This window comes from Peromyscus eremicus, chromosome 8a (genome assembly GCF_949786415.1).
Source record: "Peromyscus eremicus chromosome 8a, PerEre_H2_v1, whole genome shotgun sequence".
In the NCBI taxonomy this organism is placed as follows: domain Eukaryota; kingdom Metazoa; phylum Chordata; class Mammalia; order Rodentia; family Cricetidae; genus Peromyscus; species Peromyscus eremicus.
The window spans coordinates 52200755-52336700 of NC_081423.1; the positions used below are offsets into that span (position 1 = coordinate 52200755).

The 135946-nt window shown below is 51.1% G+C and overlaps 8 protein-coding genes, 1 long non-coding RNA gene, 12 other non-coding genes and 1 pseudogene across 30 annotated transcripts in view; 12 read left to right on the forward strand and 10 right to left on the reverse strand.

Annotated features, from left to right (window-relative positions):
* The first annotated feature begins 792 nt into the window (after nt 1-792).
* Borcs6 (BLOC-1 related complex subunit 6) lies at nt 793-3058 on the forward strand. The gene has a single exon (XM_059269431.1). The coding sequence runs from the start codon at nt 1272-1274 to the stop codon at nt 2355-2357; it is 1086 nt and encodes a 361-aa protein (XP_059125414.1). The 5' UTR covers nt 793-1271; the 3' UTR covers nt 2358-3058.
* Nucleotides 3059-3731: 673 nt separating this feature from the next.
* On the reverse strand, nt 3732-3805 carry Trnai-aau (transfer RNA isoleucine (anticodon AAU)). Its single transcript has one exon. It is a non-coding gene; the product is annotated as a tRNA-Ile (tRNA).
* A 332-nt stretch (nt 3806-4137) lies between these two features.
* On the reverse strand, nt 4138-4211 carry Trnat-agu (transfer RNA threonine (anticodon AGU)). The gene has a single exon. It is a non-coding gene; the product is annotated as a tRNA-Thr (tRNA).
* A 213-nt stretch (nt 4212-4424) lies between these two features.
* On the reverse strand, nt 4425-4506 carry Trnas-gcu (transfer RNA serine (anticodon GCU)). The gene has a single exon. It is a non-coding gene; the product is annotated as a tRNA-Ser (tRNA).
* Nucleotides 4507-4861: 355 nt separating this feature from the next.
* Trnaw-cca (transfer RNA tryptophan (anticodon CCA)) lies at nt 4862-4933 on the reverse strand. Its single transcript has one exon. It is a non-coding gene; the product is annotated as a tRNA-Trp (tRNA).
* Nucleotides 4934-10352: 5419 nt separating this feature from the next.
* Nucleotides 10353-12555, forward strand: Tmem107 (transmembrane protein 107). 2 transcript variants are annotated; one of them, XM_059269432.1, is made up of 5 exons: nt 10353-10524; nt 10713-10780; nt 10870-10970; nt 11954-12050; nt 12267-12555. In XM_059269432.1, exons 1-5 carry the CDS (start codon nt 10438-10440, stop codon nt 12334-12336), a joined length of 423 nt encoding a protein of 140 aa, XP_059125415.1. In that variant the 5' UTR covers nt 10353-10437; the 3' UTR covers nt 12337-12555. The 2 variants fall into 2 exon arrangements, with proteins under 2 accessions (XP_059125415.1, XP_059125416.1); XM_059269433.1 differs by having other exon boundaries at nt 11954-12029.
* A 399-nt stretch (nt 12556-12954) lies between these two features.
* LOC131918113 (U8 small nucleolar RNA) lies at nt 12955-13089 on the forward strand. The gene has a single exon (XR_009380857.1). It is a non-coding gene; the product is annotated as a U8 small nucleolar RNA (small nucleolar RNA).
* Nucleotides 13090-14519: 1430 nt separating this feature from the next.
* Nucleotides 14520-14619, forward strand: LOC131918102 (U6 spliceosomal RNA; annotated as a pseudogene).
* A 15651-nt stretch (nt 14620-30270) lies between these two features.
* Vamp2 (vesicle associated membrane protein 2) lies at nt 30271-34062 on the forward strand. Its single transcript, XM_059270958.1, has 5 exons — nt 30271-30412; nt 30934-31054; nt 31460-31618; nt 31711-31762; nt 32352-34062. Coding segments are annotated over exons 1-5 (351 nt in total). The 5' UTR covers nt 30271-30410; the 3' UTR covers nt 32369-34062.
* A 371-nt stretch (nt 34063-34433) lies between these two features.
* Nucleotides 34434-44851, reverse strand: LOC131917250 (uncharacterized). Of its 3 annotated transcripts, XR_009380644.1 has the most exons (4): nt 39862-44851; nt 38668-38726; nt 37711-38162; nt 34434-34739 (listed from the first exon to the last, which is right to left on the reverse strand). It is a non-coding gene; the product is annotated as an uncharacterized LOC131917250 (long non-coding RNA). The 3 variants fall into 3 exon arrangements; XR_009380643.1 differs by lacking the exon at nt 37711-38162; XR_009380642.1 differs by lacking the exons at nt 37711-38162; nt 39862-44851 and adding an exon at nt 39079-39854.
* Nucleotides 35822-50569, forward strand: Per1 (period circadian regulator 1). 4 transcript variants are annotated; one of them, XM_059270957.1, is made up of 23 exons: nt 39118-39650; nt 41138-41542; nt 41665-41763; nt 41861-42015; nt 42112-42233; nt 42325-42526; nt 42642-42693; nt 42828-42970; nt 43348-43426; nt 43499-43605; nt 43764-43917; nt 44012-44120; nt 44205-44336; nt 44483-44588; nt 44670-44841; nt 44932-45062; nt 45291-45470; nt 46019-46261; nt 47097-47710; nt 48136-48322; nt 48511-48700; nt 48984-49134; nt 49711-50569. In XM_059270957.1, exons 2-23 carry the CDS (start codon nt 41268-41270, stop codon nt 50014-50016), a joined length of 3909 nt encoding a protein of 1302 aa, XP_059126940.1. In that variant the 5' UTR covers nt 39118-39650; nt 41138-41267; the 3' UTR covers nt 50017-50569. The 4 variants fall into 4 exon arrangements, with proteins under 4 accessions (XP_059126937.1, XP_059126938.1, XP_059126936.1 ...); XM_059270954.1 differs by lacking the exon at nt 39118-39650 and adding an exon at nt 35822-36122 and having other exon boundaries at nt 44012-44336; XM_059270955.1 differs by lacking the exon at nt 39118-39650 and adding an exon at nt 37954-38033 and having other exon boundaries at nt 44012-44336.
* A 572-nt stretch (nt 50570-51141) lies between these two features.
* Trnat-agu (transfer RNA threonine (anticodon AGU)) lies at nt 51142-51215 on the forward strand. The gene has a single exon. It is a non-coding gene; the product is annotated as a tRNA-Thr (tRNA).
* A 384-nt stretch (nt 51216-51599) lies between these two features.
* Nucleotides 51600-51681, forward strand: Trnas-cga (transfer RNA serine (anticodon CGA)). Its single transcript has one exon. It is a non-coding gene; the product is annotated as a tRNA-Ser (tRNA).
* Nucleotides 51682-60393: 8712 nt separating this feature from the next.
* Nucleotides 60394-60464, reverse strand: Trnag-gcc (transfer RNA glycine (anticodon GCC)). Its single transcript has one exon. It is a non-coding gene; the product is annotated as a tRNA-Gly (tRNA).
* A 1238-nt stretch (nt 60465-61702) lies between these two features.
* On the forward strand, nt 61703-64681 carry Hes7 (hes family bHLH transcription factor 7). Of its 2 annotated transcripts, none has more exons than XM_059269435.1 (4): nt 61703-62100; nt 63093-63188; nt 63807-63894; nt 64215-64681. In XM_059269435.1, the coding sequence occupies exons 1-4, from the start codon at nt 62059-62061 to the stop codon at nt 64679-64681; spliced, it is 693 nt and encodes a 230-aa protein (XP_059125418.1). In that variant the 5' UTR covers nt 61703-62058. The 2 variants fall into 2 exon arrangements, with proteins under 2 accessions (XP_059125418.1, XP_059125417.1); XM_059269434.1 differs by having other exon boundaries at nt 64230-64681.
* Nucleotides 64682-65177: 496 nt separating this feature from the next.
* On the reverse strand, nt 65178-65264 carry Trnar-ucu (transfer RNA arginine (anticodon UCU)). The gene is given in 2 exon segments: nt 65178-65213; nt 65228-65264. It is a non-coding gene; the product is annotated as a tRNA-Arg (tRNA).
* Nucleotides 65265-65762: 498 nt separating this feature from the next.
* On the forward strand, nt 65763-65844 carry Trnal-uag (transfer RNA leucine (anticodon UAG)). The gene has a single exon. It is a non-coding gene; the product is annotated as a tRNA-Leu (tRNA).
* A 413-nt stretch (nt 65845-66257) lies between these two features.
* Nucleotides 66258-66329, reverse strand: Trnaq-cug (transfer RNA glutamine (anticodon CUG)). The gene has a single exon. It is a non-coding gene; the product is annotated as a tRNA-Gln (tRNA).
* A 508-nt stretch (nt 66330-66837) lies between these two features.
* Trnak-uuu (transfer RNA lysine (anticodon UUU)) lies at nt 66838-66910 on the reverse strand. The gene has a single exon. It is a non-coding gene; the product is annotated as a tRNA-Lys (tRNA).
* A 1149-nt stretch (nt 66911-68059) lies between these two features.
* Nucleotides 68060-91893, forward strand: Aloxe3 (arachidonate lipoxygenase 3). The gene is made up of 15 exons (XM_059269436.1): nt 68060-68221; nt 69055-69259; nt 70664-70745; nt 71891-72010; nt 72333-72458; nt 75012-75115; nt 75619-75791; nt 76513-76656; nt 76739-76942; nt 77034-77120; nt 77626-77795; nt 78312-78433; nt 84803-84903; nt 85461-85631; nt 91504-91893. Exons 1-15 carry the CDS (start codon nt 68075-68077, stop codon nt 91681-91683), a joined length of 2136 nt encoding a protein of 711 aa, XP_059125419.1. The 5' UTR covers nt 68060-68074; the 3' UTR covers nt 91684-91893.
* Nucleotides 91894-100560: 8667 nt separating this feature from the next.
* Alox12b (arachidonate 12-lipoxygenase, 12R type) lies at nt 100561-112617 on the forward strand. Its single transcript, XM_059269437.1, has 15 exons — nt 100561-100707; nt 101666-101870; nt 105791-105872; nt 105988-106080; nt 106188-106310; nt 106582-106685; nt 106996-107168; nt 107399-107542; nt 108855-109058; nt 109287-109373; nt 109652-109821; nt 110227-110348; nt 111674-111774; nt 112088-112258; nt 112420-112617. Exons 1-15 carry the CDS (start codon nt 100561-100563, stop codon nt 112597-112599), a joined length of 2106 nt encoding a protein of 701 aa, XP_059125420.1. The 3' UTR covers nt 112600-112617.
* A 15338-nt stretch (nt 112618-127955) lies between these two features.
* Alox15b (arachidonate 15-lipoxygenase type B) overlaps nt 127956-135946 on the reverse strand; it is an 8871-nt gene continuing 880 nt past the window's right edge. Inside the window, exons 4-14 of one of the 3 annotated variants that reach the window (XM_059269438.1) lie at nt 132990-133112; nt 132681-132784; nt 131325-131497; nt 130978-131124; nt 130668-130871; nt 129737-129823; nt 129425-129594; nt 129123-129244; nt 128922-129022; nt 128674-128844; nt 127956-128241 (exon numbers count right to left, since the gene is read on the reverse strand). In XM_059269438.1, the coding sequence (XP_059125421.1) occupies nt 128062-128241; nt 128674-128844; nt 128922-129022; nt 129123-129244; nt 129425-129594; nt 129737-129823; nt 130668-130871; nt 130978-131124; nt 131325-131497; nt 132681-132784; nt 132990-133112 (1582 nt within the window). In that variant the 3' untranslated portion in view covers nt 127956-128061. The remainder of the gene's footprint in view (nt 128242-128673; nt 128845-128921; nt 129023-129122; nt 129245-129424; nt 129595-129736; nt 129824-130667; nt 130872-130977; nt 131125-131324; nt 131498-132680; nt 132785-132989; nt 133113-135946) is intronic. The other 2 variants (XM_059269439.1, XM_059269440.1) reach the window with 2 other exon arrangements.

The window sequence follows — 135946 nt, forward strand, 5'->3', positions numbered from 1 at the left end:
ATTCACCTGCCTCTGCCTTTGGAGTGCTGGGATTAAAGGTGTGTGCCACCACCACCCAGATTGCATTTGTTTTTATTTATTTATTTTAAAATATGGACCGCTTCATGAATTTGCGTGTCAATGTTGGTGCTGACAAGAAGGGAAAGGGAAGATTCTGCAATGGTTATCAGCAGTGATTGTACAAACTTTTCACATAGGATTCCGTTTCAAAAACAACAGCAATCACATCTATTATAAGTCAAGGAAAAATATATTAATAATTTGTTTTGTTAAACATAAGGGACCCAGAGCTTTGGTTGTGTTTTGCAGCTGACAACTTTTCTATCAACAATTTGCCTTTGGGGAAAATCTCCACCCTCTACAGAAACTACAATGCCCTGCCAGATGTGGCAGCTGCCTGAATCTTGGTCTCGATGTTGGAAATCTTCCTTCTCGTTTATTTTAGCCCAGTGTCTTCTCTCTGTCTCTTCCCCAACCCTGCGCCCTGACGCTTCTTGTTTGTATCAAACCTCTTTTCCTCTGAAGTTTAGGGTAGCCACTCTTCCCTCTGCCTGCAAGATGGCTCTGATGCTCTGGACGGTTCTTTGAGTCTTCCCATCAGAGAGGCCTTGCCCGACCGAGGCCTCATCCCACTAGTACTACTTACTCTCCATCACAGCCCTTTATTTCCCGCAGAGTGCTTATAAAAATGTCTCCTCTTTTCATCTGTTGAATATTTTCTTTTGTGACAAAATCACGTATTATCCTCTAATGAGGGAAGGCTCTACGCAGAGGGGACAGGGGGCCGGCGAGGGAGAAAAGGACATTTAAGTCCACAGGCCTTGCTGCAACTCTGTCCACAGTGGTCCAACGACCAGGCCTGTCCACGTCGCAAGGGTAGAACGTACTCCCATCCCAAGAACCCCCTGAAATCCCAAGAACGCTCCCCAGGCGGGTGCGATTCTGGACCACACCGCTGCGGACCTAGAGTCTGGCTCCGCCCCCGCGGGACTCGGGGGTTTCAGCTCTGCCCCTTCCACTTCCCGAAAGGGCGGGCCACAAGCGCAGCGGTCACCCAGCGGCTACCCGACTGGCTTTCACGTGCGCTCCGCGGCTCAAGAACACCTCTTCGTCCGGAACTTCCTGGGGCGGCGGCCAATCACAGAGTCCTTCCTGTCCGTCCCTGTCTCAGCCGGCTGCCAATCGGAGCTTCTCCGCCAACGCCCCTTAAAGGCGCCGCCGCTGCCGCGGAGCCCGGCGAGCCACTTGAGGTTCCGGCCCCCACCCGCAGTATGGAGGCCGGCCGGGGGCGGCCCGGGCCGGAACCGGAGCTGTCGGCGGCAGCCGACCCTCAGGCCGCGGTTTTCAGCGACAAGCCGGTCCGAACGCCCTCGAAGCCGCCGCCCTCCGTGGTGCGGGGGTCCGGGGAGGAAGAGGCTGAGAACGTTGGGGTCGCGAGCCGTCACCCGCGAGCGTCCCCGAAGACGTCGAGCGGCAGCATCGTCCACCGGCCGGAGCTGGACGCTCGCGAGGTCCAGCCGGGCCTCCGGGCGACGCCGTCACGGGCCGGGGGTCTCCGGGGGCCCGCGGGTTCCGAGCACGCCCCGCCCCCGTCCTCCTGCCACCGCGAGCCGGAGCCCAGCGAGAACCAGCCTTCCGCCCCGAGCGTCTGCCGTCGGGGGAGCCCGGGCGGCGTCGAGATGAACGTGGAGCCGCCGCTGCAGGAGAGTGAAGAGCCCGACGAAGAGGAGGAGGCGGCGGCGGCGGGTCGGGCTGGCCGCTCGTTCCCCAGCCGCCTCCAGGACAGCCGCAGCCTGGACGGGCTGAGTGGGGCGTGCGGCGGAGGGGGAGCCTCCGCCAGTGGCGAGGCCGGCGCGGGCGGAGGACGACGCGCCACCATCTCCAGCCCCTTAGAGCTCGAGGGCACGGTGAGCCGCCACGGCGACCTCACCCACTTTGTCGCCAACAACCTCCAACTCAAGATCCGATTGAGTGGCGCCCCACCGCCCCTTCCCCCGGCCTCTGTGCGGCCCTGCCTGACGCCCGCACCCACTCCCACTATCCCTCCCATCGACCCCGACGTGCTGCGGGATCTGGAGCGGCTGAGCCGCGACCTGGGCGGCCGGGTGGACCGTCTGCTTCGCGGGCTGGGGGGTGCGGTGCAGGAGCTGACAGCCTTGAGCGTGGGCTGTATCCAGACCTACCGCGACGCGGTGGATTCCTTAGGCGAAGCCGTGGACATGAGCATCAAGGGCATGTACACCTTGCTCGCGCGCTGCGAGGAGCTGGAACGGGCTCTGCAACCGGTCCAGGGGCTGGCACGCCAAGTCCGAGATATCCGACGCACTCTGGAGGTGTTGGAGGCCCTATGCAAGTGACCAGGAGCACAGAGGAGAGGCCATGCCTAACCTGGCCAGGCCAGGGTCCAGGAGGACCCTAAGGATTCTTCAAGGAGCCCTGGTGGAGACTGCCGGCTGTGGGGGAGGCCTGTGCGTTAGAGGTTCTTCCACAAGCATTTAGGTGGCCTGTGCCCATTCTGAGCATACGGAGTGTGAATGGGGAAGTTGTAACGATTTTCCTGGTGGGAAGGGATGTAGCTCTGCTTCTATTCTGTTGGCCATCTGTAGCTACCCTGTACCTCCTGACTCTTCTCCCTAGCTAGACCGCCATCCTTGGGAACACAGGCCCGTAGATCTCTGCTGGGGCGTGGGGCAGACCCCCACGTGTAATGAGAAGAGAGAGGAAGTGGCCACAGCCCGCTGTGGCTGTCCTGATTCCAGTGATCGGATGTCAAGTTCCAGGGGCTTTCGGGGCTCGAGTGGTCCTTGGCCACACACCATGCAGGCCCGGGCGCACATCTGCAGATGCATAACATCCTGCTGCTTCCCTCTGGTCCCTAGAATGCCACGGGGTGGAGCTGACAGGAGCACGTTCTTGGCGGAGGGGGTGAGGTGGGAGGTGTCTCACTGCCCTCGGTTCAGGTAGAATTGTTGCTGGGTTTGAAGCCCACCTGTTGGGGAGTATTCTAATCAGTTTTGGCTTTCTGAGTTTTGTGGAATTAAAGTGCCGCTGCTGCTAAGGCTGAGCCTGTTTTTGTGTGGGGGTCGAAGCGGTTGACAAGTCAAAGGAGTGGGGATGAAGGGCGGGGTGAGAACTGGGAGTGTGGGAGAGGAAGTCTCCGGCTAGAAGGAGAAGGATGTGGGTCCTGAGTCAGATCGGAAGGACATAATTACACAGAGGGCCCAAAGAGCCACTAAAGGCAGAACCTTGCAGAAGGGCTTTTCTGCTCCCGATGGACAGGCAGACGCTGAGCAGATTGGTTATCTTGGTTATGGAGGATAAACTCCTGACAGCTCTGCCCTGGCCATATCGGAGCCATGTCACTTGAGACAATTGTGCCCCAATCACAAAGGCTGTCGTCTCCTTACAGTTTACACAGCACATTCAGGACTACATGTTATAATCATAGAATCTCCAAGATCACGAAAGTGGTCTTCCCACAACACAAGACACTCCCACATTTTGGACATATTCCAGTACATTTGTTTAGTTCAAACTGTTTCGGGATTAGAAGTACTGCTTTATGTGTTCTTAGATGTCTCCTCAGAAAAATAATTAAAACTAGTGAGGCCACCTTGCTAAAAAGAATAAAACTATAATCAAGAATAAAAGTCAAACTGAGAATTTCATACCTTCGTCTAATAACGCAGAGAAAAAAAGTGCATGTGAAACCTTAAGAAAACGAACTATTCTGGCCCGTACGGGGATCGAACCCGCGACCTTGGCGTTATTAGCACCACGCTCTAACCAACTGAGCTAACCGGCCAGTTATGAGAACATTGCTATTTTGAAGTCATGTAAATAGATACACATTCCTACTCTCCAAAAGAGTCAGTTTAAAGTTATTTTGAAAGACGAAAAAACAGAATATCCAAACTAGCCAAGGGAGTACCACCTCGAGTTAGCAATTCTGACAAGCCCGAATGATGCGATTTGGGCACTTGTTTGCCGGTCAGGGAGTAAATATGAGGTTCTAGCACCCACTCCGAAATACAAAATCACCAGAACGCCAGACACTGGGCAGTGAGTGCATCGACGTGACGTTGAGGTCTCAAGATGTGTTGGAACTTTTCTTGTTTCCGTAAAAGTGAAGAACAGAGGCACCGCTGGGATTCGAACCCAGGATCTCCTGTTTACTAGACAGGCGCTTTAACCAACTAAGCCACGGCGCCCACACGATGGTACAACACCTTCACTACTTGGCCAGGTCAACTCCAGGGCAGATGAACAAACAGGAAATTAATCTTGGTCGTGCTGGAAAAGGTAGCAGAAAGGACTGAACACCAGGGTGGGTTGTGAAGACTCACTGATTGCGGAGTAATGACGGCGGTAGAAATCCTTGTCTCTAAATTACAAAACTGAATGTAGACCTCAGAAGCTACACACGACGAGGATGGGATTCGAACCCACGCGTGCAGAGCACAATGGATTAGCAGTCCATCGCCTTAACCACTCGGCCACCTCGTCCACGGGAGCAGCGTATGGGTTGGCTTCTCTGAGAACTGAACCCTTACGTCCGACAGGCGCCCTTTTTGCACTTCCGCGAACGTGTCCGTCGCTGCAGAGCGTACTCGCAGAGCGGTTCTATCTCTCGGCGGCCGGGGACACTGACTGTTCCAACTACGGCTGGCTGCCCTTGCGAGCCCTGCTCTTTGCCCAGAATTACCTGGATTATCCGTAAAAACACTCACGAGATCACTGAGCTATACTGACAGGGCGCCGTCAAGAGTGGGCTCCCGAGCTTCTCGTTCTTGTTCAAGAGATGTTTCGTCTTTGAGCATTGGGACAAATAAGGGAAACTAAAACAGGAAAAAGGGGAAGCTGACCCCGACGTGATTTGAACACGCAACCTTCTGATCTGGAGTCAGACGCGCTACCGTTGCGCCACGAGGCCGGCCGGCCACGGTCGTGTGCAGGTCACCTCATGGCTACTATAGGAAGGCTTCCCCCGCTCTGCAGTCACCCCCGACCCACGCTCACCTCCTTTTTTTTTTATGTTCCTGGAAACCCGAAGAATGGATGGACCTCTCCCCTGGGAGGAAGCCCCACAGTCTGAACTCAGATCAAGCGGCTTCACACCTCTGGCTCCATGGCCTCCCCGAGACTGTCCCTGGAGTCTGAGGAAGGTCACGTGGAAGGAGGTCAATGGTGCTTCTCTCACCCCAAAGGCGAGCGCTGGTCTGAGCCTCCGCTATCACACTGCTAAGGCCTGGTCTTCACGGGATCCAGACCCACAGCCGTTTGTTGGCCCTCCCCGCGCCCTCCCCGCATCTGTCTTCGCCTTCAGAATGTTTTCGTCAGCGGTCTGTCTTCTCTGGCTCCAGCAGCTCTCAGCTGTGCACAGCCGGGGCTCCTGCATCTTGCTCACAGGCGCTGGTGTGGGCGCCTGTGGACACCTCCCCTCGGCTAGTCTTTTCTTCCTGCCGGGTCTTCTGCACGTGCCATGACAGGCCTCGTGGAGATGGGAGGCTCTTGACCCTTCCCTCTCCCTCACATGCGGTTTCCAGCCCCCCATCCCATCGTTCCATTCCCTTAGGAGTTCTGCCAGTGCCCAGGCCCGTCCTCTCAGCCTCCCATGCTGGCTTGCTATATCAAGCTCCTCTCTGATCTCCCGGGCTCCAGAAGGTCCTCCATCACTCACTGCCTTAAAATCAAAGGCTCTTTGACGTCCGGATCAAGTCTTAGCTTCTTGGGTTTACAGAGTCAAGAAGTTGAGTTGTTAATGCTTGTGGGCTCTTCATATACAATCCATATATAGGCTGGCTACTTAGTACACTTACGTAATCCTTTTTTGGTGAGTTTTTTGTTTTTTGAGACAGGGTTTCTCTGTGTAGCCTTGCTGTCCTGGAGCTCTCTGCGTAGACCAGGCTGACCTCAAACTCACATAGATTAGCCTGCCTTGCTTCCGGAGGACTGGGACCTCCACCGCCGGCCGGGTTTTGTAATCTTATCGTTACTTTTTTTAGAGATTTATTTTTATTTTAATATGTGGGAAGGGTGTGTGCACATAAATGCAATTGTCCACAGAGGACAGAGGTGTGGGATCTCCCGGAGCTGGTGTTGCAAGCAGTTGTAAACCACCTGATATGGGTCTTGGGGATTGAACTCTCAGATCCTCAGAAAAAACGGTACGTGCTCTTAACCACTGAGCCATCTCATCAGCCTCTACTTTGTTTGTTTGTTTTAAAGACAGTGTCTCAGTTGCCTAAGCTGGCCTTGAACTTGGATTCCTTTGGCTTCAGCCTTCCTAGTGCTAGAATTACAGGAATACCGGACTAAAACTAGCTTTAAAGTTCTGGTCATTTAAAAAACAAAACAAAAAACCTTTAATCCCAGCACTCGGGAGACAGAGGTAGGCGGATCTCTGTGAATTCGAGGCCAACCTGGTCTAGAGCGTAAGATCCAGGACAGGCTCCAAAGCTACACGGAGAAACCCTGTCTCAAACCACCACCACCCAAAAAAAGAAAAGATGGTAGCCTGGGCACATGCACTCGACACAGACCACAGATCACATGCCAGTTTGCCAGTGGTTCCATGATGTGCCAGCAGGTCATGCCTGACCTCTGTTGGCACTCCCTCTTAAACTGCCAGCTCTGTCCCACCACGTGGGTGGTCCTCAGCACCTCGGGTTCATTAAGCCTGGAGGAAGCAGCTCCTACCTTTGGTCACTGGTATTGGAGCGGTAGTGGACAGGCTGGTCAAAGCATGAAGGCAGCCTAGCATTGTTCGAGAGGGTCTCGATCCTTGATTCAGGTAGTCTGGTCCTGAGAGATCTGGACATTCCCGGAAGACAGATTCTCACATCCAGGGGAAAGCATTCTTTTCTGATCATCAGCAGTGGTGCACCTCTCTGGAGATGTTAGCATAGGCCTCCACTGTGATGTCCACAGGCTGCCAAAGTGAGTCCATTCCTAGCAACCCATCTGGAGACCAACCCAGTAAGTCTAGGGTGACGCTGATGCCCAGCACATGTTGAATGGAATGCCTATGCCCAGACTCCAGAGCAGCTGCCTGAGAAGGAAGCATGTCTCCCAGACCCTGGCAGTGCCCAAGTTCAGAGATGTATACATACTCTTTTGTCCCTTCCCAACAAGGGTGAACTATCAGATAATGTTCTGGGTCACTTTTCCTGATTGTTGTCATTACCATCTCCCCGCCCCCCACCCCCCGTGTGTGTGTGTGTGTGTGTGTGTGTGTGTGTGTGTGTGTGTGTGTGTACCACAAACATTAGGAGAAATGAGTCACCCATAGTACTTCCTATGGCCACAGAGTGGCACTAAAACTCAGAAACAGCTTTTCTAGGGCAGGCTCCTGAGAACCAAGGTCGTGGAAAATGACAGGACAGACCTACAATGCTCAGTCTCGTTACCGTATAACACGAAGTGTGATTACCCTGGTTTCTACCATCTAGTGGCCCCCCGCAGGCTGGAACCACTATATGCAGAAAAAGCCCCAAACTGCCAGATGCTAGAACCCCAGATCCCATAGCCAGACCCAGATCTTTTTCTTCTACATATTTCTCATGGAGGCATCAAGGTTCATGCTGGTGATCCCAGAACTTGGGAGGCTGAGACAGGAAAACTGCTGTAAGTACAAGGCCAGTCTAGAGTACTCAGTGAACTTCAGGCTAGCCAGGACTACAAAGTGAGACCTGTCTTGAAAAAAATTAAAAATAAAAAATCAGTACCTCTTGATCCCCTCCAATCCACCTGCTTGATTCCCTCTGATCTGAGCCCCAAACTATCCCTTCTAGATGTCTTTTTATCTCCCCCATTCATCTTCTACTTAAAATCTGTTTTCCATGTTGCAGCCAGAGGCTAGAATACAAATCTGACTATGTCTCGCGCCATGGCTGCAGAAGCTGAGAGAACTCAGCTCTTGTTTACCGCTCCAACATCAGTCTGATCTTCTCTCCCTCTTCTGTCGGCCCCAGAATCCCTGGCTTCCTTTCTGTCTGGCAAACAAAGCCCTTGCTCCTCCCTCCGTCTGGAATGCTGTTTCCCCAGATCTCCACAGAGCTGGCTGACTCCTGCCCTCGGATCTTGGGAAATCTTCAAAAGCATGCCCTTAGCTTTTTCTCACTCTTCGTCCTATGATACAGTGTCTTCCGCCTGGGAATAGTCAAACTTGCTACACCATGACCAAGCAGGGGAGAGACACTAATCTTCCATTTTTTCATCTTCTCTATGCCCTAAGCATGCTTGCATGTTTTACTGCACCCTTAACTTCCGTGATGGAGAATACAAAAAACTCATCTCTTGTTATTAAAAATAATAAATAATAAATGTAGGTGGTGAACGAACACCTTTGACCCCAGCAGAGGGAGGGGCAGAGGCAGGATCATCTCTGAGTTTGAGGCTAGCCTAATCTACATAGTGAGTTCCAGGAAAATCAGAGCTACATAGTGAGACCTGTCTCGAACAAAACAAAACGTCTGTTGGCCCTGGCTGTCTTGGAACCCACACTGCTCTTGCCTCTACCTCCAAAATGCTGAGATTACAGGAGTGTATCACCACGTGGAGCTAAGAGGTGGTTTGATTAAATTAACTAGTTAATCTACTTTTTAATTATTTTATTTTATGTACATTGATATTTTGCCTGCACATATATGTTTGTGTAAGGATGTCAGATTCCTTGGAACTGGAATTATAGACAGTTGTGAGCAGCCATGTGGGTGCTGGAAATTCAACCTGGGTCCTCTGGAAGAGCAGCCAGTGCTCATAAACGCTGAGCCATCTCTCCAGCCCTAAACTTATTTTTAAAGACCACCACCACCTCCCCTACCTCTGGGATATGTTTTCTCTTTTTAAAGACTCCACACCCCTGCCCTGAGATAAGGTTTCTCTGCGTAGCTTTGGGTGTCCTGGAACTCAATCTGTAAACCAGGCTGGCCTCGAACTCATAGAGATCCACCTGGCTCTCTAAAGGCGTCCTCCACCGCAGCCCAGCTCTGGCAATTTATTTTGTGTGTGTGTATATTCTTTTACCTGGTTTGGGATCTCATGTGTGTGGGGGGGTCCTTTTATCTGGTTTGGGATGTCATGTGTGTGTGTGGGGGGGTCTTTTACCTGGTTTGCGATCTCATGTGTGTGTGTCCTTTTATCTGGTTTGGGATCTCATGTGTGTGTGTGTCCTTTTATCTGGTTTGGGATCTCATATGGGGGGGGGGGTCTTTTCCCTGGTTTGGGATCTCATGTCATGCCAGATTTGCCCCCTTCATTCAGAACTCCTCAGTCTGTCTTTCATGACCTTTAACTGAAATATTTTGACTCCGAGTTCTGAATTTTTTCACTACTTGGTTTAGGAAAAGGAAACCCATTTATTACTCTAGGAAGACAAACACATTTCTTCTCGGTTTTGGCCAGTTCCTTAAAACAAAAATTTAGGAATTATCTGTTTCCAAAGCTCTCCTTTGATGTTAGTTGTGTTATCCTTTTTATTTATAGTACCCATTACCTTGCAAGCCTTTTTTGTTTTTTCCTTCGTCTTCTTTTAAATGTTTGTTACCGATCTCCCTCCCTAGATTATGAAACTGGAGGGAGAGACTTTAGTTTATATATCAACGTACTCTCAGAGCAAGCACAGTGCCTGGCATTTGGGAGCCGTCAAGAAAGATTTGTTGAATGAATTAAATCAGAAATACCTCTAAGCCTTGTCGTTTAGACGGGCTGAAAGGTAAAGAAGAGGAACTGAGAGGAGTTCCGTCGACAGTGGACTCCACTGTGAACCGGGAAGGTGGTGAGAACTTTCCAATCAGCCCCACATCTGTCCGGTCGCCCTGGTAACAGGGTCTTGGTCTCTAACTGAACAATGTCCGGGGCCTGACATCTCACAGCGAGACTGAAACGGACGCTGGGTCAGCATCCCAGCCTGGGCTAAACCTCCCAGAGCTGTTGCCGTCCATCGCTCCACTCTTCCTGGTCCCCTCGGTTCCCGAGGCACTCGCCTCACCCACATCCTAGTCTAGCCCTCCCAAGGCTGCGCGTTTCTGCACCCGCCAAACCTCTCATTAAACTGAGACAAACCGGAGTCATTCTCGGGGAAAGTTTTGGTCGGGGGAAGGGAGGCCACCGACACCCAGGGGTTGGGCGACAGGACGCACGCCCTCCTCTCCGTTCGTGCCCTCGTCTCCGCGTGCCCAGGGAGTGGTTCCCGGGGCGCCCCCGGCGGGTCCACCCCACCGCACGCCGCCTCGCCGGGCCCAGGAGGTCGAGCATCGCTTTAGGATCCCCCCCGACCTCCCAGACCCCGGGGCGAGGGGCGCGGCGCTATCGCGAGACTTCCGGAAGAACGGCCGCGGTGGCGCCGGCGGACGCAGTTACCATGGCAACCCGGAGGCGCCGGGCCGGGCGCGCGGGAAGGAGGCTGGAGCAGCGACCCTCTGGGTCCCCGAGGCCATGGGCCGGATCACCGGGCTCGTGCCCTCTCGGTTCCTGACGCTCTTGGCTCATCTGGTGGTTGTCATGACGCTCTTCTGGTCCCGGGTAAGACGCGGGCGGGCGGGGCGGGCGGGCGGGCGGGGCGGGCGGGCGGGCGCCCTCCGCGTCTCCTCCTGGAGAGGACCCCGCTCAGCTCAGCCCCCTCCGCCCCGTTCCCGGGGCCCTCCCCGACCTGTCCCCGCAGCCCGGTCCCTCCTTTGACTTTTCTTTTCTTTTTCTGCCCGGCTCACCAGGAAAGCAACATCCAGGCTTGCCTGCCTCTCAAGTTCACCCCCGAGGAATACGAGAAGCAGGACGTCCAGTGAGCTCCCGGGGGCGGGGTGGGCGTGCAGGGGGTTCTTCAGAGTCGTTCGGGAGGCCTGATCCGACCTGACCCTGTCCTCTCCGCAGACTGGTGACCGCGCTCTGCCTCACCCTGGGCCTCTTTGCGGTGGAGCTGGCCGGCTTCCTCTCAGGAGTTTCCATGTTCAACAGCACCCAGAACCTCCTCTGTATCCTTTAGGCCTGCCGAGCGTCCCCACGTGCCTCATCTCCAAGTCACGGCTCTTTGCACCTCTTCAGACCTTTTGGGCACAAGTCTCTGCCCGGGTGGCAAAGCGAATCTCTCTAGGTGAGAGGTCTTAGACAGCACGGGGAATGAATAGTCTTCAGACAGTGGGTAAACCCTGTTATGAACCAGGTCCTGGCGACCCCCGGGTGGGAGTCAAGCCTTTTTCCCTGGTTTGAGGGGGCCGGAGACACACATCTGTAAATCGGTGTGATAAACACTATGCTGTTGAGTATGTAAAATACAGGGCAATACGAGAACGCAGAAGGAGCCGAGAAAATGAGGCCCGAAAGAAGGTTCTTGATGGCCGGATGTGGTGCCACAGGCCTTTAATCCTAACACTCCTAGGGAGGCAGGAGCAGGTGGATCTCTGAGTTCGAGGCCACCCTGGTCCACAGAGTGAGTTCCCGGGCAGCCAGGGCTGTTACACAGCTGTCTCCAAAAAAGAAAAAAGAACACAGAAGGAAGGCGACTCTGGACTCCTGATCTGTGGACAAGGAGGACCGGACGCTGGAGAGATGCCGGCAGTGTATCAGGCCTGTAGGTGTTCTTGTGTGGCTTAGGGTGTATGTGACATTAACCGCCCCAGAAGTGTGCGGGATTGCCCTAGTTATGTAGGAGGGGTTCCATCTTTTTGTTTTTGTTTTTTTGTCTTTTGAGACAGGGTTTCTTTACATAGCCTTGCTGTCCTAGAACTGTCTTGTAAGCCAGGCTGGCCTTGAACTCACAGAGATCCTCCTGCCTCGGCATCCCAAGTACTGGGGATTAAAGGTGTGCACCACCACCTCCCGGCTGAGCTCCGGCCTCTTCAGCATGGCTGCCAAGGCTGGCACTTGCTTTATGGGAAGGGAACGAGAGATGAACCCAGGCCCAGACACCAAAGGGGCCCAGCACTCCCTGTTACGTTCCTTGACCGCTGTTCTTAAGCCATTGCAGCCCACTGCAGCGCGTCTGTGGCCCTCTCTTTCTTCATATTCGAGCGATGGGAATGTACCACATACTGGTACATTTTTGCCTTCTGCAGGTGCCGTTTTTAGCACCCAATATTTCAGAACGGGGTGGGGGTGGAAAGTCTATCCCAAATCTGAAGCTTTCCCCAGCCTAGACCTTTTCCCGCACCTGTGAAATTAATAGTGTCCTGAAGTTTCATATCCATCCCCAAACCCAGTCCCATGTAGGGTTTGGAGGTTTGGGTATTTGTGTTGGAAGGGGCCCTGAACCCGCCCCCTCCTTTTCACAGCGCCTTCCCAGCTCTCACTGAAACAGCATTATTCATCGCTGTCTTTGGGCTGAAAAAGAAACCTTTCTGAGCACGACCCGGACGTGGGAACCAAGGCTGGAAAAGTGATGCTCTTCCTCCGGTTGGGGGAAGAAAGGCATAGGCTTCAGTTTTCTCTCTCTCTACCCTTTGCCCCTCCCAACTAACTGCTTCTAAGCAGAGAATGCCCGTGTTGGGATGAGATCTCTCAAACCTTGGGTTATAATTTTATTTTTAGAGCCTTGTAAATAAAATACATTTTATAATACTAGTCTGATGCTATTTTTCAGAAGACAAATGAGTGGGCCAAGAAGCTGATGTAAATGAACGCCTTTTTTTCCCTAAGGCACGAGCTAGTAGGTGGTCCTTCTATTTGGATTTTTACGGTACAAGATAGACGGAAGTAAGTGGGCGGAGATATGTAAAAAAGCACAGCACATAGGACTTCTAATTTGCCGGATGTGAGCGGAGTATTCTGGGAGGTTTTATTTCTCCCGTTTTGGCGCCGAATGGAAAATAATTTATATTAAGCGACTTTCACATATCTATTACTCTATGATTGCGAGAATCCTGAAACACTGGGTTTGTGCTAAAAGACTGTCACTTTCTCACCCTCGCTTTAACCGGAAATGTCTTTACCTAATTAGGAATGGGCCCCGTGCCCTCCTTATCGTCAGGAGGTTAATCCTTACCTGTTCCTCCTCTGGAGGGCAGATAGAAAATGATGATTGGAGCTTGCATGATCTGCTGATTAGCATTTCCGTGTAGCCGGGACCTGACAACATCCTGGTTGCTCCTATCTGATTCCCTGACGATCACACTTACTTTTTAATATGTTAACTGACAGAACTTTCCAGCCACATTTTAGGTCTAATTCATTTCGCTACTGGCCACAACTCTAGTTAAGTTACATACGTCTATGTGTGTGTATGTGTGTGTCTGGTTGCTTAGATTCCGTGTCTGTGGCAAAAGTGACTTTCTAAGGTGGTTCCTTGGCTGGTGGGTATTTGGACACCTACCCAGAGTTCTAGCTAAGCTCTTCTAGTTGGTGAGTAGTCTAGAGCACCCATACCCACTCACGGAGCTTCCCAAGGAGATGTTTTCTGAGGACCCCCTAGACACAGCCTTACCTATGACCTTGAGCACCCCTTCATCTAGCATTCATTCAAAGACCTAGCCACAGGCAAAGCACCGTTAATAGTACCGGAAAAGAAATGAAATATGACCCATTCTCAGCTTTGGGCATACAGAGGCAGGGAAGAAAGACTTCTAGTACTCCCAAGTTATTTAATTGTGTAAATTGTGGTATATGCTACAAAAAAAAAATTAGATTAGAGTTTCTTAGCGACACTTTAAATTGTAACTTGAGAGCTGCCAAAATATTATCTGTCTCAGCTATTGTTGAGAAACTTGAGTACGACTCTCTGAGAAGTCCACACCCTTTCATGTGTCTTACTGAACATGGAAAAATTTGCTTTTTCAGAAGCTTTACTGACAGGTTGCCAAATATAGCTATTATTTAAAATTAAACAGTGTGAACTTGCGATTAAGTAGGTTATATTTACGCTGGAGGTACAGCTCACTGGTAAGTGCATACTTGTTATCCTTGAGGCCGTGGGTGAAATCTTCAGCCAGGATGGTGATGCAGGCCCACAGTTCCAGGGCTCAGTATGCAGAGGAAAGAGTGCCACAGGTTCAAGGTCAGCCTGGTCTACACAGTGGGTTTCCAGTCAGCCAGGGCTACATAGTGAGACCCTGTCTCAAACAAAACAAGAGCACCTTGCTACCCCTCGGAGGGATGGAGAAGTTAGCCCAGCTTTGGAGGTTCCGTGCTGGGTTCCCCCAGCATCAATGCCATGATAAGAGTGGTGTTTCTGTAGCTCAGGATGCAGGCTGAGTTCAACCTGAGAAGGTTCCCCAGGCAGCTGCAGGCTTGATACCGTTCTGTCTTCAGTATTATTCTCTGCTGACTGGATTGTCAAGTACAGATCTTTTGAACCCTCAGAAAGTCTCCTTTTTGTAGTCAAATCGTTCAAAGCTTTCTCAAAGCACTTTTATGCAGCAGTGGATTTAAGAAAACTAAATGAGAAGTCTGTACAAGGCTTCCTTGTAACACATATGCTAGGAAACAGTCTCCTGCTGGTCAGTCCACCACATCTACCTCTCTGAATTTTGATGGATTTGTTTCACAAGGTTCTAACTAGTTTATATACATTGGATGTAGTGTTTTTATAAGTGCTTCCACAGCATGTCTAATAACCCGGGAAGGCTACAGGGATTAGCATGGCCCCTGTGCAAGGATGACACACACATTCCTGAAGCAGTCCATCTTTTTGGTGATGTTTTCCTGTAATTTTAAGAGACTACATATGGGGTGGGAGGTGTTAAAAACTTGTACAATTTAAAAATAGCACAATTAAGCTGGTTTCCCCCCCAAATTAAAAAAAAAATTAAAAAGTAGTAGAACTCTGGCATGGTGTTGTAGTACATCTTGATCCCAGCTTGGTCCTTTTCTCAAAAAGAAAAACAGAAAAGGCAGAGTCAGAGGTAACATTAGTGCAGATTAATCCTAAGAGTGTTAGAATTGCTACATTGTCTCCAGCCCATTAAATAAATGTAGGTGAGCACTATCTCTTTGCTGACTACTGCTGCTACTTCCTCCTCCTCCTCCTCCTCCTCCTCTTCCTCCTCTGTGTGGGGCTGAGGATTCAGTTTAGGATTTCAAAGCATTTCCAGTCCCACAAGCACCTGGCACTACTACTACATCTTAATTACATTTTATTGATTAATTTGATATGCTTGTATGTGTGTGTGTGTGGCCACATGTGTGTGGAGGTCAGAAGACAACTTACCAGAGTTGGTACTCTCCATCCACCAGATCTTAGGCTTGGGAGTAGGTGTTTTTATCCTCTGCCCTTAACTCCACCGTGACCCCCTTTTATTTGTTTATTTATTTTTAAGACAAGATCTCAGTGTCCTACACCGTCTGGAGCTTGCTATGTAGTGGAGGATGACCTTGAATGTCTGTCTGATCCTCCTATCAGGAAGGATTGCTCAACCATGCTCAGTTTTTGTGGCCTTGGGGATGAAACAAGGTCATGTGCTTCCTAGGCAAGCATTCTCCCAACTGAGGTATAACCTTAGCCCCACCCTAGTCTCCTCTCTAGTCCTTAAATACCAACTAGATGCTTCTGGTTTTTCTATAACTGTGGAGCAGCAGCTCTGAACCCAGATGTTGCCCCACCCCAAAGCCATTCACCCTCCCTCTGCCTCAGTTCCCTCATCTATACTCATAAGGCAACATTAGAGGTCTTTTTTTTTTTTTTTTTTTATTTATTATGTACACAGTGTTCTGCCTACATGCATGCCTGCAGGCCAGAAGAGGGCACCAGATCTCATTACAGATGGTTGTGAGCCACCATGTGGTTGCTGGGAATTGAACTCAGGACCTCTGGAAGAATAGCCAGTGCTCTTAACCGCTGAGCCACCTCTCCAGCCCCAACATTAGAGGTCTTAACAGCAAGCATCAGAAACATATTTTCATTTTGCTGTGATGTTAATGGCTTCCTAGATCTGAGGATTATTTGTTTATTTTTGGTTCTTTAGAAACAGGATCTCTCTGTTATGTGGCAATCCATGGCTATCCTGGAACTTGCTATGTAGACTGGACTGGCCTTGAACTCACAGATTTGCCTGCCTCTGCCTCCTGATTGCTGGGATTAAAGATGTGCGGCACCGTGCTGGGGTGTAGATCTCAGGACCGTTTTAGAGACTCTCTTCACAGTTGGGGAAATGAAGCCTGAGTACTCAAATGGCTCTGAGACTTGGGTTCTGAAGGTTCTCTCTCCCTCCTGCTGCTCCAGCCTAGATCTGTAGTTCTCTGACCTGGGAGCCTGTTAAGTGTGCTCTGGGGTGTTTCCTGCAAGGCTAGGGGGTGGGCACCATGCAGCTCGAGGAGCAGCTGTCTGCTGTTGTTGAACTTGCCTGCTATTTCTCAGTAATAAATACTTTTATGGGGTGTGGAAGAGTGTGCTACAGCCACCTCTGAAAGGGACCAAATTGGTTCACGTCAGTTCACAGACGTATCTGGTGGGGCTGTAAGAAAGACGGAGCTAATCCTGGTGGAGATACGGTAGACAGGGCAGTAGTGTGTCAGATCTATGACTTTAGGACCTTTATCATGAGTTTACTGGATCATGGGTGACATCCATTTTCACCTGTTCAGCGTCTATCCCTTTCCTAATCATGGCACCCCATTTGCCTTTTGGAACTCCCCATTCTTAGTCTTTATGTTCAGTGAGAGGCTGACAGCCACTCCCTCCTAATCCTTCTTTTTGCTTCAGGGGTGACCAGGTGGCCAATGACGGCATCCCGTCATGTTCTGTCTTCCCTGATGCAGTGATGGAGTCTACTGTAAACCTTAACAAGCCAGGGCTCATGCTGAACATCTGGGAAAGAGAAGATTAGTCTCTGATAAATAAAGCATGCTGTAAAATAAACTCATTCAGACAGTGGGCAGGGAGTGCACTGGAGGGGTGACTCAGTGGTTAAATGCTGGTATTGCTCTTGCTGAGGACCCAGGTTCTGGTTTCTAGCACCCACATCATGCAGCTCACAGCAACCTGTAACTCCAGCTCCAGAGGGATATGAGGCCCCTCCATGGGCACCTGCACTCATGGCCATATATCCACATATATACACATATTTTTTAAAAAATGGCCAGGAAGTCAGGCGGTGGTGGCGCACGCCTTTAATCCCAGCACTCGGGAGGCAGAGCCAGGCAGATCTCTGTGAGTTTGAGGCAAGCCTGGTCTACAGAGCGAGATCCAGGACAGGCACCAAAGCTACACAGAGAAACCCTATCTTGAAAAAAACAAAAAGGCCAGGAATGGTGGTGCCTGCCTTTTTAGTGCCAGTACTCGGGAGGCAGAGGCAGGAGGATCACTGTGAGTTAGAAGTCATCCTGATCTACACAGCAAGATCCAGGATAGCGGGACTGCATAAAGGAACCCTGTCTCAATAAATAAATAAATAAATAAATAAATAAATAAATAAATAAATAAATAAACAAACAAATAAATTTTAAAAAGTGATTTTTTAGAGACAAAACAAAAAGACAGGTAGGGCCTGGTGAGGTGGCTCAGTGGGTCAAGGCACCTTCAGCCAACACTGATGGCCTCAGTTTGGTTACTAGAACCCCCATAAAGGAAGGAGCAAATGGAGTCTGACCTTTGACCTCTACCCATGTGCTGTTGGGTGTGTGCATCCACGCACATAAATACATGAATAAAATGTAATAAATCTACTAAAACTGTAATAGAAAACAAAACCAAAACAACTCACGCAGAGTGCAATTTCATGATTAGATGGGCTAATGGAACACTCACCAAAATCTATAAAAAGAACTAAGTAAGTAGAATTTACTAGATACTAAGGATGTCATTTTAAAAACAAGTTGGGGCCAGGTGTAGTGTATTCCAACACTGGGCAGGCAGATCTCTTTGAATTCCAGGCCAGCCTGGTCTACAAATTGAGTTCCAGCACAGCCAGGGCAACACAGAGAAAACCTGTGTTGAAAAACAAAACAAAGAAAAAAATACCAAGTTGGGGAACACACACACACACACACACACACACACACACACACACACACACATATATGTCTAATTTATTTTTATTTACATGTATGTGTGTAAGTGTATGTCGAACCTCCCACAAGTCAGGCAAGAACTGTACCTCTGAGCTATACCTCTGTGTGTGTGTGCATGCGTGTGTGTATTTCCAAAAGAACTGAACACAGATATGTATACACCCACAGTCATAGCAGCATCATTCATCAGAGCTGAAGGAGAAACATCCCAAGTGTTCCATCACAGACGATGGGTCAACAGAACGTGATACACATGCACAGTGGGGTATTATTCAACTTACAAAGGAGCGTCTATGAGGGGGCTGGAGATGGACAATGAACACAGGGCCAACAGGACAAGAAGAATGTCAGTGTTCCAGAGCACAGGAGAACTATGGTGCTTATGGTTTTTGGTTTGCTGTTTGGTTTGGTTTTCATCATTCTAAGTTGAGGCTGGAGAGATGGCTCAGAGGTTAAAAGCATTTTTACTGCTTTTACAGAGGACCTGGGTTTGGTTTCTAGCACCCATATGGTGGTTTACAACCATCCATAACTCCAGTTCTAAGGGATCCGTTGCTCTCTCCTAGCCTCCACAGGAACGCACATTGTGTGCATACATGCAGATAAAACCTTCATACATATAAAATAAGCAAATCTAAAATTTTTTGTTTGTTTTTCAAGGCAGTCTCACTGTTTAGCCCTGGCTGTTCTGAAACTCACTCTAGACCAGGCTGGCCTCGAATTCAGAGATCCTCCTGCCTCTGCCTCCTGAGTGCTGGGATTAAAGGTGTGTGTTACTACCGCCCGATTCTAAATTTTTTAATTAATTTATTAGTTAATTAACTAATTTGATACAGGGTTCTCACTATGTAAGTCTGGATGGACTGGAACTCGTTATGTGGACCTCGCTGGCCTCACAATCACAGAGGTCCAGCTGCCTCTGTCCCTTTTGTGCTAGCGGTAAAGGAGCTCAGCACCACACCTGGCGATTTTATTTTTTATTAGCTTATTTGTACGAAGTAATGAATTTCGTTGTGGTATTTGTATGCATGTATGTAACATACTTTAATCATGTTCCTGCTCTTTATTACCCTTCTATCCCCTCTTGCCCAGGTCTTTAGCCTCTCTCATGTCTTATTCACTCATTCATTTATTTACTTTCGAGACAGGGTCTTATTAAGCAGCCCCAGCCAGACTAGAACTTGCTATATAGATCATCTTTTCAGTAATTCCAACTCTTGAAATTATTTTAAGATAATTTTTTGTGACTCATTATCAGGAACTGTTTGATTAGTATATCTATTTTATATACATATACACCAGTGTCTCTTTAAATTTTTTCTGGAGAAACTTTAAGAATCCCTGCTTTAGGTGGATCTCTGAGTTCAAGGCCAGCCTGGTCTACATAGTGAGTTCCAGGACAGCCAGGGCTACACAGAGAAATCCTGTCTCAAAATATAAAAAGAAAGGAAGAAAGAAACAAACAAGTAGAAAAGAAGAGAAGAAGCCCTGCTCTAATACATGGCCTCTGAGACATCTGAGATAGCTCTACCTTATGAGGCTGCTGTGGTGGCTCAAACCTCAAATCTCAGTGCTCAGGAGGCTGAGGCAGGAGGATTACTTGAGTTCAAGACCAGCCTACATCAAACCTCAAACACACATACATGCAAACCCACATGCAAGAAAATAATAACTTTAAATATTTTATTCATTTTCATTATGTATATGGGTCTGCATAAGTGTGCTTGAGTGAAGATGTCCTCAGAGGTCAGAGGCATTGGATCCACAGATCAAGAGTCACAGCAGTTATGAGCCACCCAGTGTGGGTGCTAGGAATCCAGTTTGGTTCATCTAAAAGAACAGCAAGTGCTCTTAACTACTGAGTCATCTCTCTAGTCCTAAATAATATTTTTTCAGTTAAAACAAAGGAGGCTGAACTCACATATCCACCATGAAAACAAAAAAACTAAAACAAAACAAAAAAACAAAATCCTATAGCAGAGTTGAAATGAGAAAACAATTTGCTTTCTATCTTCTTTCAGACTCATGGGTCCGTCTATCCACATCGCATCCTTCCTTATCACCTCCTATTGTCCTGGTCCTAAATTTTAGACAGTTCTTTTTATTTCCCCATCCCAAAAGAATTGACTTTCACTGTTGCTCTTTAAAGACATAACCCAACTATGTAACCAACCCGGCACTGAACTTCCAATTCTCCTGCCTCAGGACTGGTGACATGGTTTAGTTGGTTGTTGTGGGATATTTGTACACTTGGAAGATGTGTCACTCACTGTGATTGGTTTAACAAAGAGCTGAATGGCCAATAGCTAGGCAGGAAGAAGTTAGGCAGGACTTCTGGGGACAGAGAGGACTCTGGGAAAAAGAAAGGCAGAGTCACCAGCCAGACATGGAGAGGAGACAGGAGGTGGAAGATGGAACAGAGATAACACCACCTGGCAGAACATAGATTAATTTAGATGTGTGAATTTAAGTTATAAGAGCTAGTTGAGACAAGCCTAAGCTAAAGGCTGAGCTTACATAATTCACAAGAAGTCTCTGTGTTGTTATTTGGGAGCTGGTGGTCCAAAGAAAGACCAGCTACAGTGGGTAGATGCACTTTCCTGATGACCTGGGACCCACACTGTGGAAGGAGAGAACCAGCTTTCCCTCCAACTTTGACCTGGGTGCTCTGCTAGCTGACAGTCAGTTGGCCAGCATTACTATCTTCTGACCTTACAGGTATCGCAAATGCTGTTCATTATACTGTGCCGTCTTTGTTCTTGCTTATAGCTTTACCACAGCAGAGAGTTAGCCCAGTCACCAGGGTGTGGCTGCAGTCTTTCTTAGTTACCTCATACTTAGCTCCTTGTTTGTAAGGCGGGTGGCCTGAGGTGGTCTCCCAGGTGAAAGCTTCTTGTCAGAAGCCATCTTTATGGTTTAACCTGTTAAAATTAGCTGCATTAAGCCTGGCAGTGGTAGTGCACACCTTTAATCCCAGCACTCGGGAGGCAGGGGCAAGTGGATCTCTGTGAGTTCGAGGGCAGCCAGGGCTACACAGAGAAACCCTGTCTCAAAAAACGACAAGCCAAACCAACTAGGTGCATTAGACACAAGGGTATAGGGAAGGACAATAGTGTCCTCCATAGGTTCCTCAAGCACTTTGTGGTGGCGAGGGACAGCGGCCCTGCTGTCATTGGACGGAGCCTTGTCCTCGCCCAGCCAGCTACAAACTTTTACCCATCCTCCTTGGTGCTCCTAATGCTGCCACTTTAAGCCCCGACCTCCATTGTATCTCCAGCTTCTGTCCCCACTGCTATATACCTGAGCAGCTTGCCCCTTGTCACTGTGGGCCCTCCTCTCTCACCATCTACAGAGAGCTAGCTCCTTTCTCACTAGAACTTGGGAGGCGGAGGCAAGAAGATGCCAAGTTCAAGACCAGTCTGAGCTTCATAGGGAAACCCTACCTCAAAACAAGTAAATAGTCAAAGGTACTTTGAATGTTTTTTTTTTTTTTCCTTTGCTTGTTGAGACAGGGTCTTACTATATATCTTTAGCTGGCCTTGAACTCACTCTGTAGACCAGGCTGGCCGTGAACTCACAGAGATCCTCCTGTCTCTGCCTCTGAAATGATGGAATTAAAGGCTCAGACTTAGTTTTTTTAAAAATATTTATTTTTAATTATTTGCATATGTCTGTGTATGGATATGTGCATCTGAGTGCAGGTGCCCACTGAGGCCAAAGGCATTGGCTCTCCTGAAGCTGGAGTTCTAGGTGGTTGTGAACTGCCAGATGTAGGTGCTGGAAATGGAACTCGGGTCCTCTGAACTCAGTTCTTAACTGCTGGGCCATCTCTCTAGCCCCTAGAATTGATTTTGTTTCTTTGAAGCAGAATTTTGCTCTGTAGCCTGTGCTGTGACCCTGTGATAGCTTCTCTGTAGCCTGTGCTGTGGCCCTGTCACAGCTTCTCTGTAGCCTGTGCTGTGACCCTGTGGTCACAGCTTCTCTGTAGCCTGTGCTGTGACCCTGTGATAGCTTCTCTGTAGCCTGTGCTGTGACCCTGTGATAGCTTCTCTGTAGCCTGTGCTGTGACCCTGTGATAGCTTCTCTGTAGCCTGTGCTGTGATCCTGTCACAGCTTCTCTGTAGCCTGTGCTGTGACCCTGTGATAGCTTCTCTGTAGCCTGTGCTGTGACCCTGTGATAGCTTCTCTGTAGCCTGTGCTGTGATCCTGTCACAGCTTCTCTGTAGCCTGTGCTGTGACCCTGTCACAGCTTCTCTGTAGCCTGTGCTGTGACCCTGTGGTCACAGCTTCTCTGTAGCCTGTGCTGTGACCCTGTGATAGCTTCTCTGTAGCCTGTGCTGTGACCCTGTGATAGCTTCTCTGTAGCCTGTGCTGTGACCCTGTCATAGTCAGCTTCAGTTGTCAATTTGACCTAAGCTAGAGTCACTGGGAGAAGGGACCCTCCGCTGAAGAACTGCCTCCATCGTATTTGCCTGTGGGCCTTTGGGCATGTTTGTGCAGCAGTTTCGTAATTGCTAATTGACATAGAAGGACCTAGCCCACTGTGGGCAGTGCCACCCACGGGCAAATGAGCGTAGGCTGTATAAGAGCACTGGCTGAGATCAGGGAAGCAAGCCAGTAGGCAGTGGCCCTCGGGTCCTCGTGGTTTCTGCTTCAGTTCCTACCGCCAGGTCCGGACCTCCAATGCTGAAGCCCATAAACTATAATAAACTCTTTCCTCCACAAGCTGGTTTTTGTTTGTTTGTTTGTTTGTTTGTTTGAGACAGGGTTTCTCTGTGAAACAGTCCTGGCATTTACTCTATAGACCAGGCTGACCTCAAACTCACAGAACTCCACCTGCCTCTGCCTCCTGAGTGCTGGGATTAAAGGCCCGTGCCACTACCGCCTGGCCACAAGCTGGTTTTGATCAGTATTTATCAAAGCAGCAGAAAGCAAACTAGAACGATCCTCTCGCCTCCTGATAGCTGAGCTTACAGCTGTCTGCAGCCACACTCAACTCTTGGGAGTTTTTAAAAATAAATTTTGAGTGAATTATATATTTGTATATAAATATATAATTTATATTTATGATAAGAAACATTGAAACTACAAAGGGATACTGGCACATTTAGCTGGACAAGAACATTGGGATGGGGTATAGCTTGGTGGTAGAAGGCATGCTTAAGATGCACTAAATTGGGGTTGGGGATTTAGCTCAGTGGTAGAGCGCTTGCCTAGCAAGCACTAAGGGCCTGGGTTTGGTCCTCAGCTCTGGAAAAAAAAAAAGATGCACTAAATTCTAATTCTGAGCTTAATCCTTAGTTCAAAACATTAAAACTAGGGATGGTGGTGCATGCTGGTAACTCAGCAGAGTGAGGCAGGAGGATTACAAGTTTGAACTCAGCCTCAGCAACTTGGGTGACACTTTGTTAATAAAAACAAGCAAACATAACAACAAAACTTATGCATAGTAAAAAATAGGCAAAAGTTGAAAGCCAGATGATACTGTTGAGAAAATATTTGTAAATCATTTTGTAGAGAAAAGTTAATGTTGACACACAAATCTATAGATCTGTAAGAAAAGGATGGCCGGGCGGTGATGGCGCACGCCTTTAATCCCAGCACTCGGGAGGCAGAGGCAGGCGGATCTCTGTGAGTTCAAGGCCAGCCTGGTCTCCAAAGCGAGTTCCAGGAAAGGCGCAAAGCTACACAGAGAAACCCTGTCTTGAAAAACCAAAAAAAAAAAAAAAAAAAAAGAAAAGAAAAGGATGAACAACTTAGTCATACAATAACTATAGGCATTTCACAGATAAGTAGAGTTAAAGAACTATCAAACATGTGTAGCACGCTTTCTTGGACCACCAGCCCCAAAATCATGACATGGAGACTTACTATTAATTATTGTTGTTTAGCCTCAGCTTAGACTTATTTCTAGCTAGCTTTTCCCCCTTTAACTTAATCTGTTCATTTCTATTAATCGGTGTGCTGCCCCAAGTCTCCTTTACTTCGTCTACGTACTGTCCATCCTGCTTTCCTGCTTCCTCCTTGTCAGGCTGGCTGGGCCCCTGGCTGGCTCCTTTTTTCTCTCTGCCCACCAGCCCCGCCTACCCCTCCTTTGCCTAGGTATTGGCCATTCTGCTTTTTATTAGGCCAATTAGGTGCATTAGGCAGGCAAGGCAAAACAGCAACACATCTTTACATACTTAAGCAAATGCAGCATAAACAAAAGCAACACACCCTACATAATAAACAGATGCAACATCTTTATATAGTTAAACAAATATTCTATCCCACAACAGATGTGTAAAGAAGCCTCATCATCCACCATACAAGAAATGAAAGTTGTGTTTAGTTAATATGTTTATTTTTAAGGTTTATTTTTATTTATGTGTGCCTGTGTCTGGGTGTGTATGACGTGTGTGCAGACGCATGAGGAGGCCAGGAGAGGGTACTGAATCTTTTGGAGCTGGAGTTAGAAGTGGTGAGCTGCTGCAAGCAGCAGGCACACTCAACCACTGAGCCAGCTCTCTAGCCCCAACATATTTATAGTGCCTAAAAGGTTTCACAGCATATAGGAGAAGTGGGTAAACAGGCCTTACCTGTTTGCTGGGTGGGAAGAAAGCTTGGTAGCACACCCCTGGATAGCAACTTGGCAGTATCCATCAAAATCATAAGCACCTTTGGGTTTAGGATTTGTTTTTCAGTACCGGCGTTGAATCTAGACCCCTCGGTGCTAGGCAGACACTCTGCTAATGAATTATATCACCAGCCTTTCAATTTGTTTGTTCTGTTTGCTATATTGGGTCTCCTTGGGTTTCTCAGGCTGACCTTTAATTTACTCTGTAGTCTAGACAGGCCTTACACTCTCCTGCCTCACCCTCCTGAGTGCCTGGATTATAGGTCTCCCACTAGGCCCAGCTCCAGCTATGGTTTGATTTTCTTTTTCTTTCTTTCTTTCTTTTTTCCAGACAGGGTTTCACTGTGTAGCCCTGGCTGTCCTAGAACTCCCTCTATAGCCTGGGCTGGCCTCAAACTCAGAGAGATATGCCTGCCTCTGTCACTGGAGTGCTCTACTGGGCCCGGCTTTGACCTAAGATTTTCATATTTAGAAATTTACCCTATATATTGGCATATAAGTAAAATCAGAATGTGTAGAATATTCTTTGTAGCTTTACTTAGGTTGGCAAAATGTTAACAATGACCTAAAATGACTGTCTTAAGTGGATTGATTAAATCATAATATAGCCATACAGCAGGATACTACACAATCATAAAAATGTGAGTTTTTACCATACATATAATGGAACAATCTCCAAATTATGTTAAATGGAAAAGCAAAATGCAGAACAGAACAGTATATACAGATTGCTTGCATTAGGACAAAGAGACTAAAGAGCATGTCTGGAAGGAGGCGAAGGCACCAGGAGGTCAGTTGGGAATAGGGCATCTGGGATGTTAAGAAGAGAAGCTGTCTTGAACTACATGCTCTTCTGAAGTTCTGAAACTGAGTAGAAATTTATATATTAATTTGTTTTGGGGACAAGGTCTATAGTGTAGCCTGGCTGGCGTTAAACTCATGGCAATCTTTCTTTCTGAGACTCTTGAGTGTTAGGATTACAGGCATGTGCCACTATGCCCAGCAAAAAAATTGTTGAGGTAATGGAGGCTCAAACTCTTGAGCATACTAGTCAAGTACTCTAGTCAAGTACTCTAGTCAAGTACTCCGCCACTCAGCTATATTCCAGCCCTAAATAACTTTTTATTTTATTCTGAGACAGGATCGCACTGTGTATCTCTGACTGTCCTGGGAGGAACTCACAGAGATCCAACTATCTCTGCCTCTCCAGTGCTGGGAGAAAAGGCCTGCACCACCACACCAGGTCCTAAGTAACTTTAAAAAAAAAAAGCACAGGACTGGTGAGGTGGTTCAGCTTGTAAACTGTTTGCTGCCAAACCTGACAGTCTATGTTTAATCCCTGGTACCACCATGGTAGAAGGAGAAGACCAATTTCTTCTGACTCCACCATACACAAATACAATAATAAATTGTAATAAGAAATAAAATAAGCTGAGTGGTGGTGGCGCATGCCTTTAATCCCAGCACTCGGGAGGCAGAGCCAGGCGGATCTCTGTGAGTTCAAGGCCAGCCTGAGCTACAGAGCAAGTTCCAGGACAGGCTCCAAAGCTACACAGAGAAACCCTGTCTTGAAAAACCAAAAATAAATAAATAAATAAATAAATAAATAAATAAATAAATAAATAAATGACATTTGAATGTCTGTCCAGATCACTAATTCATGTCCATCCTCAGAGGTGCCTGTTTTTTTTTTCTTAATAAACTCTATTTCTGTCACTGAAAACCAACCAACCAACCAACCAACAAACAAAAACCTCACAACTTTTTTCTCTTTCTTTCTTTCTTTCTTTCTTTCTTTCTTTCTTTCTTTCTTTCTTTCTTTCTTTTGACAGGGTTTCTTTGTGTAGCTCTGGCTGTCCTGGAACTCCCTCTGTAGACCAGGCTGACCTCAAATTCACAGAGATCCACCAGCGTCCTGACAACTTTTTTTTCCTTAAAGACAGGGTCACACTGTGTAGCTCTGGGTGGCCTGGAACTCAGTTGAGATCGACTGCCTTTCCCTCTTGAGTGCTGGGGTTAAAGGTCGACACCACCACTCCCCATATTTATTTTGAGCGTCACTTAGAATATTCCCCACTGAGGACTACTGTTCTGATCATTTTTATTCATTGTTTGCCTTATTCCTGACATGGGGCTTTGTATTTGGGTAGGGAAACTACACAGATGAATTAGATATCATTTAAAACAACTAGGTGCCATGACACAGGTTTGTAATCCCAGAATTCAGTAGACCAGCCTGAACTATACAGTGAGACCATGTCTCAATAAAGAAAGGGGTCTAGTGACATGACTCATCAGGACCTGCTGCCAAGCTTGATGACCTGGATTCAGTCACCAAACACGGTGCAAGGAAAGAAAAGCCTACAAGTTGTCCTTTGATGACCATATGTGGTTCCCCAATAAATAAATAATGCAATTTTAAAAACAAATAAGATAGCCAGGGTGTCGTGGCAATCACCTTTAATCCCAGCACTCAGGAGGCAGAGGCAGGCAGATCTCTGTGAGTCTGAAGCCAGCCTGATCCACATAAGCGAGTTCCAGGACAGCCAAGGCTATTATATAGAGAAACTCTGTCTCGAAAAACGAAACACCCCCCCCCCCCACCCCACAAGCTATTCCTTTTATTGTTTATTTATGTGGCTGTACGCTAGAAGAGGCTTCAGGTCTCCTGGAGCTGGAGCTGGAGGTGGTTGTGATCTCCCTACTGTGATTACTGGGAACAGAAGTCTGGAAGAGCAGCAAGCACCACTTCCCCGGCCACAAGGTGTGACTTTTATGTGCATATGTTCCCCTTCACTACAAAAAGACTTGGCAAAAAAAATACCATTAGGGTGGGGCTGGGGGTGGGCAACATTCTATGGTAGAGCTTTTGCTTAAAGTGCATAAGACCCCGATTTCAGTCCCCAACATTGCAAATGCAAGCACAAAATCAAACCAAACCTTCCTGTATGTGAAAAAAAAAAAAGTTAACAGGTGGAACCAAAGCAAACCAAAAAAGTCCATCAGAGCATTGCTCTGAGCTCAGCTCTGTCCAGATGTGTCAATAACATGTCAACATGTCAAATGTTGTCAACAGTGCATAACAGCAAGAAACTGGAAACATCTGAAAGTTGATGAGAGCTGTGTTGAGGGGACAAACAAGGTCCCCAAAATTAATGACTGTTTCTCTGGCTTTGACTCTGAGGATCGAAGGAGTTCATGAGTCAGCACGGGATGATCCAGCCCCCTTCCACCCCAACTTCTAAACCAGGAGTCCTGTGAAGAGGAGAAAGCAAAGGAAGCAGGCTTTCTTTTATATTTTCAATTTTTGTTCTTGTCTTTGAGGGTTTTGTTGCTAACTCTTTTGAACAATTATCTATTTTTATGTGTATGGGGGTTTTGCCTGCATGTATACCTGTGCCCAGTGGAGTCCAGAACCCTTGGAGTCCAGAGGGTCCAGAGGTGGTGAGATCCCCTAGGACTGGAGTTACAGATGGCTGTGAGCTGCCATGTGGGTGCTGGAAACTGGACCAGGGTTTTCTGGTACAGCAGTAAATATTCTTAGGCACTGAGCCACCATCTCCCCAGGCCCCAGTCTTTGGCTTGTTTGAGACAGTATCTCATTTGGCAGACTGGTCTTAAACTCCGGATTCTCCTGCCTTTACCTTCCAAGTGCAGGGATTATGAACACGAACCACTAAGACTAAAAGGAGCTTCAGGAACTGGGCCTACCAATTCAACCATCCCCGGAAGCAGGCAAATGTGCACAGTGTCTCGGTTCCCCAAATACTGTATGTGCTTTTCTTCAGCTGAGTCTCAGTCCTACCTGTTTGCAGAAAGCATTCTCTACACATTTCCAGGTGAACCCGGTCAATCCACCGCAGCCTCCTCCCGCCTCCAAGCATTGATCTAAATTTAGAATTTCTTAACACCACAGCGAAGTGGCATGGCCTGGGCTGTGCAGTGACTGGGACAGTCCTCTCTCTAAGACGAATCCTACTGGGTCTTTTCACATGTACCTTCATTTTCACTCTGCTGCTCTCTGTCCCCAGAGTCCCCTGGGAAGAACAAGTTTCCCAGCAGTATGCCAAGGCCTAACCTCCCCAAATTTGTCTGTGACTCTTGCCTCTTCCATACCCTCTGCCCTCTGTGTTTGGCTAGGCAACACGGGTCAACCAGGGTCTGAGATCTTTGCTTTCGTCGGCCGAGTGTTGGGCTGTGTGTGTGGGCCTCCGCTTACAGTCAGTCACCCTTTTCCCACTCTGGAGGACATTTCCTATCCAGACACCAAAGCACCGAACTGGTTCCAGGGACAGAAAACAAGAGCTTCCCAGCTGCTCTGAGAACCCCCAAAGAGGTTCTTTTCCTGAGCTCAGCCTCACAAACACCAGGCTCCCAGCTTCTCCTGGGAGAGGGAGGCAGTCAAGAGTGAATCCTGCCCCCAGCACGCACGCTCGGGCTCCTTCACCTCCCCCAGACAGCTGGGAAATAACACCTCTCACGACAGAACCCGTCCTGGGGCTTCTGCTGGGTGGGGGTGGGGCACTGCAGCACAGGAGCTCTCCCGCCCTGGAGGCCCTGGGAAGCCTGGAGTGGGAGGAAGGAAGCCAGACCCTGCCTGTCTCGGAGAGTAAGGCTCTCTTAGGGCTGTAATGAGTACTCCCACCTCAGAACCAGCGGTCCTCCCCTAAAATGCCTCCTTCGCCCTGGAGGCTGGCTAAATAGACAGCTGGCTCCCTGGTCCTATCTCTAGATGCAGGATGGGAGTGTGTACAGCTGCTGTGTCTGTTTAGTGTACTTAAAATGGAGCAGTCAGGGATGGACCAGGTCTAAGATGATCTCTATTGTCTTATCTAGATCAAGCCATTTAATAAATATTTATTGAGTGTCTACATGGGCCCAGGGAGTGGCAGTTGGTTGTCAAGGTCATGTCTGCGAGGCGAATCCGCATGTAAAGCAGCACCTACAACATAAAGCACCACAGGCGCCACTCAGGCCCTACTAGAGTCAAAGCTGAGGCTGGGCAGTTGACCCCCGTCGGGGACCAGCCTGCCGTTACCATGTGACACCGCACCACCAGGCAGCCTTTGCCCTTCCTGGAGTCTTTGGCTTGTTTAATCTTTGTGGGGCCCAGCTTTGACTGCCGAGCACACCTGTCCGAACTTCACGTGTGAGGAGGGACGGCTTTCACGGCTCTTGGTGTGTGTGTGTGTGTGTGTGTGTGTGTGTGTGTGTGTGTGTGTCGGGGGCTTCTGTTACTCCTTTTGCTCAAACCCTGCTAGGAAATCAGAGGCCCCAGACCTCCCTCGAGACACTCAGTTGCAGGGTGATGGGTGAGGTCCGTTCTCTCCACTCCGCTCCACCCAGCGTCAGGATTCCAGTTATCAGCACTGCCCTGGCACCTGCCTTGGTCGCTTCTCGTTTCCCACCACCCTCAACCCTTGCCAGGCGCCGAGGGCGGGTCGCCAGGGCTTGGGACCAGGTTGCAGGGGGAGACCTCAGGCGGTATGAGGTCAGGACCCACCCGTGTATCCGCTTCAGGGATGCGGGGGGGTGGGGTGGGGTCTAGGGGGGAGGTGTGGGTCTCGGGGGGGCGGGTGGCAGATGCCCCGGGGCCCGCGGTGGGCGTGCGAGCCGGGCCCACAGCCCAGGACCGACAGACGGACCCCACCGGACGACCCCGGGTCCTGCAGCGCCCCGCCCCCGCGGTCCGCCAGCGACGTGTCGCCTGCCGCGCCCCGCCCCCGCCGCAGTGCCCGGATGCGGGTGACGTGCGGCCGCCATCTTCCAGTCCCGGGCAGCCAGCGCCAGTCGGAGCCAGCACGAGCCGCCGCCGCCGCCATCACTGCCTCTGCCAAGTCCTCTGCCCGCTGCCCCCGCCATGTAAGTCGGCCGCCCGCCCGCCCGCCACTCGCCACCCGCGACGTTCTGCCCCGCGCGGGCCGCCACCCCGAGGAATGGGGCCGGGAGACACCGGGGGTCCCGCCCGCGCCTCCCGTGCCGCCGACCCGGTGGCTGCTGCCCGGTGACGGCGCTTGGACGCCCGGAACCGGCCCCGGGCGGTCTGGCGCGGGCGATGGCCCCGGGACGGAGAGAGGACCCAGCGTCCGCCCGCCCGCCCCGCCCCGGCCACCATGGCTGTCAGTCATGTCGGGTCGACCCCGGGCAGCGTCTCCGAGGTCGCTTTCACTTAACAGGCGGGGAAATCGAGGCATGAGGAGGGTCTCTCAAGGTCACGCAGCTCAAGCGCAGCGGGCCGTAGAGTGACCGGGTTCCCCATCGGGTGGCTTTCCTCGCGCAGGGGAGGACTGGAGGGACTACGGATGGACAGGTGGATGGGTGGAGCCCCGGCCGCAGGGCCCGAGGCTTCAGGCCCGGAATCCTAATCCGTTTCTCCTCCTTAGGTCGGCTACCGCTGCCACCGTCCCGCCTGCCGCCCCGGCCGGCGAGGGTGGCCCCCCTGCACCCCCTCCTAATCTTACCAGTAACAGGAGACTGCAGCAGACCCAGGCCCAGGTGGATGAGGTGAGTGTGTGTGTGTGTGTGTGTGTGTGTGTCAAAGGTGCAAGATGAGAGGTGTGGGAGCCCATCTTTTACCCTTGTGGGTTTGGGGTCGGAGACCCGCCGAGCCCCATCTCTGGTTCCCGGTCAGCATGCACTTGGAAGGGCTATGGGGTGGTAATCAGTTGTGCTAGCCTGGGGTGTGCCGGCTGTGGCATCATCTGAGGTGTATGGCTGCAGCATGCCCCTGATGTGTGCTCCTTGCATGTCCCTATGTGTGCTAGGCATGTTCTGTGTATGTCCTTGGCATGTTAGCCTGGAAACATCGGGGTGCATGTTCCATGTGTGGCACAATGGGCCCATGTCCAAGAAGTGCCCTCCTTGAGGCGTGCCTTGGCACACCCCCTGCCTCGTGGACCCCTCCCCCAGGTGGTGGACATCATGAGGGTGAATGTGGACAAGGTCCTGGAGCGGGACCAGAAGCTATCAGAGCTGGATGATCGTGCAGACGCCCTCCAGGCAGGGGCCTCCCAGTTTGAAACAAGTGCAGCCAAGCTCAAGCGTAAATACTGGTGGAAAAACCTCAAGGTAAGGGGAAGGAGATGGGGACAGGCAGGAGGGCTGGTGGGTGGGTGGGGGTCACCACTGGTCTCACTGACCCTCCTCCCTCTCGCTCCTAGATGATGATAATCTTGGGAGTGATTTGCGCCATCATCCTCATCATCATCATCGGTGAGTGGGGCAGGAGTGGCCAAGGCCCTTTCCCTGGAGAGGTAGAGGTTTTCCCTGTGGATTCTGGGTTTTGAAGGTCATTAACCTAGTTTTCATTCTTCAACGAAAACACATTTTGCTGCTATTGGCAGTTCTGATTTCATGTCGAGCCAAGACACTTGGCTGTTGTATAGCCTGACTTTGCCTGGTTCCGGGTAATTTCTGTTAAGATTTTGAATACAGGACTACTGGGTGGGTCCCTGGCGCCCCACTAAAAACCCTTTGGGCCTAAGAGCCCAGTCTGGGGGTCCTAGAACCGGGGGACAGTAAGGGTCGAGGGGCTTGGACGTGACCAGGAAACCAACTACTCCACTACCTGAGTGTAGCCATATGCCCAGTGGACGAAAGGTTTTGTGCCCCTTGTCCTATCTCGGAGTTTACGGATCATATACCCACTTGTCAAGTCCCTTTGTTCTCTAGATGAAGAAACTGAGGCTGAGAAGGCCAGCCAGCTGGGGAGGGGGGGGGGTTGGAACAGGGCCGGGCCTGACATGCTGCTTTCTTTCTCTTTCCACCCCTCCCTCGGCCTCCTCTTACCCTCTCTCCACAGTTTACTTCAGCACTTAAATCCCTGAGGAGTCTGCCCTGCCTAAGAAGGGCCTCTCTCCCACCCCCAGCCGTTCCTCCACCTCTCAGCCATATCTTTCAGCCCTCCTCCCTTGGATCCGTGTGTGTGTGTCCGTGTGTGTGCCCCTGTAAATAGCCAGCTGTTCTTTATACATATATAATATTATATATATTTGGTCTGTTTGTAGTTTTATTACTAGAAGATTTTTTCCGGTTGTCCTTAACACCCCTTCCTGAGGTTCCTCTCACCTCTCTCTCTCATCCTCTGCCCTTTCCTCTTTCCCTGATAGCCCCAAGTCCCCCATTTGCATCTGCTATGCAATAGCCTCTTTCCTCTCTCCCTTGGCTTTCACTGATCCGTCCCCCAGCTTCCCTGGACAATTCCTGACCCTCCCTAAACTAAAAGCAAACTGCACAGAAACAAACCAACAAACACTCCCACCTGTCCAGGCTTCCCTAGGTTGCATCTTTGTATCCCTTGGAAGGCTCTGAGACTGGTCCCACTTGGTCCTAAGAATCCCAAGGTTTTCTGGGAGCTTCCAACATTAATTAGCATATCATTTGCATACCAACGTGTTTTCCGTTTCCTTCCTTTTTGTTCCATCTCTTCAATCTTCTGTGTTTTCCTTTCTTTTCTGAAGAGTTAGTCTCCATTGGTCCTCTTATCACATTTCATTTGCACGACATTACCTGCAGGTGGTGGGGAGCCTGGGCTTTTGGGGAACCAGGCTGCTCTGGGCCCCAGGATTGCCCCCCTCCCAGCCCCTCTAGTCTAGTTTACCCCCCTTCCCCCGTTTTCCAAACCTCTTGTACCCTCCTCCCCCTCCCCCAGCTGGTGTGTAAGTGTCTCGGAGTTCAGTGTGTTATGATGGACCAATAATTCTGCCACTTGGGGTCTCTCCCTACATTCCTGCTCCCCAGTTTTCATGTGGGGCACTCAACTGACATTCCCAGGGGTCTCCCTCCCTCCCATCTGCCTGATCTGCCTCCTCCTCCCACCAGGAGAAGCGGGGGCTGACCACAATCTGACTCTGAGGAGGGTGGCTCCAGTGTGTGTGTGTGTGTCATCACTGCCTTGGGGAGAGTAGAACAAGATAGAATCCTCCCAATTCCTGCCTGAAACCTCTGGCCTCATCCTTGCTAGAGGTTGGACTGAAAATTTTCCTCCCCAATCTGGGGGGGGTGTTGCCCCCATCACTGCCCAGCTCCTCAGACTGCCCCCCTGTATTCAGGGTGGGGGTACTAGTCACTGCCAATATGTGTGTGGGACTTGCTGGATGATGGGGATCCTTGCCTTTCTCCAGGGCTGTTGAGCCCAGAAAGAGAGGGGGAGAGAGAGAGAGAGAGAGAGACTGCAAGCTATTCCCTTTTTGGGTGAAATGATAGAAGGATCGTACCTTTTTAAATGGCACAGTTTTAGGGGTCTGAGGGTACAGCCCCTTAACCTGCCACTGGGGGGGAGTGTCCCCAAACTCTCCCCCCCACATACACCAGGTTTTCTGTGTGGAGGGGAACCAAGGAGATCTAAACTGTGGTGTGAAAGGGTAGGAGAGATGCTGGGGGTGGGGGTGCTTGTGTTCTAGACCCCCAATATTATCCCAGTGTCCCCTGCCTTCCTTCTTCCCCTACCCCATGCCCCCAATTCTGTGGCGCATCCAGATTGTGAAAATGTACAATAAACGTGTAATGAGTAACCAGGTGGTGTCTACAATCTTTTTCTTAACCAGTAGTAAGAGTATTGGATCTTCAGATATAATGAGTGGTTGAAAAGATTCATTGGGAGGAGCTGGCCTGCTGCTGGAGGCCCTGACCCAATTGGGCCCTTACAAAGTGTAATTCCCAAAGTGGCCATGTGGGGCACCAGGAGATTAGAAAGAGCCAGGTGAGCTCTACAGCCTGGGGTTCCCAGCTCTCTCATCTCCCTGGCCATTGAACTCCTTTATCTCTTAACTTTCACTTCTGGCTACCCCTTAGGCTCTTCCATAGCCGTCCACTCCTGGGCCGCTTCTGTGGGAGCGTTTCTTCCCCTTTCCAGCACAGTGCCAGACATCCAGATGGGCTAATGAATGACTGAAAGGATCAGCTTGATGAGACAAAGCCCACTGGCATAAAGCTGGCTGTCGATGGCATACTGCCCTTGCACTCACAACAGTGTGATTGCCACTTTAGCCCCTCTCTTGAACTCTCCAAGCACTGTACGCAAACCCTGTCACCATGTATACACTTCAGGAGCATCACTGAGACGTAGCCGTAGAGGGAAGAGGCGGTGCTTCCGGTTGCCCGCTGTATTCAGAGTATGTGGCTAGTTCCCGCCAGTGTGTGTAGCACTTGCTGGACGATGGGGATCCTTGCCTCTCCAGGGCAGTTGAACCTAGAGAGAGGGAATGAGTGGCTAAGAACCACTAGAGGGCCAGGTGTGCTGCAGGCTTTTAATCAAGCATGCAGGAGGCAGAGGCAGGATGATTTCTGAGTTTGAGGCCAGCTTGGTCTACATAGTGAGACCCTGTCGAAAAAACTTTTTTTTTTTTTTTTTTTTTTTTTTTGAGACAGGGTCTCACTATGTAGCTCTGACTGTCCTAGAATTCATTATGTAGACCAGGCTGGCCTCGAAGTCACAGAGATGATCCGAGTGCCTCTGCCTCTCTGGTGCTAGGATTAAAGGCGTGCGCCATCACACCTAGCCAAGAAATAAGAACTATTAGAGGTACTTTTAAAAATAGATTTTTCAGGCCCTTACATTGGAGATTATTTCAGAGGCTTTAAGGTGACCAGGTGTCTTGTATTTAGCAATACTCTGTTCTAACTTCTATCTTTATGGAGAGTTTAAATATGTTAGGCTTTTTACATTTAATCCTTGAAATTGCTTCTAGGTTTAAGGTTTCCATAGGCCCTAAGACACCGATATACCTTCACGGTGTCAGAGCTCTTTAATCAACATGTTAACATGGGAATTCTGACAGATTATGTAACCCTGGATCTCAGTCTCTCTGTGAGGTTATGGGTAGTGAGCTGGCCTTCTTGGAGTCTGCAAGAAGCGTCTGGCACAGAAAACAGGAGGAGACTGTCATTTTCACTATCGTGGTCATGCAATCTAAAGACCTCTTTAATACTCAGACTTAAGCTTTGGGGATAATCAGAGACACCAGGAGCCTCTTGTCATGGCAGGGTCTCTACTAAGTATCCCCACTACGCCATAGCCTGTCACATCGACGCCTGCGTACAAGTCGCTTGGTACGCCTGCGCAGACTGCACAGTCTTGGGTAAGTGTCGTCAAGGAAAATCCCCAGCTTCTCGGTAAACAAGTTGCCGCGTGAGCCGGTCTGCACGTGTTCCCTACAGCTCCGAGACCTCAGCCTATGAGAAAGTTTTTAGGGCAGGGCTGGCATTTGCGTCACCGATTTAGGCAGGGCGGGGTTGTCACCACAGCCAATAAAAGCTTTGGGAGTGGGCGAGGGGTGTGGCTTCCGGTTAGATGTCCAATCAACGCGCTGGGGCGCCCCCTCCCTCACGTGGCTCTATCACTACCGGTTGTCACGTTGTCCAATGGGAAGATGACTGCGCTCTGAAGTGCCAATGGTGGCTTTGCAGGGGCTTGTCGGCTGCACGCGGAGCGGGGCATGGGTTAGCGCCTCTAAGCCAATAAGCTTGGGAGGCGTGACAGAATGGGCAGTGGGAGGGCCTGGAGGAGCCTGTGGAGTAGCTACCCAACGTCCCCAGTAGTGAAGAAATTTGGATTCTGCGTGCGCTTGCAACTGTGAGTAGCCCCCTACTCCAGGGCGGTCGAAATGGGTTTTTCCGGGAGGTGTGCTCGGCCAAAAGGGGTGTCAGTGGCGTGGTGTGGGATCATGCAAATGTGTGAGAACTGCAGTAGGAGTGCTTGATGGTTGTGGACTGCAAACTCAGCTCTAGGGGAGCATGGATAGGAGTTACCAGCATCAGATCGCTCACCTCTCTAGGGTCCCTGGACCCTGTTGCCTAGCGCAGAGTGCTCAGAAGCCCTCAGCCACCCGAGGGAGCTGAAGCCTGAGAGCTGGTTAAGGTTTGGGTAGGCTCCCAAGGCACTTGGAAGAGGCAGAGAGTCTGAGCCTGGAGAAAGGCCCTGGGAGGGCAGGTAGGAACGTGACATGGTGATCTGAGGAAGGTTAGTGTGCTGATTTGTGTGACTCGGAGGCTGTCTCATCACGACTCTGGATTACTTTTTCACGTGAAAAGGATAGCATTGTGGTCTCAGGGACATGCTTGTAAAGAGAAATGGGCTAACAATTTGTTGGATTCTGAAAGGGATAGGGTTGAGGGTTTCTATATACTGGCTTGCCCACTCTTCTCGAGCTGCAGGAGGGGAGGAGGTACCAAAAGGCTGCTCTGATGTCTAGACAGTCAGGCCTGGGTGGAGGTGGGAGAGGGAGAAGTGAGGATCCTAGGAAAGCATTGTGGTTGGAGACTTCTCTGATGATCTCAAGAGTTTTTGATCACAGAAAAAATGAACTGTGGTGGTGTGTGGAGTACAAACGATGCCTTGAGATCAGGCTGAGCCTTGAGATGCAGCTTGTGTTCTAGGCACCAAACTTAGAACCAGGGGGGTGTTTAGAGGTTTGACGGTGCTGGAATGCAGAGTAGAGGTTTGGTAACACTTACAGGGTCCCTGAGCATAAGAAGCCAGAACCAGTCATCATCAGAGTCCAAATCTTGAGCTTCATTATTAGGACGCTGAGAACATGTTTATGAAGCAGACAATTACGCAAGTTTAGTAACTACTTAAGTCTTAGGTGTCCCTCATGAAATGAGGGTGATATCTATCATCAGTTTGGGATACTTAAGCATAATGCTCGGGTCATTTAAAACACAAACTATAAGGTAACAAAACAGTAGTGATGGAGTTAGGGATTTCTGTGAATGTTGTGGCTCAAAACAACCTTCATCTTCTGTTTTTCTGCAAGTTTTGATGACTCCTCTTTTCCCTCTTCCTGATTTTTCTGGTCTGCAGGCACCAGCCCAAATTCCATCATCCCTCCCCTGTATTCCTCTCCCAAGATCTGGGCTCCAGACTGAGGCGACTTGTTCTGTCCCAGTTTCTCCCCGACCCCCCTCCCATCTATCCTGTGCTGTAACAGTAACTAGAAATTCCGCCTCTGAAGGGGGCCTCTGGGAAGGAGCAAGTTCCCTCTCTGAGCCTGGGCCTCCAGTTTACCCGCGGTGGCTCTTTGGTACCTGGCCAGCAGCTGTGTGGTTAAAGGGAAAAACCAATGCCAGGAGCTGTAAGAACCAGCTGGGGGCCCACAAACCCAAGTCCCCAAAGGAGAGCCAACCATGGGGCCAGGGAAGGGGGACCCCTTCCTTCTAACCGTCTCTCCAGGAATCCTTGGCTTTTGTACAGGACGGCTGTCGGTGGGTTGGGGGAGGCGCCAAGTCTGAGTGCATGTCCTGGGCCACCAGCCAAGAGAACACGATGTTCCCTAGTGCGCTGGCCGCCGCCCTCTGGGGCTGGCTGCCTCCCAAACCGCTGCCTCTCCAGCCTCCCTGCCCCACATTCCCCAGCTGCCTCGCCCCGCCTCCTTCCTCCGCTTTGACGTCACCACTGTCTCCCGCCCCCTCTTCTCCATTGACGGCAGCAGAGCCTGGTTACTGTGGGGACGGTGAGACCTGACAACCTGGGCCTTGGGATCAGGTGGGGGCTGTTGGAGTGCTGAAACCCTTTGTCTGTGTAAATGGCAGATACGGAGGTGGGCGAGCAATGGCTCTTTGGGTCAGAGGAATCACACCTAAATCCTCGAGAGCTGTGGAGGGAGAAAGGGGTCTGGAAAACAAAAAGGGAGTGAACAGGGTCACACATAGTACGAGGGGGCAGGAAAGCAGGATCATTTTCAGGAAGAGGAAGCTGGGGATTCAGGCGCCCCTGTCTTTTGTTTTCCTGCTTCTGTTTTTCTGGGTTACTTTATAACACTTGTGTGTCCCAGCTTTTCTACAGATCCCTGCCCCTCCGCCTCCTCCAGGGCAAACACTATTGTTAAGGAAAGCTGTAGCCACGTGACAGCGAGGGGCGTGCACTTACAGCTGATTATGTCAGCACCTGCTCGGTGGCCTCCTCACCTGCCACCTACGTTTCCAGGGAACCCTGGGAAGAACTGCTCCGCACAGTTCTGGATAGAGGGGTTCTGTCACTACAGCTCTCCTGAACCCAGACTGGCACGTCATCCCCCCAAATCAAGCCCCTGTTCTCTTTTTATGAATCAGTGCTCTACTTTTCTTTTTTAAATTGTGATTTGTTGCGTCCTCTCCTCCCGAGGCTCCCTCTCCCTTACCTATCCTTGATAGACACAAAGTCATCACGTTTTACCGTCAGTCGGCTGTGTGTCAGGTCCTGACAGAGACAGAGGACAGTAAATGAGACGGCCGCTGCTCGAACTTTACCTTTCTTTTTCTGAGAAGCAGGAATATAAAACCCTTGTCACCCCACGTTTTTCTGCCTAGGGCCTCAACTGCCCTCTCTGCTGCCCCCTTTGTAGTCCTGGTTTCCTGGCCCCCACTTTGGGGGCAGCCCTAAATGTGGGTGGCTGCATCCTCTGCAGAGAGGCAGAGCTAGTCACCAAGTAGGCTGCCTGGAGACCTTTTCCCTGATTGGCCATCGAAGCACCTGCTTTTGTTTCCTTTCATAGTAGCCATTGGCTCTCGCCGCCCTTTCCATTATCTGTATCCCCCCACCCCCCACTCACCCCTTAAAGACACGTGGACCCTCAGTTGCCCTTCTCCCAGGATCTGAAGTGTCAGAGGAAGGGATCAGTTTCTTTATAAGGTCTAGGCTTTTCTCTCTCCCGCTTCCCATGGCTATCAGACATTTCATTCAACTGGCTCCTGGACAGGTGTCTTGTTCTGCAAGGCTGCTCAGTTCAGGAAGGAGGTTTCTCTTGAGCACCCACTGTGGCCCAGACGTTTTCCCTGAAAAGGGGTAGCGTCCCCCCCCTCCCTTCTCTTTCATCATTCACTGTGTGAGGCACCCGGAGCCCATTGGTTGACTGAGCCGTGTCTGAAGCCCTTCAGCCCAGCACCAGCACCCAAGTCCACGTGCAAGGATGTGTGTGACACAGCCCTGACCTCAGTGGGAGCCAGTAGCCAATCAGGTGCCAGGGAGAGAGCCTTCGCCAACTGGGGGCGGGGCCTGCGGCTCTTCGGGCAGAAGGCCAATGAGGGGCAGGGCCTGGCATTATGCAACCCGCCTCCCAGCCTCTCGGAGCTTCTCGGCTGCGGGCTGAAACGGCAGGCGGCTGGAGGGCGCTCGAACGGCCAGGTAGGGATCTCTGCTGCAATCCTAGGGCTGGTCTTTCTCCCGGAGCTTGGTTACCACTACTTCCAGTGTGATGGGTCACTTTGAGCTCTGGTGCTTGGACAGCAAAACAGTAATCCGCCTTTCTTTTCACTGTCCACCCCTTCCCCGCCCCTGGGGCCCTAGGTGTTCAATTCAACCCTTCACGGGTTGTCTGCATTTCTTATTCGCTCACCTTACCTCCTGCCCTGCTTCTCCGGCGCAGCCATCCTAAGCCCAACAGCAGACCTTTAGCGAACATGGCCTCTACCCCTTTCTTGTCACTCGGGGGTCCTCGGGTTTACCCTGGCACAAAGACCCCTCCAGGGTTTTGCAGTCTCTGCCTTCCTCCCTCCAATTCCTGGCCCCATGCCGGTCGTGATGTCAGCCGCTTCGTGCTGGAACATCCTGTTCCAGCGCTAGTTCCTGCTGTTGGCCGCAGCCTTCCCTTTTCTCCGGTGCTCGGAAAATACTTGGGATGGGGGTGTGGTTAGACAAGGAGTAGAGGAAGAACTGTATGTTGGTTGTTGTGTGTCCCCGACCTGAGGCATTGATGCTGTGGTAGGGTTAACTAGGAAAGTAGGGGACTGGGAAAGATGCCTGGGTCCTTCTCTATAGCAAGTGGTAATCGCAGTCCTGGTGTTTGGGAGCGGGCAGGGGTCCGAGAAAGAAAAGCAGTGTCTTGATCAGAAGGATGGATCAAGAACTAGGATGGGGGCGTTTCCACAGAGAGCAGAGGCCGTGTATTTCTCCCTGGGGAGGCTAGGACCTGTTTCTGGAGTCCCTGTAGTTCATCTCTTCACATGGCCCCCTGGGCCCTGGGAATTTGTTAAGATGGGTGATCCCCGGGCCTTGCTGGCCAGTATAGGGGTGGTTTGGCCAGTGTGGGAGTGTGTCCGTTTTCCACTTACACAGCAATAGGGGTTGGGGGAGGGGTCGTTCCTGCCCTCCTGTGGTCCCTCCAGCAACCGCTGAGCTCAGCGGCTGACGTCGGTTTCCCTGGCGACCGTAGCTGTGGCGGAAGCGCGTGGTGGGGCCAGGCACATCGACGCGCATGTGCAGCGGGGGTGGCACCGCCCCCGGATAAAATTAGCCCGGAAGCCTAAATATAGGAGGCGATCTGCTCACCCCCTGCTCCGAGAGGCCTCAGAGTCCCAGACCAAGTCGGGACCTGATGAGAATTTGGGGATAGAAAACCTGCAAGCTTTGTCCCACAGCCATAGTTCTAGTTAATTGTTCAGGCTGTGCCCACTCCACTCTGGCAGGGGGCGTAAGAGAAGGCCCAAGAGAGCTGCCTTCCTACCTGTGGTATCCTTAGGGGGAACGGAAACAACTTAGTTTTCTATTGCAAGCCCCAGGCCTGAATCCCATCAGCGAGGGACTGGCAGAGGAAGGACTGAATGTGGCCAGTAGATGCTGTGGGGTTAACGGCTGAGCTTTGCTAAACCTTCCTTCTTGGTTTCTTTTTCTAGGTGCTGTGATTAAATTAGTCAGCCCTCAGGGACAGGGCTACCTCCCTTATCCAGGCCTCAGAAGCCCCGTCGTGCACCCGTGGTGGCCTCGTCACCTTCTCTGTTCTGTTCTCCACTGCATGGCCCAGACATGAGCGGCCCCCTAGAAGGGGCTGATGGGGGAGGAGACCCCAGGCCCGGAGAACCTTTTTGTCCTGGAGGAGTCCCATCCCCTGGGGCCCCACAGCACCGGCCTCGTCCAGGCCGCAGCCTGGCTGATGATACGGACGCCAACAGCAACGGTTCCAGTGGCAATGAATCCAATGGCCACGAGTCCAGGGGTGCATCTCAGCGGAGTTCCCACAGCTCCTCTTCTGGCAATGGCAAGGACTCAGCCCTGCTGGAGACCACCGAGAGCAGCAAGAGGTGTGTGTGTGTGTGTGTGTGCACATACTGCAGAGTCTGGAGCAGAGGTCTGGAGAGCTAGGGGATGCCATGGCGCTGTTGATCACATGACCCTCACCTTGGGCTCTTTGCTTCTTTTCTAGTACAAACTCTCAGAGCCCATCCCCACCGAGCAGTTCCATTGCCTATAGCCTCCTGAGTGCAAGCTCAGAGCAGGACAACCCATCCACCAGTGGCTGCAGGTGTGTGGCCTGAGGGCCGTGGGACCCGATGCCTGGGGCCTGGGGCTAGACTCTGGGGCTAATGTCTTCACCCCTTCATTCCTTGTGGGCCTTGTAGCAGTGAACAGTCAGCTCGAGCCAGGACCCAGAAAGAACTCATGACTGCCCTGCGGGAGCTCAAACTTCGACTGCCACCAGAGCGTCGGGGCAAGGGCCGCTCTGGAACCCTGGCCACACTGCAGTATGCCTTGGCCTGTGTCAAGCAGGTGCAGGGTGAGTGGTGCTTCCCGGCAGGGTGTGGCCAGGCCATGGACTGTTGTAGGTACCAGTCTCCTTACTGAATATGGCTTGAATACCCTTGTCCTACAGCTAACCAGGAGTATTATCAGCAGTGGAGTCTGGAGGAGGGTGAGCCTTGTGCCATGGACATGTCTACTTACACCCTGGAGGAACTGGAGCATATCACATCCGAATACACTCTGAGGAACCAGGTCAGCTGCAGCGTGGGTCCTCCGTCCTAACACACCCTCACCCCCATTCCTGCAGCTCCTAAATCTTCTCTTGACCTTGGTCCCATCCTAGGATACCTTCTCCGTGGCTGTGTCCTTCCTGACAGGCCGGATTGTCTATATTTCGGAGCAGGCAGGCGTCCTGCTGCGTTGCAAGCGGGATGTGTTTCGGGGTGCCCGCTTCTCAGAGCTGCTAGCTCCCCAGGATGTGGGTGTCTTCTATGGCTCCACTACACCATCTCGACTGCCCACCTGGGGCACTGGGACCTCTGCAGGTAAAGTGCCCTTATGCTATGCAGAGGGCAGCCTGGACCCAAGCTTTCATTTCCTGGGTTCTTCTCAGGCCGGGAAGGGACGGTGCTGTGCTGACTGTCTTCTCATCTGGTCTAGGTTCAGGCCTCAAGGACTTCGCCCAGGAAAAGTCCGTCTTCTGCCGAATCAGGTAGGGAGTGGGAGTAGGAGCAGGCCTTTCTCCCCTCCTCACCCCTGCTGCCTCTGTTATATGGGCTGTGACTTTGACAAGGGGGTGGGCAGCTTTCCACTGGAAACCTCTAATGTTCATTTTTCCCTTGCCAGAGGAGGTCCTGACCGGGATCCAGGGCCTCGGTACCAGCCATTCCGCCTGACCCCATATGTGACCAAGATTCGGGTCTCAGATGGGGCCCCTGCACAGCCATGCTGCCTACTCATTGCAGAGCGCATCCACTCTGGTTATGAAGGTGGATAGGCTAGGGCCCTGGCCTGGGGGATGATGGAAGCTTTTCCCTCTAGGATGGGGTGAAGTTCAAGATGAGAGTCTGGGAGGCATGGGCTGGGTCCTTAGGATTTAGGACATATTTTAAGAGGGGTCTTTATAAGGCCCTGCTTGGAGGTAGAGTAGGATGAGACAGATCTCTGAGGTGTGACAGGAGAAAGAGAATATGTCAGTGATTCTCAGTGTCATCTCTGGTATGAGTCACCAGATGACTCACTCTCCATGGGCCATAAAGCCAGGTCTGAGCCGAGAGGAGGCATGCCGGGCAGCCAGACCCTAGGCAGAGAGGAGGGCTGAGGAGCTAGACCATTGTGGATGAAACCTTCATGTTTTATGCTGCAGCTCCCCGGATCCCTCCTGACAAGAGGATCTTCACCACACGGCACACACCCAGCTGCCTCTTCCAGGATGTAGATGAAAGGTAAGGTAAAGACTGGGAGGAAGGTGGGTAACCAGGGCCAAGCCGTGATCTGATGCCCTCTTGTCATTGCAGAGCCGCGCCCCTGCTGGGCTACCTGCCCCAGGATCTCCTGGGGGCTCCAGTGCTCCTCTTTCTGCATCCTGAGGACCGGCCTCTCATGCTGGCCATTCACAAGAAGAGTGAGTTCGCATCTTGCCCTCCTTGCTTGTCCCCAGGGTTTCTTGGCTGCCTTTGTGGTGGTGACTCTCAATGCCTTGGTCTCTTGGATATCTCTGTGTCTCTCCCCACGTTATTCAGTTCTCACACCCACTAACACCTTTTTCTTCTGCTCCCACAGTTCTGCAGCTGGCAGGCCAGCCCTTTGACCACTCTCCTATTCGCTTCTGTGCTCGGAATGGGGAGTATGTCACCATGGACACCAGCTGGGCCGGCTTTGTACACCCCTGGAGTCGCAAGGTGGCTTTTGTGTTGGGCCGCCATAAAGTCCGCACGTAAGTGTGCCCTGTCTCTGAGCTGGCATTGCGGATGGGGCAGTATGATAGGGTTAGGGAAGGGACTGTAGTCACCCTTACCGTCATCCTGCAGGGCACCCCTGAATGAGGACGTCTTCACTCCCCCAGCCCCCAGCCCGGCTCTGTCCCTGGACGCTGACATACAGGAGCTCTCAGAGCAGATCCATCGACTGCTGTTGCAGGTGAGAGTTGAGGAAGGTCAGGGACGAAGTGGTCGGGAAGCAGGATGTAGACCTCTGACCGACCCGTTCTTCTCCCTGCTGCAGCCTGTGCACAGCTCCAGCCCCACGGGGCTCTGTGGAGTCGGCCCTCTGATGTCGCCCGGTCCTCTCCATAGCCCTGGCTCCTCCAGTGATAGCAATGGGGGCGATGCCGAGGGGCCTGGGCCTCCTGCTCCAGTGAGTAACCTCCTCTGTCTCCTTTCCCATTCTCTGTTGGGAATCTGCCAGTCCCTCATGCTACCCTGCCTAGGCCCCAGACCTTCTGACACTTGGGCCCTGGCACTGGCCACCCCAGTGCTACCCAGTGCTCTGCTCTCCCACAGGTGACTTTCCAGCAGATCTGTAAGGACGTGCATCTGGTCAAACATCAGGGACAGCAACTCTTCATTGAGTCCCGGGCCAAGCCTCCACCTCGGCCCCGCATCCTTGGTGAGCTGGGATGAGGAGGAAGGCCTGAGGTCCCCTTACCCTCACTCCTAACCCATTTACCTTTTCTTTTCCTTGTCCCAGCTACAGGGACCTTCAAGGCCAAAGTCGTCCCCTGCCAGTCCCCAAACCCTGAACTGGAGGTGGCCCCTGCTTCTGACCAAGCCCCACTAGCATTAGCCCCTGAGGAGCCAGAGAGGAAAGAAGCCCCCGGCTGTTCCTACCAACAGATCAACTGCCTGGACAGCATCCTCAGGTGAGGCCTGCCCCTCCCTTCTCCCCTGTGCCCGCCTGCCTTGCCTGTCCTAGGCCCCACCCCTAAACCCTTTGCTTCATCCTTCCCCAGGTATTTGGAGAGCTGCAACATTCCCAGCACAACGAAGCGTAAATGTGCCTCCTCCTCTTCCTGCACTGCTTCCTCAGCCTCTGATGACGACAAGCAGCGGGCAGGCCCAGTTCCTGTCGGGCCCAAGAAAGGTAAAGACACAGCGCATGCCTGGTTCCTGTTGCCCATCCCACCCTGGTAGTCCCCGGCCTATACACTTCTGCCTTGGGGGCTCCTACCTGCTATTCCCGGCCCTCCTTTCCTGCCTCCTGATCTCCAGGTCCCTTCCTCTAGCCAATCCCTCCCCACTCCTCCCCGGGACCCCCTCTCCTGACCTTCCAAGGGGTAGGAGTGGTAACCAGTGCCATCTCTCCGCACAGATCCGACGTCAGCAGTGCTGTCTGGGGAGGGGGCCACTCCTCGGAAGGAGCCAGTGGTGGGAGGCACCCTGAGCCCGCTCGCCCTGGCCAATAAGGCAGAGAGCGTGGTGTCTGTCACCAGTCAGTGTAGCTTCAGCTCCACCATCGTCCATGTGGGAGACAAGAAGCCCCCGGAGTCGGGTATGGGCGTGGAGTGAGGGGGGTAGTGACTGGGCCCCACTTGGTCCCCCAGACAGAGCTCTTTCCTGCCTCCCTTTCCCCCCCTTCCCCTAGCGGAGAGAAGGAGGCCACCTTCTTAGCTTGGGGCTCTACTGCTCCTCACTGTCCACCCCACTAACCTCTGCTGCTTGCCCCTCCCCCACCCCTTCCTGTGTTCCTACTGTCAGTTGAACCGTAAAAGTGGGGTGTAAGGGGAGGGGGCCCCACACTGAGATGCTGACCACGGAGGGTCTAAAGCAAGGAATATGAAGACTCTTCAGGGTCCTTGGGTAGATCTTAAACGTGCTAAAAGCAGGAAGTGGGCTTCCCTTAGGAGATGTCACACCCCAGGGATTCCTCTTTCCTCCTGGGACGGTTTTGCGTGGGAAGAGGAGTCCATGTCTAGCTCTTGGCAGGGAGGTGGTCTTGAGTACCTGGGGTCTCAGGCCTTGGGTGGGGAGGTTGTAGGTGTGGTTGTGTTGACCTCTGAGGTGTTTCTCATCACCTTTTTCCCATCTCACCTTCCTTAGACATCATCATGATGGAGGACCTGCCTGGCCTAGCCCCTGGCCCAGCCCCTAGTCCGGCCCCAAGCCCCACAGTAGCCCCTGACCCAGCCCCAGATGCTTATCGTCCAGTGGGTCTGACCAAGGCTGTGCTGTCCCTGCACACACAAAAGGAAGAGCAAGCCTTCCTCAGCCGCTTCCGAGACCTTGGCAGGCTGCGTGGACTTGACAACTCTTCTGGGGCCCCCTCAGCCCCTGGCGAGCGAGGTAGCCACCCGGGGCTTCCTTGAGCTTCCTTTTACATAGCCAGCCTAGGGCCAGATGCTGGGAGTGGTAATGTGGTGGCGAGGGAGATGTTCCTGCTCTGGGACCCAGCCTGATGCTGTCTTCACTGTCGGACCCCTGTTTAGTTAGACCCCAGATAGCTTCTCCCAGGGTTCCAGGCTGCAGGCTCAGGAGGGAGGCTTAGGGGGCTGGCACTGAGACAAGCGGGTGGAAGTGCTCGGTTCCAGGTAAGCTCCTCGAGTGAGTCCTAGTTTGGGAACAAGGGCAAAGATGGCACCCGCGTGGGACGCGGCATCACGTGGGACGTGGCATCACTGACGGCGATCCCCAGACTCTGGGCCAGTCTTGTATGGGGTTGGACTTGTAGGGCAGATGGAAAGTCCTCAGGACCTAGGACTGAGGCCTGGCCTCTTCTGCCCACCACATCATCCCATTGGGAGTTAGGCAGAGCACAGCTTCAACTGGCGGGACCAGGACCCAGGCTGGCACAGCCTGAGGGATTTGGGCAGATGGACTGAAGTCACCTGCCTGTTCATCCATGGACCCACTCAGCCTCCTCTTCTCTGCCAGTGTGCCTCTGTTTTGCGCACCCCCAGCTTGACCTCATGTAACCTTGCCCTTCCCTGGCTCCTTTCACAATAAACCCCTGTCCCCTGGCTCCTGTGATTCTTCCCTGAAACTTCCCCTACTTTCTATCTTCTGTTATTTTTTTTGCGTGCAAGCTGAGCAGCTTCTTGGTCCTTTGCCTGTCCTGTTCTCCGTGTGTTAGGGCAGTGGAGGTGGCAGGCTCCTTGCTAACCCTGGTCTTTCCCCACAGGCTGCCACCATGGCCCCATGCCCCCTGGTCGCCGACACCACTGCAGATCTAAAGCAAAACGTTCTCGCCACCACCAGACCCCCCAGCCTGAAACTCCCTGCTATGCTTCCCATCCGTCGTCACCTGTGCCCTCTTCTGGACCCTGGCCACCCCCGCCAGCCACTACCCCCTTCCCAGCAGTGGTCCAGCCCTACCCACTCCCAGTGTTCTCCCCTCGAGGAGGTCCCCAGCCTCTTCCCCCTGCCCCCGCATCTGTGCCCCCTGCTACTTTCTCTTCTCCCTTGGTGACCCCAATGGTGGCCTTGGTGCTCCCTAACTATCTCTTCCCTACCCCACCTAGCTATCCATATGGGGTATCCCAGGCCCCTGCTGAGGGGCCACCTACCCCTGCTTCCCACTCACCTTCCCCATCCCTGCCCCCACTGGCCCCCAGCCCCCCACACCGCCCAGACTCCCCACTGTTCAACTCGAGATGCAGTTCCCCACTCCAGCTCAATCTGCTGCAGCTTGAGGAATCCCCCCGCACTGAGGGGGGTGCTGCTGCGGGGGGCCCTGGAAGCAGTGCTGGGCCCCTGCCTCCCAGTGAGGAGGCTGCTGAGCCAGAGGCCAGGCTGGTGAGCAACAACTCCCCCTCCCCTCCCCCAGTGCCCTCCCTCAGCCCTTGCCCCTCTCCTGCCTGGATGATGCTTCCTGGGCCGGTTCTCAGCTTCCGGGAGTTGGGTGGGAGGTCCAAGCGGAATTTCTGAATGACGCAGAAATCCTCTGTGAAGGGACAGTTGTTCCTGACAGGTGTCAGGACATCCCAGTGTCCATCAGTGTACGTTTTGAGAGTGTATCTGCCACATAGAGAGGGTCCAGTATTATGTTCCCCACTCAAACTGTCCTCTCAGCTTGGCCCTGTGACATGGAGCAAGGAGCAGAGATCTGTTGGGTCGGGTGTGCCTCCTTTGGTTCCCTCAACAGGAGAAGCAGTTGAAGAGAAGCCACCATGGTGGATCCTCACTGCCTTCCTGTCTCCCTCCACTCCCCCCCCCTCTAGGTGGAGGTAACTGAGTCCTCCAATCAGGATGCTCTTTCAGGCTCCAGTGACCTGCTGGAGCTATTGCTACAAGAAGATTCTCGCTCTGGCACAGGCTCTGCAGCCTCAGGCTCCCTGGGCTCTGGCTTGGGCTCTGGGTCTGGTTCAGGATCCCACGAAGGAGGCAGCACCTCAGCTAGCATTACTCGTGAGTGCTCACCCTGCAGTACTTCCCAGAGTAGGACAGAGGGGGAGGTAGGAAATGAAGCCCCAGTTTGGCCTAATGGTTAAGGCCAGTGGGCTGGACACATGGCCTTAGAGGGTGGCCTGGTGAAGCCTCTCAGGGTAGGTGTGTTAGCCAGCCGGGCTCCATTGGTCTTCTCCACTCCTCCACAGGTAGCAGTCAAAGCAGCCACACAAGCAAGTACTTTGGTAGCATTGACTCTTCAGAGGCTGAGGCTGGCGCTGCTCAGGCCAGGACTGAGCCTGGGGACCAGGTCATTAAGTATGTGCTCCAGGATCCCATCTGGCTGCTCATGGCCAATGCTGACCAGCATGTCATGATGACTTACCAGGTACCCTCCAGGTGAGTTTCAGAGGCCTCATCTTCTTCCCTTTCAGAGCGGTACAGAGACTAGCCTGCCTGCACTGCCCATCTGGGGTGGATCTGACCGGGAGGTGCCCGTCGTGGCATAAGCCCCTTGGGGTCCTGTCAGTAGTTCTCAAGTTGAGAGTAGTTTCCTGGTGTTGAAATCTTACTTGCCTTCGAGGAAGGCACAGAAGACAGTGGGTTAAGGAATTGTGGTTGAAGGTGATGCCAGCCCCGTGGGTCTTGGCCCTGGATCCCAGCCTTTCCCATCCTCACACAGGGACACAGCCTCTGTGCTGAAGCAAGACAGGGAGAGGCTGCGGGCCATGCAGAAGCAACAGCCACGGTTCTCAGAGGACCAGCGACGGGAACTGGGTGCTGTGCACTCCTGGGTCCGGAAGGGCCAGCTGCCTCGGGCCCTTGATGTGATGGTAAGAAAAGTCTGGGAAGCCAGGAAGAGACTCGGGTGGAAGATTCTGAGCTCAAGTTCAAGGGATAGAGAAATAAAGTCTGATCTCAGTGTCTTTGGGTCATTAATCCTGAAGGATGCTAATCCCATAAACTTGCTGCTGGATGATGTCATGTTAAACCACATTACCTCACGAGTTTTTACAGAACTTCTCTGGCCCATCATACCACCCCATAGTAGTGGGGTCTCAGTAGAGCACTTTCTTAAACATTTTTTAAGGATTTATGTATATGAGTGTTTTGTCTGCATGTATGTCTATACACCACGTGTGTGCCTCGTGCCCATGGAGGTCAGAAGAGGGTGATGTAGAACTGGGGTTAAGGATGGTTGAGCCACCATGTGGGTACTGGCATCTGAAGCTGGGCTCTCCAGCCCCCTCAGTAGAGGATTTTCCAACCTTGTTAGACTATAGCCACCTGTGTGGACCGGTTTCTTGGGAGATATTTTGGGACTCATAGTTAGGTTAAGGTTGGGATGCTGAGCTTGCAGAGTCCCGGTGAGGATCCTGCCTAACTCATATCCTGCTTTTCCCTCCAAGGCTTGTGTGGACTGCGGTAGCAGCATTCAAGATCCTGGCCATTCTGATTCCCCGCTCTTCTCAGAACTGGATGGATTGGGGCTGGAGCCTATGGAAGAGGGTGGAGGCGAGGGTGGAGGTGGTGGTGGTGGTGGAGGTGGTGGTGGTGGTGGTGGTGGTGAGGAGTGTGACGGTGGTGGTGAGGAGGCCCGGACCCAAATTGGGGCTAAGGGCCCAAGCTCTCAGGACTCTGCCATGGAGGAAGAAGAACAAGGTGGAAACTCATGCAGTCCAGCTTTACCTGCAGAAGAGAATGGCACCAGCTAGACTCCATTGGGGGGGCCACTTGCAGCAGTCTATGAGAGGCTTCCTTTTCAACCATGTTAGGGTTCTTAGAACTCAAGATATGGCTGGACCAACCGATAGGAAACTGCCCCAGCTTCTCCCAACATAGGGGGCAGGACCCCCACTACCAGCCCAGGACCCAGGCAGGAGCTGCCTCTAAGCCTCTTAGCAGAGAGTGGAAGTTTCAGCCCAATTTGGAGGATTGCCCGTTCCCACCCTGCTGAGGAGACCTGTCCTCATCCAGTTAAGGTGGCTGACAAGCTGCTGAAGTGGTCTCTCCAAATCTCAGCTGAGCCTGAGTCCCAGTCGGAGGGTTGGGGCTGCACTTATTTATTGGGGGAGACAGCTCACTCTCCTACCTCATCCCAAGATGGGAGGGGGGAGCCTGGGGTCCATGTGGGACCCAGGGGTTTTGAACCCCTAGCTGCTCCAGGGTGGGGGAGGTTGGTGGACCATGGAGTCCCTGGTGCTGCCCCTCAGGTGGGACCCAGGTGTTCTCAGCTCTACCCTCTACCAATGGCATTTGTGTTTTTGATATTGTGTCTGTTATTTTTTTAATACAAAACGAAAAACCAAAAACCCAAGACTTTGTGAAATGAAGTTGGGAGTTTGGGTGAGGGGAGGTGTGGCCCTGCCACCATCAAGATTGTAGGTGGGTTGATGAAGCTGTTCTTTTCCCTCCACATTGCTGGCAGCAAAGGACTTTGCTAAGTCTGGCAAACTCTTCACCTAATAGAACTACACTCTCTATCAATACCTTAGCTTGGTCGTCCGGAGAAGCAGAGAGGCAACATGGTTAAGGTCTTAGCGAGCTCCAGTCTTAGGTACTGTGGCAGAAGCAAGTGGGAGCGCTGGGAAGCGCCGGTGGTAGTTCAGCTGAATTCCTCAGCTTCACGTCAACACCCCATCAGAAACAGCTCTTCAGCTGGTCAGTTTAGTTCGCTAAGACACCAGTCCTTTAGCTCAGACTTGAAAGGGGAGGGGAACCTGGGTGGGTTGAGTCAATCATCCGAGGTCCTGTCCAGATCGTTGGTCAAATTACAGATCCCACGCTTCCTTTCCCGTCGGTAACAGCTGATCTACTTTGAAGGAACCAGTACGCTCGTTGGCGCCGTGGCTTAGCTGGTTAAAGCGCCTGTCTAGTAAACAGGAGATCCTGGGTTCAAATCCCAGCGGTGCCTGGTTTGCATAGGAAGTGGTATATTATTGCCAAATTATTGACCTCTGTCCGGAAGAAATCTCTTCCTCTTACCTACTTCTTAAGCCAACTTTCCTAAGCGCTTGTGTTTGGAGACACAGAAGCCGCTAATCCTCGAGACTCGCTCCTCAACGCTTAGAAGGACTGGAATAGGGGTGGGAACTGGTTTTATTGGGGTTTCCCTGTGGCTCTGCGAGAAGAGAGTCCTGGGAAGACGTTGCTGCTCAAGAGAAGGCTTGCACCTGGCGGTCCAGCCGCAGCGCACGCGCACAGCTGCTTTGAAGAAAAAAAACACAAACGGCGAAATCGGCTGGGGCCTCGGGCCTTGATAGGCAGCTATAGCTCCGCAAGGCCGAGGCCGCACGCGGCTGTGATGGCCGAGTGGTTAAGGCGTTGGACTCGAAATCCAATGGGGTCTCCCCGCGCAGGTTCGAATCCTGCTCACAGCGTCAGTAATTTTGGTATTAGGTATTGCTGCCTCGGTTGTTGGAGAGTAGGTCGTTTTCCAGTTCTTTCTTCCTTTGAAGAAGCTCCCCCTGGGATTTAGCCACCCGAGATCAGCTCGCTCGCGCCCCCGCGCGAAGCAAAAGACCAACCACCATGGACTCAGTTTCTATTGCAAACTCCATCAGACCACGGCTTCCCACCTCCACTCCAAATCTACTCAGCCGTTGCCTCTACTTTCCGACTGTGTCACCCGGAACCACGAATTACCCATTCACTTTGCCTTCAACTCTTTTTTTTTTTTATTTTTGAGACTGTAATTTGATTACATTTCTCACTTCCTCTTCCTCCCTTCAAAACCTCTCATCTATTCCTCCCTGCTCTCCTTCAGATTCATGACCTTATTTTCTAATTGTTATTGCATGCATATAAGTGTATGTATATACATATATATATATTCTCAAATATAACCTGTTTCGTTTGAATAGTGCTCCCTGTATGTGTTTTCAGGGCTGACGGTTTGGCACTGGACCACCAGTTGGTGTGCTCTTTCCGGGGGTGGGCCACCTCTCTCACCCCCAGCTTCCTTAGTTGTCTGTAGTTCTTTGTGTAGGGCTCTACTTTCTGTTTTGCTGGGAAGATAGTTTCCCATGGCCATCCACAACTGCGCGCCCTTACCACCACCTTCTCCTTTCCCTGATTACTGCAGCAGAGTGCTTACACTGAGCTGTGCCCAACCTCCACATCTAGATTTTTCATCCCTCAGACCCACGGTGCTGTTTTCCATGCCGTCAAAATTTCCCTTTCTTATTGCTCCCATCAGCTTTCAGACGAGGTGATTTCATTCAGAACAGCAAAAATAGCTGCTGTGTGTCCTTGAAAAGTCTTGTGTTGGCGACTTAATGCCCAGATGTGTAATTTGATGGGAGGTCGGGCCTTACGGACATTATTCTAACTGAAGGATGTCATATGAGTAGAGAGCCCCCACAATGATAACAGCTTTCTAAGAAGCGACTCCAACAAGCTTGCTTATTCTGTCCCGCCATATGATCCCCTCCACCAAATTCTGATGCAACAAGAAAACTCTCACTAGATATTCTGGGCACCATGCTCTCGGGCTTCTTAGCTTCCAGACTGCGGAGCTAAACAGGCTTCTATTCTTTCCTGGTTACTCAGACTATAGCGCTGTTGTGAGCCAACTGGAGAAAAGGCCAAAAAACAGTACAACACTGTCTGGACCCGGTGCTCTTCAGTTACCATGCCATTCCTTGCTCCTCTGTGCGGCAATACGTGATCTCACTGTCTGCACCTTCTTACACTCCTCTGAAGCCCTCCAACCGTGTACATACCCTCCTCACCATCATAACTGCCTTTGCTAAGGTTACAAATAACCATCACATTGCTTAATGTACAGTAGTCTGATGCTTGCCTTTAGAGAGAGCCAGCCTCTTGGCTAGCCTCCCCGCCTCCAACAGCCTCTCATGGTCCTTCTGCCTCGTTCAGACTTCCCTTCTGGATCTTCAGCGTCAGAGGCGTCACAAGGCTCCATCTTCCAAACACCTCTCTTCTCTACCTGTGATTTCTGCTGAGGCATCTCTAGTCTAGTGCCTTTAAAAGCCAGGGAATATGTCATGTTGCTTCACGTTTTCATCTCCAGATCAGGGACTGTTCCCCCAGATACTTATGTACAACTGGCCTCTTCCCCCATCTCCACTTGGCTATGGAGTAGGGATATACTTTTTTCCCTCAAAGCTGCTTCATCTGTAGTCTTCTCATTTTGGTCGATGAAAATTCTATTTCTCTAGATTATTACACTTAAAACCTTTAGGATCACCCTTGGGTCCCCCCCCCCCACATTCCATATTGATCAGCCTGCAATTTCTTTTTCTAATGTGCAAGGCTTAGCTAAGTGCCATTGACTATTTCATCCTAATCCAGGCTTGTCTCTCACCTGTCACCTGGATTATTGCAGTGTCTCCTAAATTACCTCCTGGGGTCCAGTCTCTTGGGACGCCAGGGATTAAACCCAGGACTTCTTGCATGCTGGGGAGGCACTCTCTGACTAAGGTGTGCCCCTATCCACTAACTGCTGTTCTTGTGACTACAGTTCTCTTCCAGTCTACTCTTTTGGTGGGAGGTGGGGGTGGGGAAAGGGAGGGTTGAAACAAGGTAGCTCAGGATAGCCTCAAATTCACTATACTTACTATGTAGCCCAGGTTGGACTTGAAAGTCACAATGGTCCTTCTAACTCAGCCTCCAAAGTGTTGGGATTACAGGCATGAGCTACGATCCCTCCCCATCACTTCCCCTCCCCAGCAAAGGTGATACTTCTAATATATAAATCAAAGGGGAAGGACTAGAGGGTGGCACACATCTGTAGTCTTCCCCTCTCAGGAGGTGGAGGCAAGGCGCTTTCCAGTTTGAGACAGGCTCCGGCTACATAGTGAGAGTCTGTTTCAAAATGCAACAAAGTACTAACCAGCTAACCAACACCATGCAGCCTATAGCTCAGTAGAGTAGCACTTTGTGTGAAAACGGACCCAGGGTCCGATGCCCAGATCCAGAAAACAAACAAACAAACAAACAAAAAATAAACCATGAATCAGATTCCATCATTCTTCCATCCTTTCAGAGTCTTCCAATGGGTAGTGTCAATATAAACTCATGGTTTTACTGTATGTAGAAACAGAAATGAATTATCACATAAACAATTTTCTAGCTCTTTCTCTTATGGGGATGTTTCAGCTTTGTTCTTCTTGACGGAAAGAAACAGTCAAGAGATACAGACATCTTGAGCAAAGTTTATTTAGCAAAGAACACTCCAGAGAAAAATGGGAGTGGCTACCCTAAGGCAGAGAGCAGCCCCATGGGTTCTGTGCTGTGGATTTTAAAGAAAATGAATGAATATTTATGAGGTGAGTGGCACATTCATAGGGGAAGGTCATCCCTTTTCCCTTCAAATAATGATGAACCCATTCTTCCATGAGCCTCACAAAAAGGTGTGTGTCAAATCCACAAGGCATAAGCTATTCTAAGGACGTCAGCCTTTTGAGGATGCAGACCCTTCTTAACTGCATCTGTGCGGCAGAGGACTCTGCTGCCTCGGTTTCTGATGTAGTAGGAACCTAACTACAACTTCAGGGATGTCTAACCACAGAGGGGCATCTGACTATCAGCAGAGGCAGGTTATCAAGATGAAGGAAGCTGCAGTTTCCTCGGTGACTTCCTGTCTCACTCCTTACCTCCCAAGCATCCTTTCCCTTGGGTGAGCCTAGAAGCAAAGACATGCTAGTAGGCACCAGCACATAAAACAAACGAACAAAAACCTACATCTCAGCCAATAGATGCCATTTTCTGCTAACAGGAACCAAGGCTCTTCTTGAATAAAAGGATTATTTGTGGCTAGAGTTGAGGAGCTATCAGATAGCTTTGGAACACTTTGTTAGGCCAGAAAGGAAGAAAGCATTCAAAGAAAAGCCAGCCTAATAGTTAGGAAGAAGACAGAGCAAGTGAGGCATTGTACTCAGCTGAGCTACCGTTGGCTAAGTCTAGGCCAACTGAGGTTGATCTAATGGTTTCAGGGCTGGGGATGAAGTACATGTGAAATGGGTTTCCATCCCCAGCACCTCATAAAACTGGGTGAAGGTGCATGTTTTTAAATCTCACTACTTGGAGGGTAGAGGCAAGAGGACCAAGTTCAAAGTCATTAGAGCCTACATGAGACCTTGACTCAAATAAATAAATGAATAAAATTAATTATCACTAAATATTTTGTTTGTTCTTTTTGAGTCTTGGGTCTTGCTGTCCTGGAACTTACTATGTAGATTAGGCTGGCCTTGAAGTCACAGAAATCTATCTACCTCTGCTTCCTGAGTGCTGGGATTAAAGATGTGGGCAACCGTATCAGATTGATAGAGTCTTTCTATTGTAGCTCTGGCTGTCCTGGAATTCCCTTTGTAGACTAGGCTGGCCCAAAAGTCACAGAGAACTGCCTGCCTCTGCCTCCTGAGTGCTGGTTTGAAGGTGTGTGTACCACAATCAACTCTGAATAAATGATTGTAATGGAGTATATAGTTCAATATTTCATTGGATAAAAATAAGAGACAAAAGTTTCTAGCCAACATACATAGATGGAACTACAGAACAAAGCCTTTTTTCTCCCTCTTTCTTTTGGAGGTATGGTCTCACGTAGCCCAGGCTGGCCTCAAACCTTTTATGTAGTTGGGGAAGACCTTGAATTTCTGATTCGCCTGCCTCTCAAATGCTAGGAGTACAGGCACTACTCCATCCTGCACCCCATTCTTCCAGGGTGAGACTGCAGAATTACAGTTCTTACCCTCTACGCCCTTTCTTCGTTTTTTTTTTTTTTTTTTTTTTTTCCCTCCAGTGTACTTACTGCCTGCCAAATAATATTTTGGGTAACCCACACGGACTGTTTCCCCGACAAGAGCAGAAGCCAGTACGGGCAGAACTTATTGCCTATTTTGTGTGGAGCTGTTTTGTCGGGCCTAGAGGAGAGCAGGAAGGATAAATATGCTGAGGACTGAAGAAATGGCAGGTAGGCAAGCAGGGTTCGCCTTTTACAGCCGTGGTCTTTAAAGTTTATGATGTTCTTTCCTGTTGAGACTCTTCCTTGAAACAAACAACAAAAAGGGAAAGAAAGAAATTTAAAAGTGCTCTTTTCTACTTTATCTGAGTCTGTGATTCTCCTGTTTAGCTGTGAATCACAGAACAAGAGACCAGGAAGATGGACCACGCTTCAGGAGCCTAGAACTCTCCTCTGTGTTCCTGCTTCTGCTTGGAAGCTGAGTTTTCCGGCTTCCAAGCCTCAAGCCCTAGGGAAACAGCCTTCTAGGAACTCCCCTATTCGGGACCCAGGGCATCCTAAGAAGTCCGCTTTCCCTTTGAAGAAAGAAAGGGGAAGGACAAGAGGCTGGAATCCCAGGCCTGGGAAGGTGTCACTCTGGGAGACCGGAAGTTAGGCACAGCATCAGCAAGAGCAGTCTTTCTTCCCTAGAGGCCTAAGGTGGCCGTGCACTGCCCTCCCCTGAACTTTAGTGTGGCTCACCACAGGGAGGGTGCAGCGCGACGTAGATGCCTGTACATGTACTGTTAGGACACAACTAGGGCATGCAGGGACAAAGGCTTTCTCTGAAACAGAGGCGTGTGATCATCATAGGGACCCCTGACTCACACCTTCAAACAAAGGTAAGCTAGGGACATCTGCACAGGCCACATCTGCACCAGAGCAAGGAGTTGGAGTCAAATTACTCAGTTCATTCCATTTGTCTCACAGGAGGTTAACCTTAGGTTTTAAGCGCCTGAAAAAGAACACACTTTTTTTTTGTTTTTTCATTTTTTTGAGACAGGGTTTCTCTTTGTAGCCCTGGCTGTCCTGGAACTCACACTCTAGACCAGGCTGGCCTCCAACTCTCAGAGATCTGCCTGACTCTGCCTCCAGAGTGATGGGATTAAAGGCATGCACCACCACCCAGTGTATATAATTTTCGAAAGGAAAAATAATCAGGCATAATAAGTAATATTTAGAACAAGGTAAGAATGCAACATCTTACATATTTAAAAAGCTGACAAATAGAGGGTGAAACTGGGTTCAATCCTTAATATGAGGGGGAAAAAATCTGACAAACTGTTAGTGAAGTAAAATGTGGTGAGGAAAAGCAAGACCCTGTCTCAAAAATAGTTACAATGATGATTATAACCATAACTAATACTTAATAAGCAAAACACTGCCAAACAACAGAAAGGCACCCTGACGCCTGTCAAACCCTCACAATATTCTCTACAGACTGCCTTCCTAGTTTGTGTATTTCTTTTTCTTTGTGTGTATGTGCAATTTACAGAATGCTATCACCCTATGAACACCTTGCTGGAGCCTTCCCCAGATTCTGTTTGGGGGCTCCTCAATTTCATTAGCATCATGGCGAATCAGCTTATGCACTTGAAATTCTCGAACAGACTCTCGGCTACCGAGAAAGCTTATTTTCTTAAACCCATAGGTTTATTTTTTTACTTTTCAAAATGAGCGTTTCACACGTTTCTCATCAAATGGCCTATAGTACTTCTGATGCCAATGGGAATAACAGTGATCTGGGGTGGGATTGGAGAAGGGTGGGTTGACGCCAGTGGGGGATGGGGAAGGAGCCTCAGTAGCAGGGAAGACCCCTTTCCTATTGAGAGGTGGGGAGATGGAGGGTATGGCATAGGTGTTCTCTGATTGCTACACTTAGTTAAAAAGAACATTTTCTCAAGCTAGGATGTCAACTCAAAAGTGGTCTTGTTGCCAGAGCTGGCCTTGAATTCTCCATTGCACTTAGACTAATCCTCAAGATCTTCTAAGGCTTCCAAAATCCTGTGAGATGGGCTATGCCTGACTTATCTTATATCCTATCTTATATCCTCAGCCCCTCAATTCTCTGTTCTAGGTTCTTTCTTTCTTTTTTCTAATTTCTTTTTTTAATAAATATTTTTATTTTATAATTAATTTAATTTTACATATCAGCCACGGATTCCCCTGTCCTACCTCCTCCCCTCCCACCCCCCAGCCTTAACCCCCAATCCAACCCCCATTCCCATCTCCTCCAAGGCAAGGTCTCCCCTGGGGATTCAGCCCAGCCTGGTAGATTCAGTTGAGGCAGATCCAGTCCCCTCCTCCCTACACCAAGGCTGAGCAAAGTGTCTCAGTATAGGCCCTAGGTTCCAAAAAGCCAGCTCACGCACCAAGGACAGGTCCCAGTCCCACTGCCTGGGGGCCTCCTAAATAGTTCAAGCTAATGGACTGTTTCACTTATCCAGAGGGCCTGATCCAGTTCCGTGGGGGCTCCTCAGGTATTGGTTCACAGTTCATGCGTTTCCACTAGTTTGGCTATTTGTCCCTGTGCTTTTTCCAATCATGGTCTCAATATCTCTCGCTCATACAATCCCTCCCCTCTCTCGCTGGTTGGACTCCTGGAGCTCCACCTGGGGTTTGGCCGTGGATCTCTGCATCCGCTTCCATCAGACACTGGATGAGAGTTCTAGCACGACAGTTAGGGTGTTTGGCCATCCGATCACCAGAGTAGGTCAGCTCAGGCACTCTCTCGACCATTGCCAGTAGTCTACAGTGGAGATATCTTTGTGGATTTCTGGGGACCTCTCTAGCACTCTGCTTCTTCCTATTTCCATGGGGGTCTTCATTTATCATGGTATCTCTTTCCTTGTTCTCCCACTCTGTTCCTGATCCAGCTGGGACCTCCCGCTCCCCTAAGCTCGCTTTCCTCCACCCTTGCCCTCCATTAACCCCCTCACCCCTGGTTTGCTCACGTAGATCTCATTCTAAGTTCTTTCTTTAGCTCTCACCAAAAAAATCTCTTTTCAACCGGAGGACTTGGACTTATTCATTTTGCTTGGACTCATGGGTGACCATGCTGAGATATTATCACCGCCGTGAGGTTGCCTCTGACCACTTTGACTAAACCAGCCCTTCACTGTCACACCATTACAATTATCCTTACAATCACGTGAAGTTATCCTATTCTATTTTCTGCCTTCTTGGTCATTTCCTGTCCCCACACCGCCAATAATGCGCATTTCAGGAGAGCTCAGGGCCAATGTAACCCCAATGCCTAATAATAGTGGGCACATAGCAAGCACACACAGATCTAGGACTGAGCGGGCAAATGCACCAGTTGGGCTCGCAGAGATGCCAAGACGGTTTACTTTTTCTCCTAGGGCCATGGCCCCTGCTTGGAACTGAGAAGGGAGCGTTGTCACTGACACAAATCCAAGATGAGACCCACCAGGCTGAAAGAGACAGAGAGAGGAGAGAGAGGAAGGCTGAAACCGGAATTCAGACTGTGAGAACCTGAGAAGGCCGGGAGGAGGGGCGCGGAGGGCGGCGGAGCTCTCCGGAGGGGAGCGGAAAGCGGGCGCGGGGCGTCAGGGCCCCCGGGTCGCTCACAAGTGGCCCCGGCAGGTGGCCGTGCCGGGTCCCGCCCTCCCCGGGCGCGGCGCGTGCGGGATCAAAGCTGCGGGCCAGGGGCGGGCCAGGGAGCCGCGGGGAACCGGGGGTGCGAGCGTGGGAGCGCAGGGTTCCCGGAGGCGACAGGGACCAGGAAAGAAGACAGGACAGCCGGGAGAGGCGCAGAGAGGGAGCAGCAGAGGGACGCGAGACTCAGAAGAGACCACCCTAGACCAGGAGAACCCTAGCAGAAGTCGCCTAGAGACCTGGGGGGAAAAAAAATCAGAGAGCTGGAGTCGCTGAGAAGCACTCAGAGACCCGAAAGACCGGAAGGCTGACATGCCCAGGTCCTTGGACCTGGGGAAAAGGCGCAGCAGAGAGCAGAAAGGCGCTTCAGAACAGAAAATGAGAGGGAGCGAGAGGAAGAGGGAAAGAAAGACCGGGAAGACCTGGCCCTCCCCCGCGGAGAGGACCCCTGGGCAGGGATCCCAGCTCCGTGTCCTTTCTCACGGTCGCCTCGGGAGGTGCGGACGTGGGTGGGTGTGTCCAGGCAGCCAGAACCTCCCCGGCTGAGTCGGGTGGGGTCGGGGGGACAGATCTGCGGAGTCAGGGACTAGTTCCGGAGCTTCCAAGGTGACTACAAAACCAAAACACTATATTTCACTGTTGGTTGAAGGGTTGAAATGGTTTAAGCAAATAAAGATGCTTTTCATCAATCTTATCTTCTTAGTTCGAGGGAAAGGAAAAAGAATGTGACTCGTGCATTGGCCGGGAATCGAACCCGGGCCTCCCGCGTGGCAGGCGAGAATTCTACCACTGAACCACCAATGCAGGCGAGAGGAAGTTTCCAAATGAATGTATCTGAACTTGTCAAAGGCGGAGCTAGCCTTGCTCAAGCTTCTGAGTGTGAAAAGGGTTTGTAAAGCACGGTTGAGGTGGGTGGAGCAACAGGCCATTCTTTCTCCCCCTTGGATCCGGCCACCGGGCCATAAAGTCATTCCATATGGCCAGGGGCGGCCCCACACCCGGGTGCCAACTGCCCCGGCCCTCGAGCCTCACGTGCAGGTGAGAAAAACTCTACCCCAATTCTGGTTCCCAAGGAGGGGGGCGGCGGGGCCTGCTGTGGCCACACATCTGTGCTCCCATTTGGCTGAAGCAGGGGAAGATGGGATGTACGGGGGGCCCTAATCCCAAACGGGAGCCCCTTCTCAAGTCTGGGCCCCTCCCGCTCTGCGTTTGGCAGGGCAGCTTCTGCCAGAAAAACCGCTCAGGGTGTGGAGGGCCTCTGGAAGGAGGAGGCTGCACTTTGACTCCGCAGCTACCTCTGGCCCGGTTTGTAGTCCTGTCTTTACTATGTCCTTCCCCCGTGTCTTCTTGTCTCGTTAAATTTCGGTTTTACCTTCTCAGGCACTTCGTCCTGAAGTCTCCAAGTGTTGACACGTCCTTCCGTAGAGGGTCATGCTCTTGGTTTGAGGTGGGTGAGGATCCCCCTTTGTAACCAATCCTTTCTTGTCCCTTTAGCAAATCTCACATTTTCCTGCTCCGTTACCGTCACTCATCGCCTCCAGAGGCAAGTAACTCCGGTGCACTTGTGTGAGGTTTTCCCATCAGCCATACTCCTGAATTTAGTTTTAAATCAAACGCTTGTAAATGGAAAGGTTTCTTCACTCCTACTTATACTTCAAGGACTCCATCCTCCACCCCACCCCCCGAAGTTTCCTTTGCCCCCACCCGCCCACGCCCTTAGTCCAGCCATCCTCAAGGAAATCTGTTCTCCGGGCCCTCACTTTGCTTCTGTAACAGCCGCCTGATGGCAGATCCTCCTAGGTGTGCAGGGATAAGCAGCGGAGTTATTGTGGGCACTGAGAAGAAAGGACAGGTACAGCGGTGAGCCACAGCCAGCCAATAGAACCGGGCAGACCTGCTCTGCACCCTTAGGGCTTGCTCCTTCTGCCCAAGGGATGGGGGCACTTGGGGGAAGAGACACAGCATTTCAGACTGGAGGCTGCAGCGTGCTAACATTTATTTCAGTGCGGTCGAGGCCATAGTGAGCCTCCAAGAAATCTACTCCTCTAGGAGACCCCCAAATCTCATGTCCAAGCGAGTTGTGTCCCAATTCACTTAAACTCCCTCCCCCGAAGAGTCCCCTCCCTTCAGTGGGGTCCCGCCTTCTTATACAGCCCTAGGGTCCTTAAACCAGCCTGTGGCCCCTTCCTTCCCTCGCTTCCCACACTTGGGGCCAGTTCCTCTCCTTCCCCTCCCCCCTCAGTCCCCGCCTTTCCGGGAGCCTCGTGCCAGGGTCTTTGCCCTAGGCATCCAGGAGCTGGAGGGGGCGGGTCCGGGTCCCCTCCCTCCTACCCTGCAGAGGAGGGGTATAAAGATCTAGGGAGCACGCGCTGTGTCCACCGCAGGGTCCGGAGGCGCAATGGTCACTCGGGATCGAGCTGAGAATAGGGACGGCCCCAAGGTGAGAGGTGGGAAGGGAGGGAGCAGGGAGTCCCCTGTTCCGGCCAGAGGGCTTCCAGGTCCTCACACTGTGGGTTAGGGGTGAGGATGGAGACGCAGGACTGAAAAGGACAGAGGCGCTCGTGCGACCCAGAGAACCTGTAAAGTATGAAGAGGACAGGGTCAGAGCCCAACTCGCGTGGGCGGCGGCAGCCAAGGTCTAGGGGTTTGAATTACTGTGGGTTGCGGCTTGTGGCCTGGAGGGCGCCGGAGAGTGCCGGAATCTGGGCACCGTGGCCCACCCTAGCGCTCGGGACGCTGAGGCAGGTGGATTACCGCGAGTTCGAGGCCGTGGAGTGCGCGCTACAGACGCATAAAATAAGCTAGGGTACAGAGCCGGGGGAGGAAGGTGGGAACAAAAGGAGGAGAGGCTTTGGACGCTGTCTGTCCGTCAGCAGCTGTGAACCACGTCTGACTCAAAGAGAAGACTTTTGAGTCCTTGGTTCCAGAGGTGCGAGCCCCGGTGGTGATTTTAGGAGAGCCAGTGGCGACTTGTAGGCGAGTGCCTGGAAGGGCTTGAGCGAGGAGAGGCGGTGTGGTTGGTCGTGCTGTGTGTCTCCCTTTCACCCTGGGCTACCAACTCCGATCCGTACCGCGCGGGTTGGGGGGCAAAGAGTGTCCCCAAAGTTCTTCACTGATTCACAGAGAGGGAGACCACACCAGACAGAGATGTAGAGAGAGGAGAGTCACAGACGGGAGACCAGAGGGAGCGGAACACAGAAGGGGCAGCGGGCAGGGAGCGGGGAGAAGTGGGGGCGAGCCTCTGAACCCGACCCTAGGGCGCTGGGAAGGAGGGAGGAAGAGTGGATGGATGCACGGAGCAGCCCTAGGCGACCAGGGACTCGGGGAGGGGAAAGGGACGCATGGGTTTTCCCAGCGGCAGGATCGGACGCTCGCGTGGCGGCGCTGAGTCCCGGTCCGGTCGGCCCGCTCTCCCTTCCCCGCTGGTCACAGATGCTGAAGCCGCTGGTGGAGAAGCGGCGCCGGGACCGCATCAACCGCAGCCTGGAAGAGCTGAGGCTGCTACTGCTGGAGAGGACCAGGGACCAGGTCAGTTCCACCCCCGGCCCCAGGCTCTTACGCATCCTGGACGTGTGTCCCAGGGCTTTCCACCGGGGTGGGGACATAAGCTGGAGTGGTGACCCTGGTCCAAGGCATCCTTGACCCCAGCCTGGCCTTTGAAACCCCACCCCACACCCTCCTCTCTCGCTCTCAGAATTCGATCTTCGCCACCTTGCGGGTCTGTGAGTTTCCTGTCTGGCTCTGTAAACTGAGCTTCCAGCGTGCCTCAGTTTCCCCCCTTGGGGTTTCTCAATGTCCTCCTCTACCTCCTGCCCCGACCCCCACCCCACCCCATCCCCCCCCCGAACAAACCAGCTTCAGTTCTGCGGTGGTTTTCACCATCCGGGTTGCTGTTTCCTACACACTCACTCCTCCTCACGTGTTGGGAATCGGTTCCACTCCCTCAGGTTGGACAGTCTGGTCTCAGGGTGGGACGGGGGGTGGTGGTGGTGGTGGTGTTTCTTGGTCACCTCCACATTCGGTCACGAGTCCTGGGGGCGCCCGCAGCTCCCGTACCCGCCCCTCCCTTCTTCCCCCAGCCACTTTCCCCCTCTCTCCCCACCCCTTTCTGTCTCTGCGCCCCCTCCCGCCTCCCTCCGTCTGTAGAACCTCCGGAACCCGAAGCTGGAGAAAGCGGAGATCCTGGAGTTCGCCGTGGGCTACTTGAGGGAGCGCAGCCGGGTGGAGCCCCCGGGTACAGCGCGGGGGGTGGGGCAGCGGAGGGAGGGTGCGGTGGGGCGAGTGGGGGGGCCCGGAAGGCTCGGGCTGGGGAAGGGGCGGGCTGTGCGGTGGACGGGGAGCCTGGGGGAGCGGCCCGCGGGGCTCCGCGGCGAGGTTAATGACACCTGCGCGTGTCTGTCTCTGTGTCTCTCTCACCCCCCTCTCTACGCGTCCATCTGGTCTCCCGTCTCCGTCTGTGCGCCCGTCTGACCTGGGTACCTCCGCGCCCCGCCCCTTCCCTCACCCCCCCCACCCCGCCCCCGTTGGGCCCCCCGCCCTGCCCGCCTGTCCTCCCGCCGGCTGCACCAGGGGCTCCCCGGTCCCCAGGCCAGGACGCCGAGGCGCTCGCCAGCTGCTACCTGTCGGGTTTCCGCGAGTGCCTGCTTCGCCTGGCGGCCTTTGCGCACGACGCCAGCCCGGCCGCCCGCTCCCAGCTCTTCTCCGCGCTGCACGGCTACCGGCGCCCCAAACCGCCCCGGCCCGAGGCCGTCGAGCCCGGGCTCCCAGCGCCGCGCCCACCGCTGGACCCCGCTTCGCCCATCCTCGGCCCCGCGCGGCACCAGCGCCCCCCCGCGCACCAGGGCCCCCCTAGCCCCCGCTGCGCTTGGTCCCCGTCCCGCTGCTCCCCTCGCGCCGGGGATTCCGGCGCGCCGGCGCCCCTCACCGGACTGCTGCCGCCGCCGCCGCCGCCTTACAGACAAGACGGGGCGCCCAAGGCCCCGCCGCTCCCACCGCCCGCCTTTTGGAGACCTTGGCCCTGAGCTTTTGGGGGGCTGGGGCGGGGGGTCGGGAGTGGGGTAGAGACTCCAGCCAAGAGGGCAGGAGAGGGATCCGGGCGGGCGTCCGGGCGAGGAGGGCAGCGGGGCGCGCGGGCTCAGCGCGCGGGTGAGATGTGGTTTATATTAGAGTATCTATATAAATATATATTTTCCTGTCCCTGGCCCCCGCCCCACTTCCCCGTGCGTAGGATTGTACCCTCTCCGCCCCAGCCCAGTCCCGGTCCCTTCCCGAGTCCCTAGTGCATGGAATAAAATGGTTATTCAATCCCGGTGTGTCCCCTAGCCAGGGGCCTGCCTCTATGTCGGCGCCACGCCCACTTGCCCATGCCCTTCTCCCGCCCTTAGGCCTGCTCTCCACGGCCCAAGCCCTGGGGCAGACAGGTAAGTAACGAGCCGAGCGACCGACTTGCGGTTGAAACCGGACTGGAGAGTAAAGTGGGTTTATTTTAAATGAAAGCCCGGAAAAGATCAATAAAACCGACTCTGGTGGGATTCGAACCCACAACCTTTGAATCGCTTTTCCGTCACTAGAAGTCCAATGCGCTATCCATTGCGCCACAGAGCCACATGGCGGGCGGCGCCTTCTTCCAGCTTACGGACACCAGCGTAGAAAACAAAGGGTAGCGCGGGAGTGTGTGTGCACGGAAATGGGCGGGGCGTCCCGGGAGCTGGAGGCGAAGCTCAGGCTAGCGGAAGGAGATGTGGGACACACGGGAGCTAGGTGGGGACCAGGGTGGGCGCAGGCGCAGGAGCAGGAGGGGCCGTCGCGGACTCTGAGCGAGCCCGCGGTGCAAAGCTCGGGCTGCTCCTAGCGTTACCAAGCTCAGGCTTGCTCGGTGCCCAGATCTGATCCCACTCAATAAACTTGTTTTGCCGTAAATCTCCGTGTCTTTGGTTCACTTGTTTCGCCTCTTTAGACTACGTCGTTCAGGGTCTCTGGGGCTCCTCGTTCCGGGTTTGAAATGCACAGCAAACGGAGTCCAGGTCGGTTCGTGCGATGATCTTTGTGCAGGCTTCCTTCTCCTCTCTTAGGAAGAGAACGGGAAATCATGGTTCTCACGCGGGTAGCGTGGCCGAGCGGTCTAAGGCGCTGGATTTAGGCTCCAGTCTCTTCGGAGGCGTGGGTTCGAATCCCACCGCTGCCAGGGCCAGAGTTTTTCTCCGGCGCCACCCTTCTGCAGTAGGAGAATCTTTTATATAAATAAAGGCGACTTTATTCAGTTTTACGACAACCAAAGCTTGGCGAGTGTTTCACCACCAACCTTCTTCCTTACTCTTGCCAACAGAACCCAAGACCCATTCCATATTCATAGCCAAGATTTGTGAGCAACCTTAAAAGTGACCTGTTTATAACCGATCTCCTTTGTAACCATGTCTCGAAATACATTACATTATGCCGTGTCATGTCATATATTTAAATTCAGCACAGATCCCAGTGTATGTAAAGTATTTTCTGTGAGTTCTATCTGGCAGTCCGTGATAGAGACTGCAACTACTCAACATGAAAAACTCCAAAATGATCTGTTTGGATGGTACTACTATAAACATGAAAACGCTAAGGTTCCACCGAGATTTGAACTCGGATCGCTGGATTCAGAGTCCAGAGTGCTAACCATTACACCATGGAACCCCCTCTGCTAGCGGTGCCTCGGAAATTACATACATTATTCTGCATCCTATTTTGCATATCACTCCAACTTTATCATTTACCGAAGCGAAACAAAGCATGAGGGAAACCAACTACTAGATGTGGTTATCGAGTACCTGAGATAGAAATGCTTCTTCTAAACTTGAAGATTACGAAAGACCAAAAATTTAGTTAAAATGCTGACTTTAAAATACCAATTTCAAGTTAGAATAAGATTTTCAAATATTTGTATTAAGCGAAATATACTATTAAAAGTAACTTCACCAACTTCTTTTTACTCTTCTTCATGTGACTTTTAGAAAAATTAAACTCGTATTCCTGGTTTACAGACACAGTGCTGCTCCCTCTTACTATCACTGGTCGAAATTCTGTTCCCAATTCATTTATCTACATCTCTTTTTAAAAGAAAGCAATCGTTTTGCTATTATATTGCTCTCGTCAAATAATGGCAAATAGAGATCTGTAGGTGTAGAGGTCTACAAAAGCCAAGCGCCCGAACAGGGACTTGAACCCTGGACCCTCAGATTAAAAGTCTGATGCTCTACCGACTGAGCTATCCGGGCTCTGAGCGAGTGACTGCACTCTTGCCTAAAAGAGTATTTTTCTATATTTCTGTATTGTAGTCATGTTCATTTAAATGACAAGGAAGGATGTATATTTGTGTCTAGGCTCCTGACATAATGAAGCCTAGTTGCTAATGCCGGTGCCTTTCTTAGAGGTCTGTCTAAGGAGGTCGCAGGGGCGGGAGCGCCACGCAGGCTGGAATCCCGAGGTGCCTAGACCGGCCACGCGGGGCCGCTGCGGGCTACGGGTTCCCCTGGTCCCGCCCGTCTTTCTTCCCTGGCCCTGGTGACCTAGATCTCCGCCACCTAGGGCACGTGGGTTGCCTCCCACGGTCTAGCAGGCAGGCTGAGGGAGGACTTGGAGCGTCAAGAATGTCACACGGGGGCCTCCAAATGCCGTCGGGCGGGCCTCCATTCGCTTGGCAGGCCCTATTCCGAAGGAGCTATTGAGGTCGGGAATACCAAAACTGGGGACAGAGAGGGAACTAGGCTTGAGGAGGAAATGGGTGTGTCGGTGGCAGGATGGAGAGAACAAGACCACCTGCCGCGTCCTGAGATGAGTGTGCTCTTCACTTGATTGTCGCTGGGGTCACGTGTGATTTATGAATTGGTGCAGCTTTCCGATGTACGGTGTGATTCACATGGCTGATTCACATGTAGGAATTCTGGTGCTCTGGTGCCCATTTCTGGTTTGGAAATAGGAGGAAAAGGGTCTGGGTGGAAACAGGGGAGTGGGTGAACATGGGCCTCAGGACATTAGTCAAGCCTCTGATCAGGCAGAGGGTAGTGTCCCAGTCACACACGCGTCATCTCCTCCTTGTCTCCCTCTGGCATTTGGTTCCTCCTCCCTTCTTCCCTCCCTCCCCAATGGACCCAGTCTCCTGATATCCATCTGGATGAGCCAGCCAGAGGGACCGGCTGTGTGTGTCAGAGGCAAGCAAACAAGTACTAAGGTGCAAGACTGTGGGCGGGGAGAGTACTCCAGAGCTACCAGTGGAGCTCCGGAGAGAAAGAGAGCGCGAGAGAGCGAGCCCAGGGACATCCCAGAGCTGGGCCCTTCCTCAGGCTCGCCCTTCCCCAGCCCCCCAGCCTTCTTCTGCCCAGGAGACGGCACTGTTCTACCTGTAGCTCACCTTCTCTGTTTTTGGGTTGTCGGGTCCCACCATGGCAGTTTACCGCCTGTGTGTAACCACTGGTTCCTACCTGAAGGCTGGCACACTGGACAACATCTACGCTACTTTGGTGGGCACCTGTGGCGAGAGCCCTAAGCAGAAGCTGGATCGTGTGGGCAGGGATTTCGCCACTGGATCGGTGAGTACACAGGAGAGATGGGAGACCTCTACGGAACAGACCTCACCGGGAACCTGACGGAGGGGAGGATTATTCTTGTTGGATTCCTCAAGCGGTGCTGAACTCAGGATGCTCAATATAACCTTGTCACCACTTCCTTTGTGGCCCCTGCCTTTTGAGTGATGATAAACCACGCCAACTGTTCTGAGACAGGGCTGTGGAGAAGAAGGAGCACTTGGAAGGGGCTCTGGGGACTTCCCCTGGCTTCTTGGCCCCTCCTCCTCCACTTCTTCTTCTCCTTCTTCTTCTTCTTCTTCTTCTTCTTCTTCTTCTTCTTATTATTATTATTATTATTATTATTATTATTATTATTATTATTTCCAGACAGGGTTTCTCTGGTTGTCCTGAAATTCACTCTGTAGACCAGGCTGGCCAGAACTACCTCTGCCTCCTGAGTGCTGGGAATAAAGGCGCGCACCATCACTGCTTGGCCTGGCTCCTCCCACTATTGACACTAGGCTCTGACCATGGATTTCCTGTTCTCTGGAAAGGGGTCTGCTTCCCTTTGTCAGCCCCTAGGATAGTTTGCTAGTGGCCCTACATAAAAGTGCCCTACTGGCCAAGGAGCCTAGGAACTCCAGCAAAACTCCGCACAGGCGCTAAGTATGGCGCCTGCTTCAGCATGGATGGAGACAGGCTCTTTTTCTCGCCACACAAAGGAACCACACGGATCAGCCAGCGCTCAGGCTTACATGCCAGAATAAGTGGAGGTGTTGTTGCACCCGTCCAAGTGCAAAGACGCCTCAGCACTTCCTCGCCTCTCACTGGCTTGTCTGCTGCCTCCACCACTGCAGGTTCAGAAGTACAAGGTGCGCTGTGCAGCAGAGCTGGGTGAGATCTTGCTGTTGCGCCTACACAAGGAGCGCTTCGCTTTCTTCTGCAAGGACCCCTGGTACTGCAGTCGAGTCAGTATCACGACCCCAGATGGCACCGTTATTCACTTCCCCAGCTATCAATGGATTGAGGGCTATTGCACCGTGGAGCTGCGACCGGGAACAGGTGGGCTAGGGACAAGGGCTGCACAGTACTGAAGCGCCCGTCTCTTTTGGGATTAGGAGTCGAGTCTCACAGAACTCAGGGTGTGGGGAAGAGGATTGGAGTTAGGAATGCTGGGGTCTCAAGTAGATAGCTTTTGATAAAGAGCATTGCTAAAGCCCCAACATGCAAGGGCCTTCTGAGTTTTCTCAGTAGTGTTTCTTCTTCTGGAGGTACACACAGACAGGCACACACAGACAGGCACACACAGACAGGCACACACAGACAGGCACACACAGACAGGTACACACAGACAGGTACACACAGACAGGCACACACAGACAGGTACACACAGACAGGCACACACAGACAGGTACACACAGACAGGCACACACACACACACACAGACGGGCACACACACACACACAGACGGGCACACACAGACAGGCACACACAGACAGGTACACACAGACAGGCACACACAGACAGGCACACACAGACAGGCACACACAGACAGGTACACACAGACAGGTACACACAGACAGGCACACACAGACAGGTACACACAGACAGGCATACACAGACAGGCACACATAGACAGAGACAGCAGATGCAGACAGATAATCTCACACCAGGCAGCTGACATCTCATGGCATCCCTCTGCATTTCTCCAGAATATGTTCTTCTAGAGCTCAAAAAGTAATTAACTTACAAGCTGATTTCAACAGGTGGGAAAGCCATGGGCATTTAGAGAATTTAGCCACAAAGACCCTGTGCCCTACTTCTTTCTAGCTTTTCTGATGGGGATGAAGTGTCTGGGAAGTGAGTTAGGCTCTCTTATTGAATTTTGGATTTCAAGGATACTGGTGTGAGGCCTTTCTGCTTCCAGAAGTGTCTGTTCCACAGAGGCAGCACTAGGGTTGCTTGTGTGTATCTGTGTGTGTGTGTGTGTATGTGTGTGTGTGTGTGCTGTGATATGTCTCAGAGATGAAAGAAGGGTATTCTACATTAAAGTGAACATCATTTCACAGACTACAATGCACTTTCCATAGACTTTACTATCAGTCCCCACTCACCATCGGAGAACATGAGGGCTTTATTAAAATGTATTTATTCAGCAGTCATCCAGTGTAGGCTATGAACATGATGCCAAGCGCCACGCCAGACACTGGAAGGGCAAACAATGAGTGGGACATGACTTCTGTCCTCAAGGAGAGTATTATCTAGAAAGGAGGCAATCGTGAACAGTGAGGGATGTGGTAATGTCTTCAAATCCATGATGAACAAACAAAGAGTGGGTGGACATTCCCCGAAGTGATGCACACAGAGTCAGCGCAGACTGTTCTCAAGAGGGTTCAGACAACACTCGCAGTAGGAAGCACTGTTTGAAAAGAGATGTATATGCAGAGTGGTTTTCATTCCCTACAGCAAGAACCATCTGTCAGGACTCTCTCCCCCTCCTTCTGGACCACAGGAAACGGGAACTCCAGGCCCGCCAGGAATGCTATCGGTGAGGGCGGCCTAATTTGACTTTTTGCCCCATCTTCATTCACACTTCAGCCTTACTCAGATTGTTCCTAACTCTGACTTCAGTTAAAAACGTGGGAACTCAATCCCACTCTAACAGTGACCTGAGTCTGGACCCAGAATGCCAATACCAATAGTTATCTTGGGCTGGGAATGTAGCTCTAGCTCAGGAGTAGAGCGCTTGCCTGCATTCTCTAGATCCCAAGTTTGATCCCTCACACACTCACGTAAAATCCCAAATCTGCCAGGCAGTAATCCCAGCGCTTGGGAGGCAGAGGCAGGCAGATCTCTGTGAATTCAAGGCCAGCCTGGTCTACAGAGTGAGATCCAGGATAGAAAAGGCACAGAGAGATCCTGTCTTGAAAAACAAAAAACAAACAAACAATCTCCCTTTAAACAACAACAACAAACCCCAAATCCAACACCATTAACCATTCTCATCCTCTGACTGCCCCTGATGTAAGTCAGATCCCCAATTTGGAAACAGTATTAATAATAATCTACCATTCTTGCCAGGCAGTGGTGGTGCACACCTTCAATCCCAGAGAACTCTCTGAGTTCGAGACCAGGCTGGTCTACAGAGTGGGTTCCAGGACAGCCAGGGCTACATAGTGAAACCCTGTCTCAAAAAAACAAAACAAAACAGACAAAAGTTTACCAATCTTAGTGCACCCTCAAACTCACCATACTTTTTATTTACTTATTTTCTTGAGATTGGGGTTGGGAATGTCTTACCAATGTAGCCCAGGCTGGCCCATCACAACCTTCAAATTATTGGGATTTCGGGTGCGTGTTACCACACTCAGTTTATCTTAATCATAATATAAGCCCATCTCTAAATCAGTGTGGGAATTTATGTCACCCTCAAGTGCTATTCCAGGGCTTAGGGCTGTGGTTCAGCAGTACGGTCTGTGCTTAGCACGCACAAGATGCTGAGTTTCACTCCCTATCTGAAGTTCAGAGCCATCACAGAGAAAATCCAATTCTTTGTCACAGAGAATTTTCTCTGTCACAAAGATATCCAGAAAGCAGAAAGCAGCAGTGGTCACCTGAAGTCATATTTTTAGAAGCTAAGGATCCTGTTTATTCCAAGATTAACCTACTTGTTCTGCCTCCACCCCTGGGCAGCTGGAAGATCTACGCCCCCGGTTTCCCGAGAATGGTGGATGTCAGCAGCTTTGAGGAGATGGAGTCAGATAAGAAATTTGCCTTGACCAAGACAATCCCTTGTGCAGACCAGGATGACAAGTGAGAACCAACGTTTGGAAAGGAGGTGGAGGGGAGGGATGTAGACGTTCGTTGAGATGGAGTCCGGCAGTGTGGAGGGAGAGTCCATGAGGAGTACAGTTTTGTCCACCTCTGAGGAGCAGGAGGGGGCACCAGTGATGGTCCTGAAGTGTTTAGTGGAGAGGGTAAGACATTACTTCTGCTCTGGAGCAGAAAGGGCAGGTTGAGCTAATAGTGAGCAGAGAACTATGAAATCTTGGGACAAGACTGAGAAAAGGGATTAAGGGGGCCAGGCTACAGATCCACTGACTGGTTCCTGTTCTCTGTGCCTGCCTCCCCTCAGCTCTGGGAACAGGTACGTGCCTGGCTTACCCATGAAGGTTGACCTCCCATCTCTGTTGCACATGGAGCCCAACATTCGATACTCAGCCACCAAGACAGCCTCACTGATCTTCACCGCCATTCCTGTGTGAGCCCACTGCTTCCCCTGCCCTTCTGAACCCCGTTCCTGCTTTCTGCTCATCCCATGGCCACCTCACAGTTCCCAACCCTTCTCTCTGCCCCTGTTTCCCCTCCCACAGATCTTCACACCTTCTTTTCCTTTCTCCTAGATTCCCTTTGCCTTGTCCTTCAATCTCCCTCCCTATGCCTGCTCTCAGGGCAGTTACCCTGGGCAGAGCATGGCCGCAGGAACCATATGAAGTAGGCTATAGAGAGGCTCTGTCCTTAAATCTTGAGGAGGTGAAGCCACATCATGTCAGGTTCAACTCCAAAGCCCATACTTTCTGGATGTGTAACTTTAATTGTTGTTGTTGATTTTTTTTTTTTTTTTTGAGACAGGGTCTCTCTACATAGCCCTGGCTGCCCTGGAACTCACTATGTAGACCAGGCTGGCCTTGAACTCACAGAGGAGTGCTGGGATTAAAGGCCTGAACCATCATGTCCTGACTAATGTAACCTTAATTTTTACATAGTCTCTGGACAATAGCCTGAAGGGTAAAATGACCCACTCACTCTGACCTCATAAGTCTAAAATTTATTTTATTATTACTTTTAAATTTATGTGTGTGTCTATGTGAGTGTGTGCCATACGTGTGCAGGTGCCCAAAGAGGCCAGAAGATGGCATCAGATCAGTTATAGGTGATTCTGAGCTGCTCCATGTGCGAACTGGTGTCGAACCCAGGCTCTTTGAGAGAAGTTAGTGTCTGTAATCACTGAACCATCTCTCCAACCCCCACCGTAAGTTTCAAGGAAAGACAAGTAAGATAATGCCGAGCACAAAATCTCTCGATCGATGGTCCCTTCAAGGAGATGCCTTTGGTAGAGAGAATCCATGGGATCACTTAAGGAGGCATGTTATATAGTTATATAGTGTATAGTTAATGTGATGTCAGGACAAGCGTCATCAGTTTAAGTCCACAGCTAGGATTTTAAGTGTATATGACTAGAGGGAGGAGTCCAATAGGGTCCCCTGGGTACATGAAGAAGGCAGGCCAGCGGGGTTTAGGATGTGGCTCTTCGTTACAAGGGCAGGATTGACACAAGCCTGGGAGGGAGGAAATGAGAGAAAAGCAAGTGACGGCTGAGTCCAGGGTGGGGACGGTGAGCCAAGGGTTCTATGAGAAAACGCATCTGGAGTGGCATGTGGAGGCCCACAGGAAAAGTCGAGAACTGGGTCTTCATTACCTGCACATGTGTGTCTAGAATGAGTCTTTAAAAAAAAAAAAAAGACAGCTGAAAGAGGGTGTAGATGGTCACAGAGGATGGTCTGTGATGATTGGCGTGTGCAGCAGCCACAGGTGGTTCAGACTTCAGGACAAGGATATATTCTCAAACTCAGGCGGAACCATGGGGCATCTGGGAAGGTAGAGAAGCCCCAAGTTGAGTCTGAGAAGGATGTTAAGGTCTAAGCAGGAATGGGATCACCAGTTGGGGGGTTCTGAGTAAGGTCAGAGGGGAGTGGGGGCTGTTCTTAGGCAGGCTTGCAGGAATTTAGGGGGAGTCAAGTGAAGAATGACTTCAAGGTATACTGTGAAGGACATTTGTGGCAATCCCGTGGAAAGGAAAAGTGTGTTTTTGCTTACTTGCCTCCTCAGCTTCTGCCTTCATGACTGTGTTCTCGAAGTTTTTCTCTGTAGCTCGGGCAGGCCTTGATCATGTGACCTTCCTGCCTTAGCCAGGCGAGGAGCTGGGACTATATAGCTGTCTTAGTGACCCCTCGCTACAGATCTCCTTGTTTCGAGCTCCATTCCCTTTCTTTTAGTTCAGCCCATTTGGTGAGTGTTTACGAGGCGATGGGCATGGCAGGATACACGGAGCCGAGTTCCATTGGGAATGCTCCCAGGCATGGGTTTCAGGGGAGGTCAGGCAAAGCTTCATACACAGATTGGAGTCTGAGTCGCACCTAGAAGACCAGACTGACCTATAGTAATAGGAGACGGCTTTCCAGCAGAGACTCAGCTTGAGAGGTAGGGGAAGCCAATCTTATTTCAAGATGTTTTTCTCCCTCTGATGCTCATGGGTGGAAAATAAAATCCAGACGGTAGAGACATCTACAAGGCGAAGAAGCACATCCGGAAGCTTGTCAACTCCACTCTTACCAGTTCAGGAGCGAACGAAGCACGTTACTGATTGTGTTTGGAAAGCAGGCTTTGCTTGGTCTTGCCTGGTGCACGGATAGGGCGGGAGAAGGCATTGCTAGGGTTATAGGAAGCTGCTGGAGGGAGCACCATGACCTACCCAGGCGTGGCGGTGGGGCTTATAGTCAGAAAGGCGTTTTGGAAGTTTGAAGAAAGCAGGTCAAAGCACCGGTGAGGGCGGTACCACTTCTGCCCGCACATGCGCACATGCGCTCCTTCCTCTCAGGGATGGCTGTGTTTGCAGCAGGACCCTGAAGTCTTCCGGCTTCACTTGAATGCTAGACTTTTCTCCCACGCGGGCTGCTAGGCACTTACGATTGGGAATGGCCCTATTGATTCTCCTACTGGTCCTCACATCCAGCTCTCACCTTCTGTCCCTCAGATCCTTGGGAATGAACATTCGTGGTCTGCTAGCCCGCAAGGGCTCCTGGAAGAAGCTGGATGACATCCGGAACATCTTCTGGTGTCACAAGACCTTCACTTCAGGTGTGCGGAGCCAGGCGGGGGCTGCCTGTCTTTTACTGTGTCTCATGTTCATGCCAGGTGCTGGATTCCAATGGGATGGGCTCCTGGCTTCACCAGTAGCGTCTTTCTAGATTTCCCCCAGGAGCCCAGGAACCTCCTCAGACAAGAATAGGAGAGAGGATATAGAGAAATTCTGCTTACCCAGAAGAGACTCATGGTCATTTAAGAAGTCCTGATTTTGGTCAGGGCCACATGACTCTCTTCCCTACTCCTATGACCAGGTGTTCTGGAACTTGGGGTCAGAGAGAATTTGGTTCTAATCCCAGCCTTGCCACTCGAGCGGGCAAGCCGCACCGCCTTACTGGCTCTCAGTGTCCAGCATTCAACTGAAAGTGCAGTTACGTCCACCTTGTACCGTTCAGGAGGACAACTGAAGCCAAAATGAGGAGCAGAGGGCTGGGCAGGACCCCAGTTTGGAACGTCGTTTCCAGACCCACTGGTTCCCTCTCTTGCCATCCCCTCAGAGTACGTCACAGCGCACTGGTGTGAGGACAGCTTCTTCGGGTGCCAGTACCTGAATGGTGTCAACCCTGTCATGCTCCATTGCCTCTCCAGCTTGCCAAGCAAGCTGCCTGTCACCAATGACATGGTGGCACCTTTGCTGGGACCAGGCACCTGCCTACAAACAGAGCTAGAGGTGGGTGAGGGTCTCGGCAGCGGGGCCCAACAGGAGGGAGGCAGGTGGGTTGCCGTTATGCACCAGGACTGTATGTGGAGGGTAGAGGCGGAATGGTCCAGGTCTGTGGGCCCCACCCACAGGGCACTCCTGTCTACCTTTCAAGAACAGATACGGAGGAGGGCCAGGTGGGACTTGGGATGGTCTGAGGCCTGTTTTAGGGTCTCAGCGATCCGAAGTGTTGAAGCCAAAGATGGTTGCTTTAGGGCAGGCCAGTAGGAACAATTACAAAGAACGAGGAACTCTGAGGATTGGAGTAGATGACAACCTAGTCTCTCTGTGACAGCCAAACCCTCAGACATTCTCCGAAGCTGGGGCAGTGGCTGACAAGCTCATTGTGTATTGACTTTCCTGTTGTTGGATACACTGAGGTCAGATCTCAGGAGGGGATTCCTTCTGAGCTGAGGGAGTAGGGTGGACGAGGTATTGGGGGAGGAGCAGAGGAAGTTGGCTTGTCCAAGCCCAGAGGCCAGGTGAGGGATTACACAACGACAGACTCATCTAGACCTCATTCCGGACATTCTGGGAAGGGTGCGGTACCGAGCGTTGGCCATTAGCGCAGGCAGCAAGAATTGCTGAATCTCGACGTGGGGACCTCAGCTCCTCCGTGTTGCAGAGAACAGAGAGGAAAAAAAGGGACACGGGGCGGGGGGCTAGTTAAGACTCTGTGTGCCTTCTGTAGAGGGGGCACATTTTCCTAGCGGATTACTGGATCCTGGCGGAGGCCCCTGTCCATTGCGTAAACGGCCGCCCACAGTACGTAGCCGCTCCGCTTTGCCTGCTGTGGCTCAACCCACAGGGGGTGCTGCTGCCGCTGGCCATCCAGGTGAGCCTGGGGGCGAGACTTTAGGGGGTGGAGCCTCAGGCTAATAGGCTTGAGTCACACCCCTTACTACTGTCTTACACAGCTCAGCCAGACACCGGGACCAGAGAGCCCCATCTTTCTGCCCACTGACTGCGAGTTGGACTGGCTGCTGGCCAAGACGTGGGTGCGCAACTCTGAGTTCTTGGTGCACGAGAACAACACGCACTTTCTGTGCACGCATTTGCTAAACGAGGCCTTCTCCATGGCCACACTGCGTCAGCTACCTCTATGTCATCCAATCTACAAGGTCCGCGGGACGCAGGGGCAGGACTAAAGGGGGCGGGGCCTGCAGGCCTTCCCGGACCTTCGACTCACGAGTGACCTCGTTCCTCTCTCAGCTCCTGCTTCCCCACACTCGATACACGCTGCAGGTGAACACCATCGCAAGAGCCACGTTTCTCAACCCAGAAGGCCTCGTGGACACGGTGCAGCCTCCCCGCCACAACCATAACCCCGCCCCTAAGTGTGCTTTGCCCCGCCCACAAGTCTTGCTCTGGCTCCCAAGACCCTTGTGTAATCTTTTCCTGCCTCTTCCCATAAGCTGCGTCTCTTTGCACATCTCCTGTTTGCCCCTCCCCTAAGCCTTGACCCAGCTGGCCAATCCCATCCGTGGGCTACACACCCTCAAAAGTAGGTTCAGTGGGCACGTCCTTAGCTCAGCACTGCTTGCTCCTAGTTGATCCTGAGATCTCATCTCTCCTGCGTTGTCATTCCTGTAGTTATCAATACCTCAAGGTCCCCTCCCACGCACACTGTAGGTCCTCAGTCCGCGAAGCCTGCATTAGGCAGGTCCGTGTGAGTGTTTGATTCGTGGTCCTTGACTGCTTGATAAATCACACGTGCTGCTCCCTGAGTCCCAGCTGGTCTCCGGACACTGTAGGTGGGGGTGTGAGCCAGCTTGGAAACTCCAGCTGTGTGCTGTGTCCCTAGGTCACGTCCATCGGTCGGCGCGGCCTCATCTACCTCATGAGCACAGGGCTGGCCCACTTCACCTACACGGATTTTTGCCTTCCGGATAGCCTACGGGCTCGCGGCGTCCTGAACATCCCCAACTACCACTACCGGGACGATGGCCTGAAGATCTGGGCGGCTATTGAGAGGTGTGGGGACCCTCAGGTCCTTCCAGCCACCAAGGTCTCCGGGCCCAGGGGGCAGCGTGGGCTCCTGTGTTCATGCCAGTTGGAGCTCTTGAGTCTTTAGGAGTTCTCAGATTCCACCCAGCATAAGACACTCTCAAGAGTGGGAACTGGCAGACAGGTTCCCTGTGAGATAGCCGCTGACTGTGAGCTGCAGGGGAGGAAGGGAAGGGGCACCTTGTCCATAGGAGTCAGAGGATCAGGGCTTGTTGAGACAATCACGTGCAGAACAAGGTGGACTCCTCTTCATTGCCTCCCTGGAGGAGACCCAAAACCTCCTTGGTTTAGGAGGAGGGGACTGAAGGGGAGCCTGGGCAGTGGTTCCAGCCAGATCTAGGGGTCCCACTGAACTCACCTGCCTTTGGGGGACTCCTCCTAAGGCCATCTGCCTCGCCCTCCCTGAATGTCAGTGGGCCTCAATGTCTGGCCTTGGCCTAGGCCCACACTCACTCCAGGGGTCCCAGCATTTTTTTCTTGCAGGTTTGTCTCAGAGATCGTGAGCTACTATTACCCCAGCGATGCCTCGGTGCTTCAGGATTCTGAGCTGCAGGCCTGGGTGGGTGAGATTTTTACTCAGGGATTCCTCGGCCGGGAGAATTCAGGTATTCCTCTTTGTCCTCATCCACACCACTCACAAGCTCTTGCTGATCCAATTCTCATCCTCATCTATCTACCTGTCCACCATAAACAGTTCTTATTACTGAATCCATACTATGTATTTTTTAAATTTTATTTATTATGTATACAATGTTCTGTCTGCACACCAGAAGAGGGCACCAGATCTTATTACAGATGGTTGTGAGCCACCATGTGGTTGCTGAGAATTGAACTCAGGACCTTTGGAAGAGCAGCCAGTGCTCTTAACCTCTGAGCCATCTCAGCAGCCTGAAATCCATACTATTAAATTACATTTAACGTGTTGCTGGGGACTGAACCCAAGGCCTCACTCATATTAAGCCTTAGCACCTCCCTGTCTTCTGGCATGGCTCCTCTCAGTTTCTGTTCCTTAAACGCAGTGACAAGCAGATGTCCCACACCACCCTTCCTTCCTTAGTATTCTCTCAGTCCCAGGGAAGATGAGACCTCTTGCTTCCCGGTGGTCCTAACTCTCGGCCATCCTGGCTCTGAGACTCCTTTCTATACATCCCAATGGTAGAGTTCCTGGTTCAGAAAGCCAGCATTGCCTTTTCAAAATGATTCTCTCTCTCTCTCTCTCTCTCTCTCTCTCTCTCTCTCTCTCTCTCTCTCTCTCTCTCTCTCTCATTGTTTTGAGATAGGATCTCACTATATAGTCCTTACTGGCCTGGAACCAGGCTGGCCTCAAACTCACAAGCTCAGTCTGCCTCAACCTCTTGAGTGCTGGGACTAAAGGCCTGTGCCACTGTGACCAGCTGTTTTCATTTTTTAAATCTTTTAATTACATTTTTTGTTTGTTTTGTGTGTATAGGGCATACAACAGTGCATGCGTAGATAACTTAGTCTGTTCTCTCTTTCCGCTGCATGGATGGGTCCCAGGGATTGAATTCAGGGCATCAGGTTAGGCACCAAGTGCCTTTACCCACTGAGCTTTCTGTCTGGGTTGTATTAAAGTGGCTGGAATGCCCACCCACCATTTACCTTGGCCTGAATCTTCTCAGTAGGGATGTGGCTTTCAGCCGACTAATTGCTCCTGGTCTATCTGGGGAGATCCAAGGAAGAGGGTAGTTTCAAGTCACCTCCAAATAGAGCAGCTACTGCAGTCCTATCCAGAAGGACTTTGTGCTTTTGTTGTTGTTGGTGGTGGTGTTTTTTGTTTTTTGTTTTTTTGTTTTTCGAGACAGAGTTTCTCTGTGTAGTTTTGGTGCCTGTCTTGGATCTTGCTCTGTAGACCAGGCTGCCCTCTAACTCACAGAGATCTCCCTGGCTTTGCCTCCCAAGTGCTAGGATTAAAGGTGTGCGCCACCACCACCCAGCAACTTTGTACTTTTTTATCTTTTAGACAATATTTTTCAAACATAGAGGACAGTAGAGTCCACCTTAGTGAACACTCCTTTACCTTCCTACCAGATTCTACAGTATTTTGCCACATTTGATTAATCTGTTGCTTTTATTTCTGGAGTTTGTTTGATTTGGACAGCATCTTGCTATGTAGCCCTAACTGGCCTGGAACTCCATAGGTAGACCAGGCTAGCCCAGGCCTTCAATTTGCAGAGATCTGCCTGCCTCTGTGCCCTACGGAATACTGGAATTAAAGGCATGTGCCACCACACCTGGCCCACAGTTCCATTTTGATAACTTTTTGTAGTTCTGGAGCTCAAACCCAGGGGTTCCTACATGGTAGATAAGTGTTGTACCACTGAGCTATATACGCTTAGCCCTACACTTACCAAAATCGTCAGCACTCAGCAATGTCACCCTCACATCTAGTCCATAGCCACACTTCCCCATTTTTCTCTGTTTTCCTCCATTGATCCAACTGGGATAGGAGCCAACCAAGGACCACATTTTATTTAAACTTTAAAGATTCTTTTAACTGAAAGCAGCATTTTGTGGAGTTTTTTGTTGTTTGTTTTGTTTTGTTGACAAGGTCTCACTATAGTCCATACTGGCTTGGAACTCTGTATGAAGACCAGGCTGGCCTCAGACTCTCAGAGATCTGCCTGCCCTTTCCTACCTAGTGTTAGGACTAAAGGCATGCACCACACGCCTGGCCCCCTGCTTTTCATAGTCACACAACACGCAGTTACAGAAAAGCCCAGGCTCACGCTGGACAAGGTGTCACCTTCGAATTTATTTCATATGTGACCCATCTTGTCCCTGTCTTGTGTGGTTTTGATAAATGGGAAGGAATGTATACAGGTTGCACATTTTTGGCAAGAATACTTCTCAGGTGATGCTGTGTTCTGTGCTTTGCATCATATTGAGAGACGCCTGATGTCAGCTTGTCTCGACATTAACAAGGCCAGGAGTGATTTCTAGGTTAAGGTGATGACAGCTAGATCTGTCTCGGATATTTTAAAGGGTGACCTTTCCCTGTGTTTTGCAAACCCACTGTTAATCAGGATCCTGGCTGCTTCGTTTCGCCAGGCTTATTTGTTTCCTGTTTAAGACTCAAATTGAGATTTGATTACTGCTGGGTCAGTTCCCCTCTGTATTAAACTTGTCTATGAGTCTACACACTCCAACGTTCTTCAGATTGACAACAGCTCTTCCAACCAGTACAAACTTACTCTGGATTTTAATTTAAAGCTTAAACATATTTGTTAAGCTGTCAGGGACTTGGGCTTACATATTCCAGGGGGCGGGGCCAGGAGGGGGCGCGGGGTTGTGGGGACTTCTTTATTCCCAACTTCCAAACTTAGATGATCGACTATGATGGAAAGTTCAGAGAATCCCGACCCACTCCGGCCTAGTGACTGGTCCTCAGTCCTGGTCCTCCTGTGCTCAGTCTGACTCTAGACCTCTGAGTGCTCTTTGGCTCATACTCCCTTCTGTCTTCCTGGACCAGCTGGATGGTTCATCTTTTATTGTCTGCATGGTTTCTCATCATCAGCACCCTAGTTCCAGATCAGGGATTCTGCATTGTGCCGGCTGCTTGTCCATCGGTTTCCCCTCCCCCAGCCTCTTGAGGCTCACTCATTAAGCCTGAGGATCACACACACACCCCTACCCCCCCCCCCCAAGCCCTGCAGCCGGCAGTCCTCAGAAACATTGAAGAAACCCATGTCCCCCTGCTCTACCACAGCCTTAGCATCAATCGGGTCCCCACCCAGCCCCCTCACCCTCCTCATCCGGTGCCTTGCCACTCCTGTTCCTTACTATCTCATCTACTCACTTTACTCAACCAATAATTACAGGGCTCTTAATATTTATTAAGTATCGTTCTAGATGCTGGGGTTTAGCAGTGACCAAATAGACAAAATTTGTGTTCTTTTTTGTTTGTTTGTTTTTTGGTTTTTTCAAGACAGGGTTTCTCTGTGTAGCCCTGCCTATCTTGAAACTTGTTCTATAGCCCAGGCTACCCACAAATTCACAGAAATCCTCCTGCCTCTGCCTCCTAAGTGTTGGGATTAAAGGTATGGCCCCCTGCCCCACCACTCAGCAAAACTTCTTTTCTTAATGGAGCTTACCATGCTTTGGGGGGAGACAGAAATGGTCAACAAATATGTCAGATGGCTATGAATGTTGGGAAGAAAACCAGAACCTCATTAGGGAAAATATTTCATATAGATAGCCAAAGAAAGACAGACTGAGGAGCTAGAGCTCAGAAACATTGGGTGGAGATCTCATGGGATTGAGGATACTCATTGTGTGGATTTGGGATGAGAATACTCAGGCAGTGGTAGGGTAGGTGCAAAGGCCCTGGGGTCTGGCTATACCAGTGTGTTTGAGGAATATCACAAAGACTATGTAGCTGGAGTAGAGTAAGCAAAGGGAAGAAAGGAGCAGGTAAAGTGAGCCACAGGGGAACTCTTTAGAAGGTTCTAGTGAAAGGTGACATCACCTGATGTGTGTGTGTGTGTGTGTGTGTGTGTGTGTGTGTGTGTGTGTGTGTGATGGGGATCTAATTCAGGGCCTTGTATGTGCTATACTTTCCTCCTCCACCTGATTTAGCCCCACAAAGGAAAAGGATGGAAGTGACGGGAGAGATGTTGGTGACGGGAGAGATGTCAGTGACGGGAAAACATGGCGGACAGGAATGACGGGCCTCTGGAAGTCTTTGCTGATAGCTACAATGGCAGATAAGAGGAGGCATGAGCACACAGATTTGATCTGAGCAACTGGATAAAGAATATAGTTGGCCGGCCAGACATGGTGTCTTTAATCCCAGCACATGGGAGGCAGAGGCAGGTAGATAGATCTCCATGGGTTTGAGGCCACTCTGGTCTACAGAGTGAGTTCTAGGTTCCAGGACATCTAGGGTTACATACAGACCTTGTTTTTTTAAATAAATAAATGAATATAAAAAGCTGGTTGAGCCTGAGCCTTTAATTCTAGCACTCAGGAGGCAGAGGCAGGCAGATCTCTAGTTCAAGGCCAGCCTGGTCGGCAAAGCAAGTTCCAGGACAGCCTGAGTTGTTACATAGAGAAACCCTGTCTTGAAAAAACAAAAACAAAAAAAAAAAGTGCAGTTGTCCCTTAGCATCTGAGAGGGATCAGTTACACACACACACACACACACACACACACTGCTAGTACCAAAATTCATGCTCTCCCCCCTGGGATGTTTGTTTTCTCCTTAAGACACACATTGGGGTTTAGCTATTACTGGTTCAACTCTCCTGTCTCGCTTTAGTAAGCTGTGATTTCATTCCTCAGTGCAAGGGAGTAAAGCCATGGACTTGGATGAGGTCTGTGTGGTACAAAGAAAGCAAGATGGAGGACTGAGCTCAGCCTGACAATGTTCTCTTCTGCTAGTCACTTACTTACTGATCTATTTGTTTCAAGACATGGTCTCATATATTTCAGGTTGGCCTTAAGCTCAATAAGTAGCCAAGGATAACCTTGAACTAGTCTTCCTACTTCCACTCTGGAATACATAAGAAAAAAAAAAGAAAGAAAAGAAAAGAAAGAAAGAAAAAAAAAGAAGAAAAGAAAAAGGGTCGGGCAGTGGTGCACACCTTTAATCCCAGCACTTGGGAGGCAGAGCCAGGCGGATCTCTGTGAGTTCGAGGGCAGCCTAGTCTACAGGGCAAGATCCAGGACAGGCACCAAAACTACATAGAGAAGCTTTGTCTGGAAAAACAAAAACAACAACAACAAAAAGACACACTACCGATTAAGCCATGCCCTCAGCCCTTCTGCGTTATCTTTTTAAATGATTTTTTTTATTGTTCTACTTATTATTTTTATTACATTTATTTATTTTGTCTGTGCATGCATGTGATGCATAAGTGTGAGTAAAGACGTGCACATCATGCCATAAATGTGAGGTCAAGAAGACGACTTGAGCCGGGCGGTGGTGTCGCACGCCTTTAATCCCAGCACTCGGGAGGCAGAGGCAGGTGGATCTTTGTGAGTTCGAGGCCAGCCTGGTCTACAGAGCGAGATCCAGGAAAAGGTGCAAAGCTACACAGAGAAACCCTGTCTCAAATAAAAAAAAAAAAAAAAAAGAAGACGACTTGAAGGAGTTGGTTCTTTCCTTTCACGATGTGTGGCCCCCTGGGGTCAAACTCAAGTTTTCAGGCTTGGTTAACATGGTCCTTCACCATTTGGCTGGCCCTTTTTTTTTGTTTGTTTGTTTGTTTTTGAGATGAGATTTCACTGCAGTGCTCAATCAGCTTTGAACTCCTAGGTTCAAGCAGCCCTGCCTCAACTTCCCCCAAATCTGGGACTGTAGATGCAGACCTCTGCACTTGGCCTCTGTCAACTTTCTTTATTTAAATCTCACCTATGCCTCAACCAGGGAGGTGGGGCGGGGCGGGTGGGGGGGTTCGGGTGGGGGTGGAGAACACAGGGACTCCTCTTCCTGGGATGATGTGGTCCTAGCTCCTATTTCTGTCCTGTGCGTCTTCCCTAGGATCCAGACTCTTCCTTTAATCTCCCTTTCAGCCTTCCTCACTGCACTTTCCAGTAACATGCTCTTCTGCTAAGCCAGGCAGAGGATGCCTTCCTGGTGGTGTCTTGCGTGGATGTTGGTAACATGAGTTGAACTAATTCTTCAAGTTGCTAATATAGGCTAGAGATGGATGTAGAGATGGAAGCGCCTTCCAAGTTAGAGAGAGGCAGTTGGGTGCTGGGCTCTGTCAGGAGTCTGGTTTTTCATCATTTTCTAGTCTAGCAACCAGATCCTATCCTGACCCCCTTTAAAGACCAGAGCCCTTGGTGGTGGCCACCTCAGCACTAATTTTAGTGTCCAGATAGCTGTAGCCCATGTTTAGCCCTTAATCCTTCACTCTCCCATAGTGTGAGCCCCTATACTGAGAAACCCCAGGGAACCCAGCGCCTCCCAATCCACATCCACACCCTCTTCCTTTCTTCTCCACACCCAGGCTTCCCAAGCAGGCTGTGCACTCCAGGAGAGCTTGTGAAGTATCTCACTGCAATCATCTTTAACTGCTCCGCCCAGCACGCTGCAGTCAATAGTGGGCAGGTAAGGCTGGGGAGAGCAGGCCTAGGGGCACTGGGCCACCCAAGGTGTTAAGTTCCAAAGGTGTATTAGGCTTGGCAATGGACTTGAGGTCAGAGTTCTGGTTGAGTGAATGGGTGGGTCAGGGTTGGGGTGGGATTATGACCATTAGGGTTGGAGTGGCGACTGGGTGGAGGGAAGGGCTAGCGTTGAGTGATGGCTGGGTGGAGCTGCATCCAGAGTGACAATGGGGACTCTGGGGAGCTTATATTGGGAATAGAACTTGACCTTGGCAAGAACTGGCTACACAGAGCATCACGTTGCTCCAAGGCATGCCAGCCCAAGGCCTTTGTCCAGGATTACCTCCTCTCTGGGTTCTCCTCCCTCCGGGGTGACTCATTCTACCCAGTCTTGGAACACTGGGTGGAGAATGACGGGGTGAGCTGGGCTTATGGCCCACTTCTTGGACTTTGCATAGTCTTCTCACTTCTAAACTTAGAGATCTGGGATGGTAGAGGCAGGATCAGGAATGATAGGATGCTTATGCTCATCCAATTGGGGTGCTGGGGGTCTCTCCACAGCATGACTTTGGGGCCTGGATGCCCAATGCCCCATCAACTATGAGGCAGCCCCCTCCTCAGACTAAGGGGACTACAACAATGAAGAGTTACCTAGACACCCTCCCAGAAGTGAACACCACCTGCAGCAGCCTTCTCCTCTTCTGGTTGATCAGTCAGGAGCCCAAAGACCAGGTGTGTGCATGGAGGTGTGGGGCAGAGGTTGGGCATTGCGGGGCCTAGGCCATGGAGTGCTCTGGAGGCAGAGGGTTGAAGGCTGATTGCTGGGATTAGTGTCCACTGCTCAGACGCCGTGAGAGTCCTTTTGTCTTCACAGGAAATGATACTTGATCTCCAAGGACACACATAGAAGCAAATGCCCTTTAGCGACTAGGTTATAACTTCTATGTGATTTACAAGTCATCCATCCATCCATCCATCCATCCATCCATCCATCCATCCAATCACTCATTCATCCACCAACCACTCATTGATCCACCCAAGCATTAAACATGGGGTTCCTCCCACATGTCAGCATAGTGCTTGATGCTAGGTATATAAGGTTGAATGAGACCCCCCACCCCCACCCTCTTGACACCTTCATGTGACATACAGGTGAATGAAGAGGGACATCAGAGTATTGTTGGAAGTACTCCTGTATTAATCCTCCATTCAAGATCTCTTCCTGAGCACTCATGGTGTACCAGGCATTGGTGGGAAGCAACGCATATTGTTAAGTACTGGGATAGAGGCAAGGATAGAGCCTTGTGAAACCCAAGAAAGCTTCATGGAGTAGGTGACATGCAAGCTGAAACCTGTGGGACAAGTAGGAGTTTGGCAGGCAGAGGAGGGCCAACGTTGGTTTCTAGGCAAAGGGAGGGACACCCAGGAGTGGAAGGGAGAGTCTCGTGTGTTCTTATGATCACTGAGGCTCAGGGAAGTGACACGGCAGGGCAGGGTGAAGGGTAAGGTGGGACTTTACATAGTATTTATTCAGAGGACAATGAGGCCACTCAAGGCTTTTAAACGAGAAGGGACATGACTGAATTTGTTTCAGCAAGGGTGTTCGACTGGCTGTGTCAGTGGCTGAGAGGGATAGGTTTGGAGAGAGGAGGTGAGGCAGCTAAGGAGTTGAGGCTAAAGTGAGCAGCGATTGAATCATCGGTTACCATCATGGCCATTCACATATTGCCTTGTCCCATCACGCCACTCTGACTTCTTGATCTTGCCTCCAAGCCAGGGTCACACGTCACCTGTGAACGCCCTCATTTCTCATGGTTGGCTTTGTGTGGGTAGAAATATGGCAGATTTTTTTTTTTAATCTCTCTAGCAACTTTTTTCTTTCTTTAAATTTTTATTCTTTGTTTTGTTTTGCTTTTTGGTTTTTTGTTTTTGTTTTTCGAGAAAGAGTCTCTTTATGTAGTCCTGGCTGTCCTGGAGCTCACAGAGTAGTCCAGGTTGGCCTGTACCTTACAGAGATCCTCCTGCCTCTGTGTCCCAAGTGCTGGATTAAAGCTGTGTACCACAACTCCTGTGTCTTCTTTTTTTTTTTTTTTTTTTTTTTTTTTTTTTTTTTTTTTTTGAGGATCAGGAGAGATACCTCAGTAGTTAGAACCTTTTTTGCTCCTCCAGAGGACTCAAGTTTGGTTTTTAGCACCCACATGGAAGCTAACAACTGTCTGTAACTCCAGTTCCAGGGGATCCAACATCCTTTCTGGCCTCTGTGGGCACTAAACATTCTTGTGTTATATACATACATGCATGTAGGCAAAAGCACTCATACATATAAAATAAACACGATTAATCTTTAAAAAATGATTATTTTTGAAACAAGTTTCTCAGTGTTTCCCAGGCTGGCCTTGAAGTCCTAGGTTCAAGTCCTTCTCCTGTTTCAGCCTCTATAGAGATTAGGACCATAGGCATGTATCACAATGAAGTACCTCCCCAACTCTTCCTAGCAAGTTTTAAAAAAATTACATTTATGTATTTATTTATTGGGGGATGGGGTGCACATTCCTGGGCATGTGTTGGAGGTCAGAGGACAATTTTGGGAGTCAGTGCTCTCCTACCCACCCCAAATTCAAGGCACCCTGCTTGGCATCAAGCCCTTTTATCTACTGGTCCATCTCTTTGACCCTTTCCTAGAAAATTTTCACTTACCATCTTCTACTATGGAGTCCACAGGAACTTATCCTTAGACCCTGCCCCTTGCTGTTCCTTTGATCTGTGTCTCAATCATTGAATCAGATATAAAGTATAGTATCTTAAAATACAAAAGGTGGTGCACACCTTTAATCTCAGGACTCAGGAGGCAGAGGCAGGCGGATTTCTGAGTTTGAGGCCAGCCTGGTCTACAGAGTAAGTTCCAGGACAGCCAGGACTACACAGAGAAACCCTGTCTCAAAATCAATCAATCAAACAAACAAACAATACAAAGCAAGTAAGCAGCTATATTTAAGATGCTTAGTATAGTGCTGGTGAACATCTGGAGGGGAGGAAATTGAGGTTCAGAAGTTAAGCAATTTGCTTAGCTCACAAAGCAAGTATGTGGTGGCTTTGAATTTAGTCTGTCATGTTGCTGTGTTCTGCTCTTTTCATGATTATACTTTACTTTTAGAAATTAGGTATCAGTGTGATAAATAAAACATAAAGCTGTATTTTTTTTTTTTTTTGAGTCAGGTCTCCATTGTAGCCCTGGCTGTCCTGGTACTCGCTCTGTAGACCATGTTGGCCTTGAACTCACAGAGATCCTCCTGCCTCTGCCTCCTCCGTGCTGGTATTGAAGGAGTGTATTACCATGCTGTACTTTTAAAATATATTTTATTATTTTAGTAATGTGTATATGGGTGTAAATACATGCACAGGTGAGTGCAGGTGCCCACAGAATCCAGAAGAAGGTGCCAGATCATCTGGATTGGAGTAACAGGTGATTGTAAGCTGCTGAATGTGGGTGGTGGGAACCAAAGTCAGGTCCTCTGCAACAATAATTTATGCTCTTAACCACCGAGCCCGTTTCTGTCTTTTTTTTTTTTTTAAAGCTAACAATAAATCAGGTGTGGTGGTTCATACCTGTAATTCCAGAGGCTGAATCAGGAGGCTTACTGCAAGTTTGAAGCCCACCTGGGCTATACAGTGACTTCCAGGGCAACCTGAGCTACAGGCTGAACAAAGGCTAGTACTATAAAGAAATTATAAACAATTCTTAACCTTTTGGTTGGGAGCCTAGCTTTCAACAGCTGCACCCTCTCTTCTTCTAATCAAGAACATGAATACACACTGGAATAGGAAAGGGAGATAATGCAGAGGAAGTTTTAAAATTGTAAGACTATACAGCTTACAGTTTCATGGACACAAAGTTGGAAACCTGGATGAAAGCTATGATTTTCTAAGTCAACCCAAACAACTGACGTTTTAGAAGAGATGCAGACCATACAGAAGGGCTGTGTGACAGCGCAGGATGGTAATTGCAGAAGAGTTACCCGCTCTAGTCTGGATCAAAGGCAATCGAAACACAACCTCACCCAGTTCCTCTGTCTTTCAGACTTCTGGAAGCACAGGAAAAGGCAGAATCTTCCTCAATCATGGGAGCCTGATTCTCCAACTAGGAGAAGCTGTGACCTTAAGGGAGGTGGATCTCATTAGAGGGCTCCAGTCCCGGGTTCACACTTAACATCTTCGTGACCTCTCTAATTTGGCCACACTAAGCCTCAATTTCTTTATCTATAAAGCGAGGCTGATAAAAGACCGTCTTAAGGGTTGTTGTATGGTTGTGATGGCTCACATAAAGTGTCAGCTGTAATTAAGAAAATGAAATTATAAACTCCCCTACTTAGTTCCAACAATCTTAAAAATGTATCAGCCAGTAAAGGCAAGTACTGTGTGGTAAACAACAATGTGCCATGGCAAGGTCTAGCTTTTTCTAAGAATGAAAGGTTGGTTCACCTTATGAAACTTAGCGACATCATTTGTCCCATCGACACTGAGGCATAGTGTATAATTAGCCCAACACTGGCTGAAAAATTGCTTGATCAGTGCAATCAACCATTACTGATAAAAGCTGTTTCGAATGAAGCTCCCATGAAGGAATTTTGATTAAAGCATACCTTTTTGTTGGTTTGTTTTGTTTTGTTTTTCTAGGCAAAGTTTCTCTGTGTAACATCCCTGGCTGTCCTGGCACTCGCTCTGTAGACCAGGCTGGCCTCAAACTCACAGAGATCCACCTGCCTGGCCCTAAAGCTTATCTTTAGAAAACACTGTGTTTATGATGAAATAATAGATGTCTTTTTAAAATCAGGGACAAGAACTGGGCAGTGGTGGTGCAAGCCTTTAATCTCATCACTCAGGAGGCAGAGGCAAGTGGATCTCTGAGTTCGAGGCTACCCTGGTCTACAGAGTGAGTTCCAGGACAGCCAGGGCTACACAGAGAAATTCTGTCTCAGTGGGGAAAAAAAGAAAAGACAGGAAAAAAAATCAGGGACAAGAAATAATGCCCACTATTCCTGCTTTTATTTAGCATTAGTCTGAAGGCCTTCACCAATGCAATCAAATGGGAACGAGGAATGTTAAGGTATCAGTAGCACTGGTGTTGTATAAAGATTAGGAAACTGGACCCTTGCATTTATTTATTTGTTTGTTTGTTTGTTTTTCGAGACAGGGTTTCTCTGTGTAGTTTTGGTGCCGGTCATAGATCTTGCTCTGTAGACCAGACTGGCCTTGAACTCAGAGATCCACCTGGCTCTGCCTCCTGAGTGCTGGGATTAAAGGTGTGTGCCATCACCGCCTGGCAGGACCTGTGCATTTTGACGGTGACCTGTGGTATGACAGTGATCTTGGAAGGACAATCCTATACACAGGATGGCATTGACTGAAGTTCTCTGTGAGATTCCTTGATTGTGGTGGTCATGTGGGAAAGTGTGGCAATGTTTTGGTGATAGTGATTAATATATATATACACACACACACACACACACACACACACACACACACACACACACATATATATGGCAAAGGTTTCATGATGTCAGATAATTGTAAAGACCTCAGAACCAGGATGCTGGTTGTCCTCAGGGGTTGGATTTAGTAAACCTATGTGGTGACAGATACATTCTTGGACCTGTTTTCTGGAATACGTTTGCTAACCTCTTTTGAATGGTGACTGTGATCGTGTTCTTTGAGTTTAAAGGGTGGAGGTGAGGAGGGGCTAGACTTAAAACTTTTCTTCCATCTTCCTTTTTGAGATCCAAGAATCGACTTTCAGAGTCAGAGTGACATGACAAGGACTGTCAGGAGGGGGAGCACTCCGACTAGGTTGCTGGGGCCCAAGTCACAGTCTGTGCTCTGTGCTTCACAGGCTTCTGGGGTTGGGGCTTAGTTACTTTTCTATTGCTGTGACAAAACACCACGACCGAGGCAAGTTATAAAAGAAAACATTTAATTGAGGGCTCACAGTTCCAGAGGGTTAGGGTCCATGATGGTCATGGCGGGGAGCATGGCACCAGGCAGGCATGGTGCTGGAGCAGTAGCTGAGAGCTTATATCTGATCCACAAGCTCAAGATGTTGTTTTCATTTGTTTGTTGTTTGTTTGTTTGAGACAGGGTCTCACTATGTAGCTCTGGCTGTCCTGAACTCACTATGTAGACTGCTTTGGCTTCAAACTCACAGAGATCTGTCTGCTTCTGCCCTAGTGCTGGGATTAAAGGCATGTACTACCACACATGGCAAGGTGTTTTAAAACTAGGAATGGCGTGGGCTTTTGAAAACCCACCCCTGTGACACACCTCATCCAACAAGGGCACACCTCCAAATCCTTCCCAAACAGTTCCATCATTCAAATATATGAGCCGTTGGGGGCCATTCTCATTCAAAGTACCACAGGGGGTTGTTCTGAATCATGCTGCAGTGAAGTGGTGGGTTGGGGCTATGGTTTGAAGGGCTTATGTTCTCCATGGCAGTAACCGATTTGTGTGTTTAGGTAACACTTTGACTTTAGTTGTTGACATGTGAACCTTCATTACTACCTGTCTCATCTTGAATATCTTCCTAACATCTCGACCTGTTTTTTCCTAGAGGCCTCTGGGCACTTACCCAGATGAACACTTCACAGAGGAGGCCCCACAGCAAAGCATTGCGGCCTTCCAGAACTGCCTGGCACAGATCTCCAGGGACATCAGGGAACGCAACCAGAACCTGGCACTACCTTATACCTACTTGGACCCTCCCCTCATCGAGAACAGTGTCTCTATCTAAGCCCCACTTCACACCATCCCCGACGAAAAGAAGTTCCAACTAAAGGGAAGGCCGTCGTCTTCCTAAGGCCTTCCAGTCCCTTCCCGCCTCCCTCATCTTGAACCTTCTCTGCCTATGGGACCAAGATGGCCCTCATATTATATAAATGGGCCCTAAGCTGTGAGGGACCAGTACAGCAGTGTTCAGGTGAAAGCCGCTGATTAAAGTCAAATGCACAATACACCCCTTGGAAAGAACCTTTTTCCTTCCCTTCTTATGTGGGAATCTTCCTTCCACACTGGGATGCCCAGCTTGAGTTTCTGAGCCTTCCTTCCACGTCCCCCTCAAACCCACAGTCTTTCACTTGGGATAACTCTTTCATTCCCCCTTTCTCCCAAGCCCAGGACCCCTAAATCCAGCTTCCTTTTCTGAAAACTGGAACGGAAGGGGTGGGTGCCTGGATCTGCCATGCACTCCCCTTTGCTCCTAGTGCTTCTCAGGGGAGGGGAAGAATCAGCCCCGCTCACCAGGATATCTAGTTGAGTTTCTGAGAACAGGAACTCAAGCCTGGGTGTGTATGTCCTCTCTCCAGCTCTCCTCCTGCACACCCGCATCCCACTGTTCACCTGTCTTTGAGGCCAGTGACTTCAATAAAAGCTAACATACTTGGCTCCCATTTCCTTCTGTTTTGATGATGATGATGATGATGATGATGATGATGATGATGGAAGGTGGGGGCGTGTAGAAGTGTGGGGGCAAAGAACGAGAGCGAATCTGCAGGCCATCTTTTCTGGAAACCCAGGCACCTTCCTCGCTCACTCTACTGGCCAGCTAGGCTATATTCCTACTTTACCTCCTAGAGTGAGTCATGAGGAAGGGAAGGAATAGCTGGGCACAGAGATTGACAGGAAGGAACCAGGCATTCTGCAAAGCCCCAGAATCCACGTTCTGGGTGTGGTACTGTTAGTGGTGCTATTGAAATCCAGTTCTGCTCTTGCACGTGCGGAAAAACCATCCCTGGCCCTCTTGTGCATGGGTGGAGTTACACGTAGAACTTTGGGCTGAGTTACATGCAGAAGTGATGTTCTCATCTCCAGGCTTCATGGAGATGGTCCAGCATTATAATGCTTCTGTATTACAGAGGCAACGACATCTACCCGTGTGTCTGAGGGACTCGAACAGAAGCTCTGCTGACTGAGTTGGATATCGGTGGAGTTGTTGAAATTTGTGGGACTGCTTGTTATTTTGGCAAAATTTACCCTTCCCTGACTGAACTGGATGAATCTGGACAGTATGATTTCCCCCTTTCCAGTCATATAGTCCTTACAAATAAAGATCTGTCAGGCAGTGGTGGCACACACCTTTAATCCCAGCACTTGGGAGGCAGAGGCAGGTAGATCTTTGTGGGTTCAAGGCCAGCCTGGTCTACAGAGTGAGTTCCAGGACAGCCAGGACTACACAGAGAAACCCTGTCTTGAAAAACAAAATGAGTAAACAAACAAACAAACAAATAGATGAAGATTCGTGAGCCTCGATCAGCTGTTCACATTCTCTCCCCAGCTGCTGCACATCTTCTGTTTCCTGTTTTGTCAGACTCAGACTCAGCCTACCTTACCATCTGCACCCCCCGCCCCCTCAACAGAGTCTTGCCATGTAGCCCATGCTGGCCTCACACCACCAGTCATCATGCATCTGCTTCCTGAGTTCTGGTGTGTGGTCCTCTTTGCTCCAGGTACCTTAGTGGGATCTGAGTCCCTGTAATTCGGGATCACAGGTATGCACCATCCATCACACCTGACTCTCTCTGCCACCTGAGTCAGAATCTATGCCTGACCAAAGCCCGATCATGGTTTCTCTCCGACTGGAGTTGCAATGTGACATCCATCTTTGAACAGTGACAGAAGGGACTGTTTCTCTATTTAGGTGGTGCTGGTGACAGTGGATTAACTCTAGAGTCAGAATAATTGGTGACAACTCCATCTCCTCTACCAGTGCCTTCTATGGCCAAGGGCTTGGTAGGCTGTACAGGATCTCTTGGATCCACCCCAGACCATTATCAACTTCAGTCAGTGAAGATCCCTCAGCTGCACTGAATTTTCAAATAAGGACTGTCTCACGGAGCCAGGAAAATGCCCTACCTGCCTCCCTTCCCCATTCTCTTCTAGCCCCAGAATTGTCTTTCTAGTCAAACAAACCCCTTGTCCCACTGGAATGTGTGTGCATGTGAGTATGTGTGTGTGTTGATGATGCTCATGAACTGTGCCAACTGAATTGTCTCTTCCTGGTTCTGGAAGAGTGGAATCCTCATGCCACTGCGCATGCAGAGGTGTTTGGGGATAGTCTGTCTGAAGAGCTCAGTGATTTAGTCCAGTGGTCACCAGGTTTTGGTTTGCTTTAGCACCAAGAAATTCTGGGGGTGCCCTCCTGTGGCCACCCGGGCTCTGAGGGAAGGACAATGAAGACTGTTTTAACCAGGGCCTTGGTCAGGCCACTGCACAGGTACCTGTCTCCCCAAAGAACACTCCTTGTGCGGCATGAGGTCTCTATTAGAAGGCATACCTACCCTGAAAAATGCTCCCGAGCAGGAGAGGGAGGGACTGGGGTGGATCCCTGGAATCTGGTTTCTCAGAAAGCCAGCTTTGAAGGAGATTTATTGGGAAGACACACCTGCCAGCACAGAGGACTTCAGCCCTGACTCTGGCATGTCCAATTGTGAGAGGCAGGGAAGAGGCTTAGCGTCGTCTCGCAGCTCTGTCTAATGGGGCTCTCGCAGCGTGCAGGCTGAACCCCATACCTTCCCATTAGTCCAGAAGGCTACTTGTCACAGTAAGACACATGCCAGTCTCTTCCCTGCCAGCCTCGGACAAGTTTCCCCATCCCAGAGGTTCGAATGTGTCAGAGAACTGAGTGTTGGAAGAAGCTCTGGAAAGTCCCTTCCTGAATCGCCTTCTTAGGCTCGACTTGACTCATGACTGTCTCCCTCCCTTTGCTCTCGACTTCAGGGAAGCCCTGGTGAATTCCCCAGGCTGACTCCTGCTTTCTGGTGATGGAGAGACAGACAAAAACCACATCAGTAGAGGAGTCCTTTCGGATGGTGGCAAACGCAGTCAGAGACACGATCAGATGGCACACACTGGTGTGACTGGAGGGGAGGCATCAGGTGTGGTCAGCGAAGATTTCCCAAGGAGGTGACACTAGATGTGAGGCCTACGTGGCCAGAAAAAAAAAAATCAGAACACTCTCCGAACAGTTTGGGGGGAGGTGTTACAGATCAATGGCACATCTTCCAGGGACAGAAAGGAAGCTAAGGTGGCTAGAACAAGACGTTGGGTCACACATGTCCCCCATCTATGCTTAGTCTTTGGATTTGATTAGAACGGTGCTCTTAAAGAGACAAGTTTGATTTGACTTTGTTCTCTGTGTCCCAGAGGAGTGGGGCCCCAGGGGTTGCTACCAGCCTTTCAGGCTTGGGGTGGGGCAAGGTGGGGGGGGTGCCCCAACAGTGAGGACCTAGCTCCTACTGCAGGTGGGTGTCAGGAGCCTCCCCTGCAAATGTGATTCTATTCCAGGGCCTCTCAGGTTTCCTGGCCCCGCCCCTGGTCCAGGAGAACCAGTTCTTCAGTGAGCACCTACCCAGAGTTATGCATCCAAGTTTGGGTCACAATTGGGGAGTGCCCATCCAGATCCGTATGCCTAACCCCATCCAAGTCCCCAGTTCCAGCCCTGGGCCCACTCACGTCCTCACTGCGCTATCTATCTTTTTTCCCCTGAGGAACATAAATCCCACCGGAGGCTTGAAGCTGGATTAGACCCACAGCAGTCACCTCAGTTTTGGGGGGATATGGGTTAGATTAAAGTGAATATATATATATATATATATGGATATGTGTGTATGTGTGTATATATACGATGTATACACACACACACACACACACACACACACACACACACACACACACACACGCGATGAGGAGACTTATTGCTACTGAGTCATTACTGGGAGACAGCTTTTCAGGGGTGGAAACAGTTCTCTCTAGTATGCATGGTCACCCCCATCCTCTTCTATACCTCAGTCATATTCTGTCAATTGCCCAAGCCCTCTCCTACCCAGTCCTCAAGGATACCTATGAGTCCTTACCTCCTCACTCCCACACATCCATCTTACTTATTACTCGATTAGAAGGTTACAATTGGGCCTCTTAACCCTCAATGCCCTAGGATCTGGCATCCCCAAGGGGCCTGGGATGATGTTTCCCAAGTCCCTGAGTCTCAATCTATCCCTTCCAGCGCCTTCATTAGCAGCCCCCTGGAGGCATAGTCTCCAGGCTAGGGGAGTGGCTAGAACGCAGCAGGCTAGGAAAGTTTGCATGGATTGCTCTTGAGATGCAAATTTGCATATTCAGGTTCTCAGGATCCGCAGAGTCATGAGGGTGGCCCAGCAGGGCCCAGGAGGGCGGGCCTGACCGGCCTGACAGCTCCTGTCCTCAGCCTAGGACGGCCTTGTGCCTAGGGGGACGAGACAGCCTGCCAGTCACCCAGAGATTGGGCCGTGACCTTCACCCTCAGCATTCAGTCATCTTCATCCCTCTCCTTAACCCATTCCCTGCCTCCATCACTCTTCCTGAACTTAGTTTAGCCTAGCTTTCCTCTCTGAATCTTCACCTACCCCCACCCCTGACCACCGGCTTCTTATTGCTAATCCACCCGATCATTATGTCTCAGGGCTGGAAAGATGGCTCAGTGGTTAAGAGTGTGGGCTGTTTTCCTGAGTTTGATTCCCAGCACTCGTGTCAGATGGCTCATACCTACTTGTTCCTGATGTATCCAACACCTCCAGGCTCCACAGCAGGGACCCCCCCCACCCCCGTGATTAAAAATAATTTTTTTTTTTTTTTAATTTTTGAGACAGGGTTTCTCTGTGTAACAGCCCTCGCTGTCCTAGAACTCGCTTTGTATACTAAGCTGGCCTCCAAATCTCAGAGATTTGCCTGCTTCTGCTTCCCAAGTGCTGTGGATCAGAGATGTGCACCACCACACTCAGCTAAAAATGAAATAAATCTTAAAAAGAAAAAAGAAAAAGACTTAGCCTGCTGGTGGTGGTGTACAACTTTAGTCCCAGCACTCAGGAGGCAGAGGCAGGCGTTATCTGTGAGTTCGAGGCCAGCCTGGTCTACAGAGTGAGTTCCAGGACAACCAAGGCTACACACAGAGAAACTCTGTCTTGACAAACAAAACAAATACAAAGATTCATGTTTCAAGAGTCTCCTTGAGCTGGGCGGTAGTGGCGCACGCCTTCGATCTCAGCACTGGGGAGGCAGAGCCAGGTGGATCTCTGTGAGTTTGAGGCCAGCCTGGTCTACAAGTGCGAGATCCAGGACAGGCACCAAAACTACACAGAGAAACCCTGTTTCAATAAAAGCAAAGCAAAACAAACAAACAAAAATCTCCTTGATTTCAGGTACCATGGCAAGAGATGGGGAGAAACCCAAACCAAATAAATTACAGACTACATAATCAAGTAGGGTAAAATAGACCCAAAGCGAAGATCCTGACTATAGTGCTGAGAACCATTTACGGTTAAATTTAGCCTTCTTTACAAAAGTCCCAGAGGTTTGTTTTTTTTTTTCAGTGCTGGGGATCAAATCCAAGGCTTGAACCTAGTAGGCAAGCACTGTACCGCTCTTTTTTTTTTTTTTTTTTTTTTTTCCTCGAGACAGGGTTTCTCTGTGTAGTTTTGGTGCCTGTCCTGGATCGCGCTCTGTAACCCAGGCTGGCCTCAAACTCACAGAGATCCACCTGCCTCTGCCTTCTGAGTGCTGGGATTAAAGGCATGCGCCACCACCACCCGGCTCACTGTACCACTCTTAGCCTCCAACCTTCTTCATGTCTTCCCTCCCCTGACTTATTTGCCCCCCTCCAACACTTACCACCACTTAATGTTATTTAATTTCTTTGGATGTTGTGTAATGCTATCTATTCCCCTCATTAGAATGTTAGTTCCATGAGTACACAGTTTGTTTTGGTTACGCTACGTTCTCCAAGCCGGACACAGAGCTGGGCATGCAGCAGGGGCTGATGAATGAAGAAAACGCACATGGTATCATCCCAAAGGCCAGGAAGAGAGGCTGCCAGGCTTGATGAGGCATGGTGGGGAGCTCCGGGTGACATAAGCAGATTTGAGTCATGAAAACGTCATTTCAGTTCCTAGCCCCAACCACATTCCTATTTCTAGACTAAACCTGAATTACTGTGACTTCCAGCCCGGAACTACGGGTACCCTTCTCTCTGTCTCCGTGTCTGAGTTCCCTTGTCCCTAGCTTGGCATGGTCACTGTGTAACCGTCTGTTGATGGTGACAGGAGGGTGCCACCAGTGAGGATACCAGAGCTGGTACTTCCTGGTTGGCAGGCGCTGCCCTGGGAGGTGGAAGGGAAGAGGGCAGTCCCACAAGATGGGGACATGACTCTCTCCTCACTCTCTCTGGGTCCCAAACACTATGTGGTGGGAGCAGAAGTCAGATCTGCGGTCAGTGCTCCTCTCTGCTCAGACCCCAGTTCTTTATCTCAAGGCCCCGCCCATCCCAGCTCTTCCCCACTCCAGCTGTTATGATTTTATCAGAGACTAGCCTTGGTCCCCTGGCCCAGTATCTTCCTGTTCCAGATTTATTATCAGATCATTTAATATCCAAAAGTATAGTGAGTAAATAAGCTTGCGATCATCCTTGTCCTCTTCTCAATATTCAGTAAGTTCCAGGTACATGTCCCACCTTGTGTCTGCGGCCCTTGGAAGAGTGTGCTCTACTCTGTGGAGGGAAGGAAGTGAGAGAAACAGGGAGGTAAGGAACGGCTAGGTTCCTGACCAACTCAATCCAGTCGGGTCCTAACCCTCACTCCAGCTCTTTCTTACCTCATTCTTTTTCTTTAAGATATTTATTTGGTGTGTATGTACGTACAGATGTGAGAGTGTGTGCCACAGTACATGTCTGGGGGTCAGAGGTCAACTTTCACTAGCCAATTCTTTCTTTCGACCATGTAGGTCCGGGATTCAGAGGCAGATCAGGTCATTGGACTTGCAGGTAAGCATATTTATGACCCACTGAACCATCTCTTCTCCCTTCTCCTTCCCTCCATTCTGGTGTTGGCTTTCTTTGTTTGTTTTTGTTGTTTCTTTTTCTTTCTTTCTTTTTATTTTTTATTTTTTAAGATAGTATCTCACTATCTAGTTCTGATTGTCCTGGAATTTGCTATGCAGACCAGTCTGGCTTTGAACTCACAGGGAGCCATTTGCCTGTGCCTCCAGGGTACTGGAGTTAAAGGCGTGGGCCATCAAGACCAGCATTGTCTTTCTGACTTTTTTTTTGTTGTAAGATTTCCTTGGTAAGGGTATATTCTTTACAAAGTGGAAGAACAGCATAGATAGAGTAAAATATGTCAACTGCCCTGTATATCAGCCTGATCAGCCGAGAGAACATTCTAGCTGCCTACATGCCTTCCCCATTCCAGAAGTACTCACTGGTCTGAATTGTGTAAGAGACACTGAGTTTTGTCTGTTCTGGAACTTTGGATCAATGGAGTAAGAAAGCGTTTCATAAGTCTGAATGTATGACATCTTTCATTCCATATAATCTCTAGGGCATTCACCTACAAGACATCTTAATTCGGGGCCTGGCATGGCCCAGCAGTTAAGAACAGCACTGCTGTTCTTCCAGAGGCCTGGGGTTTGATTCCAGGCACCCACTTGGTGGCTCCAGTTCCAGGGGATCCAGTGCCACTTTTTGGCCTCTGCAGGCACCAGGCACCCAAGTGGCGCACAGACATCCATACATCTAAAATGAAAGGTTGTTTTTTTTTTTAAATCATAATTCTATTTTTTCTTTTCCTTTTTTAAATTTGTTTTTGGTGAGATGGTCTACCTGTGTAGCTCAGGCTTTAGAAGCACTCGCCTCAGCCTCCCAAGAAGTTGGAATTAGAGGTGTGCACACCATGCACGATTCTAGCCTAAGCTTTCCTTTTGGGGTTTAGGGATTGAACTCAGGGTCTCCCACATTCTCTTCAAGTTCTCTACCACTGAATTGCAGCCCCAGCCCCTTAGTGTAATTCTCCTGCCTCAAGTTTTCACTCCGTCTTCTAATTGTGTATTCAGTATCAGTTTCTCCTAAGTAAATACTGGCTGGAAAAGAACAGACCCGGCTTCCAGCTCCAAATCTTTCTTTCCACCGGTAGCCTTCTCGGGCCTCTCTGATCCCTGTGGTTTTCAGTCTCTGGCTTCAACAGTCTTCCTGAAAGGTCCTGGGTTCTAACGCAAACGCGGGAGCCCATCTCAGGAAGGACACTGGACAGCACATCTGTATCACTCAAGCCTTCCAAAGCAGGTCACTTCTGACTGCGGCCAGGCTCAGCAGGGGTGCCTGGCGCTGCAGCCCATGGGGGCGAACAGGACTAAGGAGCTTATTAGTTTGATAAAGATCTGAAGTCCCTGCCCCGCCCCCTCCCCCAACTTCCCTGGGGCCCTGGCTCAGCCTGGACAGCTCCCACACCCTGAAGGCTGCTTCAGCCGCAGCATCTTCCATCCGCCCCTCTCAGGGGCAGACCCGGAGCCCAGCCTGTGGTTCCTCCCCATCAGCTCCTACAGGGTTCAAGTGCAGACGCCTGCTCACCAGCCACTGGCCCGGCCCCGCCCCACCTGCGCGGCTCACATCCCGCCCGCCCGCCAAGGGCAGCAGCTGCTCCCGGCTCCAGAGGCATCCTCCGGGCAGTGGTTCCCGCCGACTGTTCCGTCGCGGGCTTTGACCCAGTCAACTCTTCTCTGCCTGGCGTCCCTTGCCTACGTTGTTTCCAACTGTGTGGCTCCAGCCACAGGGTCCGGGATTGAGCCCTCTCTTGCCTCCTGAAGAGCGGCCATGGCCACCTACAAAGTCAAGGTGGCCACGGGCACTGACTTCTTTTCGGGGACGTTGGACAACATTTCACTGACCATCGTGGGGACCCAAGGAGAGAGCCATAAGCAGCCGTTGAACCACTTTGGGAGAGACTTTGCCACTGGGGCGGTGAGTGTGTGTGTCACCCAGGATGGATGGATGCTCAGGATGGATGGAGGCATCAGGGAGGGAGCCAGAGCTGAGCCAGGGGAGAGCCGCTGTGGACTCCCAGGTGGCTCCCTACTCCCCCCCCCCTCTGCACAACCATGCTCGCCTCAGCTCCCTCTTCTCTCGTCCCTTCCAAACAACCCACCCTTCTCCCTCCTGTTTCTTTGTCTCTCTCTCTGTCTCTCTCTCTCTCCCCCCCTTCCTCACTCCCTCCCTCTCTTCTCCATCTCAGCCCCTTTCCTGCTCCTTCCATCCTCACCCCTTTCCTGCTCCTTCCATCCTCACCCCTTTCTATCACCTCTCTCATTCTTACTCTTTCTCAGCCAAGTTGCATCACAACTGGCTTGCATTTGCATTGGATTCTCTGTGACTTCAAATGGCATCCGACCAGCCTGGCCAGTGGGGACCTGTTGCTTTGCCCTGGTGGAAGACACTCCGTGATTTTGATAGCCACCTGCTCCTATGTGACCTGAATAGGCTCCTCCATCTGTGTGGCCACTTCTGAATTTTTATATCTTCCTTAAGAAGTGGGAGAAGGGCCTGGGGGGACCCCACCTTTCCACTCTAAAACTGAAGGTTGCTGGGAAGCCCTGGTCTTTGACTCCTGCTATATCAGCTCCTAAGACTCTAAATGACTCCTGCAGCCTGAAGTGGCTGGAAGGGGGTAGAAGACAGGACCTTAGAAGTAGGAAGGAGGGATAAGGCCGGCCGTGGTCCTTCCCTGCCCTGGGCAGATGGGCCCAGCAGAGGAAAGCCGAGTTAGAAGGTTCACAGCTGTGCTCTCTCTTTGTCTTTGCTCTGTACAACCTCCAGTCCAGGAGGCGAGTGTCACTAACCTGAGCAGGGCCTAGGTAAAGGGCCAGCCTTGTGGGAGGTCTGAGGAACTGGTCAAGTCACTCAGCCCCTATGTTTTGTGCAGGTGGATGAGTACACCGTGCAGTGCCAGCAGGACCTGGGGGAGCTTATCATTATCCGTCTGCACAAGGAGCCCCATTCCTTCTTACCGAAGGACCCCTGGTACTGCAACTATGTGCAGATTTGTGCCCCCAACTGCCGTGTCTACCACTTCCCAGCTTACCAGTGGATGGATGGCTACGAGACCCTGGCCCTCCGGGAGGCCACAGGTGAGCGGGCACCAACCCCCCCCCCCCCCCCGCCCCCATATCCTATGCAGTGAGTTTCCTCCCTCTAGCCCAGCACCACTATATTGGCCACCCCAGGATCCTATCCAGCCAGTCAGGCACTGGGAACTCCACGGATCTCCTCCATGGCCATCCCCAGTCACTGTTGCTCCTCTGGGCCCAGCTTGGGGCTGCACACTGGAGGAACCCAAGCGCATGAGGCCCCAGGGACCACTATCAGCATCATGCAGCAGAGAGCATTCCCAGATCACTCTTTCCCCTCTCGCTCCACTCTCTCTTGACTCCTGTTGAATGCCTGGCATGCTACAAAGCCCTCAGTAGATTTCTGGAGCAGGATTCTGTTTCCACAACAGGATGCTTCATTTTTCCAGCTGGACCTGGGTTCTACTCAGAAGTCTTTATTAGTTTCTTAGCTCTCCAGGTCACCAAGGTGTTGTATATGGTCTGATTGTTTGTTTGAGAAAGGGTCTCTCTCTGTAGTCCTGGCTGTCCTGGAGCTCGCTATGTGGACCAGTGATCTCACCTCCTCCTACCTCTGCCTCCTGGGTGCTGGGATTAAAGGCATGTGCTACCACGCCAAGTCTTGTGCATGATCTTGATGCTTTGTTGTTGTTGTTGTTGTTTATTTTGTTTGTGACCATGGCGATCAAAGGGCAGTTTGTGAGAGATGGTCCTCTCTTTCTACCATGGGAACCCTGATGCTCAAACTCAGTCAGTTATATGGCTGGGCAGAAAGGGCCCATACCCACACAACCAATCTCATTGGCCTGATTTTCTTTCCTTTTGTGATACTAGGGATTTGAACTCAGGGCCTCCTTATGTATGGTAGGCAAGCACTTAGTGGTTTCCTAGTTGAACATTTTATATGTATTTTATTCTGTTGCTCCAGGGAACTTGGCTACCCCAATGGGACAGACACCTTAGTTTCTTTTTTTTTTTTTTAAGATTTATTTATTATGTATACAATGTAGGGCACCAGATTCTCATTCTAGATGGTTGTGAGCCACCATGTGGTTGCTGGGAATTGAACTCAGGACCTCTGGAAGAGCAGCCAGTGCTCTTAACCTCTGAGCCATCTCTCCAGCCCCGACACCTTAGTTTCTTAACAGGATTCATTGCTATCCCCAAAGGCCTCCTTTACCCATCAAGGGTCTTCCTGCTCCCATAGGAGACCTTGTTATTCATTCAGACTTCCTGGCTGCTCCTGGATGGAGGGAATGACAGACCTGGAAGCAAGAGGAAAGCTGCCTGGCTTTTTTTGGGATGTGTGGTTGCTCCTGAGGGAGAGAGCTAGGACCTGAGTGCCTGAGCTGCACACATCTCCCTCTGCCATAGCCTTCATCTAGCCACGTGAGCGAGCTTCCTAAACGTGGCTGTGGATGGCGGCACGACGTACATCTTCTCTTATACCCCGTGGCGCTACCCCTTGAGCTTCTGCAGGCTTCTCCCTAAGTGGGAAGGGCGTAACTGAGGATGGTGGTGTCTGGGGCCCCATCCTTTCTGCAGAAGACTGCCCATTCATTTCCCTGTGCTAGAATATTCTCCTTGGAGGAGGGAATGGGGCCAAGGGGAAAGGAGAGGCTGAGGCTGGGGAGGTTGGTCTAGGGGAGGGTGAGGATGTCATCATGAGAGTCACTGGGGACGCAGAGTACCTTCCCATGGTGATAGGTCTGTGTGGCATGGAAGGGGACGGGCAGGGGACAGGCAGGTGACACTAGCTGGCTGGGCAAGAATGGGGTTGGGTGGGGTGGCTGCCACGCAACACCGGGGCAGGGAGACTTGAGTCATCCTCCTGGGCCCTCGAAGGAGTCAGGCTTCCGCCCTGGGGATGGAGCCAACCTGGGGATCTGGGTTGCCTAATTCCAGGGGGCACCATTCCCAGAGTGCAGCAGGAGGAGCTGAGGCATGTGGAAATAGGAGGAGAACGGCAAGGTGAGGGCCCGGAGAGAAACGATGCGGCTGTACTGATGGGCACATACCAGCCTGGGACAGTCAGTCGGGGGCTGGAGAGAGTTGGATCTGGAGTTTCGCCCCCATCTCCGTCATTTATTTTTTGGACATCTAGGCACATTTCTGTGGTCTTTTTAAGTTTTGGTGCCTTTGGCTGTAAAATGAATGAACAACAGAACCTACTGCATAGCAGTGGTGTGAGGATGCAGTGATATACCACCTGGAAGGGACTGCAGAAAGGCTCAACTGCAAGGCTGTTACTAGGTGGGGGATGAGGGCCAGAAGCAGCCTGCCATGGGCCGAATCACAGCTTAGCTGCTTTTTCCTGGTAATACTGTTTTCCCCTTGTAAAATGGGCATGACAGGACAGTTTCTAGTCGAAATAGTTAGGGTCAGAAGTATTTTGAAATTTAGATTTTCTTTAGAAGCTACATACATGTGTATGTTCATATGTGTGTACATGTTCATATGTGTGTATATGTACATATGTATGTATATATAGTATAGAGACACATTAAAATATTTATTTATTTTTGTTTTACATGTATGAATGTTTTTCTTGCATGTAATGTATGTGCACTACATGCATGCCTGATGCCCAAGAAGGCCAGAAGAGGGCCAATATCCTGTGGGTACTGGAAACCAAACCTGGGTCCTCTACAAGAACAGCAAGTGCTCTTAACTACCAAGCCACCTCTTCAGCCCCAGATGCATTTTTTTTTATATTTATCTTTGTATCTACAGGTTGGGTATTTCTTATCTGAAATGGTTGAATCAAAAGCATTTTGGATTTTTAAAAATATTTGCATATATATGAGCTATCTCAGGGATGAGATTCAAGTTTAAACATCAAATTTATGTTTTATTTATGCCTTTTAACATATTTAGGCTGAAGGTATTTATGTAATATTTTAGTGTGCCTGCATTCTTTACTCTGACATGAGGTCAAGGTTGGAATTTTCCACTTGTGGCATTCTATTGGTATACAAGAAGCTTTAGATTTGGAAACACTTTGGATTTTTAGACTAGAAATGTATCTCTCACACATACACACACACACACACACACACACACACACACACACACACGCACACACACGCACACACACGTACATTATATGAAACTTCTATCACTAGGGTATTCCTAATCACACATACTAACATTTCTAATCAAAGCTTTAGTTATACCAGGTGAGTTAAATAACGACTGTATATATCCAGGCATAGTCGTGCAGGCCTGCAATCCCGGCACTTGGAAGGCTGAGGCAGGAGGATCATGAGTTCAAGGCCAGCCTGAAATACATATTGAAATCTTGTCGCAAAAAAATTCTATATATAGCTTCAGGTAAATTTAGATCCTTTGTCTAAAAATGAGTTTGTCGTGAAACAAACTGGATTTCTACAGACTTTCATATTTTGGATTTGTGGAAAGGGGTTATCTATCTCATTAGGTTGTTCTTGTGTATCTTCTTTTTTTTTCTTTTTTTTTTTTTGGTTTTTTCGAGACAGGGTTTCTCTGTGTAGCTTTGTGCCTTTCCTGGAACTCACTTGGTAGCCCAGGCTGGCCTCGAACTCACAGAGATCCACCTGGCTCTGCCTCCCGAGTGCTGGGATTAAAGGCGTGCGCCACCACCGCCCGGCTCTTGTGTATCTTAAATTATTAATATAAACACAGTGTGTTAGTGCCTTGCAATGTGAACTCTCCAGAACTATTGGTTACCACGACTTCAGTAGGTCTAGAAGAGGGCCTTCATAGAGAACCTGAAAGGTAGAGCTGGAGTATGGGGGAGATGTAGTGTCTGTCTCCTAAAGGGGGACTTCCCTATCCTTAGCTCCCCCTCCTGAGAGCTGACCCGGGGATGGAAGTGAATGCCTTCTCTTTGAAGCCAGCAGGGGTGGGCAGGGGAGAGGGACAGCCTTGAGCCTCCTCCCGGTTTCACGGTTTCACTACAGGAAAGACAACAGCGGATGACACCCTCCCCATCCTTTTGGAACACAGACAAGAAGAGATCAGAGCCAAGAAGGACTTCTACCAGTGAGTGGGAGGGTGCCATGGGAGGTCCAGGGCTTGGTGGTGGGTCTGGACAGCTGTGTGTTGTCTAGAGTAATGCCTGGGTACCAGGACCCATGAACTCGGATTCTCTTTGCAGCTGGAGGGTCTTCGTTCCTGGCCTTCCCAACTACGTGGACATTCCCAGTTATCACCCTCCTGCCCGACGGTGCCGCAACCCCAACCGTCCTGAGTAAGGACCAGAAGCTGGCCTAGCCCCGCTTCTGCAAGATTGGTACCTGCCCCTCCCTGCCCCCTGGACAGCAGGTTCCAGGCTCCAGCCCTGCTCTTTTCCCACAGGTGGAACGGTTATATTCCAGGATTCCCAATTCTCATCAACATTAAGGCCACCAGGTTCTTAAACTCAAATCTTCGTTTCTCCTTCGTCAAGACAGCCTCCTTCTTCTACCGCCTAGGGCCCATGTGAGTGTGCAAGAGTCAGGAGACCTGCAGAGACAGCCCCCCCATCTACCCACCTTCAGAATGGCCTCAGGTCACAAAGGCTGGGGGAGTCGGGAAGGCAGAGTAGGAAACCTGACACTTGACACTCACAGACCTAAAGAAAGAAGGCCCCGAGACATGGGATCTAGAGACCCTGGGGCCCAGAGACTCCAGTGAGTAGGTGACCCTATCGTTTTTTCCCTGTGTACCTGGCGCCCCTTTGACATGCTATGCCTTGAATTTCACCTTCTAGGGCACTGGCTTTCAAACTGCGTGGCCTGGTGGATCGCAAACGTTCCTGGAGGAGACTAAAGGACATTAAGAATATCTTCCCTGCTACCAAGACGATTGTCTCTGGTATGGGGTGGGTCATCTCAATAGAACATGAGGCAGCCAGGTGGTCTCTGGGGCAAGAGGCAGCCTTCTTTCCTGGGGTCGGTGGGTTCAAATGGGAGCAACTGAGGGGTCATTTGAAAATCAGTTGGGCACACCGTTTTTGAGCCTTTTGAAAATCATCGTCCTGTGTCCCTCTAGCCATTCAACGCACAGCCAGGGACTTCACGTTCCTTCCAGAGTCTTCTTGATGTCCATTCTTTTCTGTCTTACGACTCTCCGTCCCTGGGCGGGTGCGGGATTACCCTGTGACATCCCTGTGCTGTCCCCTCAGAGTATGTGGCCAAGCATTGGACGGAAGACAGCTTCTTTGGGTACCAGTACCTCAATGGCCTCAACCCAGGCCTGATCCGAAGGTGTACGCAGATCCCAGACAAATTCCCAGTTACAGATGAAATGGTGGCCCCGTTCCTGGGCGAGGGAACATGTCTGCAAGCAGAGCTGGAGGTGAGGCCCTCTCTGGCTTACCCTGGGCCTTGTCCCTGGCTTCTTCTTGGGTATCTCTATGCCTCCCCATCGACGAGGTCCCTTCGAGTCTCGCCCATACCAGCACCCCTCACTTCCCTCTCCCCATCCCACCACTGAGCCTTGGGGGCAGTACGCTCTACATCTAAAGCCTGGCTTCTAGATACCCTATCTTAGTAACTAACGACTTGCCCATGGTGATTCCCTTCCAGAAGGGGAACATTTACCTGGCAGACTACCGCATCTTGGAGGGCATCCCGACCGTGGAGCTCAATGGTCATAAGCAGCACCACTGCGCCCCCATCTGCTTGCTGTACTTCTGTCCTGATGGCAACATGATGCCCATTGCCATTCAGGTACTAAGGGAGAGCGAGGGTGGGGCTACTGTGTGAGCGTGTGGCCAGTGCTGATCCCACGTGCATACAGGTCCCTCTGTATGTTTATGATTGTGTAAGCCTGTGTACTCGTGAGTATGTCCATGTCAGTGTGAATGCATGTGAAAAGTCCCGCGTACAGCCCTGTCTATGCGTCTGAGAATCTTCCCATGTATATGCATAAGCTGACCCACGTGTGGTCATGCGGAGCCTGGGATGAGAACCCATCTCCTTACATACGTATACCTGGGTGTTGCCATTATATTTGGTGCCTGTATATGAATCTGGGGCCCTGTGGTGCTCTCATTCGTAAGCCCCGGGTGTAAAATGTGCATGCTGTGAGTATGTGCACATAGATGACCAGATGTCTGTGGGCCAGGTGGGTGGAGCTTGTCTTGTTGATGTCACTCACTCATCCTCCTGCAGAACAGCCTCTGCTGAAGGACTGAGGGGTTCACACTCAGCAGCTTTCTAGTCTTCTGGTCTGGTAGGAGAAGAAACTGAGGCGTTCCTTCCTCACGGGTCCTCACGAGGGTTGTTTATAAATTAGAAAAAGGTTCTTTTCTGGAGGTACCAGCCAAGCCCTGGATGATCTGGCTCAGAAGTGGAACACTGTAGGCTAGATTTCAACCATAGCTTCCCCTCTCTCCCAAGCCCAGCAACTGGGCACCTTGATCTTGTACAGTGCCTGACCCGGTGGCATGGAGGTTGTGGTAGAAGGATTATCAAAAGAGGGAGTTTCTGAACCAGCCCCCACCCCACCCGCTCTGCTGTTGCTGCCTCCCTTCCCCCTTTTTTCCTTTTCTTCCTCTTTTCCTCCTTTCCCCCCACCCATCCTTCCCCTCCCCCCTTCTTCAGCCAGGAGTTTACTATCCAGTCCTCGCTGGCCTAGAACTCGCTGTATATCCTAGGCTGGCTTGGACCTCACAGAGATCCATCTGCCTCTGTCTCCAGAGTGCTGGAATTCAGGGCATGTACCATCATGATTCGATGGCCGGAGTTGCTGCTGCTGCTGCTTCTCCTTCTTCTTTTGGTTTTTCAAGACAGGCTTTCACCTTGGCTGTCGTGGAACTTGCTCTGTAGACCAGAGATCCGTCTGAAAGAAAGTGGGAGCGGCTGGGCAGAGACAGGTCCAGGAAGATGCGTCAGGCCCAGGGCACAGCGAAAGCAAATGTGGGGAAAGAAGAAGGACCCTGGGATATTCAAAAGCCAGAGGGACTGGAGTACAGAGCTCTTCCGCCTCCTCCTGCGGAGGTTTCTACCCTGGTTAACCCCCCTCTTTTTCCGCCCCTAGCTCAGCCAGACCCCTGGGCCTGACTGTCCCATCTTCCTGCCCAACGATTCCGAATGGGACTGGCTGTTGGCTAAGACGTGGGTGCGCTACGCTGAGTTCTACTGCCATGAGGCCGTGGCACACTTGCTGGAGAGCCACCTCATCGGGGAAGCTTTTTGTCTGGCCCTGCTGAGGAACCTGCCCATGTGCCATCCCCTGTACAAGGTAGAGGCTCTGGGGGAAGCGGGTTTTGAAAGCTTCTGGGTCTGCTCTGTGGGGAGGGAGGGGGTTCAGTGAGCCCTGGGAGGCATCTGGGCAATCTCCAAAGAGGGCTTTGTGGTGGGGACTTCCCAAAGTGTGTGTGTGTGGGGTCTGATGTTGCAGGTGGAGGGGTGCTGAGGTCCTTGGAGCAATCTCAGCTCTTCTCATTGTTCTCCTTGCCTTCCTGCTCAGCTCCTCATTCCTCACACCCGATACAACGTCCAGATCAATAGCATCGGGCGGGCCCTCCTTCTCAACAAGGGGGGTCTCTCTGCCAGGGTAAGACTCTCGCCCCTGACTCCAACAAGACCCTTGTCTTCCTCTGGCCTTTGCAGTTAGTCTTAAAGCAGAGCTTCCACTGGTTTAAGATTCTGGGGGTGGGGCGGGGGGAGGTGTGTGAGAGGATGCTATGTGGGGTACAGAGCCAGGGCTTGGAATGTAAAGGTCCCTGGACCTTGGGCAGGCTAGTCCCATGGTGAGTCCTGGAGGGACTGAAGTAACACAGCATTTAGGGAGCATGCTCAGAGGGATGCTCATGCAGTTCTTTCTCCCTCAAGGCCATGTCCCTGGGCCTCGAGGGTTTCGCAGAAGTAATGGTTCGGGCTCTGTCTGAGCTCACCTACAAAAGCCTCTGCATCCCCAATGACTTTGTGGAGCGTGGGGTCCAGGACCTGCCTGGGTATTATTTCCGAGACGACAGCTTGGCGGTGTGGTATGCGATGGAGAGGTGAGGTGGGGACAGCAGCCGCGGGGTACTCAGGTGGACAGACACCTGGAATGTTGGAGGGGTGTGGCAACTTTTAAGGACCTGGGCTTGGGCGTTACCTGGGGCTTGGGGTTGTTCTGACATCTGCTGCCTGTGCCTAATGGACCTGGCCTCCAGCCTAGCTCTGTGCCACAGACCCCTCCCCGGCTCTGAGCTGCTTGAGGACCCCCCTTGGCTCTTCCTGCAGAAAGAAAGAGTAACTTTGTTTACACTTTACAAAAAGCTTAAGTAGTTTCTGGTCTCCTGGTAACCCCCACAGGCCTTGCCTACTACAGGCCTGGCTGGGGTGGCTCTGAGGGCAGCCGAAGCCAGCGTGACCTGGGGGTGGGGAAGAAGCTCTGAACTGAGGCTCCGTCTCCTGGGCAGGTATGTGACAGAGATCATCACTTACTATTACCCGAATGACGCCGCCGTGGAGGGTGACCCGGAACTACAGTGCTGGGTGCAGGAGATATACAAGGAGTGCCTCCTGGAGCGAGAGAGCTCAGGTAGGGGCGTGGGGGCCCCCAGGGGCCTGGGGCTCAGGGGACATCCCAGACATGTCCCCCGGGGCCTTCCTGGTTTGTGCCTGTCTCCCTGTAGGCTGAAGAAGGCCCAGACACTGTCTGTCTGTCTTAGGATCTTCACAGGACCTTGCCCTGGGTCATGGAGCAGTGGCTAGGGTTGGGGGGGGACAAAGCAACTGGTGCCTTCTCTGAGTTTAGGGGCTACACCTTGTCTCTGCAGAGACCTGGGAGGGTCTCAGTCCTTCTTCCTAGAAACAAGCCTTTGTGGGCCGGGAAATGGGTTGTGACGTTCAATGAGAAAGGACAGTGTACGGTAGTTGAGGCGCTAGGGTGGGGGTAGCGGGGTGGCAGGCTCCAGGAGAGGGGTGGAAAGCATCATGGGGTCGAAACACTTAGGCACACACTCAGCAAATGCTCATCGAGCAGCTATGACGCACGGCTGCCCGCTACTGAGGGTGCAAAGGGGACCACGACAGGTACCGGTGTCACCAGGATGTTCATGAACTGGCCTGGAGGGGTTGCACTGGTGAACAGGCATTTCCACTATGGCAGAACCAGAGCAGTTTAGGGGAGCCTGAGGCAGGAATGAAGGATCTGGAGCAGCCCAAGGAGGCAGTTCACCCAGCTTGGAGTAGCGGGCCCATGGTGGGAATGGAGAAGCTGCAAATCACGGTCTGGCTGAGACTGGGCGTCTTGGGTGACATTTAGTAAGAGCTGTGTGTGATGAGGTCAGCATGTGTCCTTTCCTGATGGAGGGGCACATGGGGACTGGGCTGCTGAGTGTGAGCTGCATGTAGAAAAGCCCCAAAGCCAGAAGTGGCATAGGGAATGTGTCCTCCTGCCGCTGGGACTGAGGGTGAGGGTCAGCAGACTCCTCCTGATGGCAGACACCAAGCCATACACCCTGGTTGAGGATTTCGGGACTATCCTGAGTGTCAGAGGGGTTGTTGAGAGTTCTGCAAAAAGATCGGGCTTACATGTTAGAATATCAGCGCACGCAGATGGGCCAGACAGTTTAGGATGATGTTTTGGTATCCAGGAGAGAGGTGACAGGATTTAAGCAGGATAAGGGTTGTGAGAATGCTTAGCGTTCCACAGCTAGCTAAGGGCTGGAAATGACGGACCGCAGTCCTGGGCTGGATTGGGGAACAAGGTTTTTTGGCCACAGGAGGGCAGAGCAGGTTGAATGAAGGAACAGAGGGCAGCCACTATTGACAAGAGAGGCGTCTGGGCGTGGAGGCGCCCTCTGCTGGGCACCAGGTCTGGTCTGGGACTAACGTGGCATGGTCTGTTTCACAATCCCTTAGGCTTTCCCACCTGCTTGCGGACTGTCCCTGAGCTGATCGAGTATGTCACTATGGTCATGTACACCTGCTCAGCCAGGCATGCGGCTGTCAACACAGGCCAGGTACCTGTGCTCACCAGCCTCAGCCCCGGTCCTCCTGAACAGCGGACTCCAATCTCAATCTCAGTCTACCCCTGGTCCAGCCCCAGCTTGTCTCAACTGAGTCCCTCTTTAACCTCAGCGTCAGCTGTAACCCTGGCCCAGTTTCTCTGCCCCACCCCACCTGCAGGCCCATCCGTGATATCCACTCCACCGATCCAAACCAGGGTCTTCCGGGGCGGGGGGTCCAAGTCAACCCCTGGAGAGGGGTACCCAGGCTTGGTTTGTGGGAACTGGGTGTCTTCTCACCCAGAACACCTCTTCTACTCCACTCCAGCTAGAGTTCACCTCTTGGATGCCCAACTTCCCATCGTCCATGCGGAACCCTCCGATGCAGGCCAAAGGACTAACTACGATGCAGACCTACATGGACACTTTGCCGGATGTGAAGACCACATGCATTGTGCTCTTAGTGCTCTGGACTCTGTGCCGGGAGCCCGATGACAGGGTGCGGGGGCTCATGAGCATGGCCGGGGGCGGGGGTGGGTGGGTGAGGTGGCAAGGATGGTTGAGGGGTGTCGGGGACAGGGAACAGGAAGTGGGAGGCTGCAGAAAGGCTTGGGTAATATGGCTTGGCTTTGTCCCAGCGCCTGGTTCTGTGTCCTGCAGCGGCCGCTTGGCCACTTCCCAGACATCCATTTTGTGGAGGAGGCCCCTCGGAGGAGTATTGAGGCTTTCCGTCAGAACCTCGCTCAGATCTCTCACAACATCCGACAGCGTAATAAGTGCCTCACCATCCCATACTACTACCTGGACCCGGTGCTGATTGAGAACAGCATTTCCATCTAGTCCTGCCCTTCTGCCTACCTTTCCACACACTGCCTCCTATTTTCCAATAAAATCACTTCAAACACTGCCCTGGTGCCGAGAGTGTGTGGCGGTTTCCTGGGCAGCAGGCTGTGGTCTGGGGGTGATCCACACACATGGCCATGCTGTTCTTTGCCATCCAGGTAGGCATAGGGCAGCACCAGGTTCCCGCTTCTAGGTTCCAATCTTTAATAGCCCTAGTGATTCAGGCCAGGCGGCTTCTGCCGTGGAGGGTCCTCAGTGAAGTGCTTGTCTGGGTAGGTGCCCAGGTACTGCTGAGGGTGCGGACCAAGGAAAAATGCTGAGGCCTGGACCCTACCTTTTAACTCGCAGTTCTGGTCCCTCCAAAGTGCCCTCCTACAGAGACTTAGTTACCCAATCCCTACCTAGGGGAGCCAGACCCCGAGATGAGTCCAGCTTGAAACATAAGCCATGCACCACTTGGACAAAAGACCATCAGCTAACAAGAAACTGAACTGTCCCAAAGCCACACTCATTAAAACTCAGAAGGCTCAGCTCCACCTGCTAGGAATCCGTATTACCCTAAGTCACACCCACAAGCTCCCTCAAGTCACTCCAAGGAGCCCACCCTGCCAAGGGCATCCTTCAAATAACTTACTGTCTCCAAGTCTCTATTGTCCCAAGACTCCCTCCCATCCCCATCCCGGGCTTCCTTTCATTGCTGATGCCCAGTGGAGCACGAGAACATGGTACTCGGCACTGACCTCAGGAAGCGAGGCTACCGAGTCTGCCTGACTTTTGGTGGTGGCTCCGGGTAGCTGCATGGTGGGTAGGAATATCGGGCATCCAGGAACTGAAGTCAAGCGGACACCCCAAATTTAGTCAGTACAGGTCCACTGGTGCTTGTGCTCAGTTCCTTCCTCCTGGGATGCTGTTTGCCACCCTAGGTGTGATACTGACTCATCTGGCCACCGAACAAGTGACAGGGGCTGTGGTAAGGTGAGATGAGGCAGGGCAGCGGGGGGGAATGGAATCCGCAGGGGTTCATAGCGGTTTCCTCCAAGACTGACCCACATCAGGGAAGGGAAAATAAACAACTCAAAATGGCTTCAGGAAGTCCCTGAAACTGACCAGATCCTCCAGGCCCTGCCCACCCCCAAGAGTACATAAACATAACAGGCCTGCTAGTCAATCTCAGAGAAGCCAAGCTGGGAAGAGGACTTTCAGGTAAGTCCAGCCACGTGGAAAAAGCAGAGGCCAGCCGAGCTGCCCGGAAAGGGCCCTTTCCAACCCGTTTGAGCTACTTATAGGCTGTGCAGTGAGTTCCAAGCTCCCAGCTTTGTGAGCTGTCGCCCATGCTGGGGCGGGCTGTGGTGACGAAGTGGTCTTTGAGTCATTTCTGCTGCTGTAAGTAACCCCTCCCCCATACTCCTGTAAGTGACCCCTCCCCCATACTCTGTAAGTAACTCCTCCCCCATACTCCTGTAAGTAACCCCTCCCCCATACTCCTGTAAGTAACTCCTCCCCCATACTCCTGCAAGTGACCCCTCCCCCATACTCCTGCAAGTGACCCCTCCCCCATACTCCTGCAAGTGACCCCTCCCCCACAGGCCTGTAAGTAACCCCTCCCCCATACTCCTGTAAGTAACCCCTCCCCCATACTCCTGTAAGTAACCCCTCCCTCATACTCCTGCAAGTGACCCCTCCTCCATACTCCTGTAAGTGACCCCAGTAAAACTCATTGGTTTACCAAGTTGGACTTGGACTTTGCCGGGATCTATTCTTTGGTCAGTTGTGGGCTTCCTTTCAGTGTGATTAGGCGTGTGTGTGTGTGTGTGTGTGTGTGTGTGTGTGTGTGTGTGTGGTGTGTGTGTTGCATCACAACAGGGGTTCTGGCCAGAGAAGGATGCCTCACTTCAGTTCATGACTCAGAAAAGCCTCCTAGAAGAACCCCCTGGGGCCAGGCTGGATGGCTCAGCAGTTGAGGACCCATGGTAGCTGGTAATTATCCAGAACTCCACGACCAGGGGGTTTGTGCCACCCTCTGACCTCCACAGGACTAGGCACACGTGAGGTGCACAGACATATATGTGAGCAAAACATATATATAAAATAAAATAAATCTAACAACAACAAAGAAAACCGGCCGGGCCCGGAGCTGTGAGTCCCGCTCACTGTGCTCTTGCTGGGGACTAGACAGCTACTCACTCACAAAGCCTGGGATTTAGGAGCGCATGCTGACTAACAGTTGGAAGAGGGTGGAAGTAGCTGCTCCAGGAGGAGGAAAGGGAAGCCAAGGAGAGAAAACAGCCAGCCATGTGGAGTGGGACCCGGAGGCTGTGCTCCTCACGGTGTGTGTGTGTGTGTGTGTGTGTGTGTGTGTGTGTGTACAAACTCGGGGCCCCGTTGGCCTGCAGATGTGTTGATCACTGGCAAGGTTTGTTTGATTTGATTTTATTTTTTTAGTCAAATGACTTATCAACATTGAAGAGTGGAAAGAGGAGGAAGATTCTATGGGGCTAAGACACTATCAACTCGGCAGTTGATTATGACAAAAACAAAAACCTAAACAAAACAAAACATCTGGCGGGGCTGGAGAGATGGCTTAGTAGTGATGTCGGCTTCCTGCTGAGCAGTGTGGACTGGGGTTTGGATCCAGCACGGATGTAACAAGCATCCCACAAATGCCTGGAACTCCAGTTCTGAGGGATCTGATATCCTCTGTGTGTACACAGGTGTGTGCACCTGAACACACACACACACACACACACACACACACACACACACACACGGAGCCACACGAGTCTCCAGAACAGCAGTAGCACTGTCATAATGCCAGGGAGTACAGAGGTGCTTAGGCAGGCTCCTGGAGGAGGTGGGGACCCAAAGGGGACCACATGTCCAGAGTGAAGACAAGAGCTCTGTGTAACCAAGGACACCTCCCTGGGGGAGAAAGAGAGCAGTGTGGACCTGGTGAAGACTTAGTGTGGAGCAGTGACTGTGTATGGGTGAACAGTCACACACCATACCTGATAATAACAATCACGTTAACAGCTCACACTCAGAAAGCAGGTCTGTCTCACCTGTGTCTGATATTAGGGCTTCGCAGCTGGTCTTAATGGCAGTTTATGAGACAGGTGCCCTACACTGTCACATGAGGAAATAGACATGAGAGGCTAAGAGACTTATCCAAGTTCCCACAGCTGGGAAGTAAAAGGCAAGACAGGAAGTCCCGGAGAATCCAGAGGTGGGTGTATGGGGATGGGGTGGGGAGGGTGATGCACAGTTCAACAGAAGTGTGGCAGAGAGTGAGGCTTTCAAAGCCCCTAGGCCACAGAGGAGCTTCACCTCTATCTGTGGTGGCTCAGATATGCCGCACACAGTTTTGGTAATAGTCGTGGGAAATCCTGCACCTCTTGGTCAGACAGCTGGTGGGACAGGCAGAGGCCACCTGTCTTCCGGTGACTGGCTCCAAGGAGTCCCCGTCCCAGTGATGAGGACTGTAAAGGCCAGAGAGCCCTCAGCTAATCTCAGAGGGCTCAGAGCGCTGATGTGGAAGGTGTAGCAGAAATAAGGAGGAAGTAGCCACCAGGAGCCAGAGCCGGAAGTCAGGAGAGGCAGCCTGAGTCTTCTGCAGCTCTGGGCATGGAGGCAGGGCTCCTCCCTGTAGTGAGGATGGGGTGGGCATGGAGACAGGGCTCCTCCCCATAGTGAAGATGGGGTGGGCATGGAGACAGGGCTCCTCCCCATAGTGAAGATGGGGTGGGCATGGAGACAGGGCTCCTCTCTGTAGTGAGGATGGGGTGGGCATGGAGACAGGGCTCCTCCCTGTAGTGAGGATGGGGTGGGCATGGAGACAGGGCTCCTCCCTGTAGTGAGGATGGGGTGGGCATGGAGACAGGGCTCCTCCCCATAGTGAAGATGGGGTGGGCATGGAGACAGGGCTCCTCCCCATAGTGAAGATGGGGTGGGCATGGAGACAGGGCTCCTCCCCGTAGTGAAGATGGGGTGGGCATGGAGACAGGGCTCCTCCCCGTAGTGAGGATGGGGTGGGCATGGAGACAGGGCTCCTCCCTGTAGTGAGGATGGGGTGGGCATGGAGACAGGGCTCCTCCCTGTAGTGAGGATGGGGTGGGCATGGAGACAGGGCTCCTCCCTGTAGTGAGTATGGGGTGGGCATGGAGACAGGGCTCCTCCCTGTAGTGAGGATGGGGTGGGCATGGAGACAGGGCTCCTCCCTGTAGTGAGGATGGGGTGGGCATGGAGACAGGGCTCCTCCCCATAGTGAAGATGGGGTGGGCATGGAGACAGGGCTCCTCCCCATAGTGAAGATGGGGTGGGCATGGAGACAGGGCTCCTCCCTGTAGTGAAGATGGGGTGGGCATGGAGACAGGGCTCCTCCCTGTAGTGAGGATGGGGTGGGCATGGAGACAGGGCTCCTCCCTGTAGTGAGGATGGGGTGGGCATGGAGACAGGGCTCCTCCCTGTAGTGAGGATGGGGTGGGCATGGAGGCAGGGCTCCTCCCTGTAGTGAGGATGGGGTGGGCATGGAGACAGGGCTCCTCCCCGTAGTGAAGATGGGGTGGGCATGGAGACAGGGCTCCTCCCTGTAGTGAGGATGGGGTGGGCATGGAGGCAGGGCTCCTCCCTGTAGTGAGGATGGGGTGGGCATGGAGACAGGGCTCCTCCCCGTAGTGAGGATGGGGTGGCACATGGGTAGCTGCTACAAAGGAACTGTGTTCAGAGCAGATGAGCGACCATCTCATGCACCAGCAATTCTGAGTGATGCACCCAGGTCTTGGCCAGGAGCCAGTGTTCTGCTGGGTCACTGGGCAGGAAGATGGGGCTATCTGGGCTAGGTGTCTGAGTGAACTGGAATGATGGGACAGATGAAACTGAGGAAATCTAACTCAGTGCTACAGCCACAAGGATAACCACATGACCTGCTCTCTGACTAGCTCCGTAACCTCGGGAAAGTTAATTAGCCTTCCTGCTGTGTGATGGGATAACCTTTGTGTACAATGAGAAGATGTCTCTGTTTTACCTCACCTTCTGATTGGTTTAATAAAGAGCTGAATGGCCAATAGCTAGGCAGGAGAGGATAGGCAGGGATTCCAGAGAGAGAGATAGGAACTTTGGGAGGAAGCAGAGGTGTGCAGGATTGGTCAGCTAGACACAGAGGAAGTCGGATATACCATATGGAGGAGAAGTAACAAGCCATGTGGCAGAATGTAGATTAATATAAACAGGTTAATTTAAGTTATAAGAGTTAGTTGGGACCAAGCCTAAGCTAAGGCCAAGCTTTCATAATTAATACAAAAGTCTCTGTGTTACTATTTGGAGCTGGTCCAAAGAAAGGGATACACTGTTGTAATTCAGCTTCCTCTGTGGCTGGAACTGCTAATATTTTCTCCAGGAGGTGAAGTGACCAAGGCCACTTCCTCTATACCAACCTAATGTCGTGCAGATGTCCAGTGAGACAGAGACCAGAAGGATGCAAAGGGATGGCCAGGGGACACCTCCCAGAAGGGTTACTTTCTAACTGCTAGAGTCACGATCTGTCAAAGGTTTCAGCAGGGTAGATGGTGCTATTTATGCCAAAGTGCAATTTGTTCTCTGACACAAACCAGCACTTTACACCAAGATGCAGGTTAAAGACTACAAAATCAAGCAAATAGCAAAACTCCAAACTAGGGAGGGACGAAGGAGGGCCACAGAGGCCCTGCCTAGCACCTGGAACTGCTGCATTGGCAGCAGGCTGCAGCTGTCCTGAGAATGTGTTGCCTTCCTCTACTGCCTGCCAGCCCCCAGGGCCCTGACCTGCTGACCTGGGTGGTGAAGACCCTGCTCGAGGATGATGCTGGTACAGTGGAGTTGGGGTGAAAGTTAGACCTCCAGTTAATGACCCTGGGACAGAAGCCTGGGAGGAGCATCGTAGTTCACCCAATGCAGAGAGCATGGAGTGGTCTGCCAGCTGGTGGAGAGGGCAATGATGAGCAGACTCCAATGCCCTGACTCAGTTTCCCCAGTTCTAGTCGCCTGGCTTGCTGTCAGGGACAGAGGTGACAGGGGCCTGGAGAAGGAAAAGGAGCGGTGTTGGTGCCACAGGAAGTGTGTGCGACCCTTGTCGCCTTGAAGAAGTGGAATTGTGAGGCTGTGTTTGGGCCATACTTTTGGAAACCTTGTAAGGAGCAATTCCTGGACAATCCATGAGGGAGGACATTTTGGTGGGGCATACTCCAGACTCCCTTAGCCTGTTTTTTCTACCAGGAGGGAACTCAGGCAAGATGCCTTGGAGGACACAGAATGAACTTTTTTCAGACAGAACTGAGGTTCTCCTCAGGTCTGGGAAGGAACTTGGTAGCGGTTCTGGACAAGTCTTGGAATACTAGAATGTTCTGATTATCCAGTTCTCAACTAAGTACCCCTTGGCTCTGCCGCAGCTTCCCCCGCCATTGCAGACCACACACACACACACACACACACACACACACACACACACACACACACCTTCAGCACAGCTACTGTACAGACAATAGCAGAACCCAGGCTGGTAAAAGGATGTGGGAGTTCTGGTCCAGCTCTTAGGTGATGGAATAGTGGAGGTCAGGAGCACTGTTCTGCATACAGACATGGAAGAGCCTTGGGGAACTCACCTGGCCAGGGGCAGAGATGGAGAGAAGAGTCTGAGGCCGGCTGGGTAGAGAGTACTTCAGGACCTGGTCCTTGAAGTGCTGAATGCCAGGTGTCTGGAGTGTTCTTGGCCAGATATCAGGTTCTGTTGGTGTCGTAGGGCAACCAAAAGAGAATTTGCTTGTTTCTGGAGACCTGAGCATGTAGGACCACGAGCCGAGGACTCTAGGGACCAGCAGCCTCCCAAACAGCTCACCAATATTCCTGCCTCCTTCCGCCTTTCCTAAGTTCCTGTGCTGCACTGGGCACAGAGCACAGAGTCACTGTCCTGCCAGATGACTTCGGGGAGGAGGGAGTGAGAGGAGACTCTGTATCCACTCTTTACCTTCCCCCAGACTCTCCCCCCAGCCCCCCCCCCCCGAATCCCCAAATCGTTGAGTTTACATACAGAACTAATCATCATTGTCTTGCTCAACACTAAGCAACTGTTTTATCTTTTTTATTGAATAGAACCCATTTGACTTTCTAAAGGACCCATGTTACATTATGAGCTTTATTAATAATATTCAGCAAAGATGAACAATGGCACATTCCCCTAGAAAACAGCTATCCTTAGGACAAGCAAGGGCTGGAGAGATGGCTCAGCAGTTACAAGCCCTGGCTGCTCTTCTATAGGTCAGGGGTTTGATTCCCAGCACCACCTACATGGCCCTTCACAACTATCTGTAACTCCGGTTCCAGGGGATCTGATACCTTCCTCTGGTGTCCACCGGCACCAGACACATGGGGTGCACAGATATACATGCAGGAAAATACACACACACACACACACACACACACACACACACACACACACAGACATACGAAAGACAAGCACTGTCTTCTTAACTCGTCAGCTGGGGATAGTATCGAGGGGGCATGGGTGAGTTGAGTGGTACAGTATGAGTCTTTAGGACAGGACAGAAGGAGGGAAGTTATGGAGCCATGGAGAGGGAAAGGAGGCTGCCAACCTAGTGTCTGGTTAAAGCCTCTCACATTTGACAAACAAGATTTCCAACATTTGCTGGGAAGGTTGCTGACGTAGACTTTATATTCCTTTCTTGAATTTTTAAAAAGATTTTTTTAAATTAAGGGTATGGCTCTGTGGGTACCCATAGAGGCCAAAAGAGGAGTCAGATCCTCTGAAACGAGAGTCATGAGCTACTCATCTTGGAAGTGAACTTGGCTCCTCTACAGGAAGTACTACAGGAAGTACTTCTGACCACTAAACCTGCCTGTCACCGACATGTCATGCAGCCCGTCAGCCGTGTAGAGCCTAACACAGGTGTGGCTTTTCCCGCCTCCCCGGAACTTTCTTGCTCTCTTGCTCTAACACTGTCTTTGTCTCTCACAGCGGCGGTAAATCCTTCTTACCGGTCAAGCTACCAGGCTTCCTCCACCCACCATTTCACACGGCATTTTGTTGTCCATTTTCCCTCTTAGCTGTTTCTTGTTTTCCTGCTTCCGGCAGCTTGTGTGTGGTCCACCAGAGGCAGCTGGTGGTCTCTGGCAACACCCTGAGCCGAACTGTGAGCCTGGCCTGCTGACCCACCGCAGTGTGTAGACTGAAGAATCCCTTTCAACATGTTGCAGAAAGTGTCACATCCTGTTCACAGCTGAAGGTCGATGGCCAAGGCAACTGTTGGGTGGGGCCTCAAGGCAAGGGGAAAGAGGACAGACAGCCTGCTGCAGTCTGTCAGGGTGACAAGCCCCTGTAGTGATCCTCTGTGGCTCAGTACCTCACCCAGGGGAAAACGGTCCTATGTTATGCGAACTCTCCTTCCCCTCTCCCCGCTCCGTCCCTTTTCTCCTCTCTGGCACCCTGGAGCAAGGCGGAGCAGAGTATGTGTGGCTGCATCTGTGCCCACCAGCCTGACTTTTTCCCTCCAGCGTTGACATCCACTGCTTCCTGGGGAGGGAAGGAGCAGAGCTGGTGTGATTGGCATCTGCACCCGACTACTCCCCTCGTCAGACTTCCTGATCTGAGAAACCCGTAGATAAGTCCTCCCTTTCTGTTCACTCAGGGTCCTGGAAGTCCCCAAAAGTTGGGCCCGGCCTCCTGTCCTCAATTAAATAAGAGAGGGAGGGAGAGAGAAAGAGAGAGAGAGAGAGAGAGAGAGAGAGAGAGAGAGAGAGAGAGAGATATCTTGGGCCAGAGTAAAGCTAAATTGGAAGAGTATTTGCTCAGTGTGGGAAATGTGAAAGAAACGGACTGTATTTTCTACAAACGAACAGTTAGTAAGAGTCATACCACATTTAAAGAAAATAGTAAAAACTCCACCTTGAAAAATCCTCCCAAGACAGCATCTTCCTGAAACTAAAACATGTGTTCACGATTGCGTGCTGTGCTCGGAAGCTGCGTTCTGCTCATCAAGCATACTGTGTTAAATTAGCCAGTCATGTAGGAAGGTGGGGCAGGCCATGCCCTGACACCCAGAGCAGGCTGTGAGGCCCCCGCTGGGTGTCCTGGCTTGCTTCTACCCTTCCTCAGAAGTAAAACTTTTTACACTGCTGAAATACTATGGATTGTATAATTTGTGTGTTTGTGTGTGTGTGTGTGTGTGTGAGAGAGAGAGAGAGAGAGAGAGAGAGAGAGAGAGAGAGAGAGAGAGAGAGAGAGATCAATCCCAGACCCATTTCCCTACATTTAGCATGCCCTGGTTTGTTGCTTAGTCCTGCTTAAAAGCCCCAGAAAGAGCTGGGTGTGGTGGCACATACCTTTAATCCCGGCACTCTGGAGGCAGACACTGGTCTACACAGCAAGTGTCAGACAGCCAGGGCTACACAGAGAGACTTTGTTTCATACAATGAAATAAATAACCTTGGGGGGGGGTGCTTTATGTCTCCAGTGTCACACACTGGGAAGAGAACAAATGAACAGGTCCAGTCGGCTCCGAGTCCATCGTGGTCTCCCGACAGAGGTTTAGTTTTCCACAGAGGGCAAGGAGCGGGCATAACTGTGCAGTCTGGTCCAGGTGTGGTCCATCTTGTCTTCATTTCTCTTTCTTACCAGGTGGTCTGACAAGCTGCCAGAACTGTGTGAAAGAAATCTCTTCCTGGTAGACAAGTTCCTCTTCTGGCTGGACTAAGCTGCCAGCCCTTTTCTTCGCCCAGCCTGAGATTCCTGGGGAATCTGAACTCCCTTTGCTAGCACTATTTCAATTGTCTGACAGCCAAAGGAGGGCACAAGTCTCTGGAGAAGTCTTATTCCTGTGGGCCCACTAATTTGAAAAGTTCACATTTCCTTGGGGCAAATGTTACCTATAACAACCTTCTCTTCTCCCATGGCCAAGAGTCCAAGGTCTAGCTTGTGCGTGTGCGTGCGTGCGTGCGTGCGTGCGTGTGTGTGTGTGTGTAAGAGATTTAGTGTGACTGAACTCAGGTCCAGAAATTCACACCATGGAAAAATCAATGTCTAAGAAAGAAGTGAGAAAAGGAAGACCTCTTTTTGAATGAACAAATAGTGGAGAAATGGAAACTTTCTCTTCAGACTCTGGAGAGACTGCTCTGTGGTTACGAGCACCTAGTCCTCTTCCAGAGGACCTGAGTTCGGTTTCCAGCAGGCAGATGGGTGGTTCTCAACTGCCGATAGCTGCAGTTCCAGAGGACCTGGCACCCTTTCTGGTCGGGTAAGCAAGCACACAGGTAGCATATCCATGTAACCAAAAAGAGAAAAAGGTAAATCTAAAGAACAGACAAACCAGACTCTTACCTGCAGGGAAACTGTGTCACGGACATGGAGTGGGAAATGTGCGTGAGAGAAAAGGTTCATAAGGATGGGGAATATCTCTGTACTTTCTGGAAATGGTTGGTGATCGCCCAGGAACTCGGGTACCATCTCAGGTTGCTCCTTTCCATAGTCTGTTATTTCCTGTCATGGCAGCTGATAGGGGTCGTTAGTTATTCTTGACCTGGGAAGAGAGAGAGAAGACAGAATTAGGCCAAGCTTAGCCTGAGTTATAGTCTTGGGCAAAACAGTTCTCAGATGATCGTTGTGTGTGTACGCAGAGCTGACTGGAATCTGGGTGCAGGTTAGGACAACAAAGGAGAAACACACAGAATGGAGGCAGAGAGGTAACCCTTTTCACCTGTTCCAGTCACCCACTGCGCAGATGTAAACACAGGACCAGGTGAAGTTTCAGTGTTGGCAGCTGAAGCGGCTGTTGGGTCCCTGAAAAGTGGCTCAGTCAACAATTACCATCACAGCTCCTGTGGTGTGCCAGTTGCCTTTTGAAAAGGGAAGGTTTTGTTGTTGTTCAACACTTCCACATCACACTCCATCACCGAGGGACGTCAGCGCAGGAACTCAAGCAGGAACTAAGAGGCAAGGACGGAAGAAGAGACCGTGGAGGGACGCTGCTGCTTCTTCTCCAGAAGACTGAGGAACGTCAGCACAGGAACTCAAGCAGGAACTAAGAGGCAAGGACGGAAGAAGAGACCGTGGAGGAACGCTGCTGCTCACACCCATCTGTAGCACTGGGACTAGAGCTACAGATGGATGTGAGCCATCATGTGGGTGCTAGGAATCAACCCCCCCCCCATGTCCTTTTCAAGAGCAATAAGTGCTTTTAACCACTTAGTCAACTCTCCAGCCCCTCAGGTACATTTCTTGTACCATCCAGGGCCACCTGCCCAGGGATGATACCGCCTGGAGTGGGCTGGGCCCTCCCACATCAGTCAATAATCAAGAAAACGCACACAGACTTGCCTACAGGCCAGTGTGATGGAAGCATTTTCTCGGTTGAGATTCCCTCTTCTCCGATGACCCTGGCTTGTGTCTCCCTAGCGCACATGGCAAAGGTCTTCTCCACAGCAAACTAGTGGGAGACTACTAATGAATTGCCAAGCTATGTGACCTCCAAAATTAGTGTTTTTTTCTTTTTTTAAGCCAGCTGAGACAAAGCTATGGGGTTTATTTGGGATTCCACCACTAACATGATAACAGGGCTCATCTCACAGTGCCTGCCCTGTGGTGGCGTCTCCAAGCTTGGGACTGACTGCATGGATTCTTACAGCTGAGATGCGCTGGGTCCTTCCCTTCTCTCGCAGATGGTAGTTCATCTCAAAAGACATATGCTGCGGGCTGGAGGGAGGGCACTTGCTGCCCTTCTATAGGACCTAGGTACACCCCAGCACCCAGGTCTGGTGGCTACAAGCCAATACTCTAACTCCAGCTCCTAGGGACCTGATGCCCTCTTCTGGTTTCTTCGGGCACTGCGCTTAGGTGTACAAACACCATACCTACCCATAGACACATAATTAAAATATATAATTTTATTATAACTTTAAGGTGGTGGTGGTGCACGCCTTTAATCCCAGCAGTTTGGGAGGCAGAGGCAGGTGGACAGCAAGTTCCAGGACAGCCAGGTCAACACAGAGAAACTGTGTCCTTTAAAAGATATACATAAAAACATACATCCTTTAAAAGATATACATAAAAACATACATCCTTTAAAAGATATACATAAAAACATACATCCTTTAAAAGATATACATAAAAACAAACTATTTATTATTGGAGCACAGTATCGCTCCAGTTCACAAGTTCATCCATGTGCCCAGGTTAGGTTTGATGGCATGGGCTGATGTGGCCACGCCCACCCGCGGCCTCTTTCTGAAGGCTGCGATGGAGGAAAGGCGGTCCCCTACTAAGAGCCTGCCCATGAGTCAGGATAGTCAGGTGTCCAGATTCCAGAGAATGACGAGGACCATTCATTCTCACTTCCCCAAGGAAACTTACAGAACTCGGGTTGCCAGACTCCTTGGGATGTCTGAGGGCTGTTGGTGGCGGTGGTGACACATCCCTCCCCCTTCTTATTTAATGAGTACACCTCAACCGGATGTGTCCCTCCTCTCACTTCCTGTACTTTCTCAGTGTTGTACATTCCTGCCTGGAATTTCCCCCACCCCACTGGCCCGGCAATCACAGACAGCCTAGCTGCATAAAACCCCTCCCTCCATCCCGAGGCCTATAAGAAGGGAGGGACCCTCATAGGCCCGTACTCTCATCAAAGATCCACCATGCTGTTGATGGTATGGGGGTTTGAACTCCCCTCACAGCCCCTACCTACCACGCGGCTGCTGTCCCTCCAAACCATTAAGAATTCTTCTAACAAACATCTTACCCAAAGGGACACTCCAGCTCAGTGTTCTCCTTGAGGCCCAGCCCTGAGACTTTTACCATCTATCCATTTAATCACTTTTTTGGTTGGATGTTTCTAGGCATATGACATCTAAAGTTGAATAAGTTATAGTTCCCGCCTTTAAGAAACTCACTTCAGGGATTTGGGAATTATTTGGGTATTAATTTCTGCATTCAGCATGTGCTTACTGAGAACTTCTGCTGTGCCGGCCACCACGGCTGTGAACCTTGTCCTCCCAAGCTTACAGCGACAGAGGTAAGGTTGGAGTTCACACAATATACCTGCAAGGCAGCCTCACACCTGCAGTAGAAAGGGGCGCCTCAGCTCAACTGCTTATCTTAGAAGTCACAATCATTACTTCCTCTCCTAGTCCATTGGCCAGATTCAGTCATGTGGCCCCAACCGAACCAAACAGTCGGCTGGGAAATGCTGGGATGATCTCAAGATTCTTAGTGGGCGCAACTTCACCTTGGGTTCCTGGCCCTCCGTGTTGGTAAAACATCTCCCTTCAAGAACTTGGAATACTGAGGCAAATACTCGAAGGAAGTAAGTCAGCAGAAGCTTCACTCTTCCCACAGCAAGGCTGAGGAGAGTGGACTTCCGCTCTTGGGTCCCAGCTGCTTGCTAAATTTCCAGGCCTATTGGAAACTGCAGGGTTTAATGGCTTACTACCCAAAGCCACTTAGTTTCGTTCCACCCTGTCTTGGCTTAAGTAGTCAGGAATTATTTATTTCTTTTTAAAGGTTTGATTTTTATTTTTTTAAAAGTATGTGTAGATATGTGTGTCTGCATGTGGGTATGTGCACGTGAGTGCAAGGACCTGTGTAGGTGTGTGTGTCTGCATGTGGGTATGTGCATGTGAGTGCAAGGACCTGTGTAGGTGGGTGTGTCTGCATGTGAGTATGTGCACATGCAAATACCTGTGAGTGCAATACCTGTGGAAGCCAGAGATGTCAAATGCCCCTGATACTGGGGTTGCAGGCGGTTGTGAGCCACCTGATGTGGAGGCTGGGAGCCAAACTCAGGTCCTCTGGAGGAGCAGTACCCACTCTTAATTCCCGAGTCATCTCTCCAGCCCCAGGACTTGCTTATTGACAGAAACCAAAACAGTGTAAGAGATGCATAACTCTAAATCATTTTTGGCAAAGGATTACCAAGGCTGTCCGGTAGGCCACACTACCTGTTCTAAAGCTTGGGTCTATTGGATTCAATGGTTGGGTTCATGTAGATAGAATATATATAATGTATGTGTGGGTCAGTGTGTACATGTACAGGGGTACTGTGCCTGGTAAGGCCAGAAGAGAGCAGATCCTCTGGAGCTGGAGTTAACAGGTGGTTGCACCTGACATGGGTGCTGGGAATTGAACCAACTGAACTTGGGTCTTCTCGAAGAGCAGCAAGTGCTCTGAACCATTGGGCCATCCAACCCAAGTGTATATGTTACATTTTGAGTATTGTTTCATAAAAACGTATGCAACCGAAGACCCAAAACTTTGATGCCTGTAGTATAAGAGATTAAATTCATTGGGTGACTTAAAAAAGGACTCATTTGTTACTTTAATGAATGTTCAGAGTCTGAGCCAGAAAAAACACAAAAACAAACAAAAAACCCAGAACTGGAGAGTGCACATAAAATACTGGGATTTCAGAGTGGAGCTGGAATTTAGAGGACGAGGTATTAGAGGTATGTTAGTCTTTCTAATTCTCTGGAAATGGAGCCTGCTTTACAGATCACTTTGGGGAGCTTTGAGAAGAGGTGGGCTGGAAATGGCCCTGATAGTATGCCCCTCTCTCCTAAAAACAAAAACAAACAAAAACCCCAAACCTAATTTTTATGTATATGGATATTTAACCTGCATGCCTGGTTCCTCAGAGGCCAGAGAAGGGTGTGCAATTCCCTAGAACTGGAATTACACACGGTCGTGAGCCACCCTGGAGCTCTGGAAGAGCAGCCAGTGCTCTTAAGCACAGAGCCATGTGTTCAGCCTCGTCCTTCTCTTTGTTCCTGACTTCCAATAACCCCTTCTCAGTGTTATATTTATTTTCAGGGTGAGCCTGTAGTTGATGATCGACCTCTTGATAGGTTTTGGTTGGGCTACTTCCTGTTTTGCTGAGAAGCCTGTACAGGGTCTGTGACTGTGAGGTCTCATTGGCTATGGGCAGTGGGACAGGATCCTGTGCTTCTGTTACGGTCCACAGTTCATGTGACGCAAAACTAAGCGAACAAGCAAAGCTCTGAATCGGAGCTGAAGCCTTGGTGTCTCCAGTTATTTTGGTGCCCCTGTCCTGTGAGGTCCTGTCTTCTGTAGGAGTTTTAGGGTGGTCTGTTTTTTTTTTTTGTTTTTTGTTTTTTGGTTTTTCGAGACAGGGTTTCTCTGTGTAGCTTTGTGCCTTTCCTGGGACTCACTTGGTAGCCCAGGCTGGCCTCGAACTCACAGAGATCCGCCTGGCTCTGCCTCCCGAGTGCTGGGATTAAAGGCGTGCGCCACCGCCGCCCGGCAGGGTGGTCTGTTTTGATTTTATTCATTGTGTTTGTGTGTTTCACACAATGGGGCTTGGCTATGAGGACTTGTATATTTTGAAAGGCCCTTTTCTCTGGGTGACGCTTAGCTTGGAGTGACATGATCAAGGGCTCTGTATGTCACATGGGACCCTCTTCTTCAAGATTTTAGATGGAGACACTGTTCTCGATGAGGGGAGGGTCCATGTAGATGTAGGGCAGTGCCAGGCTTCGGTTCCGCTCCCCGATTTCCCTGGAGATCTGGACCAGGCGTCTCTGGAAGCCAGCGATACTTCGCCGTGGGGCATCCTCTGTGAAGTGTTCATCTGGATAGTGGCCAAGAGGCCTCTGAGGACCAATCACAGGGTTGAGATGCCGAGGTCCCCATCGCCTGAGCAGCTGCGACCCACCTTAGCTGACTATAGCCACAGTGTGTCCCCGACCCAGTCACCTTACAGTCGCTGGTTGAACCTCACCCTGTCCCTATCCTAAACATTTTCCCAAGCGACAGCGATCTGTAATCTCTTAGCCCATTTAATTTGAAGATTTAAAGGAACATTTAGTCCCATGTCACTGTCATTGCGGAGAGTGACAGTTTTCACCATCCTCTTTACACATCTGATCCTCACTGTGAGATGACCAAGGGTCATGGGTCTCACCTTTTAGTGAGGGGTGTGTGTGGGGGTCTTGATGTCAGGGTTGAGTTTGGTCCAGGGAGGGTAAACAACGCATACTTTCCTATCCAGCCTAGCCTGGCCTGACTTCTAGCTCCATACTTACTCGGTCCCCGGGCTCCTTGCTTAGCATCCAAAGGGCAATGATGACATCACATGTGGCATTGACTGGTGGGAGAGTGGCTATGAAACCCTCAGGCCGAGCCTGGCCTTTGGAAGTGGGTGGTGGCAGCTGCATGGTAGGTGGCAGGTTGGGCATCCAAACGCAAGAGTCAAACTGAAGGTGGAGAGAATACAATGAGGACAGGACCCTGGCCCTTCCATCGCAATGCCTGCCTGTCGCCCCGACCTTACCTGGCCTGCACTCACAGCTGTGTGCTTGGCTGAGCAGGTGAATATCACCATGGTGACATACTGGACCAGGGCTTCCCGGGTATCCAACAAGGAGGGCATACCTGTAGGAAAGCTGGGCTGGGGTCGGGGCTGCTGGGCATCCGAGGACCTCACAGAGAGGCCAGAGCGTGGGGCTGGGCCCAAGGGCTGAGGTCCCTGTACCTGAACTTTCTCGGCTGAGGAAGCCCTCAGAGAAGATCTCCTTCACCCAGGCTTGCAGTTCTCGGTCCTCTTGAACAGACACATCGCTTGGGTAGTAGATGCTGACTATCTCAGAGACGAAGCTGTAAGGTGCACCTGGATTCAGTCCCTGACTCCAAACTTGACCCTCTCTGAGAAGCGTCCTTGTCCCGTGTCAATGTACGTCAGCCCTCTTCACCGTTAACCTCTCCAGAGCATCCCATCTCCCGCCCAGTCTTCCTGCCTCCACTGCCCCTGCAGCTTCCTGAGGACGGTTCCCTCACCTCTTTATTGCCCCCCAGATCTGCATCCCATCATCCCGGTAATAGTAGCCTGGGATGTCTCCCACATCTCGGGCTCGAATATCGTCAGGGAGACACAGGGCAGAATAGTTCAGCTGCTCCATGTTTCTCTTTATCAGCTCAGAGAATCCTCCAGTGCCAAGGCCTGTGGACTGAGGGAAAGAACTGGGCACCAAAACCTTGCTTCAGAAGCAGGCGGCAGTACTGTGGGGGCAAGGAAACAGGGCCACTCCCACCTCAGAACTCTATATTCTTCCAATTGAAGAATGCCCTCCCGCCAAAGGTGGCGCTTACCCTGTCCACCACCTTCCCAGGGGCGATGAGCAGCTCACGGGCAAGTGTGTTGATGTGCAGTGTGTACCGAATGTGGGGGATCAGCAGCTGCAAGGGGCAGAAGATGGCAAAGTTGGGGAAACCCAGACCTGCCCCCACAAAGCCACCCGCCCTGTGAGTCATGAGGAAAGCATTAGCCAGGACAGGAGGTGCAATTTGTGATGGCACCCCCTGCCCAGTGATGAGGGCTAGGTCCTGTCCACAGCATCCTGTCCTATGTCCTCAGGCAGGCTCTTTCTCCCCTCTGAACACCAGCTCGTTTTGTCAAATGAGGACCCTGGGAACTTTCTGAGATTCTTTGTCCCTGGGGCAGGCAGAGCACCATGAAAAGCAGAGCTGGGGTCTGGCCATGTGGTCTGTCCCTCTCAGTCTACTTCTGAGAACCAGGTGCTGGGAGCCGCAGTCGGATTGGAGAGCATAGAGCAGGCCCTGAGGAGCCTTCACAGGACACATTTGTTTCTGTCATCAAGTTAAAACATCTCCAAGAAAGGCAAGGCTTCCCTTCCCATGGCTGTGTGCACTTTCGGATTTCTGCTTTGATATTCTTAGGCCCTGGATGTAGACTCCACTCTGTGTTTTTCTGTCAGAACTGGGAGCCCTGCATCCAAGCCTGGAAGGGTAAGGCCACCTGAGGAAAAGGCCACTAGGAAGAGGCACCACAGGGTAAAGCCCAGAAGTCTACAGACTTGGTTTCAGCCTGGGATACAGACAGAGCCAGCTTGTTTTGAGAAAGAATCTCTCCATGCAGTGGTCTTGGCTGTCCCGGGACTCTGCTAGGTCGACCAGGCAGGTCCCAGACTCATAGAGATCCTCCTGCCTCAGCTCTCTAAGTGCTGGGATTAAAGGTAATTGCCATCACGCCTGGCTTGGGCCAACTCGTTGAGCCACTGACCTTGAAGAGAGGGTGGCAGCGGGGCAGCTGCCGCAGCGTGGCCAGGGCGAAGACTTCCGGCAGCAGGTGCGCGTGCAGCAGGTGAGTGAGGGCCTCGTGGACGGAAAACTCGGCGTTGCGCACCCAGGTCTTGGCCAGGAGCCAATCCCACTTGTCATCGCTGGGCAGGAAGATGGGGTTGTCGGGCCCGGGAGTCTGTTTGAGCTGGTAGGTAAGGCGGTCAGGGAGGGAGGCAGTGCCAATGTCTGTCAGCCACTCAATGGGACCCTTTCTACTTCTGCCATCCCCCGCCCCCTGCCTTCTTACAGACCTGGATGGCGAGGGGGAGCAGGGGCCCAGCCTCTGAGCTCTGGTATAACAGGGTCATTGGGGCCGCGGAGAACTGGGGCTTTCCGTTGATGACATTGGTTTGGACTCCGGAAAGGATGCCATGATCCACCAAGAACAGGGAGCCCTTCTACGGGAGAAAAGGGAGCCAGGACTGCACCCGGCTTGGCTTTCTGTAGCAGGACGAGGACCCAGGATTGCCAGGGGAGTGCCTTTTGAGAGAAGCTGCTCTTGGCAGGTAATACACAGTTGCGCCCCGCTGTCTCCAGGAGGGGGATGAGCCCGGAGAAACTAGCATAGGGTTTGCAGAGTTTGAAGACCATGTCCCACCTCCAACTCAGCCTGCAGACTCGTCCCAGGGCCCAGCACTGGGGCCACCATTTCATCGGTGACTGGGAAGTTCTTTGGAAGGCTGTGACAGCGGCGGATCAGGACCGGGTTGAGGCCATTTAGGAACTGGGAGGCAAAGAAGGCGTCTTCCTGCCAGTGCGCGAACACGTACTCTGCAGGAGGGCGGGGGACATGGGGACAAGTCACCACAGCTCCTACAGATCTCCTCTTTGCTTGCATGATGGAGTTCCCCCTTGTCCATCCTGGGTACCTCTTTATTTCTTACAATGGCCTCCCGATCCCTTGGCTTTGGTTACTGCCTGTTCACTAATGAGTAACCCCTAGTCCCAGGCTATCACCATGCCGTCTACCTGACACCACCCTGGGGAATTTACTAGCCTCAAATGCAACATAAGTGTGGGATCATCTTCCAGCTTAGCCTCCACCCCTTTCCTGGCATCCCAAGGAATGGCAAGTTCATCTATTTGACTGTCCATGGCAGAGCCCAGAAACTCTGTAGGAAGCACCTTTCTTCTCCTCCCACTGAGTCCCATGAACTCTCCATCCCTGGTGTCTCTTGGCCCATCTGTCCACTCCTTTCCCACACAGCCATAGCCTTGATGAAGCCACCATCCCCGTTGACCTCAGCTGGAACCCCATGGCTAATCTTCCTGCTTGTCCCCAGACCTCCAACCCACCCAGTGGAGCAATCAGTTAGTCATACAGTCCCTCAGCTGGCCACCAGTCACTAGCCTCGCATTGTGCTTAGGGAAGCCCCCAACCTGCCACAGTCCACACAAACGTGGACATGACTTCTGCTCCCTGACTTGCTTTCTCTTACTCAGTCCGGTTGGGCCACAGCAACTTCTTTCTCTTATAGGTATCCTATTCTTCTGTCTTCAGGGTCTTCATCTGTCTGTCCCCGGAGCACTCTCTGCCCTGTGCCTCATCCTTAGCGTTCATACCCACTTAGCTTCCCCACCTCCATGAAAGCTTTCTAGGGCACCCTGAAAGCTAGCATGGGTTCCTCCTTTAACCGTTTCTGAAGCCAATAAGTACATCTTCCAAGGAACACTAATGATGTGCTTTTGTGTCTTATTAGTAGTCACAGCCTAACTCCACTGTGTGTCCTGTGTCCACAGACCCAACCACAGTTATCTGGACAACTGTTGGATTAGGTCAGGGGTCCCCTCTGCTTACCCCCTCTTTAGTTTCTGTGGGAACTTTAAGGTCTAGTAGGAAGGGCAAGGAGGCGCCCAAAGTCACAAGGTGAATTGGTAATTTTTTATGAGCCTCCTGGTAATGATGGGCGCTGATATCCCAGAGAGAGGTTAGGATCCTGGCCCAGGGCCTCACCTGCCGCAGGAGTCTTGTGGAAGTGAAACATCCTTCTCATTTCCCTCAGACTCCTCCAGAGTCCTGTGCGGTTCAGGAATCCTTTGATTTTCAGCTCTGTGAAACTGACGGAACGTGGAGTGTGAGAAGAAGGACCAAGGCTCCAGGAGAGCCTCCCGTCTGCCCGATGCAGTCAGTCCCCTTAAAGAGCCACTGTCCTACTGCACAGGACACTGCGCTTGAGCGGGGCTGAGTGTACACTGAGGTATCGGATTGAGTAGACAAGAGAACATGGGGGGGGGGGGACAAGGGACAGTGTGGCATCCTCACGCCGAGTAGACTTTCAAGTAGAATCTGGCATTCTTGACTTCGGAGTACTTGATATTGAGGTCCAAGTCTTTCACAGTCACCTGGTCGAGGCAGTGAGGCCAACCTTCAATGTAGGTCTTCCAGCTGGAACAGGTGGCAGGTAAATGATCAGCAAAGGCTTCAGGGAGGAGCCCTTGCATTGAGTCAGAAGAATCTTGCCCCAGGGGGCCCTGGCCATAGACAGCCCCCTTCTGCCAACAGGGACCTTCCAGAGACCCATCTCTCCTCTATGCTCAGTGGGTTGTAAGGAAGCTACATGTCCCCACAGGAGACTTCTGAGTCAGTTGGAGTCCCCCTTAAGGAACTTGAGGTTGGAGCTGAGCCAAACAGGTGGAGTCCCTTAAGTATCTGGATTATAGGACGTGAATGTTGGGACCTAGGTAGAGTGAGAATCAGGAAAGCAGGGGGGAAGGAGGGAGAAAGGCAGGGAGGAAGAGCTGAGGAGAGAGGGCAGGAGAGGGGAGGAGAAAAGCATCTGGGAGGTGGGAGGGAATCGCCATGGTTTGTGGCTGCATACGTGGCTTTTCCCGCCTGCTCGTTCTTCTGTAAGTATCTCTGCGTTCTGCGCACACACCTGCTTTGTAACCTGCTTGAAGTACCTGATGCCTAACACAGATGCATCTTGGGAAGGGATGTGGCCCTGAGCTGGGCTGTTCCCCAGGAGTCAGTTGCTGTTGGCAGACATCCCATCCAGAGGCAGTCCAGCTTCCACAGCCTGGGGAGCTGAATCAGTTTACTCTGCCCTGGCCTAAGGCGGTTGTCTTTAAGTCCCACAATCATGCAAGCCACAGCCAGAGACTTTTCAGTGAAACAACTAAATTTTGTTTCAAGAAGCTGCAACCCATTTTCTAAGTAAAAAAGTTTTAAAAGTACCGTGAATATGGCCCAGAAGTAGGGCACTTGCCTAGCATGCACAAGGCCCTGGGTTCAATCCCCAGTATAAAAAATAAAAATAAAGATATAAAAAAAAATATTAAAAAAATTGCTGCCTACGATCAAGTCTAGCAACTTGGGGTCAATCTCTGGGTCCCACACGGCAGGAGAGAGCCAATCCCTGCAAGTCACCTGTTGACCTCCATATGGATATCATAGGTTGTGCACACACAGACATACACATGTAAGAAAAATGTAATTACAACTTTGGGGGGGGGTTGTTGAGACAAGGTCTTTCTGTACAGCCCTGGCTGTCCTGGATCTCACTCTATAGATCGGCTGGTCTCGAACTCAAGAGATCCACCTGTCTCTGCTTCCCAAGTGCTGGGATTAAAGGCGTGCGCCACCACTGCCAGGCACAAGTTTTTAAAAAATAAACATAAAATTAAAAGGTCTGGGGATATAAATCAGTGATGTGTGTTTACTTGGAATGCAAAGAACATGAGTTCAACTCACAGTATCAAAAACAACTGAATAATGAAAAAGCTTTTAGATTTGAGTTTGGACATCAAAGGACAGTTTGCAATTAAAGGATACTGCCACTAGGTGGCGACCAAACTCTGTACTTGACTCACCTGGGAATCAGTGGGTAATGAGGTGGGACTGAGAGCTTGCCTTCTCTAACGGTACCCAGAAGATGCTAATGCGGGGGGTTTGAAGCCTCACTTTAGTTATAATATTAAGGACCCAGAGAGATCAGACATAGGAATAATGCTAACAGCACACATTTATACAGGTTAGCATTTTTGTTGCTGAGTGGTTCCTGCCACCCCAAGGGTGGCAGGGTCTCATATGTACTAAACCTCACATTCACTGCTTAGCTCTTGGTGACCTTGAACTTGTGGTCCTCCTGCCTTCATCTCGTAAATGCTGGGAATATAGGTGTGTGTCACCGTATCTGCTTTATGTGGTTAGGCAAACACTCTCCCCACCGAGCTACACCTCAGCCCAAGTGTTTTCTTTTTATAATACACGCAGTGCTGAAGAACAAACCCAGAGCCTCCCATACAGAATTACACTCCCAGGTCCGATTAGCTACATTCTTTTGTTTGTTTGTTTGTTTTTCAAGACAGGGTTTCCCTGTGTAGCTTTTGGAGCCTGTCCTGGAACTCACTTTGTAGACCAGGCTGGCCTCAAACTCAGAGATTCATCTGCCTCTGCCTCCTGAGTGCTGGGATTAAAGGCATGCGCCACCACCACCGGCATTTTTTGTTTTGTTTTGTTTTCTTATTAGCTACATTCTTAACCATTTCTCACTTGTTTTCCCTAACAACCCAAACAAGAAGAAAACAAAGATCAAAGAGATGTAATGATTTCCCTGAGACACCCCCCCTCCTTTTGTTAGGGTCTACACTGAGCCTGCATCAACAAAGTAGATTTCAGTATCTCCCCCCTCCGCCCCCCATGACAAATGTAGAATTTGCTTGGTCTCCAGAGACCTAGGGCAAAAGCAGGCAGCCCAGGATTTGGGAAGCAACCAAGATTAAGAGCACCAAGCTCTTTTGAAAATGTCCTCCTGAGTACACCTGACTTGACTTCTCAGGAGCCTGATTCCTTTGTTACTTCCACCTTCTGAGAGCTCAGCATTAGGTAGCTCTCCTCTCTAACTCTTCATCCCGAGCAGACAACAGAGAAAGCACCCTTGCCCGAGGATGTCTCATTTCTAGGGATGTGTTCCAACTTCCCCAGGGGATGCCTGGAGTTCCGCCTGTGTTTATGAGAGGATGGATGCACGGACCGGACAGATGAGAAAAAAATAGAAACAAAACAGCAACCGCAAAGAAAGTTAGAGTGAGCCACAGGGCACGGCTGTTAGAGCAGGGGTTTTCACACTTCAGTGGGTGCCAGAGTCACCTGAAAGGCTGGTTAAGATAGGGTCTTCCTGCTCAGCCACAAGATCAGAGGGCCTGTGAGTCGCGGGTGCCCATGGTTGCTAACACAGCTGGGCCTGGGGTCCAGGTTGGATGATAGTCCTTATTTTGTCT

Coding starts and splice junctions, on each gene's coding strand:
- Borcs6 (XM_059269431.1), top strand. CDS start 1,272: ATGGAGGCCGGCCGGGGGCGGCCCGGGCCGGAACCGGAGCTGTCGGCG.
- Tmem107 (XM_059269432.1), top strand. CDS start 10,438: ATGGGCCGGATCACCGGGCTCGTGCCCTCTCGGTTCCTGACGCTCTTG. Junction 10,525..10,712: donor TGACGCTCTTCTGGTCCCGG/GTAAGACGCGGG, acceptor CCGGCTCACCAG/GAAAGCAACATCCAGGCTTG. Junction 10,971..11,953: donor CAGCACCCAGAACCTCCTCT/GTATCCTTTAGG, acceptor GCTGTTCTTAAG/CCATTGCAGCCCACTGCAGC.
- Vamp2 (XM_059270958.1), top strand. Junction 31,055..31,459: donor CCCAGGCCCAGGTGGATGAG/GTGAGTGTGTGT, acceptor CCCCTCCCCCAG/GTGGTGGACATCATGAGGGT. Junction 31,619..31,710: donor ACTGGTGGAAAAACCTCAAG/GTAAGGGGAAGG, acceptor TCTCGCTCCTAG/ATGATGATAATCTTGGGAGT.
- Per1 (XM_059270954.1), top strand. CDS start 41,268: ATGAGCGGCCCCCTAGAAGGGGCTGATGGGGGAGGAGACCCCAGGCCC. Junction 41,764..41,860: donor CCATCCACCAGTGGCTGCAG/GTGTGTGGCCTG, acceptor TGGGCCTTGTAG/CAGTGAACAGTCAGCTCGAG. Junction 48,701..48,983: donor ACTTACCAGGTACCCTCCAG/GTGAGTTTCAGA, acceptor ATCCTCACACAG/GGACACAGCCTCTGTGCTGA.
- Hes7 (XM_059269435.1), top strand. CDS start 62,059: ATGGTCACTCGGGATCGAGCTGAGAATAGGGACGGCCCCAAG. Junction 63,189..63,806: donor TGGAGAGGACCAGGGACCAG/GTCAGTTCCACC, acceptor CTCCGTCTGTAG/AACCTCCGGAACCCGAAGCT. Junction 63,895..64,214: donor CAGCCGGGTGGAGCCCCCGG/GTACAGCGCGGG, acceptor CGCCTGTCCTCC/CGCCGGCTGCACCAGGGGCT.
- Aloxe3 (XM_059269436.1), top strand. CDS start 68,075: ATGGCAGTTTACCGCCTGTGTGTAACCACTGGTTCCTACCTGAAGGCT. Junction 76,657..76,738: donor TGCTGCCGCTGGCCATCCAG/GTGAGCCTGGGG, acceptor TGTCTTACACAG/CTCAGCCAGACACCGGGACC. Junction 77,796..78,311: donor ATCTGGGCGGCTATTGAGAG/GTGTGGGGACCC, acceptor TTTTTCTTGCAG/GTTTGTCTCAGAGATCGTGA.
- Alox12b (XM_059269437.1), top strand. CDS start 100,561: ATGGCCACCTACAAAGTCAAGGTGGCCACGGGCACTGACTTCTTTTCG. Junction 105,873..105,987: donor GCCAAGAAGGACTTCTACCA/GTGAGTGGGAGG, acceptor TTCTCTTTGCAG/CTGGAGGGTCTTCGTTCCTG. Junction 106,311..106,581: donor TTCTACCGCCTAGGGCCCAT/GTGAGTGTGCAA, acceptor TTCACCTTCTAG/GGCACTGGCTTTCAAACTGC.